This window comes from Chanos chanos, chromosome 9 (genome assembly GCF_902362185.1).
Source record: "Chanos chanos chromosome 9, fChaCha1.1, whole genome shotgun sequence".
Classification (NCBI taxonomy): Eukaryota; Metazoa; Chordata; class Actinopteri; order Gonorynchiformes; family Chanidae; genus Chanos; species Chanos chanos.
The window spans coordinates 18556897-18701075 of NC_044503.1; the positions used below are offsets into that span (position 1 = coordinate 18556897).

At 39.9% G+C, this 144179-nt stretch overlaps 6 protein-coding genes across 7 annotated transcripts; 4 read left to right on the plus strand and 2 right to left on the minus strand.

Moving 5' to 3' along the window:
- The first annotated feature begins 33354 nt into the window (after nucleotides 1-33354).
- Nucleotides 33355-33851, plus strand: nppal (natriuretic peptide A-like). The gene is made up of 2 exons (XM_030784423.1): nucleotides 33355-33438; nucleotides 33549-33851. The coding sequence occupies exons 1-2, from the start codon at nucleotides 33355-33357 to the stop codon at nucleotides 33849-33851; spliced, it is 387 nt and encodes a 128-aa protein (XP_030640283.1).
- Nucleotides 33852-36506: 2655 nt separating this feature from the next.
- On the plus strand, nucleotides 36507-37422 carry nppb (natriuretic peptide B). Its single transcript, XM_030785275.1, has 3 exons — nucleotides 36507-36623; nucleotides 36735-37027; nucleotides 37356-37422. The coding sequence occupies exons 1-3, from the start codon at nucleotides 36507-36509 to the stop codon at nucleotides 37420-37422; spliced, it is 477 nt and encodes a 158-aa protein (XP_030641135.1).
- A 3161-nt stretch (nucleotides 37423-40583) lies between these two features.
- Nucleotides 40584-41219, plus strand: nppa (natriuretic peptide A). The gene is made up of 2 exons (XM_030784422.1): nucleotides 40584-40697; nucleotides 40914-41219. Exons 1-2 carry the CDS (start codon nucleotides 40584-40586, stop codon nucleotides 41217-41219), a joined length of 420 nt encoding a protein of 139 aa, XP_030640282.1.
- Nucleotides 41220-48739: 7520 nt separating this feature from the next.
- On the minus strand, nucleotides 48740-66150 carry clcn6 (chloride channel 6). Its single transcript, XM_030784504.1, has 23 exons — nucleotides 66076-66150; nucleotides 63972-64031; nucleotides 63659-63724; nucleotides 63510-63575; nucleotides 63164-63230; nucleotides 62906-63012; nucleotides 62471-62597; nucleotides 61294-61361; nucleotides 60418-60476; nucleotides 60138-60270; nucleotides 59527-59640; nucleotides 59168-59334; nucleotides 58686-58803; nucleotides 58309-58438; nucleotides 57400-57553; nucleotides 55938-56094; nucleotides 55404-55510; nucleotides 55120-55306; nucleotides 52396-52553; nucleotides 51148-51304; nucleotides 50177-50284; nucleotides 49228-49353; nucleotides 48740-49048 (listed from the first exon to the last, which is right to left on the minus strand). The coding sequence occupies exons 1-23, from the start codon at nucleotides 66148-66150 to the stop codon at nucleotides 48968-48970; spliced, it is 2592 nt and encodes an 863-aa protein (XP_030640364.1). The 3' UTR covers nucleotides 48740-48967.
- Nucleotides 66151-69776: 3626 nt separating this feature from the next.
- Nucleotides 69777-87194, plus strand: mthfr (methylenetetrahydrofolate reductase (NAD(P)H)). Its single transcript, XM_030783511.1, has 12 exons — nucleotides 69777-69859; nucleotides 75692-75935; nucleotides 76073-76311; nucleotides 76534-76644; nucleotides 78815-79008; nucleotides 79892-80142; nucleotides 80469-80603; nucleotides 81285-81465; nucleotides 81840-82022; nucleotides 84776-84877; nucleotides 84969-85088; nucleotides 85554-87194. The coding sequence occupies exons 2-12, from the start codon at nucleotides 75697-75699 to the stop codon at nucleotides 85767-85769; spliced, it is 1971 nt and encodes a 656-aa protein (XP_030639371.1). The 5' UTR covers nucleotides 69777-69859; nucleotides 75692-75696; the 3' UTR covers nucleotides 85770-87194.
- Nucleotides 87195-92272: 5078 nt separating this feature from the next.
- pex10 (peroxisomal biogenesis factor 10) lies at nucleotides 92273-98761 on the minus strand. 2 transcript variants are annotated; one of them, XM_030783514.1, is made up of 6 exons: nucleotides 98293-98761; nucleotides 97838-97918; nucleotides 97193-97590; nucleotides 96859-97022; nucleotides 95170-95308; nucleotides 92273-93066 (listed from the first exon to the last, which is right to left on the minus strand). In XM_030783514.1, the coding sequence occupies exons 1-6, from the start codon at nucleotides 98411-98413 to the stop codon at nucleotides 92998-93000; spliced, it is 972 nt and encodes a 323-aa protein (XP_030639374.1). In that variant the 5' UTR covers nucleotides 98414-98761; the 3' UTR covers nucleotides 92273-92997. The 2 variants fall into 2 exon arrangements, with proteins under 2 accessions (XP_030639374.1, XP_030639373.1); XM_030783513.1 differs by having other exon boundaries at nucleotides 96850-97022.
- Nucleotides 98762-144179: the final 45418 nt, after the last annotated feature.

The window sequence follows — 144179 nt, forward strand, 5'->3', positions numbered from 1 at the left end:
GAATACACAAAGACTTACTGTAGGATCGCTCAGTACACTTATATGATTGAGAGACTTGCAAAGAACTGAATGAACTTGAGTGGTGTATATGTGCAGGGAGGAACGAGGTGACTGAATGAAACAGGTCTGTGTGATAATTAGATAATGAGCAGGAAGTGACAGTGGTTAGTAATCTGGATAATCTGAACGCTGATAGGCCTTGCAGAAAGAGGAGGAGATGAAGGCATGACACCATCATGTTGATTTGTTCTGTCCCCATCTCCCCTGTACTCTTCAGAGTTGTATCTGTATCTGGCCATCACATTTACACTTTCGATTTGAAAGGTAGTTTAAAGGCATTTGTCTGTCCAGCCCAAACATGGTTCTGTGTGGAGGTTAGCTGTAACTAGCTGTAACTTAGTCTTTGAAGAGAACTTGAGTGACAGACCTACTCTGAGCTGTTGTTCTCTTTTCCTTTTTGGGGGGGGATTTCTATGGTAACGCGTCGTCAAGATGGCTGTCGTTCCGTGAGCTCTTTCTTAAATTGAACTTTTTGTTAATTTATTCACACTATTTTATGCAAGAACACTATAATTTTGAACATTATGATCACCCACAATAGAAAGACTTTGATCAACATCAGATCTACAATGGATATGCATTTTATAGCCAAAAATTATTCAACAGACTCAGCGGACTTCCATTTGTTTAGATTTAAATTGTTTAGCCTACCTGCTACACCTTGTAAATGGAGTTGGAGAAGGAAGCGGGGCAAAAGAGCTGGAGCACTGGTCAGGCAGAGACAACAGAAACAACAAGAAAACCGTCGCCCTCTTTGAAGTATCCTTCTAACGAATAATGTTCATCATAATGAACATCATAATGTTAAGACTAATATGACTATGTACATAGCTAGTACTGACATTTTTCCCATTAGTGTACTTTCACGCCCACGTAGCTCATTTCGGTCTAGAGTCAAACAGACCATATTTCGTGGCAATTTAGTTCCAATTCAACTGACTCCCTCCGATATGATTACTGTAAGCCCAGTTACGCTGAAGTTAGGTTTTATCAATATCAGATCGCTTTCACCTAAGGCGTTGCTTGTTAGCAACCTGATCAGCGATCTTAGTCTTGACATTATGGGTTTCTGTCAAACTTGGTTAAAGCCAGACGTTTTTCTCCCTTTAAATGAAACTTCACCCCCTTACTATTCCTTTTCCTGTGCTGCTAGGGCAGCAAAGAAAGGTGGGGGTGTAGCTCTAATCTATAATACTAAATTTACTCCTAACACCCTTAGTTTACCTAATTTTGACTCCTTTGAGTTGCTCTCCGTGAAGCAATATGGTACAGCCTCATCTTTTCTCATAGTAGTGCTCTATCGTCCCCCGGGGCTCTATAGTCAATTTCTAGATGAGTTTTCTGAATTTATCTCTGTTATTCTTACTAGAGTGGATAAAATCCTGATACTGGGGGACTTTAATATCCACATCAATAACAATTCTGACTCAATTTACAGCTATCATAGACACTTTTGGCTTTAACCAATATGTCCATGAACCAACTCATTTCAGTGGCAACCCTTTAGATCTTATTCTAGCTCGCGGACTAGATATCTCTCACATTGTCGTCTCTCCTTACTCCGCTGCCCTCTCAAACCATTTTCTTATTACTTTCCAAGTAACTCTTCTGTTCAGGCCAGTTGTCTCTACCGCGGTCACATTAATGCTTCCACCACTGCTGTGCTCGCTGATCTACTTCCTACTGCTCTCAACTCTTTCAGTGATCAGCAAAGATCTTTGAACGACTTGACGGACAGCATAAATTCTACCCTTCGTAATGTACTAGATATGGTAGTACCATTAACTATAAAAAATAGGCGTAAACACTTAACACCTTGGTTTAATAATGAAACCCGCGCGCTGAAGCAGGTATTGTAGGGGTTTCCAGGCCCGTAGACCATACTACCCATAATTCCCTGCTTGACCCCATGGGTAATCGGAACCCATCTTCTCAGCTTTCAGTGTAACAGTATTGGATACAGCAATGGAGCCAGATACCAGACACAGTGATGACGCAATTTTCGCAATAAAACCGCGGAAAATTCCAAACTCTTTCTCTCTCCAGCTCTCTTCAATTTTCCAGCTGTCTCTAGCAGCGGCTCGCTAGCAGCAGTTTGCTCTAGCAGCAGCAGCTCGCTAGCAGTGGGTGTCTCTAGCGGGTGTTCCTGCCTACATAAAAGACACCGTTACTCCCAGGCATTGGATCTCTCGGGCGAGTGATCCTACCTGGATAAAGAGACACTGTTTCTCTGCCAAAGAAAAGATCAAGCAAACAACGAAGCGAGATATTTGTACAGCCAAAGTTTTAATGTACTTTCTCTCGCGCAGTTGTGACTTTAACTGCAACCGGCTAATTACACTGTAACACACACAGTAATCGATGGAAGAAAAGGCGACTGGATCCCTTTTTGTTTCTTAAAACGTCAACGAACTGAATCAAGAACCCTTCAAGATCATCGGACGAGTAACCGAGAAACCGCGCTTACTAGAGTAACTAATGATTTTTTATTAGCCATGGATGCTGGTGCTACATCTGTTCTTATTTTGCTTGATCTCAGTGTAGCATTTGACACAGTCGATCACACTATATTGTTAAAGCACCTGGAAAACCAAATTGGCATTTGTGGCCTGGCGCTGTCTTGGTTTAAATTTTATCTCTCTGTGACAAAGCAGTGTGTCCACTATAATAATGTGACCTCTGAATACCATAAGCTTAACTATGGTGTTCCTCAGGGATCAGTCCTTGGCCCTCTTCTATTCTCTATTTACATGCTCCCTTTGGGTGACATTATTCGTAGTTACAACATTAACTTCCATTGTTATGCTGACGATACTCAGATTTTCTTACCTATCCTGCACAATGACCACTCTGAATTGGCTAACCTTGAGGCATGTCTTTGTGCTATTAAGGGTTGGATGTCTTCAAATTTCCTGATGCTTAACGCAGGCAAGACTGAAATGCTGGTCATTGGTCCCCTACACATAAGCATCTTTTTAGTGATCTTTCTAAGTATGGCTGATGCAGAAACCATTGTTCACGCATTCGTCACGTCTCGCCTCAATTACTGTAATGTTCTTTACTCTGGCCTGCCTGCCTCTAGTACCAATAGTCTTCAGCTGATCCAGAATGCAGCTGCTAGAATTCTGACCAGGACGAAGAAGTTTGATCACATTAGCCCTGTCCTGGCTTCCCTTCATTGGCTCCCAATTCATGCAAGGGCAGATTTTAAGGTCCTCTTATTAACATATAAAATTTTACATGGACTTGCACCTTCCTACCTGTCTGACTTAATTACACCCTATAACCCACCTCGCACCTTGCACTCTCAAGATTCTGGACTATTAGTCATTCCAAGAGTTAAAAAGAAGTCCGCAGGCAACCGAGCCTTTTCTTACCACTCTCCCTTCCTCTGGAATGGTTTACCTAAAGAGGTTAGAGAGGCAAACTCTCTCAATACCTTTAAAATGAGACTAAAGACTTATCTATTTTCTCGAACTTATGCATAATATAATTTTTATTTGACTTATACTCATGTAAAGCCCTTTGAGGCTATAAATAGTGATATTGGGCTCTAAATATAAACGTATTATTATTATTATTATTATTATTATTATTATTATTATTATTATTATTATTATCTGGTTGAGTTACTGTAGTGGGTGAACCTGGAGGGAACGGAGTTCCTGGGTTAACTGCAAGATCATCCAAAATTGTTATGTTGTTACAAGTGTTGTGATACAAATTGTTTTTGGAGGTTGTAAGTATAGGAGATTGAGGTGGTTGTGTTACCTCTTTGGGCTGTGGTTCTGATGCTGTGACTGGAGGCTTTCCCTGTGTGCATGACTGAGCCCTGTTGCTGTTATGTACTTGGGCCTGGATGGTAAAGAGCTTGGTCTTACTGCTTTTAGAATTAGGAGATGCTTGAGTGGATTGAGGAGTATGTGACAGAATGGTCAATTTGAATTTAATTTTATTTGCATAGCACTTTTTACAATACAAACTGACTCAAAGCAGCTTTACAGCAGTCAGTGCCTAAACCCCCAGTGAGCAAGCCCAAGGCGACAGTGGCAAGGAAAAACTCCCTAATGCAGTAAATAAGAGGAAGAAACCTTTGGAGGAACCAAGACTCAACAAAGGGAGCCCATCCTCCTCTGGCCAGCACATAAACAGACATTCAGAGTGTGAAAAGAAAGTCCCTCTTTTTGTATACACAGTATTTAGCCTGCGGAATTTGTACCACATGGGACACAAACTATTTTGGGGTTCTTTTTCTTTATTTCCAATTTCAGTGTTGCAAAAATAATCAAGTACACTGCAACCTATAACACTTAGCCTTAACTAAAATGTCAAGGATGTGGTCTAAACAATAACTATTACACACATTTGTCCTTTCTTTACAAAAGTAAACACAGTTTTAAAATGTCCGAACAGCCCACTTATCATTTACGGTAAGAAACTTAACTTGATTTTCACTTACATCTTCAGCTTATTCCATCCCATAAACATTACGTATTAACAATTTCAAGCCGAACATGTGGGTAAACCCTAATCTTCGAACATTGGTGGTCTCACAATACCAAGAAAAATATTAAAACCAGTAACCATCAAATTCGCACATGCTTCATCTGTTACAAACATCTTCCTGAAAGACAGATCAACCACCACAGGAAATTGATAATGAATTACTGTACAAAGATAATACATGACCATACTTAGTGGAAAATTTTGGACTTATCGCACCCTAGTGGGTAAATGAATGGACTTTCAACAATCTCCTTGTCTTAATTGTTGTAAATAATACATACACTTAAAGTTTTAAATGAATTTTGTCACCATTGTAAGTACATAAACAATTAAATCTCATGCTACTTCCTAATGGTACTATTTATGCAAAAGACTGTAATGCATTAGTGTCAAGTTTATTCACCCCTTTTACCACCTGTTTACATATGAATTTGATGTTTTGCACTTAAAGATGGCATAATTTAAGTCATGGGTTGTCCATATGGGTTCTCCTCAGCAGCAGCAAGTGGTTTCATAGTGCGGAGAACGCCAAGAAGCAGGGCATCAGTGTGGATCAGGTCCGGAGAGCAGAAGGGGTCAGGATCACTGGTATCTCAGGAGTAGCATTTATAGCTCAACAGAGAGAGGGAGAGAGAGCGAGAGTAATGATTAAAGACAATGTACTTTTGTGTGCTGACAACATAACTAAAAGGGAGAGCCTGAAGGTTAAACAGGCTTGAGGGCACCCTGGGACATAAGGCTGCTAGCAACTCCACCATCAACAAACCTGAGTGAACGCGTGAGAGTGGGAGGGCGACAGCATCCAAACATCCCAGTTCACCAAAATACACTATGCCTGAGAACCCTCCAGATCTCTATTAACAAAAGGCTTGACTCAACAAATAAGTTTTCAGCCTAGACATGAACATTGAGACTGTGTCTGAGTCTCGAGCACTAATTGGGAGGCAGTTCCATAACTGTGGGGCCTTCACAATTCGAGCTACCAGCAAATAGCCTGCACCCTTGGATCTAAGTAGGCATGATGGATCATAAAAGACCAGAAATTTGCTGTGGCGCGAGACCATTTAGTGCTTTATAGGTCAACAGTAGTATTTTATAATCAATGCAAAATTTGATTGGGAGCCAGTGCAGTGTGGACAGGGGAGATGTGATCATATCTTCTGGTTCTCACAAGGACTCTGGCTGCTGCATTCTGGACTAACTGGAGCTTGTTTATGCATCTACTGGAACATCCAGACAGTAAGGCATTATAATAATCTAACCTAGAGGTAACGAAGGCATGAACTAGTTTTTCTGCATTGTGTAATGACATTATATTTCTTATCTTAGCAAAGTTTCTGAGATGAGAGAAGGGTATCCTAGTAATATTATCTACATTAGCTTCAAATGAAAGACTGGAATCAATAACCACACCAAATAAGAGAATGAAAACAAATGGCTGTCCTTTTGTCAATTCAATTGTGTTTGTAGCATATTCCACAAACTTTTTATCCTACAGGTTCTACAAGCAAGTCAGTGCATTCAGTAGGTTGTTTCAGAGTCATTAGGTTCTGTAAATGCACTGTGGCAACAATACAACAATGCGTTAACATTAAAAAGAAAATGTACTTTTGAATACTTAAGTATTTTTAAAAGCAAGTACCCCAGTACTTTAACTCAAGTAAAAATTTGACTGAGCAACTTTCACTTGTATTGGAGTAATATTTGACCTTTGACTCAAGTTATGGAGTTGTTTACTTTGTCCACTTCTGCTCCTAGCTGCGTGTGGTCCTAGCATAAGTACTTCTGTCTTATCAGAATTAAGTAGTAGGAAGTTGTTAGGCATCCAATGTCTAAAGTCCTTCACACATTCCTCAATTTTATTAAGCTGGTGTCTCTCATCTGGCTTTGCTGAAACATACAACTGTGTGATATCAGCATAGCAGTGGAAACTAATACCATGTTCATGAATAATATAACCAAGAGGTTGCATATATAAAGAGAAAAACAGTGGGCCTAAAATAGAACCTTGCAGAACTCCAAACTTTACCTTAATATGTGTAGAGAAGTCACCATTCACATTAACAAACTGATAACGATCAGTCAAGTAAAACCTGAACCAGGAAAGGGCTGTTCCCTTAACTCCAACAACATTTTCTAGTCTGTCAAGGAGAACAGTATGACCAATGGTGTCAAAAGCTGCACTTAAGGTCAAGTAACACATGCAAGGAGCCACAACCCTGATCAGAGGCCAGTAGTAGGTCATTTACTACTTTAACCAACACTGGCTCTGTGCTATGATTAGGCCTCATCCTGACTGATACATTTCATGAATGTTATTCCTATGTAGGTATACGCATAACTGCTGTGCTACAGCCTTTTCTGGGATTTTGGAGATAAACAGAAGGTTTGATATTGGTCTATAGTCAGACAGTGAACAAGGGTCGAGATGTGTGGTGGAAGCCTTAATGTGGGACCATTCTGGGTGTCTTTGCTTTAATTGTTGTTGGGCTGAGTAGTGTGATGTCTGTGTGTTGCTGGTGGGTTTTTGTTTTGATCTGAGGTTGCTAGCATGTTGTTTATGAATGAGGTTGACACGTAAAGATGTAAGAGAGACAGAGACAACAGAAGTAACAGTAGAGTCCTTCCATCTGTTCTTGTACCTGGTCCTGGCCCAATGCAAAGCAGTCTTCCAGGCCATGCTGTTGAAGAGGAAGCCTGTGGAGATCAGGGCTGAAAGATGGAGAGTTATAGTGTGCTAGTAATATCTGCATATTGATGGCTATCCATATGCGTATGTTAGCCAGGGTATTGGCTAGATGTAGTTGGTTTCTGTATTGTGCATGCTTCAGTAAACTGAACAAATTCTTTGATGTGGTGATACACGCATACAAGCAACATCCTCACAATAACCTCCCTAGCCTTCTGAAAGCTTCTGCTGTTAGATCATTTTAAACATCACAGGTGTGATTGCAGCACATTTTAAGATAATTTGCGTTCTTCATTCTGTGTTGTGTGAATCAAGATCACATGTTTTCAGGGCATTTATAAAAATTGTTCTTGGATTGGATTGGATTGGAAAAAATGTGTCAAAATCGATCTTGTAGTGAACGGATCAGCACATCACATCCCTAGTGTTAACTGCCCTCGAGTAATAATGCATGCTTTTGGTTGGTTTTAAAGAACACTATGTACCTAAGCAAGTCTTACCTATTGTGTCCTCCAAGAATACCTCAGTATCTGCAATATTTTCTTCCTTCAATTTGGATTTGACCGTAATAGCAGGATGTTGTTAATTAAGACGGGTAAATATTTTCCTCATAGTTATACCATGAATATGTAAATAGAAATTTGAGTCAAACTGGAAGACTCAACTCTAAGAGAGTAAGTAAAGCTTCATCTGGTCTACTAGGATCAGGATATTTTGAAAAAAAAAAAAAAAAGAAATCACTGCATGGAGACTCAACTGACTGTCGATCATTTGTGTATGAAGAATGAACATCAGTTGAAAAAAAAGCTTGAGAGGACCTCCACCATTCTGATCTTCAACACAATATGTATCTTTTATGTAACTAGAATTCTTGTGATAGAGGATTCAAGAAAAAAATCTACAAATTCTGTTACATCACAATCAATACATATTATCTGTTCCTTACTTGCAAAGCAACCTCTAGGCCTCACATCACAAGTAGTGTCCAGGAAAGAGGAGCTAGATTAAGCCAATACATTAAAGTAACAATTCGTTAAAGGCAATAAAGCAACTTTCAAATACACAAAAGTGTAACTGTTACTTTAGATTGTGAAAGAGCCGATTACTGTAGGATGTTTGCCTGACTATTTTATAGAGGGGATTCCTACTTTCATCAAATTTAGACACTCAGAATAGAATAAATAAATGAGATTTACTCTTACATACATACACCAACATCCCCCTGTGGTGATTTGTGCATTAATGTAAAAAAGGGAAGTAATTAAATCAATGAATAAATGAAATAGTCCACTTTAATTGAACCTAAATGTATCCATATGCTTGTAACTGTCGTATGTTCTGACCTGAGGGTGGATCATCTCACTGACCCTGACAAGGCTCTGTAGTAGTGGTATTTGGCCTAATATTTTGATAATGCTCTGTCTCCCTGTTCTTAGCTGTCTTGCAGGATTTTTCACTGAGAAGTATGCCTTAATGTTTATTTTCCTTTCATACATTTCTTTCTTGCTGCACAATGTCAGGTGATGTTAATGTACTACAGAGCTGGAATTGTCATATCAGAGTCATATCTGCTTATACAACTACTGATAACCAGCTGAAGTCTCAAATGTTTTGTTTTTGTTTGCTTTTTGTTTTTTTGAAGTGAGTGCTTGTGTAGCCATGCTGGAGGGCTTTGCTGCTGTCTGTCTGACTAAGCACTGAATCGAATTCTAAGCCAAAAAATATTCTGTGTTCACATGTGGCCTAAAGTAATGCTGCAATAACACAGCATTTAGCAGGGTCTCTTGACTACCAAAGCTGTAGCAACACTATTCTGAAAGCCACTAAAAACAGGATTTATTGTTAGTTGATTCTTGATGACAGAAAAACCAGACACCTTTGCAAAGTTTGAAAGTTTGAACCATTTGAGTGGTTCAGTCTCAGAGACGTCTTGGTACACATAGCCTTCCACAGTATGCATGAACTCTGAACATGATCAAACAGACAAACACTTCAGACAGCTGACTACCATATGCAAGTGACATACATCTCTTATCCCACTCACCACTCATCATCAGAGTGGTATTTTGTAGAAATGTGTGAATCTGCAAAAATTATGTCTGAATCTGTAGTGTGCTCTGGCCCTCTCCATGAACAAAGAGATGAGGAAATCTACAGCAGGTTATCATCACTAATTTGTTGGTTGTCTTGGTGGTGTCAAGAAAATAATGTTGGATTTATTCATAATTGGAGTTCTTTTTGGGGTAGACCTGGTCTGTTAAAGAGAGATGGTCTTTATCCCTCTTTGGAAGGCTCTGGTCTCCTCTCTGGCAAAAATGATTACAGTCAGCATTTGACTAACCAGGACCCAGACTAGGAAGCAGACAAACTGGTTAAACCTACTAATTGCTAGCTGTCTTGAGACATTACGCAGGTTCCCTCAAACAGTGTCTATCCTGCGCAGTGCCAATCATGAAAAGTAAATATACAAGAAGCCATGTAGGAAAAACTTAACGTTAAGATTAATCTATCTACAAACAACAGTGGCAAACATGATCAGAAACTGGGGTGTTTAAATATGAGGTCTATCTGTCAATGAAATAATTACAGATCATACTTTGTATAACAGTTTATAATCCGAATACCCCCTGTCCCCCAGGGAATATTGTCATAAACACTCCCCAATAGATGAGGAGGAAGTGTTGCTACAGTTTATGATGATATGTTAGTGTTACCACTGTGTTGTGTTGCTACAAGCATAGTCTCACACTGGAACCGGCAACCCTTGGGATGGGAGGCAGGCGTGCTAGCGAGGAGGCTAGAACCCATTGGCATAGGTTGCTAGCACACCTCTTAAGGTGTCAGCCGAGTGAGGTGCACTCACTGTGCAGCCCTCTACTCGCTCGCTACCGTTACATTAGTTATTTCTCAGAGATCAGAACATAAGTTTAATTCATTTTAGGTATTTGTTCTTAGTGTCACTGTACCTGATACTAGCAACAAATCCTTGCAGTCCTTTAGTTTTATTACCATTTACAGACCCCCTGGGCCTTATGTTCAATATCTTAAAAAAAACTGTCCACTACTCTGGATCTCATTGCATCTCTCTGGAAGAAAAGGGCTAGAGAGAAAAGGTTGCACCCTGTTTTAACAGCTACACGCACACACACTTAAAACAGCAATTTAGAATATGGAATGCAGATGGAAGAAAATAAAGTTGGAGGTATTTTACAATTTACAATTTACAATTACAATTTAGTTATTTGGCAGACGCTTTTTACCAAAGCGACTTACAATTGGTGCATCAGTCGGATTTCTAATACCTTCAACAGAGATCATAATAAGACTGAGCGTCAAATTGCCCCTTCGCATTGCGCCCCTGGAATACTTTTACAAACAGAAATACAAGGTTTTTTGTTTTGTTTTGTTTTTTCCTCTAGGGAAGGGAGGTTAGGCATTGGGGGACAGGTGTGTTCTAAAGAGGTGGGTTTTCAGTTTCCTGCGGAAGATGGTAAGAGATTCCGCAGTCTTGACTGCATGGGGGAGGTCGTTCCACCACCTCGGGGCAATGGCGGAGAAGAGGCGTGGTCGGGAGGAGCGGCTGCCGGGCTCCCGGAGTGAGGGGACCGTCAGTTGTCCGGAAGACGTGGAGCGGAGGGTCCTAGTTGGGGTGTATGGCGTTATAAGAGACTGAAGGTATGATGGGGCAGAGCCTCTTGTGGCCAGGTAGGCCAGCACCAGTGTCTTGAACTGGATGCGGGCTGCTACCGGAAGCCAGTGGAGCGCAGTAAGCAGTGGAGTGACATGAGAGTGCTTAGGGAGGTTGAATACCAGGCGTGCAGCGGCGTTCTGCACGAGCTGGAGCGGCCTGATGGCGCAGGCTGGCAAGCCAGCCAGTAGAACGTTGCAGTAGTCCAGGCGGGAGATGACAAGTGCTTGGACCAGGAGCTGGGTTGCCTGTTGTGTGAGGAAAGGGCGGATTCTCCTGATGTTGTATAGGGCGAATCTGCAGGATCGTGTGACTGCTGCGATGTGACCGGAGTATGTCAGCTGGTTGTCGAGGGTTACGCCAAGGTTTTTGGCTGCTGAGGTGGGGAACACCGCGGATCCCTCGATGGTGATTGCAGTGTCGATCGCTGGGGAGTTCTTAGCAGGAAAAAAACAGGAGCTCCGTTTTCTCCGGGTTAAGTTTGAGATGGTTAGCAGACATCCAGGAGGCAATGTCAGCTAGGCAGGCTGCGATGCGAGGTTGAACCTGGGAGTCAGAGGGGGGGAAGGAGAAGAACAGCTGTGTGTCATCAGCGTAGCAGTGGTAAGAGAGGCCATGGGTGGAGATAACCTGGCCAAGTGATCTGGTGTAGAGAGAGAAGAGGAGTGGACCAAGTACTGACCCTTGTGGGACACCTGTGTGTAGAGTGCGGGTGGAGGAGACCGATTCCCTCCAAGAGACCTGGTAGGAACGGTCAGACAGATAGGACTTGAACCATGCGAGTGCGGAACCCGCGAAGCCCAGCCCAGCAAGGCATGAGAGGAGGATCTGGTGGTTGACCGTGTCGAATGCTGCGGAGAGGTCTAGGAGTATGAGGACAGAGCTGAGAGACTTCGCTCTGGCCAAGTGGAGCTCCTCCGTGACAGCAAGGAGGGCCGTCTCGGTGGAGTGGCCGCCTTTGAATCCGGATTGATTTTGATCCAGGAGATTGTGCTGCAGAAGATATGGTGAGAGTTGGTTATATACTGCACGTTCCAAGGTTTTGGAGAGAAACGGTAGGAGAGAGACTGGGCGGTAGCTACTGACATCAGCAGGGTCTAGGCTGGGCTTCTTGAGCAGTGGCTTGACCCGTGCTCTCTTCAGGGCAGAAGGAACCGTACCAGTAGATAGGGAGCTGTTGATCAAGGACGAGATGAAGGGCAGAATGTCGTCCGAGATGGCCTGAAAGAGAGGGGAGGGGATGGGATCAAGAGGACAGGTAGTAGGACGATGGGATTTGATAAGTAAGATAGCTTCAGCGTCAGATAGAGGGGAGAAGGAGAAGAAGATAGCGGGGGGGGGGGGGGGGGTGCAGGATAGCATAGAAGGATAGCATGACAAACTACACACAGGCTCTTGCAGCCACATGGTCCACATACTTTAGGAGACTTATTGAAGAGAACCAGAGTAATACCAGATTTCTATCTAGCACAGTGGCCCAACCGACCAGGAACCAAGTTGCCACTAAACCACAGATCCCATTACAACGCAGTATTAATGAGTTTTTAAATTTATTTAGCAGCAAAGTTGAGGACATTAGGAAGAAAAGTGGAAGCAGTTAATCCCTAAATGTAGCCTTTCAGCCAGGTAATACCAGCATGACTAAATCCCTGGAGCAACTAAATTCCTTGTATACTTGATTCAGTGCCCACAAAGCTATATATAGAGTTACTTCCCACAATTTCAGAATGGTCACTAAACATATTCAATTCATTCTCTAAATCTAGGACACATACCTTGGACATCTAAAGTATCTGTTGTTAGATCACTTATCTTAGACCACCTGATCTTGACCCGTGTAATTTGACTAACTATAGAATAATTTCTAACCTTCCATTGTTTTCCAAAATAGTTTTAAAAAGCCTTGTCTTTTCAGTTCTGATCCTTCCTTTAGAGAAGTAGCGTACACAAAGACTTTGAGTACAGATTTAGGCCCCATCATAGCACAGAGACAGCACTGGTCAGAGTACCTGATGACGTACTTTTGTCCTCTGACCGTGGATGTATGTCGCTACTTGTATTACTAGCCGTTAGTGCAGCATTTGACACTGTAGACCACAGTATACTTCTGAACAGGCTTGAGAAGCGTGTTGGTATTTGTGGACAGGCATTAGCATGGTTTAAATCTTACCAGACAGACCCCCACCACCTTGTAAGTGTAAACTGGGACTGTCAGACATCAATCAGATTAAATATGATGTGCCACTTGGCTCTGTTTTAGGTCTCTTATTGTTCTCCTTGCAGGAGGCTTAGGTTCAAATCCCACTCCTGACATGCTGTTCCATCTAACACAGCAGTCTACCTGTGCTCTGCCACTCTGAAATGGCTGTGCTATGAATAACACTTTGGCTTGGATAGTGCCCTGGGTAATTTTGACTGAGCGGCTGTGGTGATGGACTAGAAACCCATTGGTCTCCCTGTATCAGTTGAAATCCTGCAGACCACTTCTAACTGCCTTTTCTTTTTAAACACCCAAGGTCTGTGCAGCACAAGGCAGAAGAGAATTGCACTACTCTGCTGCCATGCCTGGACCTAATGACTCATGATCATGCTTTATCTGGCCATTTGGGTATTAGGAAAACCTGTAATCCGATTCTGAATCAGCTTTTCTGACAAAGGCTGAAATCACCAGTGTCAAAATTTTGTTACTCTTGTCAAGTAGTGGGCAAACCAAGCCAAGTCACTCTCGAAGCTCTGCTCCACCCTGTTCCAGGCCTAAATGAACCATTTGAGTGTCTGATTTTAATTTGTGTTGGTCCGCTTCTCGGAACAAAACCAGGACACCTACCTTTGCTGACTTTGCTGTCTGTTGCTACACGGTGTACTGATGCAATTCCGTTACATATGCTCAAAGCCAAAGCAATTGAGAAAGCCATGGTGAAGCTCTGTTCCACATTTGGTTTCCCTAACATCATTCAATCAATAATTCTGATCAAGGTACTAACTTAACATCAAAATTGTTTGCTAAAGTATTAAAGTTGTTCTAAGTTAAACATCAAACATCAAGTGCTTACCATCAAGAAAGTCAGCAAGGGCTGGAATGTTTTCACCAAATTTTAAAGTCATAGTTGCATCTATACTGTTTTGAATCGGGTAGTGAGTGGGATGAGGGAATTCCTTTTGTTTTGTTTGCTGTTGATGAGGCAGTTCAGTAATCCTTTGATTTTAGTTCTACTGAACTTGTGGTTGGGCACAGTGTGTTGTTCATTGAAAATGCTGAGAGAGATTTTAGTGTCCTCAGATTCTCCTAAACAAAACAATTTGTATGACTATATGAGTTTTTATATATATATATATATATATATATATATGAGTTTTAATGTGTTGGACTATATGAGTTTTTTTTTTTTTTTTTATGAACATCTCCCCTGAGCTCATGTAGCTGCAGAGAAGTCATAAGGGTTTGCTCAATCCAAAATGAAAACATAGTTTGACAAAAAGTCTGTGCACTGGGTCCTGAGTATTTGTTTTGTTCCCTATCTCTGGTTGTGTGTTGCAGGCTCAGTATTCTGGTCCTTACATGACTGAAAACAAATGCAGTTAAACAGACTATGTTGTAAAATCACCATACAGAAAATGGAACACTGGAGTCTGCCACATGAACATGCTAAAACCATATGTTGACCATAACTCAGAGAATGTGGTCTCCACTCAATGATCAATAATCATAATCCTTTGGTGTTTTTGAATAGAATAAGACCAGTCTGAGACTAGTGAGGTGATCACTAATTATGCAGTCATTTGCCTTGGTAATTAAACACAAAAAAGGTATATGGAATGTGGTGACAGATGCATTGTCCCAGACACCGGGAGGAAATGCCAGTAGAAGGGCTCAGCAGCAGTTGCACCCCTGACTCTGTGTTCTTCTCCCCTGCTGTATGGTTCTGTGTAGTGTAAACTGTGTTTCTGTGATTTAGACTATTCTGTGTTTGTTTTCCCCTGTTACTATTTTCAGTTCATACACTGAATTACTTTTAAGGAATTGGGTGCCTTTTAATTTAATTCTCCTGTTTATGTTTAGTTAGAGAGTGAGGGTAGTTTCCTTTTTTCCCTGTAGGTTACATAGGATGCTTTTTCTTCCCCTTACCAGTTTGCAGGGTTTTGTTTGTTGTTTTGTCCTTTGCCCTTCCCTGACATCATACATGTGTCCCCAAGAGATGTTAATAAAACACTAACATTATTAAATAAACTGGTTATGATGTGCAGTAGGAGGGGGCATCCACTTTTATTTATGTGTGTCCCTAGACAAGGCCATAACACTGTGCTTTTTTGTTTTTAATCTTTGGTACGTTTTTTTATGTAACTTTAGAGAGTCACATATTTAAGTGATGGCAGATTACCTTTGTTTCTGACACATCATGGTGATTAGACTTCAGCCTAGTTTGACTCGCCCATTCACCTACATGTCAATCATCATTTTGGTTTTGGAGAGATCCTGCCCCCTTTCAAGTTATGCTACCCTTATTTTGTTCATCCATAATATTTAACAATACCAGAGATTCTCTCCCTTATGTTTATGTGTGTATTTTAAATCTGGCAACACTATCTGGAAACCTGTTCACTCAGTTGTCAAAGAGTCATTTCATAAGCAGAATACACTACTCCAGGTTGAATAACTGTATGGAAATTTAGCACTTAAGACTGAAAACTCATCATACCAGCTTTATCTTCATACAGCTGTACAGCCCACCATGGTCTATAGGCTTTTTAGTTTAATTTCATGTTTAGTTTCATAAAAACACTTATATAAATACTTACATCCCAAATTTTATCTTCTGAGACACATTTTATTAAGGTAACATTTACAGAAGATCTGAGGCATTTTTGAAAACTGCATTTATTAATTACTTATTTGCAATATTGCATTCATTCTCATATCTTAAAATGTTAGTCTGTTCACAATCTTCACACTAGGTGGCAGTGGTGGATAGTAATAATGCGGTCTTGCATGGAATTTTTGCTTTCAGATGTACCATAGCAAGCTAAAGTTCAGCAAAAGTTAATATGCCTCCCGAACTGAGGCTGAAGGCTGAAAATGTTCCACATGTGATTGAATGTCTATTTGTCACAGCTGTTTGTAGGAACACCTCAAAACTAAGCAACTGAAACTGAAAGTAGTTGAAAGTAAAACTCTAAAGGGGATGATGAGGATTTGTAAGTGGTGTGTGGGGTAGTTGACTCTTATGGATGATGGGGAATCAGCATTTGAGATGTTTGTCATGAGTAGCTCTTGCCCTCCACATACTGGGGACCCATGATGCTACTGGAGCACTCGCTGCAATCTACAACTCACAAAGAACACCATCCTCAGCTAACTGAATGAGAACAAAGAACACCATCCTCAGCTAACTGAATGAGAACAAAGAACACCATCCTCAGCTGACTGAATGAGAACAAAGAACACCATCCTCAGGTAACTGAATGAGAACAAAGAACACCGTTCTCAGGTAACTGAATGAGAACAACTGAAGCAGAATACGTTTCAATACATGGAATCTGTTTTCCAGATCTTTAAAAAATGTATATGTGCTATAATAAAGCTATGCTAAAAATTAATATGCTTTTTTCAGAATACATGATGGTAAAACATGTAAATGTTGTAATCTGTACATGTATTTGTAACTGAGAATTTTTTCCATTGTTCAGCCATGATGTATTTGATAACCAAGGAAACAGTAATACTTAAGTCATGGTTAATTGTCCAAATATTCTCGTCAAATATTCCATATAAAGGCAGACTGTGTTATTCAGCAGTTACACTCTGCACCAGTGAAAAGAGATGAGGTTAACGGGGTCCATGGACTTTAACGGATTGTTTCTAGATTTGGAGTCCTACTGCAGTATCCTTTTTCCTTGCTGAAGTGAATAGGCCCAGTGCACCACGTTCTCTATACATCTTTGATGAGCTCCTACAGACATTCATCCTTGTTTTTGCACTGTCATGCCTTCCAACAGAGTGGGAGATGGTGCCATAACAGCTGCCACTATATTGCGGTGGTGAAACTTATACTTGCTAATTGCTTTCCTGCCTTGAGGAGGCAGCTTCACTAATGAATACAACAGCATGACTCTGACAGACCCTTGAAGTACTCAGAAACAATGTATATAAAATGTACTGTACAAATCAAGTGTATAAAATCACGATGACTGTGAACATTTGTGCTGGCTAGAAACCGGCTATAAACATAGGCTAATTCAGGATATAGGCTAATACAGAACTGCTAAAAGGAAAGAAATGATAATAATAAGGGTAACTGCAGTACCACAGCATCCCTTTCTGTCAACTACTATAGTACCACAGCATCCCTTTCTGTCAACTACTATAGTACCACAGCATCCCTTTCTGTCAACTACTATAGTACCACAGCATCCCTTTCTGTCAACTACTATAGTACCACAGCATCCCTTTCTGTCAACTAGTCAATGGATGGTTCTTGATGGAACAGGCTGCTCATGGCCTAGAAGGATATTTGCAGCTATGTGGCTCCTGTGTTCTGTCTTGAATGCCTAAGCAATTGAGAGACACAACTGTTCAGTAGCTAGTATCAGCCTCGCTGATGATGTGTTTCCTCCAAACTTTTATGACAAAAATATCCTTAGCCACTGTTTCTAATGAAATACCAGCACGCCAAGCTGTCTTTCTCACTGAAACTGCTCCCAAAGATGTCCTTGCAGTTTCCCCTCTTTCCCTGAGGGGTCACAGAGATTTCCTACACACTGCACCTCACAGACTACAATTCCCAATACACAAACACCACTGACTACAATACACAACACGCAATACACACAACACAAACACCACAGACTACAATACACAATACACACAGCACAAACACCACAGACTACAATACACAATACACACAACACAAACACCACAGACTACAATACCCAATACACACAACACAAACACCACAGACTACAGTACCCAATACACACAGCACAAACACCTCGGACTACAGTACCCAATACACACAGCACAAACACCACAGACTACAGTACCCAATACACACAGCACAAACACCACAGACTACAGTACCCATTACACACAACACAAACACCACAGACTACAAAACCCAATAGACACAATACAAATACCAGAGACTACAATACACAAATACCACATTACACGCAATACAAACACCACAGACTGCAATACACAATACACACAACACAAACACCACAGACTACAATACACAACACAGTACACACAACACAAACACCACAGACTACAATACACAACACAGTACACACAACACAAACACCACAGACTGCAACACCACATTACACACATTGCACTAGAAACACCACAGATATATCCCAGCTGTAATCTTGGCTGTACTTGACTTTCTGTTTTCTAGAGCATGCTTATTGAGAAGGCTTTTTACCACTTTGTGCTTTATAATAGTTTTTTATGATCATGCTACCTTTTACAGGCTACAGGTTAAAATTATTCTCAGGGCCATGAAAAGTGCTGCACAATTTGGAACTTGAAAAGGTCAACTTATAATGATAAAGCAACTTTATTAATATTTCTTTTGTGTATTTGGTGTATTTGTACCAGTCAACTCAACATTTGGGCCCAAATTTAGAGTTTAGCTGAGAGTGAGTTGTCATAACTTATTTTATTTTGTCATGTTTCATCTTTAACGCTTGGTCAAATTATATAGTTCAGTATATTTCATTAATAATATGGTTCAATATATTTCATCAATAACACAGTTCAAAAGACATAACTGTAATTACACTCCTTTACATTAAAAAAAAAAGAACAGGCAAAACAGAACATGTTGCTGATTTGCACAGGAAAGTGGTCGAGGAGTTGAAGACTTCTAGTAGACTGGACCTCATGAAATGAAATAGTCTAAATCCCATGAAATAAAACAATAGTATGCCTTTGACTTGACTGCTCACGTTTTAACTTTTATACATAAGCATAATGTTTCACCAAGTTACTGTGGCATGTTTAGCTTTCATTATTCTCTCAAAACTTAAATGAAGTTTTAAAAATGGATCGAATAACTCTTTACCCTACCCTTTCTCTTCACATTTCCCTTCCACTCATTTTCTCTCTTTCTCCATCTCACTCTCTCTTTCACTGCTTGATTGTGTGCCAAGCCACATGTCAGGCACACTCACTTGTCCGGAGGTGTGGAAGCTGCCAGAATCATTAGTGGAAATGACTCTGTGCACATTCCATGAGATAATCGAGCTGTCATGGGGCAGACATCATCACCCTGACTGCTCTAACTCCACACCCCTCGGCCTCACAGCTAATAGAGCTAGCCTCTCGTTTCCACACTGATATTAATGCAACCCCAGAGTAGTGATTCAGAAACTCCCCCTCATAAACCTACATCTCCAACTAGTTATAATGCCCCCGCCCTCAGTCCCCTTCCCATGCCTGCACCCCCCCCCCCCCCCCCCCCCCCCCCAAAGCACTGACTCAGAGGAGTATGTATGGAATTTCACAGATAATGGCATCATTTTCAGTCATAGACATTTAGAATTATCAGACCAAAAATTCCATACACATGAAACAGGCATTCTAAGGTTGTGAGTCCATCTAGAGAAAGTCTACAAATCACTGTTATTTAGTTTTTTTCAAGTCAGGGTAAATTAGTTAAAGTGGATTGATTTAATAGATCATAACAGAAATGAGTAACCTCGAGTTCCATGAGCTAAAATGTAAGAAAGGTATGATACTTTTTTCCATCATACATCTTGTGATGATTGTCATTCACTGATCTTGGATTCCAGACATTATACTATGTGAAAATACATGGCACGTATACCATGCATTATTATTATTAGTAGTAGTAGTAGTAATATTGTCGTTGTTGTTGTTATATATTTATATTATTACATATTGCAATTATACAACAACAACAACATGAATAAAAAGAAATAAATAAATAAATAATAATTACTACCACTATTACTGCTACTACACACACACACAGACATACACAAACATACACACACACACAAACACACATACACAATCACACATATACCTTTAATGATATGTTCTGGGGACCCTCCATTGACTTCCATTATAACAAAAGTGAAGAATAACAACCTAACCCTAAGCCTGACCCTGACCTTAACCCAGAAAACACTTTCATAGTTCTATTTAAAATTCTTTATCTTCAATATCTTTGATATACAATTTTTTTGCTAGTTCTTACACTAGTTCTTTTCCCATGTCCTTGTAAGTGAATGGTCTGTTATGACTGCATTAATTGAATCCACACTATACCTATATATTTTTACACTATTTTTTGTGTGGGTCAGTCTGATGGGTTCATGACATTTGAAATCTGCTCACGATATTAGTGTCCTTTCTCTTGCTCTCGAGGGTCCATCAGTAAAAATGAAACTTTGTCACCATGGCAACCATATGAAATCTCTTTGGGGCTAATGTCTAAATAATGTCTTTGTAAGCCTAATTTCCCCTCTCACTTTCGAGCAACACCTGCCTGCAATCATTTCAGTGGCCTATACAGATGTATGTGCATGTCTTTTTACATTCATAAAAACATATTTCACCATGACAACGTTAGAGGCAATTAGCTGGCAGGCTAATCTTGTCTGAGAGACTGAAGTGAGTGTTCAGTGAGACATAAGATGATAATGACACAGCGTTAACCATTTTAATTGGCTGATACATATAACATAGACGCTAAATAAAAATACATGATCTTCTGACAGTAAAATGTTCTTTCCTGGTACATTCTCTTGGCCTGTTAAACTGATGTGTCTTGCAGGCAGGAGTGTGGGGGTCATCCCCTGTATGTGTGGCAGTGTAGCAGAAGCACTCTGCCACATTCCACCCCAAAAATGGCAGTGCTGTGGGGCAGATAGGGCCAGCCACCCTGGTGTGGGGTGACAGAACAACAACCAAATATGCAGATCATGCATTCACAAGTCATACTTCCTGTTTCTTCTGTGGAGTGAAAACCCAAGCCTGAAAGGCACAGTGAGTGCAGTTGAGTTTTTGGGCTGTCACACAAGGAGGTTGTCATACCTCATACACAATCAGGACAATAGAGAACCTGTTAATTAAGATTTTACTGCTGCGCTTCATAATGCAAGCCTGCAAAAAAGGTCATTAATTATCCGAGTTAAACTTAAATCTGGCCGCCATGTGACTGTTTCAATGAAAGACCCATTCAATGAAAGAATCAATATAGTGGGGCCTGAAACGCAAGTCTCACGAATAAGACAGAATGAGGTGTTAAGATACCTGTATGCCTGTGTGTGAACTGTTACAAAGCACACGTCTGACTAAATTTCTCCCTAATGTCCACAAAATGTGTCACAGGCAAAAGAGGCAACCTCTGAAATGCACACACAGAGGGCAGTCTCCTTTCTCCTGAACACACTGTTTCCTTGAACATTAGTCTCGGCAGGGGAATGCAAGCCCTACAGTAAGTCATTCATATCTGTCAGGAGGAGAGTTAGCATAGACATGCTGAGAGACATTTCAATGATATTAAAATAACACTGGAATTTACACGTATGTCTAGAATAACAAATACCGAGTTTTATCTAGAGATGCTTACAGTAATGTTAGCTCAAATGTACTCCATCAGAATCATAATCAGTCAAGCAGTCAAACATGCACCAAATGAACATCTAATCTGAAAAAGGACCCTAGAAGCAGAACAAAACCATGGAAAGTAAGCTTTAAATTCCCAAGCACCACTTTTAGTATTTTTCCTTCTAGGACCATGGACTCTGGAGTGAGAATGGAAAAAATTCCATGACAAATGTGCTTACTGTAAGATTCAGTATTCTCTGGCTGAGTGACATGGCTGCAGACTGTAAAGTGAGGGGGACTAATTTGATTTTGGCTGTGATCATTCCTGTGACAAGCTTCTGTCATTACTGTTATGACAAAAGGTCGCGTCAGGTGAGTCAGCTCACAGACAGACTGAGCTAACACTTAGAGACCACATCATAGCTTATATAGTCTTTGGCTGTTTGAGGCACAGAGTATAGATATTAGATTTTTCTGCAAGCTTAAGAGAGATTTCCTTCACTCTGTTAGCAAGAGTGCCCAGAAGTAAATGTTGAAAGCTTTTCTATTCTCATATGAGTGGCCAGCGTTAATTATAGCGTTCAGCAAGGCTAAATATATAAAAATTAGGCCTTTGCCGCTCTAAAATAGCCTTATCTCTTTAAAGGTGACATGACAATACTCATGTTCTGTTGAGGGCTCTCAGCAGTTTGGAATGTGGCCAGTCGCATGCTCTCTGGCCCCTGGGCACTGATGTAATTGAGTGAGGGCATAAGCTACATCAAGGTATGAGAGAGATACAGCTGGTATTTGTCTGTGTGTAACATTGCTATTATGAGTACTTTATTGGATATTTATTAGAACTTTATATCCATTACTTGTATATTTTACAGTATTATTTAACTGCTGATATTAAACAAACCCTCAGCTACCTAGGCTGAACTCTCTCAGCAAAAGTTAGCAAAAACTCGACTTAAAATTACACTAGTTCTGGGTTAGAATGGCAGCACTGATTGGCACACTGATAATGTATCTGTGTCAAGATGTGGATGTAAGCCACCACTCTGTCAAGGCACGAAAAGTCTGTTTAATGCCACAGCTCTCACATGATTGTCTTTTTACTTCCAATCCTGAGAAAGAAAACAGTGAAGAAATAGCTGGACTAAAGGGCCTGGCGATGGTAAACCACCCAGTCATTACAGGAAAGCTCTACAAAACAGTAAATTATCACTTTAAAGGGGCAAAAAAACAAGAGTGCTTTGTGTTGGCCCTCCTTTTACTACAAAGAGCAAAATATCATGCTGACCGTTAGTAAGAGGGAGAAAAAAAACTCCTTTTTGTTTATTTATTTTTTTACCAAAAACAGAGATGTTGCTTGTGGTCTGGTTGATGTTTCTTTTCAGACATAAATCAAAATCAGGCACTTCAAAAGTCCCCTTAACCATAACTCATTACATAACTCAATAAAGATGAAATATTGCAGAACTATTCACACTGCAAAGGATGTTTGTCCCTTTTGTTAAAAAAAAAAAAAAAGGCCAGTGAGATAAAGTGAGATAGAACCCTGTGACCCCTATACAAGCTCAGTTTGCTCAAGGAAAAACATTTAATCTGAAATTGGATACAAATAATCAGACCACAGGAAAAACATTTAATCTGAAATTAGATACAAATAACCAGACCAAGGGAATTATGTCCTGTTCAAACAGGGATATGACTGTTGAGAGCACAGATTTCATGAAAAGCATTTTTTGCACAAAAAAGACCCACTCCAGCAACATGATGTCATGCAGTTTCATTAGTTGTTCATTGGCGAAGCAGTCGCTGAATACTGCCATTGAAGACAGACAAATACTTTATAACCTTGGACTTTTTTCCCCACACCTATTCAAAGACTAATCAGCCCAATTTAAACATTTCAACTTGGTCTTTTTGTCAGTCCAGAAAAAGACTAGGCACTGAAACATAATATTCAAATTACAAAATTTGAGCTCTTAGAGTTGTCCAGATATTGTTGTCAAATTAACTGTTTGCGTTTTGGAGGCGATGATTGTAATATACAGAGAAATGTCAAAATAAAAACAAACATTATCTGGGTATACATTTTTGTTGAAATATGACCTCTGACCTTTAAGATGTGGACATCTCCTAAGCAGTTCCTGCACACTGTGGACATATGAACGTTGCAGAACTGGAGCTCATTTTTTATCTGTTGTATCAGCGTGAACTCGACCCAGACTAGACCAGCATGGCATAGTGTGACATTTAGAGTAGCAAGTACCCTACACTAAATACACATCATTTAACAGGTTGTACTCCGAGTTTAGAAGGAATTGACTGTATATTGACAATAAACCAGACTGTCTCCCAATCAGGATGCCTAAATGGTGAATGAGGTGTGGGATCTGAAATTAAAAATGAACCAGGAGAGAACACTAAAGCAAAAACATTCCCCTCCTTTTTCACCTAAGGATGTCATTCTAAAAAGACTCTTGTTTTGCACATGTGAGAAAACAGAATCAACCCTGAACGTTATATACTGTTGTCCTAATTCAATGTTTAGAAAAGCTTCATTGACATTTTCTCTCCAAATGCATTTTTTAGGTCAGTGACCTGGGTATTTTTTTTGATAAGTTAGACATAGTGCCATATGTTACAAATTATGTCATTTTCTTTAGTAAAATAAGCCAAACAAGCATGCCTCAGAGCAGATATCAAAAAACTGAATGGAGGGTCCATGGAGGGTTTTGTTCTAACTGTAATCTCTTCTAAGGGCTGTAATAAGATGACTGAACCAGACTCCAGTACCTTTCCTGAGGAGGATCACTTCACCCGCCAAACCAAATGATCAGGAAATGCCAGGTCATGGTGAATCAACACACACCACTCTCCTGACCTTTCTCAGGCCTGCCCTGCAGGCTGGGGTGTGACGGATGTTTTATAAATCATTATATGGATGTCATCGTATACACATTCGTGTATATCCAAAACAAACACCTTGACTGATGGTTAAAAGTCAACCCAGTTTTCCTGACTTTTTCTTAGGGCTGTTTGCTCATGGTTATTTTTGGCATCTTCTTTAATGATTTGTGAAAAAGGAAGAGGTCTGTAAGTGTAAACTGTGTGGGTATGGGCAATAATGAAGTAAGTGTTTCGCCCCAAAGGTAAAAAGATTAGGCCACAAAAACCTCTGGGAAGGTACAGTTCAAGAATCATGATGAAATGGTGAAACTGATTAATGCCAAAAGTGTCAATCTCTTACATGAATCATAGCAAAGTAATCTTGATCACCATCATATCTAATGTAAGAAATAGTCCTAGTGTTTACAGGAGAGAAGTCAGACAAAAGTAAGTTGTAGCCTTATTATTGTATTGCAATCAGCTATACACCGTAAAAAATGAATCCTGCAGGTGAGTATATTTTATTAAAAATCTTAACAAACTCATAATAACTCTATGCTTTCTTAAATAATAAAATCATGACTTTGTGTTAACAAAAAAATAAATAAAAAAAAATAACAGGGTGATTTACAAAAAAAAATGTTGAGTGAAAATTTACTACATTTTGATTTATTTTGCTCAATATTTTGCTTTTAAATGGGAATAGACTTTTAATTAGACCTCACAATTGATGACATTTCTTTTTTAATCGGGGGGTGGACTTTGTAAGAGACATCGTGGAAGGTTTTATCTGAGGAAAGTTCTGAAAATAATATTATCCACCACTTGTTCTGTGAATGTGACAGATAGGTAATTTGACATGCATATTTTATGTAGAAGCATTTGCAGGCAAAATCGTGCCGGAACAGTGGACATGCAATGTAAAATGTCAGGTGAATATGTCAGCTGGACGTACATGTTAATATAAGTAGCACTAACTAGCACTAACTAATGCTAACAAATCTTACTAACTGTAAGTTATGTATTGGCCATGGACACATTGAGGTTACCCTTTATAACACAGTTTAAAAGTTGGCCAGTGTGAGTAAGAGTCCATGTGAGGGCTCAAGGATGACATCTTCTGGATTACGTAATATGAACTCCAGATTATTAAATCACTATAACTTGAAATTCTGGAGTTCCAACGTCTGATGTCAGCATCGTGGTACATTGTGGGGCTCCTCTGCTTACATTCGACCTAGCAAACTTTCTACAGTGATTGAAAAGAATTTTTAAAAAAGAGAATGGTCACTACGGTCATCGTTACAACTACTTTGCATTTGGTACAGTGCTTGTCTGACAAGCCAATGGTGCGAAGCTACCATCTATGAGATAATGACTGAACGCATCTAAATCAGAATCTCGCTTTTAAACAGGAACACGATACCGAACTATTTTGTAACGGTCTTTGATTGATCACTGCTACATGGCATTCTTTCCATGAGGGATCCTGGGGCAACAGGTTGTCAGTACTTGAGGCCAAGGGCACTCTAAAGTGATGAAAATCTATATCAGGGTCAAGGCCTCATGGGCTGTTATACATGGAATTTTACCAAATGCTTAATATTATTGTGTGAAATGAGTTGCTTTACTTTTTTGAGTAATTCTAGCATATCATTTTTTACAGTGTAGACATACTGGCACCAAGTCAGTATGGAGTACTGTAGCAATCAATGAAAAGTCAGTATGGAGTACTGTAGCAATCAACCAAAGTCAGTAACCTGTCAGCACAGTTAAAGTCTAAGCTCACGTGTCTCATCTAAACGGCCATGAAGGGAAAAAAGAACACAACTACCTTCAGTCTTTATATGAAAAATCTGTGCTTAGGGAGGCACAGAAGATTCTGAATGACCCAACACACACCCTGAAGCCAAAATTCGAGGTGTTGCCTTCAGGCCTACAGTTCTGGGTGCCAAAGTGCAGATTGAGAAGATTGATACAAGAATTCATTCATTCAATCCTCAGTCAAGATATTAATTGACAACAACTATATGATTTTGTTTTTATTTTTGGGTATCATTGAAACCATTGTCTTTTATCACCTTCCATTATTTTACACACCGACTAGCTTCTGTCTGGGTTTATTATTGATAGTTAATGTCTTTTTGTTATCTTTTACAGCTTTAAAGAGCCACTGGCTGATAATATTTTGTTTTATTATTTATTATCTGAAACCACAGTCGTTTTGTTATCTTTTATTATTTTAAAGAAACACTGATTGATTATATCTGGTCTTATAATTTGAAACCAATGTTTTTTATTTATTTTATTTTGTTTTATTTCTTATTCCTTTTCACCATGTAATAAGAATGTACTTGCATGCATGTGTATTGTGTCGTTGTTGACAAGTGTGTTGTGTGTTGCAGTGGCTTGGAGCCCAAGACAAGTTTCCCTGTGGGACAATAAAGTATACCTTAACCTTAACCTTAACTTTAACCATAAGTATGGAGTACTGTAGCAGTCAATCAAAAGTTAGTATGGAGTTCTGTAGCAATCAATGTTTAATGCCACTATGGGTGGACAGCTCTGTCTTGTTGCTTGGGAACCACCAAGCAACAAGATGTGTAGCATATTACAAATTGTGTAATTGCTTTATTGGCCAAAAAGCATGACATTGTTCATTTCTGCATTTTCCACTCAAAAATGAATGGACAAAATTAACAGACAAAAATTTTAATGTTGCAAATTATTTTGTTACTACAGTGAGTTTAGAAGACATGGTTCTTGGGCTGGTCATATGAGCTAGCACTTTTTCTGTAATTCAGCTATGTCCTACTGATAAGATCCCCAGTGTTGCTCTAGCGCATGTTGAGAAGTGCTGAGGGGTTTCATTGACAGACGACATGTCTGAGAGACAGTTCTATCCCATATCAACTGTGAGATTCCTCTGGCTTAGGCGAATATGTGTCAGTAATGAAGAGGGCCAGGGTACCATCAGTGTCCTTATATATATAGTTGTTCTCATTGTCATTAGCATAATTTAAACATTTCAATAACAAACTGTCACCAAGATCAAAATCATCCTCTTTTTTTCTTTCCTTCAATCAAATTTCGGGTCAATGAAACTCAGACTGGGTGGGTTCAGGGAAATGAGCTGCCTGAACCTGCTGAAGTCCTTAGCTCTAAAAGTTAGCATCTATATCTGTGCTCTGAAAAATTTTAGCCTATTTTAAAGCCTGTATTCAAATGAAAAAACACAGGAGGGAAAAAAGGAAGGCAGCATCCATGAATGCATCCCTCCCACTGAATTTGTCCTTCGGCAACTCAGGGTCTGATTTCTGACTCAACACCAGGGAACATTGTCAGAGCACAGGCCTGTCATGTTACACAGCTGCTCCCAGGCATATTGCCACCCAGCGATAGGGAGACAGACAACACAAAATGAACAATGAACTTCTCCAGCTAAGATCTGGAGCACAGCAGGGGAGCGGAGTTGGACTAATTAATGTTTCACCAGCTGGTGGCACATATTAGTGAAGTTAGTGTGAAACCATCTGAATAATATCTCTATGTTTATATTGTTTTACAATATTGAAGCCATTAACGGTCAACAACGACATTTTCTTTTCTTTTCTTCCCTGAAGAGCAATATGCAGGGGACAATATAGCTACGGATTCAGTAACCAAATATTGTTGGATTTACTGACAGCATCAGTTGCCATAATAATAATACCGGTACATTAAGTCCTCATAGGCTAGTTATAGTTGTAACAGTAGTAATAGAATGTATGAAACTATGAAGTGGAAAGACAGATGCCAGACATGGTCAGCAACTCTACATAATGAACAGAGAACAATACAAATGAACCCTAAGGTGGCATTTGTGTACTTATTTTTACTAAATTACATCACTTTATTGTTATTCTATTACGCACTGTTGTTGTATTTATCTTATCTTATCTTATCTTATCTTATCTTATCTTATCTTATCTTATCTTATTAGGGTGGCAAATTTGATTTAAAACCTCAGCCTGTCACCTCAGAAGATCTAGCAAACTGAGGTTCATATACAGGTTCCTCCAGTTAAGGAGCATATTGTCTCATTACACTTTGAAGCTAAAGCCAGCCACTGCATTCAGCCCAGCAGAGGGGGGAGATGTGTTGGAGTTATTTCTTTGTGTGAAGAAATAGGACAATGACAAATGTAAAACAGTACATATCATTAATATACCTTAAAATATCATTATATCAATAATATCATTGATTTTGATTTTGCACATCAAAAACATCACAAGCACTGTGTTTGCACACACACATCTAAATATAAGGCAGAATACTAAAATTTGCTTTTGGGAAATGACAGCAGATTCACACCAAAATGGTTTAGTGCCATTTTTCAGTAAGAGTTCATAACCTCTAGAGTCATGTTCAATCATTCTTTAGCTTATTAACCTAATCATTCTTTGTTCATTACATTCTTTTTTTTTTATTACAATTGCATGTGTGAATATTAAGTATTGTCAGCACTCAGGAGTAAAATGACTTAAGACAACTAAAGCCCTGCAAAGCACTGAAGGATGACATTTGAAATATTGTTTTCCACTCAGGTGTAAGATGTGTGGTGCAACACGCAGTGGTCTCCATCATTAAAACTGTAATTAGCTTGTTTGCTCTTAATTATGGAGAGAGCAGTGCTCAGTGAACTGTGCTTTGTGCAGTTAACTTCTGCCTAGATGATATATAGGAGCTGAGGACACAGGGTAGACAGACTCTGCCAGCTGACAGCACTCGGCTGACAGAGATAGCCATGGAGGACTTAATGAATGTCTGCTGACATATAGTAATGTGGGCACTGACACATAGAAACTACCAGGCTCAGGTTTTGTCTATTATACATGAGATTCTTGGCCAAATCCTAAAACATGAGCCACAGATGTTCCCCAAGTTCATGCTAAAATCATATAGTAAATTATCTCCCTTTATCTAGTATGACAGGTATAAACAGAGGGGTCTCACTTCGGTAGTCAGTGACTCCTGTCACAGTCAGTAGAAATCATGACTAGAATATGAAAAGACCCCCTGTAAATACTTTGCTTGGGGGGGTTAGACATTTCATGCCAATGATCATTAAGTTGTCCTCTGCTGTACAAGTGCAGTGATTTTCAGTCTCCATTAGGAAAATTTCTCTCTAGCCGGGGCAGTTACCACAAACTCTTGAAAATAATAAGGAAGAAAAACCAAACAAACAAAAACCAGCATGCTGCTATTTCGGTTGGACAGCAGCCTCTGGAAATTCCGGGCTGGATTAGTTATGCAAAGCCTATAGAGACAATGAAATTACCCATGAAAGAAAGAAAGAAATCAAGAATTTCACCTGTGGTTTCTGCGTGGCGGGCAATTAAAATGTCCATGACCACACGGCCCATGGCAGTGAATGATGTTGTAGTGATACAGTACATGGCAGTGAGTGATGTTGTGGTGGGATGGCCCATGGCAGTGAGTGATGTTGTAGCGATACAGTACATGGCAGTGAGTGATGTTGTAGTGATACAGTACATGGCAGTGAGTGATGTTGTGGTGATACAGTACATGGCAGTGAGTGATGTAGTGATACAGTACATGGCAGTGAGTGACGTTGTAGTGATACAGTACATGGCAGTGAGTGATGTTGTGGTGGGATGGCCCATGGCAGTGAGTGATGTTGTGGTGATACAGTACATGGCAGTGAGTGATGTTGTAGTGATACAGTACATGGCAGTGAGTGATGTTGTGGTGATACAGTACATGGCAGTGAGTGATGTAGTGATACAGTACATGGCAGTGAGTGACGTTGTAGTGATACAGTACATGGCAGTGAGTGATGTTGTGGTGGGATGGCCCATGGCAGTGAGTGACGTTGTAGTGATACAGTACATGGCAGTGAGTGATGTTGTAGTGATACAGTACATGGCAGTGAGTGATGTTGTGGTGATACAGTACATGGCAGTGAGTGATGTAGTGATACAGTACATGGCAGTGAATGATGTTGTGGTGGTACAGTACATGGCAGTGAGTGATGTTGTGGTGATACAGTACATGGCAGTGAGTGACGTTGTGGTGGGATGGCCCATGGCAGTGAGTGATGTTGTAGTGATACAGTACATGGCAGTGAGTGATGTTGTAGTGATATGGCCCATGGCAGTGAATGATGTTGTAGTGATACAGTACATGGCAGTGAGTGATGTTGTAGTGATACAGTACATGGCAGTGAGTGATGTTGTAGTGATACAGTACATGGCAGTGAGTGATGTTGTAGTGATACAGTACATGGCAGTGAGTGATGTTGTGGTGATACAGTACATGGCAGTGAGTGATGTAGTGATACAGTACATGGCAGTGAGTGATGTTGTGGTGATACAGTACATGGCAGTGAGTGATGTTGTGGTGGGATGGCCCATGGCAGTGAGTGATGTTGTAGTGATATGGCCCATGGCAGTGAGTGATGTTGTGGTGATACAGTACATGGCAGTGAGTGATGTTGTAGTGATATGGCCCATGGCAGTGAGTGATGTTGTGGTGATACAGTACATGGCAGTGAGTGATGTAGTGATACAGTACATGGCAGTGAGTGACGTTGTAGTGATACAGTACATGGCAGTGAGTGATGTTGTGGTGGGATGGCCCATGGCAGTGAGTGATGTTGTAGTGATATGGCCCATGGCAGTGAGTGATGTTGTGGTGATACAGTACATGGCAGTGAGTGATGTTGTAGTGATACAGTACATGGCAGTGAGTGATGTTGTGTGATACAGTACATGGCAGTGAGTGATGTAGTGATACAGTACATGGCAGTGAATGATGTTGTGGTGGTACAGTACATGGCAGTGAGTGATGTTGTGGTGATACAGTACATGGCAGTGAGTGATGTTGTGGTGATATAGCTCATTTCTTCACCATGCTGATGAGAGATGTCTCTGTGTGGGCTCCACTCCAGTCTTGCCTGGATAATGATCTAACTGTTTGAATATGCTCTGAATACTCTGGTCTCCTGGCAGCGTCCCTGTAGCTGACTCCATAGCAAGTGTGGTCTGACAAGTGTTCTATGACATTGTGATTATTCATGGAGCAGTTAAGTTGGCTCTTCCTTTGTCCAGTTTACCTCACTCTTCTTCAGAATATTGTTACTACTCTGACCAACCTCTGGGCTATATTGAGGATGAGTGCTACAAATTTTCCATATTGAAGTTTGAGACTATTAAAAGTGCTATAGACTTTCTGAGGTAGAATGATTAATAATTCTGCTTTTCCAACATCACTAAGCCATTATGCCCCAGCAGGTCCAAATACTCTCTTTCTATGACAGGCCACCCCAATGCCCTCTTTTCTGTGCTTTCTTCCCCTCTGTCTCTCCTTATTTCCATCCCTCTTTCAGTCCAATTTCAATATTACACTTTTTAAACTGTGGCACACCACGCATACAATTTTAAAACCACTCTATACATTCTTTTCAACATACTCATCTTAGTCACAAACTGCACCCTATTCCTTTGTTTCTGTCCATGCATTATTATTATTATCTGTCTGTTGATCAACAATTGTTCACATATTCATTTATTTACAGTTGCAACCATTACTCTAACTTCAGTAAATGCCCCATGGCTATTTTTAGCTTAGTTCTTCATCTATCCATACATTCCCCTATCCTTCCATCCACACTGTGTATAAATTTTACATACTTCACATCCACTACAGATGTTACCTGTACAATTATGAGTGGTTACATTGTTGTTGCCTTGTTTCTTTCAGAGTAACTTATTCAATAAAGTTAATGAACAAATGTTATGTAGACTTGAAAAGCTGATTGTTCAGGGAACATTTGAAGTGGATGTGACTCTTCTGCAGTATGTGAGTGAAATGTATGTGATTATAATGTCTAGTCATATAAAGACATACTTTTTGCTTTTCTTTTAAAATCCATTTCATGTGAATTATATTAATGCAGATACACCCTGGTGAAGGGATTAATCCTTAAACCTGCTTAATGGTTAACTCTCTGGACCCTAGGCAACGTCTCTGCCATCGCATGGCTGTGACTGACACTGGTACTGTTTCATAAACCATCAGTATATAACACTCAACTATGTGTCTATATACCTCACCTGCTGAGTGGAATGTCATAAACCATTGTCTGTCAGTCAGGATAATACACCACAAAAATTAATCAGAAATCACATTCAAATCTGAGTGGTACTGCTTTACAACTGGTGTGAACCAAACATGATAATTTGGCGGAAGCTGTGATTATAGATGTCCACAACGTTTTATACACACACACACACACACACATACACACACACACATATATTTATACATATATATATGCACGCACACATACATACATAAATTGCGTGGACCTCTGCCTTGGTGAATGTGCCAACACCAAGCACCAAGTTAAGCAGGCTACCGGTCCTACGCCATAGTCTTTTGATAAAGTTTAAACCAAATGACGCCAAACTGCAGCGACAATGGTTACAAACTGTTAAATGACAATCCGAATGACGTTAACTGTATGGAATGAGCACCGTACAAAAGTGGTGAAAACGGTTCTGGATCTATTTTCTTCGAAAGTCCTTTGTGTGGAACGTTAGAACAACGACAGAAAACCCGAGGTCTACCTTTGTGTCAGAACACATTTACTGTCAAGTATCCTATTAATTGTCACTTGACACCATGTTTGGAGCAATTGGCTAGAGCCTCCTTCACGTCACAATTTTAATGCCCGGTCAATTGAGGTGGAGTTTTGATGAAGTGAGCAGCAATCTTACTGATTTGCCCTCTCCTCGAGCCATGGTTGATCATTCCCTTAAGTCCTGGTGACGAAATCGCCGCAGATATAAGAACGCACCTGGAGACGAACCTTCAGCACGCGAAGACCAAACGCACAGCGGTAGTGTGATTTTACAGTGTTGTTACCTACCAATATCAACGAATATGACCGCTAACATCTATCTCGTCTGCTTTTCTTCCCTTGTCCTTTTCAGCTTCGTTGGGGCCAAGCCGATCTCCAATTTACAGGTGAGTTCCTCATACCTGGCTGTACTGCAGTCAAGTACAGGCTATTTACAAAGATTATACTTGCAAATACGTTTTTAGCACATGTTCTATTGTTATTTTACTTATTTCAGAGCCTTAAACAGCTTCTAGAGGAAGAGGAAAATACGCCCTATTTCGAGTCGGAGAAGCCGGAGACAGAGGTGAAAGACCTTAATACTGAGAAGACGGCTTTCGGTGCAGATGGAGAACACTCGTGGGAGTCTGCCGTGTGGAATTCTTCGCCTGCTGGAAAGGATGATGTACTTGCGCGACTCCTGAATGACATTCTGTCCACTTCAAAGCGCTCGTGGAGCCGATTCAAGAAAGGGGGACTGAGAAGCTGTTTTGGCGTCAGGCTAGAAAGAATTGGCTCTTTTAGCGGGTTAGGGTGTTAAATGGTACGTATGGTCGTTGTAGATAATATTGAGTGAAACTGGTCACAGCAATGCCATGAAAACTGTTTTGGATGCAAAAAATAATAATAACACCCGTTGAAAGAATAAAGAGTTATCTTGGTATGATGAGTTCTTTTATTTTTGTTCTTTCAGGTTAAATTGGTTCTGGACTAGGGCACTTGAAGTTCGCCTTACTTGAACCCTTCGGGCAGGACGTACCTCTTTATGTTTTCAAATATTGCCTGCAAGTTTACATTTTCCTTTTTCAGATTATTTAAATTTATTTAAATGTTTTGACTGTTTATGTTTTACCGTTTTACCAATGTACCTATTTATTTTCCTGTGAAAACTTGTAGACTCGCTAAAGACTGTATACTGCAGCGAAATAAATATTTTGCATAATAAGTATGTCTGACATTTCATCTGGCGTTGAAGAATCAGAAGATGTGACAGACGAATGGCTATGTCTGGCCAATATGATAAGTCATGGCAGTACGCACCCTTAAATGAACATAAAGTGGTAGAGCAACATTTAAAACGTTGTATTCAGTTCTTTACAAACATTTAATGATCTAATTGCTTGGTCACATATTTAATACAAAGAAGTCACCACGTATAGGCCTACGGGAAAAACGATTTCAGAGCGGTTGTAAAAGTTCACTCAGGGAACGTTCACTCCTAAGGTTTCAGCGATGTTCAGTTAAATCATGCCAATGTTAAACGCCAGTCACAGTCAAAATCAAAGTCTTTCAGTAATCATCATCATCATCATCAGCGCTGGCAAATGATACCTTGATCTAACTATAACTTTTCTTGAAGGGCAGTAGACTAGTATTATCAAACCTAAATCTTTGGGAATGACATTTTAAATTCTGTGATATTAAACACGCACGGATGGAACTTCGGAACTTTTCATTTGCCTGTATAAAAAGGATCACCATCTTTGGTTGAATACTAACCTAAGAAAGAATTTTAAGAGACCTGAAAACATTCGGTGGTGGGCAATCTCACACAGAAAAGATGTTTCACGCTGATTTGTAATGAGGGTCACATCTTCTGATAAAGATAAATATACTCTTTGTAATATAATACACGGAATCTTGTGTTCTGTCACACGGTTTGTTTCGATTTTGTACACGGGTAGGACTGAGCAGTACAACAAAGTGTAGGGCAAAAATGCCCTGTTTATCGATTAGCCGATTGTTGCAGAATCCTCTCACAAGACAAAAGAGAAAATGACAGATTAACGAGTTTATATGGATTTTGCGGACGAGAAAATTGAGTACAGGGAAAGTCAGGAATAATTTTATCAGATCTAACAACTTTTTTTTCAGAAACATGTGGGAAAAGGGAGGGGAAAAGTCGTCTGAATTTTACATATGAATGCAAACGTCAGTCAGCCTATTGCTTGAAACTGTTTCTCATTATTAATTACGTTGTCATGAATATCTGCAAATTTTCACACTTAATTCGGAATGCACAATGAAATGTGTAAGTATGTCAGACTAAACAACTGTGGACTAAAACCGTTGGTTAAGAGGAGAAGAACTGCTTTGCTTGTGTATCTTCTTTCATTTTTCGCAGGAATCAGTTTTTCAAATAAATTTTACTTTTCTAGCAATGCAGAATTGATCTGCACGGGTATGCATGCAACGACTATTTTATGACCACATTTTAATACAGAGTTTGTTGTGATGGTTTACGAATGCACTTATATGAACGTATATATAGCCTACTCATACTACATTGCACTTGCGTGTTTCACACATGCACTACTACGCAAGGTTCAGCAATATGATAATGTTTTGTCCATTGATTTGGGGTTATTGTACATATGGAAATAGACTTCATAGCCCAACTACTAAGGAAATATCAAATGAAGCAGGACCTAGTCACCTGGTTCCACATAAAAGCATCAGTGTATTAGGCATCTTCAAAACAGAAAGAAATGTTGGATGCATTAAGCTTCCATCATTTCTTTCCTGTCTTTACAATATATGTTTCTCTGTAAATAGTATTGGGGTAGTCTTATCAGCGTTTACCTGAAAACTAGTTCGCTTACACATCTGCAATGACTGCATGGATTCACAACCTACCCCTGTCAAATTTGGAAGTCTGGCATAGCCCACGTAACCAATTATGGAAGCCCTGCGTCGTAACTACAGGGCGCATAACTAAACAATGAGGCCAGTCTCCTGGGCACTTTGTTTACAAATTAAAAACAAAAGAAAACAAAACACTATGGCAGCAATATATGATAACAGTTTAAATCCTATTCTCTACCAAAGCACAGCGCCAATAAACATCCCCAATGATATTCTCCAATATGTCACTATGCCGTGGATGATATTGAGGTACTACATGCCGAGTGCTTGAGCATGAGTCTTCAGAAAAACGTTCGGGTGACGATATCATAGGCATGCTCCATATCCACTGAGACGAAGCTTTAAATGGACTCATTTCCGACAGATAGCTTTATCAAGAGAGAGTGTCAGAATGCAAACGCGATTCCTCGCATAACTGCGCTTGTCAGATTTTTAAGTATAAAAGGCCTATGTCCACTCTGTGAAAGACGTACAGAGACAGCGGCATACAGTCGTAAACTAATTCAAGAAAGAAAGAAGACAAGAGAGAATCTTACAAAATACGGACAGGATGCGGCACATCAGCATTCCTTATGCATGCCTCGTTATTTGCTTTAGTTTTCAGCTTTTAAGCGCGTTCCCCTTACAGAGCTCGGCCTTGACTTATGGGGACTTGGACGTCTTAAAGGTTGGTTTGTGAAAACTCGTCATAATATGGGCACTTTGTCAAGCACACTGGAAGCAGTCGTGTGTTTTAATATAGTGGTCTAAAATAATTTATGTTTCAATGGCTTTTCAGGCTTTACTTCACCAGCTAGAGCAGTCTGTGCCTCAGCAGAAGGACAATTTCCCCTTGCTCGACAGACTCACCGAGGCAAACTTCGAGGATACGGCACTAACTGGGGAGGAGAGCGATGCCGAACTTTACACCAGAGCAAAACCGGTGGACGAAAGAGTGTTCTTGTCAGCCAAGGATTTGAGGACTGTCAGAAATGACTCCTCCAAGAGGTCCTCTGCGTGTTTCGGGCGCAGAATGGACCGAATTGGTTCTATGAGCACCCTGGGATGCAACACAGCCGGACGCTTCAGTAAGTTTGAGCAGGAAAGACGCTCGCGTGCTCTCTCTCTCTCTCTCTCTCTCTCTCTCTCTCTCTCTCTCTCTCTCTCTCTCTCTCTCTCTCTCTCTCTCTCTCTCTCTCTCTCTCTCAGACATATACACATATACACACTTCACACACAAGTATTTCTTGTACTGTTGGGCTATGAAATGGCGCTTCGGTATAAGTTGAAATAGATGTAAATAAAAACATCCAGAGTTAACCGTCGCTTTTCATCTGGCAAAACTGATCGCTTGTGTTTCATAGCATGGGGTGCAAGACTGATCTGATCGTCTATGCTTTTTCTTTGTCTCTGTTCTCAGATCCAAAGAGGAAATGAGGTCTTACCTGGATCCCAGAGCTGCTATGTCATTACCTAGGCTACTATGAACTCGAAATGTTATTCTTAACTATGCATATTTATTTTGATATTTATTGAATTTTGTCAATAGTGTGCCTATATATTTCTATATAATTGTGAGACTGATGTCGAAGTAGTTGTAATGACTCAACATTTTAATTTATAATAAATGTTTACAACTTATTAAAACTATTCTTGATTATTTCTTTTTTTTCCTTCTGACCCCTTTAAGGTTTGTTTGGCCCTTTTCAAACATGTATAAAGAATTATTCTTAGTGTATACTTTTTCTCATAGTACAAGTGCTATTTAAAGATCGGAGAACACCACAGAGAAGAACAGTAACATGATCATCAAGAGTAACAGCTCCATTTATTGATTTGAGCTATACAGGCCTGTCACCATCCCGTTAATAGGCGTGGCCACGCGCACATGCTGTGATAGGCTACAAAATTGTTCCACTAAAGACCTCTGAATAGATATTATGAATAATATTTTACAATAAAATGTGAACAAATATGCAAGCAAATCAAAGATGAAGATTTAGTTATAAGGCTGTTTTAAACTAACACCAGCTAAAACTAAGTTCATCGGACCAAGACAATTTCCTCACCCTCCAATGACTATTAATGTCTTGTAATTGAACTGTTCACTCAAGATTCCACTACAACTGACAACAAAGTCCAAGCACTCAAAAGTGACTGACATAGGTCTATCATAATCACTGTTCATCCACTGTCAGCTCTCCTGTGACTATGTTTCTTCAGAGATTTACATATTATACATGTGCTCTTGGGCTTGACTTGCAGTAATGAGACAGTTTTATGAGAATCATCCCTTTTTCAGTGCTAAACTAGATTTAAGTATGCCTGCTGTAGCATAAGACTATTAAAATGTCAACATATACTGAAACATTTGTTAAATGATCTGCTGAGAAGTGGTCAGCTACACTTCACACTTCAGACAAGCTGAGGATACCCGCCATGGTACCCACCTGGTATTTAACCTCCAGTAAACCCTGCAGTCTGACAGCCATTCCTATGAGTGATATTGCTTTATGCTCCAATTCTTATGCCAAGCCTTTCTAAAGCTGAATCACTGGTGTAACAGACAAATCATATGAAATCTATAATATTGAGGCATAAATGAAAAAAATGATAAATCAATACAAGTCACAGGTCACAGATTATGTGGAGACAGAATGTAAATTTTGGTATAAACTGTTAACCATTTTGGTGGATAACTCAGTGTTCCTGGTGTATGTCAGTGATTTAATACTGGCTAGTGTTTGCCTTGGAGAGTCAAATGAAAAGAATTGTACTGGACACAGTGTACTGGACATCTCAAGTTTAATGATTCAGCACCACGGAGAGCGAAGGCTCCCGAGAGAGAGTCAAAACGCCTTTTGCTTGGTCACGTACGTGATTCAGTATGAGGGGTGGAAGTAACAAAAATTAACTGATGACAATTGATGTGATGAAAATGCATGTGAATTAAAAATAGAGCAGTGATAATGGATGTGAAATAGAGTAATACATTACCAAGTGATTTGATTCATTTAAAGCTGATTTGATTAAAAGTCGTGATATGATGAAAACAGAGCCATGTTTCATCATTTTCATTCATCTTTCATAATTCTCAACACAGAATTGCCATTTATCATTTAAGGAAAGTAGAGTCATGGGTGGAAGTAGCTAAAATTAATTGATAAAATGGAGGTGATGAAAATGCATGTGAATTGAAAAATAGAGGGGTAAAAATGTATGCGAGCTGAAAAATAGAGTGAGAAATTGTCAGTTGATTTGATAAACTTGATAGACATTTTATTTGAAACAGCGTTGCTCTGATACTCAACTTGACTGACATTTATCATTTACAGTAAGAAATTTTTGTTACTTCCATTTATCGTTTACAGCAAGCAATTGTGTTACTTTTTCCCAAAATGTCAATCAAAAACCACGCCCACTGATGAACTGATTGAGTTTTTGGCTCTCAACTTGCAGGGAGCTGATGACGTTGTACCTCTTCCAAGAATTAGAATTATGGATGAGGCTGTGTTTGAGCCCACCGGAAGACACGGATATGTGACAGAAGGAGTGAGATCTGCAAGGAGGGGAGAACTTGTCGCCCTCTGAGCATATTTGCACAGTAATAGGTGGACAGTGTTACGGTGCACGTTGCCTTCATTGCTTCCCATCATAGCCTCCTGCGGAGTGTCATTTAGGAAAAAGTTAAAGCAAAAGTTGAAAGTGTTAATAGAGCTGTATTTTGCAGGAAAACCTGTTAAGAATTGGACTTTCCAAAAAATTCAGACTGACAAAAAAGTACAATGTAGGAGTAATTTGGATCAGAAACAGAAAAGGTAGGAAATTGTTTTTTGAGTTGATGTCTGAGGCTGTTTCATGAAGCAATAAAGTGAACTGGCATACTAAAAAGGTCATGATTTGTCGTCACCATCTACCAAAGTAAACTAATGTATTAAAAAGGTCATTGTTTAACCTAATCATCTCAGGTCATTGTTTAACCTAATTATCTCATAGCCCTCATTCGGTCTCAGGTGGCAAGGCTGGTGTGATTTGATTCTAAAAACTGATTTTTATTTATTCATTTATTTTTGTTGTTGTCGTTGTTAAAAATACTAAACGATCAGTCAAATTTAGTCAGACTGTTTTTCTAAAAAAGGTACAGGTTGTGCCAGGAATATTGTGAAACAAGGGTAGCCAATGTGACTTACAAGTCATTTAGAAAACCTGACTGCAGTGAACGCCATGTTGAACTGAAACAATCCAGTAGTTCTTGGTTTCACATCCTATATTGAGACTAACTGATTGTGTTAACCCTTTATGGTATTTTTGGTTAAGAGAAAGATATCTGTTTGGCAATGATGTAGTGATAGAACAATGCTAAGCATTCATGTCATGTCTGGGCATGGCCCATTAGTCCAGCCCAGAGGTCAGCAGCTTGTGTCCACGTTGCCACACACATCATGCTTTCCTGCATCACGTAGCACCCAACAGCCACTTAAAAAGGAGATCTGCCACAAGGCCTTATCAGACAGAAGGTGTCAGAATGCACTTGAGACAATTAATAAAATGATGAGCCAACGGAGAGCCGGTTGTCTCCGGCCCGGCTTTAAAAGAGGGACCCAGTGAGAAAAGTAGAAGGCAAACCGAGTGCCAAAGGAAACCAGCCATGATCCGAGGAATTTTCCTTACAGGACTGTTGATCCTTCTTTGTCAAGAGATGCACGTAATGACTCATGTGCTGAGCCGACCAAACTCTGCAAACACCATCGCTAAGCTAAAGGTATGCCTTCCGTATTTATGAGAGCAAGCATGCTTGGAACAACATTTGAATAGCCAGCATATCTTTTCATTTGACTTTTAATAGATGCAGTGGTCAAAAAGTGTTAATAACAATAAAAAGCAGTTTTTTTATTTGAAAGATGTATTTGAAACTTGGCTTGCTTCAAAAGTACATTACAATTCAGTGCTTTAATACCTGATCTCATCTCACCCTCAGGGCTTTTTGCAGCAGTTTGAGGAAGCCTTGGCCAGTGAGGAGCCAGCTGACAAAGCCGTGGATTATGAGGATGCTACCCTCTCTACAGAGCAGGGCCAGCCTGAAATGGCATGGCAAAGTGACAGCGAGGCCCAGAACACAGCCAGGGAAGATGGCACTCCTCGCGGGGGGTACGAGGCACAGAGGAACCGCCTGATGGATCTGTTGACAGCCACCCGGAGCAAAACTTTCTCTGGCTGCTTTGGAGGGCGACTAGACCGCATCGGGTCATCAAGCGGCCTTGGCTGTAACTCAAAGAGAGGTTAGCGCCACTGGCAGAAGGCTTCTTAAGAAAGACTGGCATTAACCTGTTTTAATATGACTCTACTTTCTTGGTACAGAAGTCACAAAAATGAAGTCAAAATAATGTACTGAAACCAACAGATAATGTACTGAAAACAACAGAATTTTTAAGAGGGGCTGTGCATTCCATACCTGTAAAGAGCAAAAACCATATTCAAAATAGCTCTTGGTAGTTTCACAGCAAATATTTTGTTTATTAAGTGCCATATTACATTGTGCTGTTTAGATCATTCACTTTATCACCATTAGACAGCTAAGCCCAAACAGCTTTCTTCACTTTCTGTAAAGTGAAATGCATTGTCCTTAAAACATCACACTTGTTTTTCTTTTTGCCAAAATATGAAAGAAACTTCTATGCCATATTCATGTTTTATTTGTTTAATACTCTTCAGGACATTACCTGGAGACATTGTGTTTTAGTATATTTCTATCTATTCAGTTCGTTTTCTTACATGTGTGTACATTTCCTTTACATTTGAAGTAGGAAGACACAGTGACTTTGTGAATTACTTATTTGTGAACACTAGCTCACATATGAATAAAGAATTGATAACAACATCAATGACAATAAACTGTGTGCCTAATGCTATTGCTTTATTCATACCACAACAAATCACAATAAAACTGTAAAAAGCGTGCAAGACTTACTTTAGAGTTACAAAAGCATTAAAAAAGATTTAACATTTTCTGTCTCAAACTCTCAATAAAGAACCACATAGAAGATGTATAACACTCTGTATATGTATCTGTATAACACTCTTTATAGTCTCTGGATATTATTCAACTTTCATTTGACTGTAGTATGGCTGAGAAGCAGAGTGATATTTGAGGGAAAGCATGAGAACATGGTAATGGTCATTACAGATGAAGATTTTGGCTTGACAACAAGCATAGTAACCTGCTGGTTTCAAACTCCACCCCAACAAATGTCTTTCATTATACAACTGCATACATTTGTTTCTGTGAAGTAGAGGTGTACAGAGACGTCATTATCTGTACCTGTATCTGTTCAGCCAACAAAATGATCTGTCTCCGTATCTCTATTCGGTTAGTAGACTGGAAGTGTGTGGCTTACACTGGAAGTCACGTAAATGGGGCAAACGTTGTATTTTCTAACCAAGATTGACTGGCAATGCAATTTTAATGCCATAAAAGCATCAAATTAGTTTAATATTTGTATATAACTAATTATGAGATATATGTCAACATCCTCATACGGTACTTCTCATCTCTCATGCTCTCTTTTTGTATTTTTATTTTTAAGTTATGTGGACTGTATGACCCCCCCCCCCCTTTAACTGGAGGACGCTGAACAGTCAGAAACTGAAAAAAGTTTTATAAATCGAAAAATTCTGTTCTGCATTGGAAATAGAAACTACTTACAGTAAAGGCATACAGAAAAGTATCCTTTAGCTGAAGGAAATCATCTTTTCAGTAATGTGTAGTAAATGATATGACTTTCGACTGTTTTTTAATGCAGGAAATGAACACATACAACTAAAAAGTACAAGTTCTAAGCTTCATTTTGATGTATAGGTTGCGGGGGTCGGTCACTGCTTATCTCGCTAGCTCCCGTACCTGACTCGGTACCGAATCACTTTTCAACCATGTGTAGTAAATGAAACGACTAGTTAGTGAAATCAAAGTCCTATGTTGCAAACAATATGAGCATTTTATCGTGTGGCCATCCACAATGATAGGAATCGATTTGAAGAAACATAATGGCTGACGCACAAACATGTCTTCCCCCCGAATAACAACGAGCAACCTCGGGTAGAGGAAATATCCGTTTCCATCACATTATTCCTGCTTTCCTGAATAACGTATTCGGATTCGAGTACATCCTGTGAAGGTAAGAGAGTTAGATCATCCAGTTCAGACAGCCTGTCACCCAAACATCTGACTTATGCACCTGTCTAGCTTTGCAAGGCAGGAGTCTCTAAAAAGACAACTTCTGTGAAGCACATAGATACAGAGAAAACAATTAGGTTCTTCATCTCTACCAATTACCGCCAGTTGGACTAGGGAGCTGTCTGTCAGATTCATGAGTGATCACACCCCCACACCTGCAGCGTGTAAAGGCCAGAGTTAGTCACCTTTCATCAGTGTTCCCTGAGGTAACATAGGCAGATGGGAGAACACACAGCTTAGCTGTGCAGATGACAGAATGACACACAAATAGGTCAGATAGTTTGGTGGCTAATGGCATAAGGGCTCTTAACATGCCACACTGGTCATGCATCTCTCAGCCATTATGGGAGGATGTCTGCATTGTGCGCTTTACAGGTTTACACTTCAGTCTCTACACCCATCGCCTCAATACTCTGAATTTCAGTGCTTTAAAGTCTATAAACATGCACTATTTTGATGTTTTTATGGGCTGCCTGGATATCCAAAAGCCTCCATGAAACAAATTCTCCTCTCTTCAGCAGAACCTCTCAAAGAAGTCCCATTAGCCGAACAGTTAGCCTGTGTGTAAACACAGCATAAAACAGGTCCACATGCATTCAACTGCAGTACTTCTGAGAAGCAGATTAATATTTCAGGAAAAACCTGAGAACACGTTAATGGTCATTCAAACTGATGATTATGGTAACACAAAAAGTGGCCCACGGTTTCCCGTGGGTAAAGCATGGATGTTAAGAAAGATCTATGTCTTGGGTGCAGTGGTCCATAAAACTGAACTTGAATAAGACTTTGAAGAGCCACGTCAAACCTCTAGTACAGATGGTATATAATTTATGGTATAATTAGCACAATTTCGATTTTATTTTCTTGTCTTTAATTAATATCATTTTTAAGTCCTCAAGATATGTAAGTTTAGTCGTATATATTTGCAGGACTGTGTGTAATGTCCTTCTTATTAGACCTTATATCTTAACAAAAATACCTGGAAAAATTGGAAGCTTAATGATTTTTAAAGGGTTGAGTGAATTTATTGCCACTCCTTGAGGTGGAACAGAATCTCTCTCATTCATTCAAAGAATCTTTGTCGAGGTTTTGTGTCTCCATGTGGTTTACGTCCACCATGTTGGAATTTCCTATCTTTTTCTGTTAAACAAGATAACCAAACTGTGGGTCCTGAATTTATGAAGACAAATCACACTGTGAAATAAAATTAGTTTGGATTAGTAATTAGTAATTGGATTACTTAAAAGTGGGCGCTTGGTGCTGGCTTAATTTTTTAAGTTATTATTTTAGATTATATGTATAAAAATATCTGCTGAGGACCCTGTGTTTGAGGGTAAGTTTGCCATGTTGGTCTGTATTTTCATTTGAACACTGATGAACCCTGATGAAACACAACATGTCTGATCTGTATTTGCAGGTCTACTCTTACTCTCACACTGAGGTGCAGATCTATAAACATGAGGATTAAAATACATATTTCTCAGACTTTCCTCTCGTACAGCAACATTCACTTCATTCAAGGCTCAGATTTTCAGATGACATCAACAAAGATTAATGTGTAGTTACAGGCAGAAAGAATTGGATGTCACTTCGGGCCAAACTCTGCTGCGGTTCTCTCATTCCTGTCCTGTGAGGTTTAATCAATTCTTCACCTAATGTTACACATCCATCAAGCCTCCCTGGATACAGCAAGGACTGTTGAGATTACAACAAACTTCAGCAACATTAGCCAATCTGAGCAAGTATTTAGCAAACAGAAAAATGGTTCAAATGATAAGTTGACCTCTTAAAATCATGCAAGTAGGTTAGTGATCTTGTTTGACACACAACTGAATGAGTTTCTGAGGCAGTTAGTATGCCAGGCATTTGTCACTGGTCCCTCGATAACACAAGTGCAGAGGCTTGCAATGGAAAAAAAGGAAAATAGGATCATTTTCCCATTGAGATAGTCTTGATTATTAAGTGCCACACCATTAACTGCCCACCAATGGCCACTTCAGTGTGGAAAAGCGAGACCTGTGCCTGCTGAAACGATCTGTATCAGCCACATCAGGAGACATTAAGAGAGCACACTTTCCATGTCAATGCCACACTGCCAGCTTTCATTTCCCAAGAGCACTGAGCCGTGACAAAGCTAAATAAGGAAAATTAGCTCTGTTTCCGCCGCACAGGGCAACAGACACAATGCCAATTTGTGTGGCGAAAACCTGATGTATGAAGTTCATTTAAAAAGCACGGATTATTCTGGATGGACTGACAGACTCAAACCAATCCATCCAATAAAAAGCCACTTAATCAAGGGCTTCTTTCATCACCAGAGACCTTTATTTGATGAATTGTGGCAAGGAACAGGATAGTGGACTCAAACTCAAAGCAGTGGGAGATTGATATCAGAGCGTTAATGCTCCCTGCATCACATTAATCAAACTGAAAACTAAAACACTCATTGCATCCATTAAATGAGAGACCTGCCAATGTCCAACGTCTGCAGCAGTGGCGTGTCATTGGGTAAAATTATCCATCCCAGATACTGAAGACAAAGAGCCAGTTACTGAGAGACTACTGGCTTCTGCGTTTACATGAATAACTGAAAATCACTCATGTCTTCACAGAGGTTTTGTGACAATGATTTTGAGTGACTGATTTCTTACAATTTTATCAAACATCATTTGATCATTTGTACTTCATACAAAGAGAGCAAATCATACATAGAGCTGCAAGCCTCATACAGTTAACAGGGTCCAGGAAGAATGTCAGTTAGGAACTAGTGTGCCAGTTACTGAATGAATGGTACAATTTGCAAAGCCTGTTAGTGTCACCAATGCAGGACGAAATGCAGTGTCAAAGGCATTGGACTTCGGACAGCAAGCAGTATATACCAAATTTTGCTTCTATGTTCTTTGTATCCACCTACAGAATTTGTAAAGCAAGTTTGGTTACAATCACACAAAAAGGAGGGGGGGGGGGGGCACTGCTGAAATACAATGTGTTTAATATTTTTTGAGAACTTTTCTCCAAAAATAATTATTCAGAATAATTACAAAATACAGAACATTCGCTGTTTATTTTCTGTTGATGAAAGATGGAAGTAGCATGACTGTGTATTAAACAGAGGCAGAGAGGTCTGACTTGAAAACCTGGTATAAGGTTATTGCACCCCCTGATGGTCAATTGACACCAGGTACACAGTAGTATCAGGTTTACAAATCAACTTGTTTTATGACTGAAATCTTTAGGTTACCAGGGGACCGGACCTTAAAAATTTAGATTTTTGTATTTAATTCTTTGTAGCAGAATTAATGTCACATGACCTAAGAACTAATGCCAAATGACACCAGGTTTTACACAGAAGTATCAAATTTACAAATCGACTTACTCATCATGTTTTATGTGGACTGGCCACTGGGAGGTTGGCCAGACACCAGCAGAAGCTGAATGGCTAATACCAGACTTGTTTTTCAGCTATTGTTGGGTTTTCTATAGACACTGAAGGGAAAGTTTAAACTGACTGGCTGATGAGCCGGGAATTCATAATTATTTGCTTAATGTCATGGCACCTGCTAAAAAGTCAAAAGCCAAAGTCTGCCATGTCACCTCAGGGCCAGTGCACATGAATATCACCTTTGGCACAGATCTGTCATCCCATTCCTGAGATATGAGTGTATGAAAACAAAGATGTATGACTTTGTTCAAAAATGCCATGCCCATAACATTTGATTGGATAATTTAGGTTTGGACTCCAGGGATTCTTTTGAGCTTAATTTAGTAACAATCTACCAAACTGCCAGGGGCTACTTTGCAAAAGGGAGTTAAACAAAGAATATAAAATGGTAGGATATCTGATACGGCAAAAAAGGACAGATCAAGGAGGACTGTCTCTGAATGAAAACAAAGAATTGGGAGAAAAAAAATGGCCTAGTTTCTAGGTCACACAGTTCATTAGATATGGGCCAAAATGAGAACACGATTGATCTACCTCCACCATCTGCCCAGTCAGAACAAAAGGGGCGATTGGGTTCTAGCAGCTAAACTACTTGGACCCTTAACATTGAAATAGGCAGGCAAATTTAAAAGTAAATATTTAAAATATACAGACAGTCTATACATTTCATACATTCCTCATAAATGAATATTTAAGCTGTTGACAGTAGTAGACCAAAACCTGCAATGTGTACATTTCTGTTGCACTTAAAGCACATCAAAGTAAAAAAAATGTTAGTAGCAACAAATTATACATAGTTTACAAAAACAATCAAATGAACTCTTAAATTAAAAAACAAACGTGGAAATGACCTAAACAGAAAGGCCAGCATAGTGCAAAACTCTTGTTCTGTAAGCACTCCTTGTTCACTGACTCTTAACAATAAAAAGTCCCTGAAGTAACTGGCAGACCAGTTCCCCACTGTTTTCTTTGCTATACAAAATCGCTCTCAGATACGACTACAATTTAACACATGATATCTATGGCCAGGATCCCAACTGGCAACTTTCATGAGAAAAGGGAAATGTACGTTTTATTAAGCACTAAGGAGAGAAACTGAGAAAGGTATAATTGGAATGATTGCCAAGTGACATCTCATGTCTCCCTAGGCGCTAATATTAACTTTCAGTAGGAATTAAAATAATAACTGTTGGGTTGGTGCATTTGAACTGAAACATTGGGCGCATGTTTACCCACAGATCTGAATGCAGGCCTGTATCTGGTCTGAGGGGCTCCCAAACCCAACATGTTTCTGTGATTCTGTGAATCCCTTTTCTTCCACATTGGCTGTCATATGTTTACAAAAACAAAATCATACCATAAAAAAATATGAAATCACAGCCACTAGGCATGTAAGATGTAAAAATCATTTTTTGTGAATGTACAGAAATCTGGAATAAAAACACCATAAAGTACAGAAATAATCCCTATTTGTACAGCACTGCGTCAAAGATGTCAAATAGTACTAGAATCCAACCTCTTTGACATTCAAATTCTTTTCATACTCAATCTCTTTTATTTTCCATCTCTTTTACACTTCCATAAAATAAAGTAAGTGAGCTTTTCCAAATGATGGCCTTAGTTTTTCTAAATCTGGCCACATCCTGATCTACACTTATAAAAGTGGAATGCCATTATTAAAGTAATGCCATTGTTATTTCTATTAAAATTCCATTTGGAATTCCGTTAACAAAATCAGACTATTTTCAATATTACTCATTATTTAGTCTTTGTATCCTTGGTACAGAATGAGAAGTGTCAGTTTTGTTCTGTTGTCTATAGCTGTCCACTGTAGGCCTCCACTGCCAGTCATGCGTAATCCTGAATACTGACTGTCTGGTTTTAGTGCAAATCACACACATAAATACACAGCATTAAAAAAGAACAAAACAAAAAACAAACAGAAATGAGAAAGTGCTACAGTGAAGCTGATAAAGCATTGTCAAATAAATCAAAGTACTGGCACCAAAAGCAGAGAACAGCTGCAATGGCTGTGAACACAAACAAGCAGAAAGACAGAAAGGTCGTGTTTGCAGTCACGTCTCTGTGTGCACACAGTACGTCTTTATGATGCCTTTACGCATGCGTGTGTGTGTGTGTGTGTGTGTGTGTGTGTGGTTGTGTGTGTGTGTGTGTGTGTGTGAGAGAGAGAGTGTGTGTGGTCCAAGGGTACTATGGATTAGTGTTCCAGGTAATGGTCAGGAACTGAATGAGGGGTAACAGCTCTGTGGCTGATCTCAATGCATCTCCAGGGTGATGTAGTCCAGGATGTTGTAGTCCAGTTGGGCTGGCCCTAAGGGGCAGATGGCTACTGCCTGTCTCATATGGTGATGTAATGTTGCCTGAGTTTGGCCTTAAGGAATTCATGAGTCAGGTTGTGTCTGGTGATTATTCCCACGATCTAACATTCACCGACAAAGACACACAAACAGAAACACACACAAACACAGTTATCTCATAGTTACACAACCCATCATCGAAAAAAAAGGGCCCAAACTTCACTCAGGAACTAAACAGCTACTCCACCAAACAATGTTTAAGTGAGCCTTGTAACAAGTGGTGACATTGAAAAATACACACTTCTCCCACGGCGTTGACGACAGGCAGGTGTCTTAGGCCCATGGTTCTGAAGAGGTTAAACACCTGTGAGACCCGTGTGTTTGGGGAGACTGTGTATGGACATGGGTTCATGTAAGGAGTGACATCCTGAAGAGAGTAAGAAAGAGAGGGAAAGGCAAATCAAACAAAAGTACATGAGATGAACATATGGTGAATGGGTTTATGTTGTCAACTCGGCAGAGAGAGAGAGAGACAGACAGACAATCGCTGATCGGAGTGAATGTGAGAGAGAATTCAGAGAGAGAGAGACAGACAAGCGCTGATCGGAGTGAATGTGAGAGAGAATCCAGAGAGAAAGAGACAGACAAGCACTGATTGAAGTGAATGTGAGAGAGTATTCAGAGAGAGGCTTGAGTACTCAGCCCTGCCTGAGAAAGTCAATTAGTTACCAATTAACCATTGTTATGGCCTCTATTGTCCAGACACATACACATACAAACACACACACACACACACACTCTGTCACTCACACAAACACATTGTCTCTCACACACACGCACATACACTCACACACACAATTGCAAATCATGAGAGCTGAGTGGGAGTTAATTAGCAATATAATGGTTGGCATTTTACCAGTTCGCCCTACAGATAATGAACATGGAGAGAGAATCTGCAAAGATAATGAACACATAGCCAGTAAAGGCAATGAACACAGAGAAAGAGAGTCAGTAAAGTTAATGAACACAGAGGGAGTTAGTGAAGCTAATGGACACAGAGAGAGTTAGTAAAGATGAAGGACACAAACAGAAAGTCAGTAAAGGTAATGAACACAGAGAAAAGGAGTCAGTAAAGGTAATGAACACAGAGAAAGAGAGTCAGTAAAGGTAATGAACACAGAGAGAGTTAGTAAAGCTGATGGACACAGAGAGAGTTAGTAAAGCTGATGGACACAGAGAGAGTCCGTTACCACAATCATGCGTGGGTTGAGCAGGGCCAGGTCCAGATCGTGGATGTCAGGGAAACGGGGATAGTCCTCAGTCATCTCTGCGTAGGAGAGTCGAGGCTGAGATGCACTCTGGGAGAGACAGGGAAAGAAAAGAAAACATGGGACAAGCAAACTAGTAAACCCTCTTTTAGCACTTAAGAAATTCCTAAAAATGATGACCACATTTTAAAGACTGCTCCTTTCATCTTATCACTCAGAGGTCTTGTTCAATAATACCACAGAGAGTGCATGAAGATCCAGTCACCCAGTAAGGCAGTCAGGTCAATGCTAAAACCCCCACTTAAAGAACGGACCGAGAAAACAAACATTTCTGTGGAAAGGTCAGCACCTCTCAAGCATGTAAAGTTCTCATTATTTATAAAATACCTGGTTAGAAAAAAAGTAGGACTACAGTTATTGCCATTCCTATAATTATAGTTTTAACTATAATTATTTTATTGTATATTATAGTATATAATTATTATGGTCAACACATTTTGGCCCAGAGACTCAGAAAAGGACATTAAGTAAAATCAGCCACAGATTTCTGTCAACTGATGTAAATCCATGAAATCTGGTATTAGACATTAACTTACATTGGGATTTGTATACATCTCTGGTCACATGGAGTTTTTTCCCCATATATTTTGACAAGAAAATCCAGGTTTTATTTACTGGAACTTAACCACTTTAAGTTCAAAATGCATTGATATAAAGAAACCGACGTAAACATTTTAATTTAGTTACATTACTGTGCAGTGTTCACTTCTGAATCACACCGAATACTCACAGACTGGCAGTGTGTGTATGTGTGTGTGAAATGTTTACCTGGTTTCATTATAATACCTGTCTATTTCTGTTAGTTGAATGAGGCTATCATATTATCATACATTACAAGAGTGCATGATTATAATTAACATTGACAGCATGCTGCCAAAAACACATAAACTGACCGATTGGTTCTCGGCGTAACACACGCCACGTATGAGCAGAGTGACCAGCTGTGAGCGCAGGATGAGGCCGTGAAAGGTTAAAGGTCGGAATCGTTCCTCCATGGTCCACTCTTCACTGGGTGACTGGTCTGGGTACAGGTTTGGGTAAGGGGTGTGTCTATGGATTTCAGAGAAGGGCTGGTTAGACTGCAGTGGGTCAGAGTCGTTTGATTATTGAGTCTTATCAAGAATGCGCTACCGACCTTTAAAAGATCTTGACTCTATTGTCAGTACAGAGTATTAAAGTCACTGTTAATGTCCCATAGCCATATGTTCAATTTAAACTGTATATACTTATGTCAAATTCTTGACCTGTGAGTTGGTAAGGTCACTGTTTTAACTTTTGATCTGTGAGTTGGTATGGGCAGTGTTTTATCTTTTGATCTGTAAGTTGGTAAGGGCACTGCTTTACCTTTTGACCTGTGAGTTGGTAAGGTCACTGTTTTAACTTTTGATCTGTGAGTTGGTAAGATCACTATTCTATCCTTTGATCTGTGAGTTGGTAAGGGCACTGTTTTATCTTTTGACCTGTGTGTTGGTACAGTCACTGTTTTATCTTTTAATCTGCGAGTTGGTAAGGTCACTGTTTCATCTTTTGACCTGCCTGTTGGTACAATCACTGTTTTATCTTTTGCCCTGCCTGTTGGTACAGTCACTGTTTTATCTTTTGCCCTGTGTGTTGGTACAGTCACTGTTTCATCTTTTGCCCTGTGTGTTGGTACAGTCACTGTTTCATCTTTTGCCCTGTGTGTTGGTAAGGTCACTGTTTTATCTTTTAATCTGTGAGTTGGTAGGGTCACTGTTTTATCTTTCAATCTGTGATTTGGTAAAGTCACTGTTTTATCCATATCAAATTAAGTTTAAGGCTCTGTAATTAGACTTTCATTACTCTCTATATGAACCATCATAACCAGTGGCACACATAGAGACAAGCTACTCATCGTGAACAGGCAAAATGTATAAGACAGCACTGAGCATTGTCCCTTAGCACTGAGCCAGAGTGGCCAGGCTATGTGGTGCGTGGAATGGGAGGTATTAATTGGTGGAATGGGAGGTATTAATTGGTGGAATGGGAGGTATTAATTGGTGGAGTGGGAGGGGTTAATTGTGGCAAAGTTTAATTCAGAGGCTTTGACCCATGGAAAACAGAGTCATGTGCTAATGAGGAGAATGGAAAGCTAACAGGAGGTGAAAGATGACACTCTGCACCTCCTTTCCAGCATCTGCTGCAGGATATCCTGCCCATCCTCCGCAGGCTCCACTTCCACCTCCTCATCACACATGTTCCTGAGTTCACTAGACGGATAGGACTTCATCGACTGGCACCGACGTCTCTGCTCGCCTGCACGGGATAGGATGCTGCTTTTCTGAACGCAGAAAAAAACAAACAAACTCTGAGATGGAAAAAAACACTCTCACATGCTGCACCTTACACCTTTTAGCAGAACAGGCCGTAAACAGATTGCATGGATTTCTTAATATGGTAATAAAAATAATAATAAAAATAATAATAATAATAATAATAATAATAATAATAATAATAATAATATCCTAAATCAACCACTGAGCTGGCACTGTGTATTACTGATTGTTCAAGTAAAAATCTGTCTTTAATCTGCGTGCAATCTGTGATTGCTTATCTTTGCATTTTTAATATCTGCTCAGATATAGCAGAGATGTTTTACTCACTCTTGTGGTTAAAATAGGCAAAACACCATGCTAAACTACAGTTTACATTATCATCCTCAGATGAAAACCATGGGAACTATAAGAAGCCACACTACCCAAGCAAGATTTCATCACAAAAACATCAAGGAAATAACACTGGCAGAAAAAGGGTGAGAATATATGAGAAAACTAGATGTGTTTGTCAGGGTTATTATAGTTAAATATAGTTAAAACTAGCAGTAAAAAAAAAAATTTCACTAACTGAAATAAAAATAAAAGGACAGTTTTCAAAAACACGAAAACTAAATGAAAACTACAATGAACAATGCCACACAAGCTGAGACGAAATAGAATTGCAGGTAAAATCAGCTTCGTTTTCGTTTCCCCCCTAGATGACTTGCATTGTGGTCGTTGCGCGTACCTTATGATGTATTCCTGCAGGCGCCCCTGCAAACAATCACAGCAGAACATCCCTCCCCCTGATCCAATCAAGTACCAACCATGTTCGAACAAGATTTTCTGAAAATGGCTTAAGTTGCAGGCAGAAAGCGGCACAGTCCTATATGGGAAAACTTTGACTACAACCCTGTAGTAGACCAAAGTAAATGTGTCGAGATGAAAAGCGATGATACCATTTGTGGGATACTGTAACATTTGTGGAATACTGTATCGGGAATCGGAGCGAATCCAGGGGTGTTCTGTCGAGTTGTGCTACCTATCGATATGTGCTACCTACAGCACAATTTTGGGTTTTGATTAGGGTTAGGGTTGGGGGCGGGGTTAGACTCTGCTATCAATTCGCGCTATGGTAACATTTCTCAACAAAGTAGCACAATTCGTCACAACATCAGCGATGCAAGCGAAATTGAGATGGCGAATCTCCAACTTTATGCAAATGAGAACTACACGAGAACCAATCGGTTCAGCATGTGATGAAAGCATGGACTTTGAACTCACTGCCCAGCTACTTATATTCATTTGAGGGATCAACAACAATTAAGAGGATGGGGGGTAATGTAATGTTGGTACTGCATTTAAGTGGATTGTTTTATGAAAGTAAGTCTTTTTTTTTGCAACCTCAGCATACACCACATTGACATAAAGCTATAAGAAATGTCAGACCTTTGAGTGAGCTGGCAAACAGGCTACTATAAAGTAATCTGTCTTGTATATCAAATTCATATCATTTAACGTAACAGCACTATGCGTTCCATCTTTCATTTCAGTTGTCCAGTGTGTGGCCCTAGGCTTACTCTATGAAAGTAAATATGGCCCTCTGGAAATATTGCCCACCCTGGTTCATGGTGTCCAAGAATAAAAACTCTATGATTGTATATCAAAGATCTCATACTATGTAAAGCCATTTAATGGCTTTGCACAATATGGGACTTTTAATAAACAATGGTTTTGTAAATCGTGTTTGATGTCATACATTCTTTCATCCTGCCTTTTTCAACTTCTATAAATCAAGGCCTTCCTCATAATATCTGATAAACTAAAACTAAACACGAAAACTAATTAAAAACTAAACTAAAACTAAAACTAGTCAATTCCTCAAAATAACAATAAAACTAAAAGTACATATGCACTCGTAAAACTAACTAAAACTAAACTGAAATCAAAAACCAAACTGAAAGACTAAATAAAATAAAAAGTAATGAAAATTTCAAAACTATAATAACCCTGGTGTGTGTTTAAAACTCATAAAAAACTCTGCTAATCTAAACCTTTGGCATTTCTCAAACTGTGTTGCCTACACAAACACATCACAACTGTAGTGAACTTGTTAACTGAATGATGTTACACGGAATACACTGTGAATTGAGTACACATGTTTTATAGGAGAAATGGTACTGTGAGGCACTGTATTTCTCCCATGTGCTACAGTATTGTTTACAAAGGACATCTGACAGTAATGAAGGGTCATTCTGTCTGTATGGCACTGAACAGCCACAAGGCCTTAGTGCTTTGTCTCTTACCAAGCAGCAGTGATTTCTGAAGACTGGGTAGAGAGAGGTTTACCCTGTCGTGGTTAACATGGCTTCATTTACACACACTGGTTCTAGCTGGAGTTTGATAATGTTTGCATGCTGAAACTCAGCTAAACCAAACTGAAGAGATCAATTCTCTGTCTATGGGCTTGTTCTGTTTATATCTTTCAAATGCAATTGCTAAACTGTGCGACAGGCAGATGGCTTTATCTGCTGGTGGGTCTCAAAGATAAGATCAGTTTGATGAAATAAGGGTAAGTGCATATGGCTGTACCTTGAATCGGATGTTGTTACTGATGAGAATGTTGCCTTTCATGAACTCTTTCTCATTGTCTCTGTTCTCTGTTACGACAGGGAAAGCGTGGTACACTGTCGTTCTCAGGATGCTAACCAGTGACTGGATCCGTGTGTGAGGGTAGAGATACGTCAGGTTTGGCTCCATAATATCACTGGCTGTCAGTCTGAAAGACAAGGGGGAGAGAGAAGAAGAGTGTGATTGACTGAAGAAGGAAAGAAGGCAAGTAAATACAGGAGTGAGTGAGGTAAGTGTTCTCTCACTTGTCCATCTCCATGTCAGTCTCCCACTCCAAAAGAGGAACTCCTCTGAGATGAATGTGGATGTCATATATGCCCTTATTAAAGAAGTCTCCCGTCCACTTGGCTACCTGGCGAAACACACATACACACACACACACCCACCCCAATCTGAAATCATTCACAAAACACACTCACATATCACCAATTTAAATGATCTACAAAAAGGTTTTTCAGTTTGTCCCTGTGTGGACCACTGTCTCAAGCTTTTTTTTTTTTTCATCTAATCTGATTAAATTGATCATTGTTCAATTTACTAATCAAAACAGACCTGTCCTGCAACAAAATGTTCAGCCAAGCTGTCCACACAGTAATGCTTTTGAAAATAGCATCCAGCAGTCATTTCTACAAACTGCATTCAAGACACAGTGTGGTTTCGCAGGCAGACATGCAATGGGTTAAAATACACATTCTTATTAACACTTATATAACATTCTAATAAGGATCATAGTGTTTACTATGGAAACAGTGAACACAGCACTCAGAGGAGCTTCCTACCATGAGAGTTATCATAATGGGAAGTCCATAAGTGATCTCATTGGTTGATTCAATGAGGATGACAGTCAAGCTGATGGTCATGCGAACCACACCCCCTAAAAATGCAGCAGCTCCAATCAGAGCAAACGTTCCTGAATATATATGCATCCCCAGGTTTCTGAAATAACAGAGACAAAAAAATCACACCCATATAACTAAGAGGTCAACATAGTCAAGTGATTCACACTGTTAAAGGAAAACGAGACTGTCTTCATCTAGGGCAGGGGCTTAAGGCAGCTGCAACATGCTTTTTAAGGCTCCATATGGTTCACCAGTATTTCAAATTCACTAAAAATACACAGCAAAAAAATTAGAGTAAAAAATTTAAAAAATTAAGTAATCTAAAGGAGTATGACTTGCATTATCCTGATATTCTGTATCACAAATCTACATAATATTTCATGTTACTAAATTCACATGTATGGCTAACCGCCCTGGATGAGAGCTGGGAGTGAAGTCTCCACTACCCAGTGTCCAGGCTAAGGATGCCACAAGCCCAAGTTTCACCGAAAACTATATCCATGAATACAACAAAGTGACAAACAAGAAACATCTAAGAGTCCAGGTCTGCCCAAATGGACACATTAATAGAGGTGACAAACCTAAAACCTCACTAAATGGGGAGGTTCTGTTCAACCAAAAACAATATGAGTTTCTCTTCCTGCTTTAGCAATGCTCCAGATAACCCAGCAGAAACACGTGCTTATCAGTTATTATATTTATTCCAGTAACTGGCTCTTCTTGATCTCTCAAAAATCTGTTTTGTTTGCCTTTTCCTGGTGAAAAAAAAGATGATACTTAATGTAAAAAAGGTTTGTTTCCATAGAGGAGCAAGAAAATCATTCAGACAACATAGACACAAGCTGAAACAACCTGTTACAGTGTCTGTCATCCAATCAGTGGTAAAGAATAAAAGAGAAAGTTCATTGTGGTTAATTTAACAGGCTGAACTGGAGTGTGTTAAAGCGGAGTGGGATGCTGAGTGCTGAGTCTATGATGTTCCAACACTGCCCCTAAGACATCACTGCCTTAGTCATTTTATTGACCAAGATTGCCCACTGTGACCAAATGGGCTCTTTCTCACTGGCCTAAAGGCATTTATTTATACCAACTACAGACACGTATTGCTGTTAATGTAGGAACCTAACGTAACAATAAACCTGCATTTAATAATTTGGATTAGAATATGACCAGACTCCTGCAGGTTTTGTTACTCATGTAAATGGTGTCAGTTGCACGGTAATAGATGAATGTGCTTTCACACTGAGTTAGCATTAGTACTCCCACAGCTCCTGCCATGCTCTGTCTCCATGTAAATGCACCACACCAGGAGAGCAAAAGAGCCAGGTTTACTCTACAGAACAGCTTCACTCTTTCCAGGGAAAAAAAACACAGGTCTCATCAGGGTAAAAAAGTGACTTACATTTTAAGGATGTTGGCCACCAGACGGCCGAGTGAAGCTCCACAGAGGAGGGAGGGAACAAAAAGTCCACTGGGCACAGACACACCGTACGTCCAACAGGCCAGCAGGAAGTACAACACGAAGAACACGCACAGGGTGACTGGACTGAAGGTGGCTTCAGACAAAAACAACAGGAGAGAGTTAGAGTTAGAGTTAGAGTTAGAGAGAGAGAGAGAGAGAGCGAGAGAAAGAGTGAAGGAAATGTTATATATTACTCTGACTTGCTGTGCATTAACAGTGTCTGAGAGTAGAGCTGGGCAAATGGAAAAACAATCAATCCCATAATTTTTTATCCGAATACTTCAAAATAACAACATGGCAACAATTTGAGGGGGAAAGGAAACACAACTTACAACTTATTAACTGTTGAGGCTTTGAAATGATCAATGAAATATTCTTATTAAGTAAGTAAACCAGCAAAAACAACTCTCTATAGACAGTCCTGTCAGGACCAGGTCAGTGAAGGTTGGTACACTAGACAGTTCTGCTCATGTCCTTCTCATGCTCCTCAACATTTCATTAAAAACGCAACAAACTAGTTGCCTTTTTCTGCCTGTTTACCAGCGTTTTCCCCCCAATATGGTAGTGGCCAATTCCCTTGTACTTATGTTCCCAGTCGCTTGTAGAACCCCCACGATACATTCAGAGTCACACATATTCCAGGCCAGCTCTGTCCAGGATGGGTCTGTGATGCTGGGCAATTAACACTACTTATCTACCAAGAACCAGTTTTTACGCAGCAAAAAAAAACTGGCAATAAAACCTGAAAACTGATGAACTTTTGTCAAGGCCTTGAATCAACATATTTACAGCATAGAGTGTATGAGTGGTTAGTAAACGGTTGTCTGAGAGGACTGTGGTTAGACTCACCGTCCTGGTGAAACAGCTGATTGATAGCGACCTCCTGAGGGTTGAAGAGCAGTGTTGCCATGTCATTGTATGTCTTGTTGGAGCAGAAGAACTGCCTTATGGTGGAGTTTACCCCCTCATTCACAGAAACCTACGAACACATTTCAACAATTAATACCATTACACATCTGGCCTCCCAAGACTAAAGACCAGCAGAATTGTTCTTCAGACAGTTTTCAGCAGGAAGTGATATCAGGGAACAATGTCACTATAGTGTAGTCTATGTCCAGATGAATGTTTGAATGCAGGTCAGTGGGTTCCAGAGACAGAAGAGCTCATTTGTAGGAGGGTGGGCTATGGCAGAGTAGAGAGAGAGAGAGAATATATCCTTCATTCACCAGTGCTGTGCTGTTGTTGGTTGTGGGAGAAGTTAAATCCCTACACTCTCCCATGGTTATGGAGGCGACGAATATCACCACTGTTGTCACCATGGAAACCAAAAGACTTTCCAGAACCCTAAATATCAGAAAAGAGAGAGTCAACATACCACCATACCAAATATCAGGACTCTAAACAAGTAAAAAAGTTCATATGAGAGAGAGAGAGATCCTCATACATGTCATAGTATCTGTTTAAATAATATGAACAATAAATACATAAATCCATCAGAATCTTTGATCACACCACTGGACTATGCTGTCTATGTCTGTAAATGAACTGTATTAAAGTCTAGTGAGAGATGGCACTATGTCATCATAGCTGTAATCATGTGTACCTATAGTATAAAAGACTAAAATGTTTTTAAAAAACTCCATCTGACAAATGTTGGTGTTAAACAGGAAATGAGAGCAGATCCAATGGGAGACTGCCAGCTCAGGACCTGATAAACTTAGCCTTTGGATGGACATTTCTCATGCGATACTTGGCAAGATGTTTGTTGATACAGTTGAACAAGGCTCCAAGCAGCCCCCCGGCTAGTCCCATCAGGACAAAGAAGGCCAAGTCCACGGCTGTCCACAGGTGACAGTTCTTGTCTCCATCTGCACACTTCACAGAGAGACAACCCAATCACCATACAATCATTACTACACATGGACACAACACAAATTCACTAAGACGGCTTTATGTTTTTTAATTGCTTTTTGAACTGCTTTAATAATGATTACTTCAATTAAAATTGTGGGTGGTAAAGATATGGACATCACGCTTAAGTTATAAAGCTGGAAGCTGATGTTTTACCTTGAATTCTCCAAAGTTGAGCAGGCCAGGCAGCTGGAAAGAGCCCCACTTGTTGTATATCATTCCAGAGCGAAAGAAGTTGAGTGTGAATGTGGCTGACATGGAGCAGAACAACTGGAAGGGAGGTAGAGTCTTCAGAGACAGTACACTGACACATTGCTAAAAACGCATCACATTTGGAGGCCGAGGTTTATTTTTGTTTGGTGTCTATCACAGCCTCAAAATTCTCCCCCCGCAGTCAATAACATTTTTGGTGTGTGATGTGTTGAACGTTCACACCTTTTCAAAGGACCTGTGCAGTTTACTATAACGTGTCTACGAGAGTACAGATAGCACTCGAAAGGATGAGTACCATTTTAATGTAATAATGCTTTTCATTGCTATCATTGCTACTGCTGATCAAAATAATCATGTTTAGCTCACACAGCGACTGGGTCTTGTTCCTCTTGTGTTGGCCCTATAATGTGACAAACTGTTCTCACCATCTCTCTCTCTCTCACACACACACACGAGCACAAGCATACACACACAGACAAACACAAACACACAGACAAACATGCACATAACCTACACACACACCCATACACACGCGGACACACAAACACACTTACCACTTTCCATGTGAGGGCCTGGTTCCAGAAGGACGAGCCCTCCTCCAGACTGAAGAGAGTGCCTCCAATGGGCGCACCAAAAGCAGCAGCCACACCCGCCGCCGCTCCAGCAGAAACAAAATCACGTTTATCTCTGAGACAGTTAAGGACCACAGTTGGGAATGTTAGGAAACGAGTATGTCACACCAAAGAAAAAAAATATGTCACACGAAAGGAAAAGAGCATGTCACACCAAAGAGCTGAGCTTCAGGTAAACCAAGATTAAACTTTTACACATCACCTGTCACTACGAAAATAAGGGTAGTGAAACCGAATTTTCTTGAAAGTGATGCTCTGAAACTGGGGGGAGAGAGGGAGAGAGAAAGAGAGAGAGAGAAAGTGAGATGTTATTTTGTTACATCTAGATAGATGACCTGCCTCTGTCTTTGGACCTGTATTCCTCTGCTCGTCACGTTAAAGTTGACACTGTGAAATGTGATACTCTTAGACAGGTGTGAAAATCTTGAGCTACGTTCACACTAGAATGAAATGTGGTCGTCAGTCCCAATTCAGGTGTTTATTACAGTCCCATTCACATGGAGTAGGGTTAAGAATGAGAGTAAAATCTGTTTTTACAAGTCTTGCTGGATGCAGGTAGAGACAATGAGTGCTGACTAATTTATATGCAAGTGTATGCAACTCCCGGAGAATGTGTAGCCACTGAGACCCAGATACTGGGTCAGTGGCCTCTGTAGCTCTGACTGGTGCCGTGGATACAGAAGCCAATCTGACTTATGTGTCCTTGCTCATCTACACTGTGTGTATGTGTGAACTGTGATCAGGAGTAACTACTCTTATAACTGTGGAAATTCATCCTCAAACTGACAATGTGAAAATGAGGGTCTGTGATTCGGAGCTAGCCTTGATGCTCTTCAATATGCACCCGTGCTCTTGCTTTACTTAAAATCAAACAGCCCTACCTGTGACTTTTGTCAGGCTGCAACTCACTGATGGACTAACTAACTGTTACTGTTAAAAGTAAGCTAACGGGCTGTAAGTTAAGGCTTAATGGTTTCTCAGTTAGAACCAGTTATAGAGGAGAGGATACACTGTTGTGTGTGATATCTCTTTTCACCCACAGACAGAGCATTGTCACAAAGAGTGCTGTTGTACAGACCTGAGGTAATCCAGCTCCTACAATGGCTCCACTGTGAATCATTGGGCCCTCTTTCCCCACAAACAGACCTACATAATAAGAATATAAATATAGTAATTCCACCATTTTCATCTCTCAGCTGAGAAAAGTACAACGAGATTAGCATTTACGAATCTAAAGTTCAACAAAACCATGCATTTCAGTCCAAATAATGTGACCAAAACGTATTTTCTCTTTTTCTCTTACCTGCAAATTTTGTTCAGACCAGAACAATGGTTTGCAAAATAATGGAAACACTTGACAAAAAGGACGGATACTTTTAAACAACTAAACCAGTATTAAAAGAACTTCATATGTGATTTAAAGTATTACTATGTAAACTACTTTAGAGATAATCTAACTGGACTTGAAAATCCAGTCTTATAACAATTACAATAACATTATTCATTCTCTTCATTCCTTCAAAAACAACATCTCGGCACCCTAGATATATAGGACCATTGGGAATAATAATATAGATATAGATATAGATATAGATATATCACCTAGATATAAACCAAGACACTGACACATACACTAACACTATGGTATTCTTCATTGGGCAGTAAATAACCTGGAGATGGTATGGTCTAAGATGTAGGTGAAAAACGTTCTTCTCATAACATCAAACTAAACCAAAAATGGATAAATGGGGGAAATATTTTTATTGTTACAAATAGTATTCATTAAGGCTGCTTTGACCATTATTTCTTTCTTTTTGTTACTTTATTTTTGGGATTTTTTGTGGCCTGTTCTTCAGTCCAGTTTGAAGTGTCCAAATCCCTGTCAGTGCTTCCAACCATAACATGACTCCTACACATGTTTGGGACGATGAGGGCTTTTGTTTGTATCCTAACTTTTTTCTCCCTTCACCTCCTCTCTTAACAAGTAACAAATCTTCACATTATATCTTCCAATTCCATTTCCAGTCAATATGTTGCTGGTCTGTGTTTGCACATGTTCAGCATAGCTCCCATGTGTACTTCTGGACTCAACCTTACTGGTACTGCACAGTCACCTCACTCGTACATAAAAATAACTATGATAATCAGTAATACTCACTAACATGGCAGACGATCACTCCTACTGTAATTTATCACTGGTTCTGGTCAAATGAAAATTGTAAATCAATATTTGAAGTGTTATCACACGGAAATACCTCCAGCCACAGCAAACACCACCCCCACAGCTTTGCATACAAAAGTGCACAAGCGCACTATACCAGGGATCTTCACTCCATTCAGGTAACTCTTGATCTCAGGAATACCTGACCCAGTTGCTATAGGCTGGAAAATCAGGAAATAGTTATTTTAAACATGGGGAAAACCTCTGTGCATTCATTTATGATGACATGAACACATCTAAAAATGTCTAACCTCATTTGTACCTTCACACAAACTGGAATATTAGAATTGGAACTAGAACACAAATTGGAATTGGAATTCCCTGTTGCAATACACCAATCAGCAGGCCTCTCTCATTAATAATGAAACACTTTTGTTTCTCTACCCCTTACATTTAGGGGTAAGACAAATGTGGAAATATATACAGTCACAGTGTGTGACAAATCACAGAGAAAATGTAACGTTCTTACCTCTATGAGAACCAGTACACTGGCGATTAGTATAAAAGTGAGATTGAAAGCCAGAAGCTCCAGTAGAGACAAGGCAAGGCAGCCCTTTACACTGCATTCCTCCACAGCTACGACACGTGTGTTAAGGAAATTGTGTTGAAGAAACATAAGTATTGTAAACATTCACAAACATTTAGGTCAGACTCAGCAGTGTTGTAAAGAGAGGAAACAACACACACTGTCTCTTTTCACATCTGGTCAGTTCAGCAAAAGGGATACATTTTCCTACCAAGCTGAATTTGAGATGCATAAAGAGTCGCACAAAGAAATCTACAAAAAGGCCCACCTGAAAGGAAACACAGCTGTCATTCCGTTCCAGGCATTCATACACCATGTACTTCATTCTCCAGTGTGTAGACAATAGTACAAAAACACTCACAACCATCTAAAACTACACAAAGACAAAGAAATGTGCAGTAAGAGTATTTGCGTACTTTACTGGCTGTCTTAGTGCACATAGGCTTTTGCTCCAATCAAATATAACAGATCATTCAGCCTATCAAGACCCTGCTGACAAATGTGTACAGACATGAGCCAGTCTGTCGGCATAGGACAAACATCTTACCAATCCTGTGGACACTCCAATGGCAAACACCAATATCCATTTCACCACTTCAAACTTTTTGGCTTTCTAATATAGGAAAGAAACTCTCATTTAGGAAACAGAAGAGCAATGAAAATGAATAAAGAATGACATTGTGGAGACCTTTTCACCTTATTGTCCAACCCCTCCAGCACCTCCACGTACGGCTCATTGATACATCGGTCATAATCCAAACTCTGAGGAAAGACAGAAAATGTGACAAAATGGCATTAACACAGTCACAGGTACAAAAAGAATTTTCAAGTAAAAAGGAGTTTCAGAGAGGAAGAACAAATAACGGTCAAATTTAGTCCTCCACTAAAGGCTAAATCTACGTCCTGAAAACTGCACATCAAGCCTCTGTATTTGGAACCAAAAATGTTTAGTTAAAAAGTTGTTTAAGTCAAGTTTGAAGAGTTTGGCCTCATTTGTTGAAAACCTCACCTCATAGTCTTTTCTCGGCAAAATCTCATCGTCATCTTCTTGGGTCTCACCAAGAATAGTCTGACGGAACAAAAGAATCTGTAGTAAAATGTCAGCTGACTGTAGATGTTCTCCTCACAATAGTACACCAAAATCGGGTCACTCTGTGTGATCATTGACCAGGAATATTCACAAAGTCTCAGATTTCTTTTACAGTCACCAAATAGAAACCTCCATTTGGGAAAAGACACATTTACCGCAAATACAAACTAAATAAGAATAACAGATTTTAAGGAAAATTCTGAAAAGGGAAAAAGCTTGAAAAGGCATTGTAGGGGTTTTTTTGGCCTTTCTTTGTACAGACATTGTACAACACAACAATAAGTAACATGGTAACTGGAGTCTGGAACCTCTGGTCTCAGCTAACTCCACCCTCGGTCAGTGAGTGGAATCAGAGGCGACATTAGAGATCATTTTACACACAGCTATCAGATCTGAAAAGTCTGAGCTCATTTACATGTCTTCTTCTCATAAATGTTATATTATTCCCAATGGTCCTACATTTCATTCCCACACCTCATCAGTCATGTGGCAACAGAATCATATTCAGCCAGGCCAGGAATAGGGGCCTAATACAACCATTTCTCCTGGCATTTTCAGTCACTCACACAAACTGCTGCCATTCTAAACAATGGGCAAGAGAGACACATGATTAATATTTTCGGCACACGTCACTAACAGACACATCAGCATCCTGAACAGTTTCGCTTCACAAAGCCACTGTCTGTCCTACAGACATACCAAAAATATGAAAGAGCACAAAAGAAAAAAAGACATTTTTTGTCAGGTTGGTTCAAATATGATAAAAATTAATACTGGTTGCAGCGTGGTTTTAATTCAAAGGAATTTGCAGTGTTCAGCTGTATGCACAGTGATGTCTCTATGCAGTTTGCACAGTACCTCAATTAAACAGATGCCTCAACAACAGGATAAAGTATATGCATACATTGTAGGCTGAATCTGGGAAAAAAAAAACTGTAAAGTAGTGTAGGCACTGGTGTGTGGTTGTGGAAACTTGAAATTACAAAGTAAACCAACATGTATGGTGAGTTCTTATGAAATGATATGGCATTTGGTATGGACATGGCTGTGGACATGGATAATGGTATTTCTCTCAAGATAGGTCCACTGAGGGCAAAGGGACCAGCCCAATACATTTAGCTATGTGTTGACTGCCACTTAAAGGCAGTTATTTACAGTTATTTCGCTATTAACTTCAAGCTGCCTTTTGTATTTACTTGAAACAATAATTTTGAGCTATTTTACACCCTTTGTGTTGTGAGGTCTTTTGACTGGAAATTTGGGCAGAAGCGCATTCTTGAATGTGGTTACTGGCCCGAGTATTGAGGTCGCGAGACCCCAAGCAGTATCAATTCACCAACAGTAAATCCATTGAAAATCCCTTTGATGGTACTGTTAGGACAAATGAACAGTTTAAACCTATCAAGCTTCAGTATAGGGAATTAACTACTATTTCAGAAATTAGTTGTAGTAATTTCACGACTCGTGGTTTCTGCTCATTCTCGATTCTGCTAATGAGACATTTAAATGATTACATTTGGTTTCGCTATTTCTGCCATTTTTACTTCAAACTCAGCACATCCCGTCTGTCCCTGTTATGCTCACTGCTCTCGTAGCAAATCGTCTGAGCTGATGCTACATGCTACAACTGTCCATTTAAATCTGATTAGAGTTTTGGGTTAAAAAAAAACACAAAAAAACTTAGAATGCTCATCCTGGAACACATCAACCAAGTTTCTTATAAACAAGAAAAATAACATTGTCACACGTCAGACTGTGATTCAGACTGACATTCAGAGTATTTAGCGTAGTTCAAGAGAGCTTCCTGCTACCCCTGACTACAAAAGGGTAGTCACTACAATCATGTACGTTAGCGAATTTAGCAGGCGTAGTAACTGTGAGTGGTGTCAACAGAAGCTAACGCTAACAAGCTAGAATTTATAATGAACTGTGTCCTTAGCTGCGTTACCAAAGAAATAACAGTAACTAGAGAACTACCACTGAGATTCTTGTTGTTGGTAATGGAATGCAATGTAATAACTACCAGCTCCTCGGGTGTTCTGCTCTCGGCATCCCTGCAGCAGCAGTGACAGCAGAAACATCTCTCACAACTCGCCATTTTCAAAGTACTGTTGCTATGCTCACGCTTGGTCACATTACCCCCGCAGAAATATACCATAATAAAAGTAAACGGAGAACGTTGCAGACTTTTCGTACAAAACGTATAAATTGTTAAAACTGTTGGAACGGCTCATAGTGATGAAGATATTTGTGTTATTGTGCTGTTCTACTGTCAGTATGTTGCTCTAGTAGAATTTGGAGACGTAATACTGTGGGGATGGGAGAACAAAGCGGACAATTTTGTTATGCATGTGGTCAGATCTCAGCACTGGGGTTTGTGTTTAGAAAAGACCAGGCGGCATTTTGACCACATTTTCTTGACACTTATGTGGAAAAGTAGAGAACAATGTTTATGAACAATCAAGAATCACACTTTCAAAAACAAACGAACAGTGTAGGGGCAACAGACTAGTGTAAAGCACTAGTAATACCAATTCTCAACATTTGGTTTTTATTTTGATAGTGAAAATATGATATTTACGCATTGCCAATGACTGTGACGTCAACACTGCGTCTGAGACGCGCTCTTCTTCTTCTTCTTCTTCTTCTTCTTCTTCTTCTTCTTCTTCTTCTTCTTCTAAAAAAGATGCTGTCTGCAACGCCACCTACAGTGCTGAAGTGTGAAATGGTCTGTGACTTCAGTCGAATTGCTTTTCCCAGTCTTTCCCCAGCCCTTGTTGCAGTATTATCCACACTTTGAATAATCTCTTATGCTCCGTATTGTAATTACCACCTACCATAAACACATGTTCTACTCTTTGGCACTGTACACACACCACACAAAGCACTTTCAGACATACCAACCATCCTCCTCAATCAATTCAACCTTGTGTACCCCAACCCTTAGCCTTGGCATTTTATCCCCTCCCTTCTATTCATCCCTGTAAATATGTGGGAGAAACGGATTTAACCATGCCTGTGTATCTCTCATCACACCTGTTCTGCCATTACTGAACTATACCATAATCCCCAAACCAGAATTCTGCTTGCCAAAACCATACTAAAATCCCATGTGTCTAAACCATACCATAATCTCATCTACCTAAACCATACCGTAATGAAGCTTGATGAAACTACACCATTATCCCACTGGGCTAAAGTGGGCTATATCTTAATCCCATCTGCCAGTGTATCTTTTACCAGTTCTGTCCTGCCATTCCTGAATTATAATGTAATTCTACCTGCCTGAATTCCCATGTTTGTTCTCACAGACTTTGCTTCTGCGTTACGTGACAAACCCACTATGTCCACATCTTACTTTTTCAGCTTCTCATCACTCAAAATCCCCACATGTGTTAAAACTTGTTGAAACCTTACCACCACACCCATGAATCATAATTTATACAAAATTAAATTATTAAATCATTCTGACAGGACTGTCAAGAATGTATGCTTTTCAAAGCAGAGGAAGAGTGGGAGCAATGCCACCACTTTGTCCAGTTTTAACGTATTCCACCAACCTTAGTCCTATGGCCATAGCCACAATCTCTGCAATATTCCCTAACAATTCACCTGTTGGTTTTTGGCAAATTACAATTGGCCAAATTATACCTCTGCAAGCCATGGTTTAACAGTACAACCTGTGTACTGCTTTCACCCTTCACCTGTCCACTGTATCAAAGCATCAGTATATAACATAATACCCAGTCCTGTTTCAGCGTTGGCATCAAAGGCTGAATATTGGCTATCGCAATAAGTGTGCAACCCAGAATTCACCCACACGTGGTAAAAGGTTTGAACCATAATCACAATTCAGCCTAGGACTCTCAGACACACCACCAACCTATTCTACTAAATGAAAATTCACATTAATGGAGTAAACTTGCTTTCAGAGATTCTCATGACTGAATACAAATATTCACCTATGAAAAATTACATTTGTACATAAAATTATATTTTGTACATATGTGAACACAACGAAACGTTAGAGGAGGTTAATGGATCCAACTAAAGATAACTGTTCAGCTACATTGATATTAATAATATTAACCAAATGAGAGAAGAGGATCAAAAATGTGTCACTGGGTTACAAATAGAACATCCAGAAATTAAGGGAATTTGATTCCGTTTTTACAATATCCAAAGTACAGGTTATTTTTTTAAACGAACATATTTGTGTTGGATCCAAACTGTTTAGGTCAAATTGGCTCAAAACATATTTGAAACACTAGAAAAACAGCACAGTGTAATTAACTGCCATTTGCTCCAGTCTGAAAGGAGCAATTAACTGTGCATTTAACTGTCATCTGCTTCAATCTGAAAGGCAAACACTGTGTTTCTCATATCCTCTCTAGGCAAGAATGACATGAAGTCATCCTGTTTGTTAAGCCTGTGCATTCACAGTAATCCTGATTGCTAAGCCTGTGCATTCACAATAAAATGTGAATGTTTAATTTGTGTCCCTTAAATTTTATCACAAGAAGACACAGCTCAAAGAGCAAACATATAGAGCTTGCACATGTTTTTGTCATGGTTGAAAAAACTAAAATCTGGTTTATAAATGTTTCCAAGTTGCCAATGCTCATGTAGGGGTGTAAGACAATGCAGCTGCAAACAGTTCAGCTTAAGAGTCCCCTAAACTACTGAGAATTAATACAGAGGTTTCACTGAGCAAGACAGATGATCAGGTACTGGTCAAGTCATTTATCTCTACCACATGGCAGAAAATGCAGGATTCTGACTCCAGATGAGACCACATCACCTGTGTACACTCACAGGGTAGAGAGGTAGTAGGTTGTAAGAGGTCACATTTTCGCAACACTTTACAGGCCACACTGGATTAAACCACTCATTACATGTAGACTAATTGGGAGACATGATACAGGGATTCTTTGGAATTGTCAGTTTCTGTCTGCCCCTGAAGTGTAAGGTGTACCATAGGCAGATAGCCCAGTATGTCTGTAGGCTTCAGTCAAAAGGTCAAGCAAATTTTACTTTGGAAGACTTTCCTGGGTACAACCTTGTGCCTCAAATGGTATTTGTTCTTAAAGGGCTTATTGACCCTTTATGACATATGGGCTCAGTTGATTGCTCAAGTCATTGTAATTACATTATATAAGGAAATAAATAAACAAATGAATAAATAAATAAAAACAGAAAGAAAGAAAGAAAACTTTTCATTTTGTAAAGTGAAATATTTCCTTTTTTGCAGTAACGCAATAACTGCCAATGCTATTTTTACGTTTAGGTTTCTAGTAGAGATTTATTTACATAGTGCATTGCAGTTTCTTGATTTGCTGCTGTAAAATGTTCAAAGAAAACGTTGCTCATTATGGTTCATAATGGTAAAATGAAGGCTGAGGACGCAAAAAAAATCTACGCTACAAATAAGAATGGCTCATAAATAGCCCCTCGGTTAAAGGCGGTGAATTTTCTTTTACAGTCTACTGAGCTTTTCTGTTAAACTTTAAAATGTGACATATCGCAAAACCTACAGTACATGTGAAAGCATAGATAGTCTACGCATGTAGACTTCTACTGGCTCCGCGCCACACTCCAGTACATTTGGTGGCAGCAAAACATTTGAAATCATATACCGAGTCAAAGAAGAAGACCGCGGAGAGGCGGAGAAGAAGAAAAAGCTCTGGAACGAAAAAAAGCCCTGCATTGCATCGTTTGCTCACGTGCCGAATGAATAGGGGAGGCTGATAAACCCATCACCTGCCGGTAGCTTCGTTGCAAAAGTCTGTACGTCTCCAAAGACTAAGGTAAACATAAATGCAAAAATCACTGTACTTGTATCTCCATGCACGTTTACAGCTGCTGTCATTTAATTTCGCTATGAAACTCATTGAACTCCTTGTCCGTTTGTTCGCATGCTTCTCTTCGGTACCAAGTAGCAATGGGAGCAGAGAGTCTTTTAAACCATTTCACATTTTGGACATTCTGACCACTCTATATATCTTTATATCTTAGCAGTAAAAGTTAAAAGTTGTCCGGGACAGATCGAACATCAGCGATTAATGGTGTCGTGCAGTGCAAAGACAGGTGACTGCAGCCTCGTACTGAATCGAGCCCATTCAGTGATTCGACTAGTTGAAACTGAAGCTGGGGCTAAACTGAATTGTTTCAGATTATCTTCAAACATACAGTTGTACAGCTGTGAAGCCAGTGCAAAGGAAAGTGGATACGGTCCTGATCTACATTTAGGCAACATAACGAAGCGTCCTACTGTTGGGCACTATGCATGATCGGAGTTCAGTATGCACGAGCGAGGAGAGACTTTATCAAACAACCTTCAAGCTTAATTGATTGCGCTACCTTGTGTCATTAGCGCACATCAAGTATGGATTCAAACTCATACAGCAGGGATCAAATGGAGAGGGCATAACTTTTCTGTCTCTTGCTGTACGCGACCAAATGCAGACTTATTGTGCTGCTGACGGTGACTTGAACTGACATACTATGAGAGGGCATGTACATAGGACTAAAACTCAAGCATTTTAGGTCATTCTGGGTGTACTGCACTGCGCAAAACGTGTGTCTTCATATCATTAGGATATTACCATTCATAATTGCCAAGCTGTTTTCGTTAGACACGAGGTGCGGGATTAACAAAATAGATCATATCAAAGTCACGTTTGTCTGTAGTATGGGTTACAGTTGATGTAAAGCTAATTTTATCACGAGTATGTGTTAGTTTCCCGTTCGTATGGCAATACTGTTCTTATGGCTTTCATGGCATATCCATTCATTTCCAATAGCGTCAGAAATGCTACAACTCAGTTACAACAGAAATGATAACGGCTGATTGTCAAAATAAAGGAAACACTTGAGAACATGAAGGACACAGTAAAGTATATTGGCAGGAGGTACTTCTATGCAGTTGTGGTTCCTGGTTGCTTCTGAGTTTGCTGATGTTTCGTGAGGAAGAGTGGCTAAGAGGTGATATTGGCATATTAGTCTGAATGACAGATATCAGCTTGGTAAAATTGTGGGCTAAAGATAAGATAAGATAACACGTTATTAATCAGCAGGCAGGGAAATTTGGGTGTTAACAGCAGCAGAAAGACAGGTGAGGAAGTACAGAAAAAAATACAATACAATAAATATAGCCGCAAGCGGCGATCACCGGGGTCCAAGCAGAATCACAGAAGTTGCAACTAGTGGAGGAATTAGAAGTGATTCAGTGGCTTCAATAGGAGAGATAAAAGATGGAATTGTAGGAAATATCAAAAAAATAGTAGTTACATTGACCACACAGTTTTAAATTTCATGAAGATCAGGCATTCACACTAGCAAATATGAACTGCTGAAATTTGATTAGCCGCTGGCAGCCATTTCTGTTGAGCAAGCCAATTGGCACTCTAGGAAATGTGAACAAATGCGGCCAAGTATAAGTACACCAACTTTCAGTTTTGTAGGTTGAGCGGTTCTTGAAATGTTGCAGTTATAGCACCCCCTATGGACAAAATTTGCCAAAATTTGATGTGCTTCCAAGGAATGTGACGTTGATAGTGTATCAAGTTTCATGAAATTTAAACTCTTACATCAAAAGATATTGGCCATAGAGTCAATAGGGGCCATGCCCTAAAATTTGGGCTCAAAATTCTTTTTATAATTTTTTAACAGCATGGTCTTTAGATGATGTATAGGCCTACCAAATTTCATGCAAATCAGAAAAAAACGTCTTGGAGGGGATAGATTTTAAAGGTTTTACAAAAAACCCCCCAAAATGGCAGAAAATCCAATATGTCCGTTGTAGTGCCCCCTATGGACGGAATTTGGCGAAATTTGGCATGTGCCCAAAGAATGTTGTAGTGACGGGGCGTACCAAGTTTGGTTATGTTCAGACCTTTACATCACAAGATATTGGCTGTAGAGTCATTAGGCCACGCCCTAAATTTTGGTTGACATGCAACTTTAAAACAGTTCAATGAATCAAAATTCTTTTTACAACTTTTGACCAGCATGGTCTGTAGATGATGTATATCAAGTTTCGCACAAATCGAAAGAATCATCTAGGCGGAGATAGATTTTAAAAATTTTATAAAAAAATTCAATATGGTGGAAAAAACAAAAATCAGTGGTGGATCATTGTGGTCCAATTGGCTTTTTGTTCATCTGGAGCCAGAGAATTTGCAAAAAAACAATTTTGAGTCTTACCTGAGTAGTGGGTGACCATAGAACCCTGCCTGCCAAGTTTGGTTGCTGTAACATGTACAGTTTTTTAAAAACATTTTTAGTTTTTTAAAAATCAGAGCAAAAACAATAGGGTTTCAGCAGCTTCACTATAATTTACTGTAATTCGTAATATAGTAATGAGCAATAAAAAAAAACTGTACATGCAGTGCAAAAAAATAGAATAGGGAGCAGTAAACAAATGAACAGAGCAGGTTCAAGAATTTACAGTGTCCAAATGTAGTGTAAAATGGCATGATAAAGAGAATTAAACAAATGACAGGTTCAGGTATTTAAAGTGTTCAGGTATCTAAAGTGTTAGATATTTAAGTGTCCACAGTAGGTATATAAATTATAAGTCGTAAAGTGTCCGGGTGAGGTATAAAAGTGTGTTTAGCCAAGGGTATGCGCAGGTAAATCCAGTGTGGACGGAAGGTCAGTGGGGGGGAGCGGGTGACCACGAGGGAAGAGGCATTTGTTGGGGGTCTCAGGCGCTGTTGTGCCTGAATCGCTCTGTCCTGCACTTGGGGGAGATGAGCCTGTGGCTGAAGGTGCTCCCCATCTGCCACAGCTCATAGTAGAGGGGATGAGAGGGGTTGCCCAGGATTGTCCTGAATTTAACCCTCATTCTCCTCTCCACCACTGCCTCGAGAAGCCTGGAGGTTGTGAAGTCCGTGCATTGGTTTGAGATGCAAAGCAAAAAGGTTTCTGCAGATGTTAGTTTAGGGGGGACACAGGTCATGTACTGAGCAACAGATCATTGAGAGCGTCACACGGAGAGGGACACTGCCGTGAATTCATCCGTTAAACACCTTAACCTGCATTTTAACAGTGCTGCAGAACTTCAGGTAGTGATCTGCTGAGCATTGGGAAAGACTTGTGTAGCGAGTTGGACTGTTTTTTGCTCTGCTTTTAACAAGCGGAGGAATGCATGTGGGACAAATGCCAAACCTACAGGCTCATGTGTTTGTCTTCCAAGCTGAAGAATTGGGTGGTTCCGTCATGGTGTGCTGTTTAGGGAATGTTTCAGGACAGTAGATTTAGGTTTTTTTTTTTAAGTGGTGGACTCCTTCGTCAGGTGTATGTATTTATTTGTTTGTATGCTTGTTTCCATTTATTTTTAAGCGTAATTTATTATAAATGTCTCTGTAGTAGTAAATTTGAAGTTTAAATGATTTTATAGTAAAATTACAGTGATGTAGGGCTGTGCAATATGACGATATATATCGTGTGACGATAGAAAAACGTCTGATGTTTCATATTATGCTCTATCGTTGATTTCGAGTCACAAATCACACTCCTTACAGCAGTATTTTTTGTCATTAGGATGACACTTTGCGTTCTTCCTCACTGGACGGATGCAGGCAGGAAATTTGCATGAAGGCAACACAAACAAACATGGGGTAGAGTGAACGTGAGAACGGGCTAATTCCAAGCAGGAAAAAGACTCCGACCAGCCAAGACAAATCGAGGAGCTCATACCTAAAAGAAGGGCTACTTCTGTCGCATGGACATGCTTTGATATGAAAGTTCACAAATAACGGAATACTTAATCTTTTGGCACATCAGCACCACATTGCGGCAGGCTGCTCTTCTGATATTTCTCCTCTAAAATAACAAGTAGCTGAAAATTACGGCTTTATTCTTGTACTATTATGATTTTTCCTTGTAAAATTACAACTTTATTCTCGTAATAGTATAACTTTTTCCTGTAAAATTACAACGTTATTCTCATAATATTACGACCATGTTCTCGATATCTCAGAATTTTCTTTCCTTAATGTGTCCCTAATACTCCATCATAGGAGTATATAATTCAAAATGTAATAAGAAATAGGCCTTTCCATGTGGTCATTTTATATGCTAGTTATTCATTGAATTTACAGAAAATGTGCTATATCGTGATATGTATCGTTATCGGGATATGAAATGACCTATATCAGTGATATGAGATTTTGGTCATATCGCACACAGCCCTACATTTATGTATGTATCACAGCATTATGTCTGCAGTCACCCCTTCCCTTCCAGTGTCCATCCCATCAAGATGACTGGTACTGTCGCTGTCTGAGTGAAGAGGTGTGTACGTGTTACGGCAGAGGGAGGTTCAGGGTGTGAGGAAGCTGTTCAAGTCCTGTCAAAGTACAGTTCATGTGATATCAGAGTGCGGTTCATGTGATGTCATTTAGGCCTGATGAAAGCCTGGCACTTTTTTATGATATCAGTTACTAATGGAGTTCTCATCCATTCAAGGCCTCCATGTGGCTCTTGAAAAGATTTCCTTAATGCTGCTCACAGACCTTATGGATGGTCTTTGATGGCTGAGTGAGTGTCCATTTGACTCTTTTTGGCAATGAGTGGGTGCATTAATCCAGTTTTGTGTGCTGCCTTTACTCTGTCCTGGACACCAGGGGACATTCTGAGCACTAAAACTAACAGACAGACCAGTTTTGTGAGCCATTGGGCATTGTGTATGTTCTCCTAGAGTTCATCACTTCAATGAAGGTGAATTGTAACTTCATCTTGAATTTCAAAGAGGCAAGTGAGAACTTTCTCTTGTGACAGCCAAGTGAACTTCAGTAAGATGGAACATTTACCCCCTTTGTGTACAGTGCAGCACAAAAGACTGTTAAGTTTTCCGCCATTGATGAAACTCATTCAGCAGTGTTTTAAGGCAGAGGAAAAGGAAAAAATGGCATTTGCAGGGGGATTCTTTCAACACTGCTTCCCCCCTTTTGGCCTCTGGGGGCACCAGAAACCTTCCAGCAGTGAGGGACCAAAAGCTGTGCTCCCTGTGTGCTGCGAGACCAGGGGAACCCGTCTGCTATGTATGGATACAGGCAAAGTACTGCAAAGTACTCTTAGGCCTTAGTAACTTCTGCCCAACAACTATAAGCTAGATGTCAAGACTGTCCAAAAGGAAGGTTTCTTGGATGTTATAATATCTGAATTCTGGCTAACTGAGCAGACCTGGTTTTCAGAGCACCCCCACACTCACTAAATGAATTCATAAGAATGATACCAGTGTGAAGCATATGACAAATGTATCATAATGTAAATATGACAATACTGTCCCGGTCATTCTGTGTTCGCATGGTTCAACAATCATTGACTGTGCTGGACCACATCCTGACATGATGACATCCACCATCAGTGATGGCGCGAGAAAGACCATTAGAATGCTGGAATTTCTCACTGGAGAAAATTCTCATTCTTCCAGCCTTTGACAGAATGGCTATGTGTTACCTTATTGGCAAGATGAGCGTTGATCCCCGCAACTAGACGTGTCCTTGGCACAATCTGCCATGTAACTAGGTGCTTATCCCTTTTCAGTTACGGTCCTTTCCTGACAGCCTGACTGCTTCACTGTTAGATAACCTGAGAGAGATAGGTAACCTTGTTCTGTTCTTTGGCTTTAGGGAACATGGTGAATCAGGGGGAAGATGTCTGCTGGCAGTCAAGTAAAAGCGATTCAAGTGGTGCCAGTAATAGCGGAGAGAGTTCCAAGGAAAGCTCCCGATGTTCCACGCCCGTTCTGGATGCAGACCGCAAAGACAGGCTCCGGGACAAGATGAGGCGCAGGATAGAGGCGGGAGACCACTGGTTCTCCCTAGAGTTTTTCCCCCCTCGCACATCCAGTGGCGCAGTCAATCTGATCTCCAGGTCAGTGTTTGTATGTAGGTTTGTGTGATTGATGTTTAAGTTCTACCATCTCTCTGTTTGCCTTCATGTTTCATTTATCTGTTTTGTCAAACAGGCTGCTGCTGTGAAACTTTTCATGTTTGCTTTTGCTTCTTTAGGTTTGACCGTATGGGTTCTGGAGGCCCCCTCTTCATTGATATTACCTGGCATCCAGCAGGAGACCCTGGCTCTGATAAAGAGACATCCTCCATGATGATCGCCAGCACAGCAGTCAATTACTGTGGTCTGGAGAGTGTTCTACACCTAACCTGCTGCCAACAAACCAAAGAGAAGATCACTGCTCACCTCAGCAAGGCCAAGCGCCTTGGTCTGAAGAACATCATGGCCCTAAGGGGAGGCAAGTTCCCAGTCTTCGGCTTTCCTAATGAAACTCATACACATTATTCTGGTTTAACTCAAAGTGCTCTATCTGATCTGAAGTCATAGAGTTAAATAAAATATAGCCTACCTTGCAGGTCTGACATCTGAACTAAAATATTGGTCAAGTCAAGTTTCATGGTTCATTTTGTTTGTTGTTTTCCGTTTTGTTTTGTTTTTTGTTCGGTTTTGTTTGTTTTAGATCCAGTGGGAGAAGACTGGGAAGATGAGGATGGCGGCTTCAACTATGCCACAGACCTTGTCAAGCACATACGCTGCGAGTTTGATGATTATTTTGACATCTGTGTAGCTGGTAAGATTTTTCAAGGTCAAAGCTATAACTGTGCTACATGGAAGGCAACTACCTTGGCCAAGGGTTAGTGATGCGCGGATCGACCCATAACCTGCGGGTCGGGCAGGTTCGGGTCAGCTTACTTGAAAATATCACGGGTTCGGGTGGATCGGGTCAAAAAGTCAAAGCAGTGTTCCGACTAAGTTATAAATAACTTACAGAAACATTGTGTGCAATAGGCTTTGCCTCGTAGGCTCTCCAAACTGCGTGCAATAGGCTAGGCTCTGATTACTAGTCCACCTTCTCTTCCCCTCTCTCTGTCACTCTCTCTCTCTCTCAAACACACATGCACACACTAGGGGGTGCAGGGCCTCTTATGCCCTGGCTGTCAATAGTCTGCATTACCGGACTATAAAGTATGGAAGCCCAAAGATTCCATGAATTTACATTTAATTAAGAATCCATTTTCTCGTGATAACGTGTTATTATTTTTTTGTTTTCTTGAGGTCTCGACTTATTCAGGCCTATGTCATTATCACGAAATAACAAAACTTTGTTTTCTCGAGATAACAACATAATTAATTCAAGATCTCGAGAAAACTTGTTACCTTGTCCTGCACCATTCTAGAGAGGTTCTCCTCAGGTATCCCTCCCTCCCTCAGTGCAGCATAGAATGGTTCAACCATTTCTACAAGTTTTAGTGAGAGTGCACTGACATGCACTTGCTCCTTCTACTGTATTTGGTTACCCTGAACGATGTAAAGCAAAGCACAGGCCACTTGACTATTAAAGGTTTTCTTAAATCATGATAATGATATAAATAAGTCAAGATCTGGAGAAAACAAAGAAAAATAACATGTTATCACGGGAAAAAATGAAATCTAAATGAAATGTAAATTCATGGTATGGTATGTACATGACCAAAGCACTAAATGGCTGTGTTTTAGAGTGTTAATAACAGGCTTCACCTACGTGCTTTATTTGACGATATGGCCGACTTAATCAGAGAAAAGTTAAAAACGGGCGATGCTAAGGTTGCACGCAAAGTGAGCCAAAAAAGTAAGGTATGTGAGAGATTCGGGCAGGTTATTCTGTCCGATGACACCATTACAGACTAGGTCATCTGCTTGAGTTGTGAGGCATTGTAGAAATATGATGGCCATAAGACAGGCACATCAAACCTGAATCAGCATTCATGTCGTGGCGCGTTGAAGTAGGTTAAATCCTGGAACTGTAGACTCCACTCTTTTTCTACACAGTGCAGCCAAACACTAGGTTAAAAAGGCAGTGTAGACCTACACATGTAGGCTACTATTTTTGTTAAAGTTCACCATTAAGATGTGAAGGATGCATTATTTTTGTGTGTGTGTGCGTGTGTGTGTGTGTGTGTGAGAGAGAGAGAGAGAGAGAGAGAGGGTTCATGTCTTCAATGAAGAGTTACTTGTTTTGCTGCTATTCAACAATTAAGACCACCGTATGGAACAATTCGTCTGTTCATTTAGTAACCTTGACCCACACGCTGTTAGGCTAAGATGCAATAGGCTCTGCCTTGCAATCAATGTATTATACTAACATTTGGGGAAACAGCCCAGAAACGAAATAGTGCAACACTGCTCACTTTGTTGTACCCTCCGATGGCTTGTGCAAAACCTTGTTGTCTACACGACTATCTGTCCTTTTTGAAACGCGCACTAAATAAGAAAGCGTTGTCTCTTACTCTGTGATATGGATGCCATCACTATACAAGTTAAAGCTGGTGGTTTGTTGGTTGGGCTGGGTTTGGGTGGTTCATTAATGCATAGTTTTGCAGGTTGGGCGTTGTTGGTTGGCTCTCAGAACGGGTCAGATGGGTGCGGGTACTAAAAAAACCCTGACTAAAAAAAACCTGCCTCACTACCAAGGACAGTAAACACCCATCCATAAAATTGTTTAAATCACCATCAAGTACTGCAGGACAGACACTAAAAACATCTTCAGTGTCAAAGCTGATGTCAGACCCTCTGCCAGACCAATTCTTAATGTGTCTCACATTATAACACACTGTAACTTTTTTCTTATGTGATTTTGAAGAGGTATCTAAGACACTAATATTAGAAAGATGTCACAGAAGGATGAGAATGGGCCATTTGGATTTACAGTTCTAGTGTTTTAAATGGTATTAAGATTAAAAAAAGGTCTCTTGCTTTGGTAGGATATCCTACAGGTCACCCTGAAGCTGAAAGCTATGAGGATGATTTGAGGCATCTGAAGGAGAAGGTGGAAGCAGGAGCAGACTTCATCATCACTCAGCTCTTCTTCAGAGCAGAAACTTTCCTTAAATTCGTCAGAGACTGTCGTGCCATTGGCATCACCTGCCCCATCCTGCCGGGAATCTTCCCTATCCAGGTACCAGGAGCATTCAAGTGCCAGTTTTTGTTTGTCTTATGCATTGAGGTCATCCTTGACAACTTGTTTGTTTTGGAGACTTTGTAGTCCATTTACTGATAGAGTTTGCTTTTCATTTGGCATAGTACAAAGATTTTTTTAAACCAGCAAACATTGACTAGAGCCACAGATCTCAGTGACCTTGAAATAAGGGTGATTTTGGTGCACATTATTTGGTAGGACCTTTAGTGAGGAATGTTTATCATGTAACAGTGGGTAAGGTAATGTTGACCTGGACACTGAGAAAATCAGCTGCGGTCAGAAGCACAGTCCATTGAGCACATCACTGTGCTACAGTTTGGTTATACTGCAAAGACCTCTTATTATACCAAAAATGCATTTTTGTGAGGAAAGCGGTAAATTCTTCTAGAGTGGAAGCAGTCATCTGGCCAGATGAATGACCTTCTTTTCAACGAATGAACGAGGGCATGTGTGGGTTCAGTGTTCAACCAGCTGTCGTTTTTGTTACCCTGTGAAGGGTTCTGGCAGTGCGAGATGCATTTCGCTGGCATGGGTCACAGGGCAAAGTAAATACGAAAGTGCTGAGCCACTCTGAGAGACCACCTTCATCCCATGGTGGCTGGTTGTTATTTCAGCCTAAATCATAACTTGTCATAGTGTGGTTGTGAAAACAGTGAGTGACAGTCATATGACAGGCGTCAGGTACTCACCTTAACTGCCATGGTTACTAGTGATGTCATCTTTTCACTAGAGAGGTCAAGTAAAGTTCTGCCAAACTTCTAAATTCATATTTTTGGATAATTATTGAAATGCTAAATTACAGTAAGGATGTTTTTTCCTCTTTAAGCAGTTATATGATGTGATTTTCCCACCGGTTTTTCAGGGGTACCAGTCTCTGCGTCAGCTTGTGAAGCTTTCCAAACTGGAGGTACCAGAGGAGATCAAACAGGTGATTGAGCCCATTAAGGAAAATGATGCAGCTATCCGTAACTACGGTATCCAGCAGGCAGTGGAGATGTGCAAGGAGCTGTTGACCAGTGGAGATGTGCCGGGTCTGCATTTCTACACCCTGAACAGAGAGGTGGCCACCATGGAGGTGCTGCGACAGCTTGGACTGTGGGTAGAGGATCCGCGGTGAGTCAGCTAAAAAGTGATACTGCAATCTACATTTTCACCTAAAATTTACTCAAATTGTACAAAGTTGAATTTTCATGTACAAAGATAAATTTCTGTGTTTTAGCTTTGTTCTCTGTCAGATCAAGTGAGCATGCTGCTAGAAGCATTGTGTGACAATATTCCATTTGAGCTGTTCTGGTCTGTGACTGCTGCATATTGACGTTATTTACGTATGTGCATTTAAGTGCCCTCACCCTCTTATTTAAAAAGCCTGATAAATGTGAAGTGTGGACTGAAATTCAACCGTAAAGATGGAGTATCATTACTGACCTGTGTCTCTGTAGACGACCTCTACCCTGGGCAATCAGTGCTCATCCGAAACGCAAAGTGGAGGATGTCAGGCCCATCTTCTGGGCCTCCCGACCCAAGAGCTACATCTACAGAACTCAGGACTGGGACGATTTCCCTAATGGCCGATGGTACATGGCATACTTTTACTTAATGTGTGCCACCACTCTTCACAAAAAAAAAATGTGTAAATATATATATATTCAGCCCATACTGAAAGCTTCTTGACAGGATTACTCTCACAAGTTTTCTTTCACATCACAGTCATACGGCTTTTAAAAGGTACACAAAATAACACCCTGATATACCCAGTCAAGCACAATCAGATGACCAAACCATGGGCAAAATTCTAACTTGGATAAATGGCACTCAGAAAATGATTTCCAAGTGGGTGTCTGTGTACCAGTCAAGAAATGCCAGTGTAACCGTTACAAATGAATTGAATGCAAAGCAAAAAATAGGATCTTAATATTTTCACTGAATGGCTTATAGAATGAACTTTGTTCCTTAGGCACATCTGTTTTAGCTCTTTTAAAAGTTCCCTATTTGACTTTGCCCTCAAGTGACTGTACTGCACATACACAGCCAAAGAAAGATGACCCCCTCCCCACACTCACCCCTGCAGCATTCAGGGTAGAGTTTCTTCATTGCTAATGTGCTTAAGGGGTTTTTCCTCGTCTCTGATGCCTGAGATGGGGCTGGCGTTCTGTAGAATTGGTTTGTGGCAATTGTAAAAAGAGAAATAGAAAACACTGCCAGCATTGTTGACATATCATCAAATCTGTGCTCACTCAGTTTTGACCTCTTTTCAGGGGTAACTCGGCCTCCCCGGCATTTGGTGAGTTGAATGATTACTATCTCTTCTATCTGACGAGTAAATGCTCCAAAGAAGCACTTCTGCAGATGTGGGGAGAGGAGCTCACCAGTGAGCAGAGTGTATTTGAGGTCTTCACCAACTACATCACAGCGCAGCCTAATAGCAATGGACACAAGGTACATAAAGACCAGGGCCTGGCAATTACTATGTCCCAGCACAACTTCATGACACAATATGAGAAAGCAGCGTACTGGCCATGGTTTATTTGGCTTTTCAGGGTTATTCTTTATTATTTCTTTTTTGGTTTGTTTGTTGTTCTTTTTTACCACAAGGGGCTGATGAGCCGGTTTCTTAATTCTGTGGTTTGACCAGGGTGTGGAATGGAATTAAAGGGGCCTGAAGTGCTGGCAGAGTTTGTGCATGTTAGCACTGTTTTAGCATGCAAATGTAATACTGTGGCCCAATGTGGCTCAGCAAATCATTTTAGAGAATCAGGCCATGAGCTCCATGGCAATGATGATGAGGATGATTAAAAAACTCTTCTCTTTAGGTTATGTGTCTACCATGGAATGACGACCCATTGGCTCCAGAGACAAACTTACTGAAAGATCAGCTGGAGAAAGTGAACCGTAGAGGTGTCCTCACTATCAACTCTCAGCCCAACATTAATGGCAAGCCTTCCTCTGACCCAGTGGTGGGCTGGGGCCCTCCCGGTGGCTACGTCTTTCAGAAGGTTGGTGTGATCTCTCTGGTTTGGTGCCACGGTAAGGAAGCCAGATGTTTTAAACATAGTCCTACTGGTATACTATGAAGCCAGATTGACAGTTTTTTTTAGTTGTTTCTGACTTCAGCCCGTTGTTATGTTGTGAAGGTGGCTCACTGTTTGAGTATACTGGTATGACAGTTTGAGTTCACTGATAAGACAGTTTATGCTTCAGGCATAAGGTAATCCAGAGCAATAACTTTTGTAAACACCTGTGGTTAAGTGAACACTCCAAGAAACATTGCATCACCTTTTCTTGGAAACCTTTAGAAATTGATTTTCTAATATGAAGGTGTATAATTAATTATCGTTTATATACACAAATGAAAGGGGTCAAAAGAGGACCCAAAATGTACTCTCTTTGAAAATTATTATCCTGTTGAATTAGTTAAAAAAAAAAAAGAATTGAAAATATATATGAGTTTTTGTGTTAAATAATGTGTATGGCTTGAATTGCTTTATGTTATCATATATCTTTTCTGAGATTAAAAAAAATGTGAGAAGATCTCCATGGCAGGAGCTTTTCTAATAGGCATCTGTCTGAAACATAGTTTATTAGCAGACAGAGTAATAATGTTTTAGTTTAATGCTGAGCTGCCAAAGTCAGAGAAAAAATTACTCCAAGCACGTGTGCTATGGGTTTGCTGATGTCCTGACTATAATTTAGACATTTATATGGTCTGCTGTTTTCACACACATTTTTGTTTTGGCAGCAGTGACCAAAACACTTTTGCTAACAGTTTTAAATTTCTCAAAACCTTGTGTAATTATTGACTGCCCCTTTTCATGTGAACGTGTTCTTTGCTGGTTTGAGGGCAGAATGGCCTTATCATGTTGTTACACTCTGCTGTGACACTGATTGGTCTTGAAGAGGAATGTTTGGTTTAGTGGAGCCAGACAACCTGTAGAGACTCTAAGTTAAGCTTGTTTCTTGATGTAGCCCTTTGGACTACATTGCATTTTTGCCCTCTTAATCCAAATTTGGAATGGCCTTGACACAACCTATACCCCACTCCAGGAGGCTAAGGACCTGCACATGGAAAGTCAGCCGTTGCATTCTTTTCACCTGCTAGTTTACAAGAATCTCCATGGGAATAGGCCATGTGTGGCCCACACAGTTTCCTGGGATTGGTTTGTCACTGTGCAGGCACCTCACTGCATACAGGTTTACCCAGAGGAATAAAACCTTAAAAACTAGCTCTGTCTCTTTTCTGGAAATCTACAGTTTGGCCTAAATATTGCTTACTTTTTCTGTATTACCTCCTTCTTCCAAATGAAACTTTACTGTGATGTTTAAAATATTTAATTGATATGTGTACTCAGAAATCATGGTTATTATAGGTGAGTCACCATTATACTCTTGGTTGTTCTTAGAGACTCCCCAGCTTCCCAGAAAGCTTTGGCCAAATGTTCACATTACTAGACTTTATACATCAGGAGTTCTTAGACCGTGTCCCATGTTAATGAGTTCACTCAGGTGTCTCCCTTATCGCAGTAATGTAAGCAGCTAAACTGAGCCTCAGTAACATTTTACAAGCTTGATGAGCTGTCATGAAATAAGATAACTTTAGGTAATGGGGTTATCCACAGGTCATTCTGATGTAGTAATGTCATACTAAGGCTGGGTACCGAACTTCGATACTTTTATGGCAGCGACCGAATTTCTTCGATACTATCGAGTTTCAAAAAATGCCTTGTCATTTGATTCCAAATTTCGATACCCAAGGAGTGAATCTTATCACTGTCTGTGCACCAGTAAGCATGCAACATGCTTGTACCAAGAACTAATAATGCTGGTGATTGGCTGCCGTAACATTACACGAACACATCACATGCAGGAAAAACACTATGTTATACTCAGGGACGGGGCTCAAGTGTGTGTGTTGTATTTTGAGAGGCTTGACTGCAGTGTGCATCGCATAGTAGTGTAATAATTTATAATGGTGTATTCACACATAGCATCTTTTTTGATGGAAAACGCTGGCCAGAGCATTTTTTCAGCTCAAAAGAAAAGCTGGCAGGGTTTTTGTGTTTACTGCTTAAAAAAAAAAAAAAAAAAAAAACACTTACCAGAAACTCCTAGGATCTGTCCAATTTGACTCCAGACAGGCTCTTTATGGTAAATATGATGATACTGTTTAACTGTCATGTCATACAATTCACTGTGCTCAGAAACTAGCACAATTAATTTCTCCACTGCTACCTTCTCCATTTATGGTAGTTGTTATGGGAAACAACAGGTCTCACTACTCTGCTTGTGATTGGTCAGCTGTCAAAAAAGAGCTTGACTTAGGGTGCTTTCTACTCTAATATTTTTTGTTGGGGCAGCAGTGGTTCAGGAGTTACAGCTGTCGTCTGGTAATCTGAAGGTTCCCAGTTCAACTATGGCTTGTATACATTTTATTTATTGATATTATATTAACAGACAACTTCGAGTTGTAGTAAATAGGTTTATTTTTTATGTTATGAAACTGCTTTTAGTGTGTAAAAATGCCAGGGATCTTAAAAATAAAACTAAGGATTTGTACCATAATGTGTAGTGTAATTTTCTTTTTGTTAAAATGGATTTTATAAAATTGGTATCGGAAAAAGTATCGTTCAGGAACCGGTTTTGAAGTCAAAGTATCGGTACCGGTATCGAGAAATTTTGAATGATACCCACCCCTATGTAATACAGTGTGCTTTCTTTGTATAAAGCACATTATGTTTTCACAAATTTGCAGGCGTATCTGGAATTTTTCACCTCGAGTGAGAATGTAACTGCACTTCTCACAGTCCTGAAGAAATATGAGCCACGAGTCAACTATCACATCGTCAATGTGCAGGTATTTTTCTCTCTCTTTTGCCACTGTTTACCAATTTAAAAATAAATACATCTGTTTGAGTTTTAGTAATGTGAAACACACATCTCTTTAGGGCAAGAATAGAACCAACGCTCATGAAATGCAGCCCAATGCTGTGACATGGGGGATCTTCCCAGGCAGAGAGATTGTCCAACCAACAGTGGTGGATCCAGTGAGCTTTATGTACTGGAAGGTAAGAGATGGTACTGGTGTTGTGTTAGTGAATTACTGTGATCATAACCATATTTTACTTTACCTCACTGTAATTCCTAGTTTCATGGTAAGGTTTAATTTAGATGTAATTTCCCTTTTCATGGTAATTCTATATTCAGTTGTGTCTCCTCATCTTTCATGGCTTCATTTTACTTTTTGACTTGATTCTACCCACACTCTTAAAGGCTTCAGCCTTGTCATAAAACATTTCCTGGAAATCTCACATTTCTCTCAGAAAAGTCCTCTCCGCCATATTTGATTAATGTTGTAGCAAGTGTCTGCTGCTGTCACAACTTATGTGACAGTCCATTTGCTAAGGTTGCCTTACTCATCTATCAGCCTTAATAACTTGTCCTGATAAAGATAATATCTGTGGTGAAAGGTTCAAACCCAGGAATTTCTCTCAGCTGGTTGGGGCTCTGACTTGCCTGTTGTGCTCTTGCAGGATGAAGCGTTTGCTCTGTGGATTGAGCAGTGGGCGAAACTCTATGAGGAGGAATCTCCCTCAAGAATGATAATTCAGTACATCCATGACAACTATTTCCTTGTCAACCTGGTGGACAATGACTTTCCCTTGGATAACTGCCTATGGCAAGTGATAGAAGACATGTTTGAGGTGCTAGATGCTCCACCAGAGACCCTGGACCAAGGAAATGAGTGAACATTGTAAACACTCACACACACGCACACACACACACTCACACTCACACACAACCCAATCTTTTGCTGCTAGTAAAGACTGGATTACCAAGTATGCAAACTCACACAGTGCCTCACTACATGGTATTACAAGGTATATTTTGGCAATAATTTCTTCCTTTTAGATTTCAGGTGAAGATTGCATAGGGATTTGAATGAGATAACAGTGAAGGGCAGAGGGATGGGTGAGAGAGGACAGTGGACAGAGGGATGGATGAAAGGAATGCATTGTACTGTGTGTTCTTACCATGGATACGTGATATACCTTAAATGAATTTTTGTACATTTTTAACAGTGCATATTTTCACTATTTATGTTCAGTATTTCATGTATGATTACTGTCAAAAACACAGCATATGACTTTTAAGGGTTTTTTTCCTAATATTGTTTTATGTTTTGGCCAAACTTTTTAAGCATCTTCAGATGACTACATTAGACATAATGGTCAGGTAATGAACTGATTTGTTAGTATTGGTCTGATCTGCTGAGCAAGACAATGTAAAGACATCATCATTGTGTTGTTGGTTTTTTTTTAATTTTGTCTGAGACGGGCAGTGGCATGGCTTTGGAAAGGGGTGTCCCCACACGTTTTTTATGATAGCCAAAACACAATAAAAGCATATTCAGCTTTTAGATAACTTGTTTTGTCTTTATCTTATCTCAGAACTATTAGATATTTTAGGACAGGTTGTTGGATGTTGTTTATGTGCCCTGTTGGCATCCTGAATTTACCATTTCAAAGTCCAGATCATGTTACCACAAGTGTTGGTTGTGTTTTAGAATGAGGCCATATGCTGACGCTTTGAAATTTCACTGGGTGACCCGATTGGACCTTGCTTGCATCAGCAGATATCACGCGGTGCTGGAAGGAGTCATGTAATTACACGTGTGGGAATCCCCAGGCAGAGCCTTATCTCAGTGTCTGATGAAATTCTCCCTCTAAAACTTGAAACTCTCTGGCATGGAGTCAAGATTCTCTGTGTGGACTTACTTGACTGTATCAGTATGTGTAACAGCTGCACTGGAAACCCCCACAACTTAGAACAAGGACCACCACCACTGATTTCACCCTGAACTGTTTAATGAAATGATATTATTTGACAAGCACATATAGAATATTGGATGACTCATAATTATAAAGTAGATTAGGAATTGTTTTATTAGGGCTTTGAGTTGAAGTTTTGAATTTCTCAGCATTGAAGTGCAATATATGGAACAGTTCACTGTGCCTAAAAGGAAGATGAAACATATAAATAAATAAAAAATAGATGTAACTTACTGTCCTGTCAAATTGCAGAGAAGACAGCAAATTGTTTCTGTTTTCCTGCTCCACTCATCATAGTGTTCCTCAACCAGTGAAAATGAAATAAAAAATTATTTTGCTGTGCTCTTTGATTTTTTCCACTTCATCCTCCCTCCCAAACATTGAAGCCACCCTCCAGTCATCTCTATGATCTTCCTTCCAAATATTACAGGAGGAAGTGTCTGCTGTGCTATGACTGGCTATGCTAAACCTACATTTTCTGTTTGCCTATAGCTAGCAATGTTTGCACTCAGAGCTGCATTGTACTCAAAAATATTATTGCTCAGTTCCACCAAAAAGTGGTGGGATTTTTCTACAACAGTCTAAGCTCATTTTCAGATGCCAGCCTCCTGCAGTCTTTAGGTAACATATTGGTAGATATGCCTGTGCTATAGTGTGTACTAATCTCTCTCTGTGTTGTGGCCAAGCTCACATACCTGATTCACCTGATTAACTACCATGATCAACGTCAGAGCTGAGGTCTAGTACATGAGACTGAGAATAGAGTAGAAATCTTCATAAACTGTGACTACCCTGCTCTGGGGGAAAATTCCTTTCTTCTGGCTTTGACCTGGTGCCCAGGATAACTGACATCACAGTTGACATGTGTGAGGCCTGTTTTGAATCCAAGGGCATGAGTGTAGACCTACCTATGGAAAATTAAACAGCAGGCAACACTCCAATAACTTTAGTTCTTATGTTTTAATTTAAAAATGTTTCTTGTTTGATTTTCATCTTTAAATGTTTTGAAAATGAATTTTCAATTGATTTAACTTTTTCTTTATTTATTTTGTTTTTATCAATAATATTTTAAGTTACTTATCACTAGATGGATGGAAACATTCACTTCATTGTTACAAAGGGATATTTTGAAGGGCATTTGTAGACTCAGTTCACAAGCTGAGGTTCATATCAGATTTTTCTTGAATGAAAGGATGAAGAGAACATTGTATATGGCCAGGTTTTAGTGTAGTGATGCCAAAGGGACCATTTGAACTTTAAATGAAAGCCCTTTTCTCCCTTTCTCAGTGTGTAAGGACTCTAACAAGTGGCATGATACAAGCTGACTGGCTCTGAAAATGGCTAAATCTTGACAGCCTTTCATACATGGAGCCATGGCAGCATGGCTGAAATAATCCAGAAAAGATGAAGGGTAGCATATGCGACCAAGACTCTTTTTTTCATTTTTTCACAGCCACATGAGTTCACATGTGGAAAGCGTCACGTCTTGTAACCTCATACTAAAGTTAAATGCTCCAAGCCTTTTTTTTGGCTTCAGCAGGATTTCTAGTTGTAAATCATTGTCAGAGATTTTTTTCCCTTATGAATAAGGTAGTGATATTTTAAGCTCTGGGTCTGCCCATAACAAACACGTCAGGCCAAATACCCTTTGTCGATAAAATTATTCATCTCTCCTATATGAATTAAACTCTTGAGGAAAGATGAGCAAGGAGGTAGTGTGGTCTATTGCTGCAGAAAACTGTTATAGGCACAATTGCTGCAGATCTACAGACACATGCTTCGTGATGTTATAGTTCAGGTTGGAGTACTGTTTCTTTATATTAGGTGTTGTCCCCCTGAATCTGATATCGGTATTTAGCTGTGTCCATATTAATTTGTTTTGGAATTATAGAACATATTTTTCCCAAATATAATATTACAATGTCCATTTGTGCCCACTAGGTGGTGCTGATCCAAATATTTGGTGAAAAAACAAGAGGAAGGAAGACATACACCAGCCACTTCACTTGGTACACCTGCCGGTGAATGCAAATAGCCTGCTTTTCCAACAGTCTACTATGTGGATGCAGATCAGTATATTAAGCAGGCAGATAGGGTTCAGTTATTGTTAGACCAAACACTGGAACGAGCAAAATTAGAGATTTAAGTGACTTTGATCTAAATGACTTGTGGTATGATTGGTGGTGCCAGACCAGGTGATTCCAGCAGCTCAGAAACAAGCAAGCAAGCAAGTTCAGGCGGGCGGGGACGCTTCTAGAGTCTTGAATAAAATGTTCTTATTTTCACCTGGCGAGTCACAGAAGCACCGAGCATAATTTGACTGGCACAGCGGCAGTGCTCTGCGGACCGGCAGTTACAACTGTTACTATTTTCAAAGCAAGAAGTGCAGTCAATGGGGCTGGGTCCTAGCAGTTTCCTCACCCTGCCTCTCCGGCGGTACACGGACCGGAGTTTGAGAGACGCTGTTCTAGCGCATGAAAAATGTATCAATCTCCATATATAGAAGAACATATTAAATACGTACTAAATTGTTTATGACGCGCAAGAAATACATCATCGTCTGGTTCTTTCGTGAAGCTTTCCAGAGACAATGTTGCAAAACTGTGAATTGGAGAGAAGGTTGTGATGCAGGACTGAGAAAAAACATTGACTAGGCATGTTCAGCAGGAACTTCAAAACCACTCTTTTCTTGGAAAAAACAGTCAACACTCTCAACCTGTATATACATCTGTAATAAAGTAATCTCTCCTTACAGTCAGTCTCAGTCATGGCTGAGGGGAAAGACACAGTTGCTGGCAGTGGATGGCATGCATGGTAGTGAGGGTGGATATGACCTTTTTTTGGCTGGAGGGGAAAGCAAAGCTGCTTGGGATATACCTAGTCTGGAATATCTTTCTTCTGTGGTGACTTGGGGACTCTTCATGGTTTCAAATGCTTTCAAGCACTTTTGTGGATGGCCTGAAGAATGCAACTGAACAAGAAAATCTGTAACATCATTGTGAATTTTCAGCATGATTTAATGAACTGCATGATTCACATAGGCAGCGACTCCCATAGCTGAAGGGACAGCAAAACCCTGCCATTTTTGTTGACAATTTTTAGAAAAAAAACCTTGACTAGCCAAGTCACTCATTTAACATTCAAAATAGAGAAATAAAGTCAAATGACAGCTCACATTCTAATACACTTAGTATTTTAATTATCAGTTGTCCTTTCATCACTGTAATAGATGCAGCAGATTTTTAAAAAAGGCTTTCTATAAGTCTCCAGAGGTCTCTCAGAGCACTATCATCATCCTTTTCCTCTTTTGCCTTATGCGACACTTTTGCAACTTGGTGGCCAAAATTACATAATTTTGCCATTGCTCAAAATGGTGCTACTATCAGCTGAACATCTTTTATAAACAGAACTACAGCATACAGACTTTGAAAAATTATGAAATAACTGTCATAAATACAAACCCTGAACTACTGCTCATAGCAGTAGTTCCCTCTTTTCTTTTGTCCTCACTTCCCTGCTCCAACACTGGGGTATCCGTTGTGAGGTCTACAAGGTTCCAGTCCCAAGCGTCGGCTCCCAGAATGAGGCCTATATACTTCTGTTCCTCCTGCAGGCTCCTGTTCTGAGCCAGCGGCCCACCTGTGATGCTACTCAACCTGCCTGTTATAGCCATGCCAAAAACTCAGTTTTAACTATAGCAAAACTAATTGCTCTCAGCCACTATATGGTTGGTCTTAAAGACAAACTTACTGATATGAACACTGCTTGGTTATCAAATTAATCTATATCTGATACCATCTAGAGCTCCTAGAACCTTGTATATGCACACTGTAAATAATTGTATAGACTATTGAATCTGTTTATCATGGACTCATTCTACACTGTGAATATCTATTTTATGTGCTGGCCAGAGGAGGATGGGCCCCTGTTGAGCCTTGGTTCCTCCTAAAGTTTCTTCCTTCTATTCGCTCCATCAGGGAATTTTTCCTTGCCACTGTCGCCTTAGGCTTGTTCAATGGGGGTTTAGGCACTGATCTCTGTAAACCTGCTTTGAGACAATTCTTGATTGTAAAAAGCGCTATACAAATAAACTTGAACGCTGTGCCTCTCAGACTATTTGGAAAGATACTGGAATTTGAATGGTTTTCACCATCTCAGTGCTGCCTGAGGACTCAGATGCTGAAAGAAATTATATTTGTCACAGAGCTTGGTTTTCACATTACTCCCTGCATGGCAGAGCAGGGAAGACTCACAGTCAGACCTTGCTGCTGAGTAGGTGCTGTAATGCTGCTAGAATGTGAGCAGGGCCTGAGAACTGTGACTCTGCCCCTGCTAAGTTGTTTTTAATGAAGCCGCTGTACTGAGGAATTAGATCAATATACTGTGAGATTTCTGTGTTCATTAAAAGATGTTAATATGTTTTTGGACACTACCAGTGAGTGGTGAATGTACCATTAGCCTTATCAAATAAAACTTATTTTTACACAAAATTAGACAGCAACTTGCCCAAATACTCAGTCCTTATGAAATAGCAGTACTGATTTACTGTGCTCACGTATTCATTTTTTGGACCATTAAAACAAGCAACGTAGTGTATTTTAAAAATCCCACCGTTTCAGCAGAACAGAAAAAGGATGCAGTGAGCACCATCCCCTGTAGCCTGCTCAGTTCACATAGTATATGGACAACAGACCTCTTGGCAATGAAAACATGTATGGAGAGGATTATGGTACAGTCACATAGCTGGTTAGTATATACCTATGTATGGAGAGGACTAAGGTGTGCTCGCATAAATAGTTAGTATTTTTGAGGGACACAGTGAATGAAAGGATAGTAACCTCTCTGAACAGAGCGAGACTAAAGAGACCAAGGCTGTGTCCAAAATGGCATACTAGCGTACTGCATACTAGCCTAGTATACACTGCGTACTGCACACTACTCTACACGCTAGTATACAGTATGGTACGCAATTATGAGAACTTTCGTGTAGTGTACTACACGTTTGCTATCGGTTGGGCTATCTGTTCTGTTAAAATCGAACCACACACAACTACCACAAATATGTATCAAAAGTAGCCCTATAAGAAAGCGTATGAAGACTTATTACACCAAAATATGCAACTGATACATTTATATTCGGAACTGCAGCTGCAGTTGAAGTTGAAGCTGGTTCTGTTGCTGTACGCCATGTTTTTAAAATTTTTTGACAGTTGGAAATCACTGCGTTGCTTCATGGGATGCAGTACCCGACGAAGTGAGCTCCGGTTGTATATACTGCAAATTTTCGGCAGAGTAGAACATCATCCGGGTAACTGTCATGTACTGCAAAATTTTTATTTTTCACGTACTGCATACTACTTACTACTTTTACGTCAAAATTAGTATGCGAGTAGTATGTAGTATGCCATTTTGGACACAGCCCAAGGCTATCATCCTCTCTCTTTAACTTCTTGCTATCAATTAAACACCTAGCAGAAGAATTATTCCGTGCTATCTTTAGTAACAAAGTAAGAATGAAGCCATTCCAGTCTCCGGCAATTCTTGAATGTTTCAATCTGCTCTCTAAAACAGACATTGCTCTCTTAAAGAGTAACAATCTCACAAAACTAAAGTGTTCCTGACCACATACTTTGTTTTTTTCTTTAACCAAATAGAGTAGTACATTCAAGTTTTCTTTTCTCTGTGGATTTATTTCAGTGGAAGCGTAAACTAAAGTTTATATGAGTCATGGTTTATGTGCACCAAGTAGCAATGTAAGCAATCCATTTGAGGAATACTGAATTTTAGAGAATTAAATTAAAGTTTTCCAACTAAATAAAAACATCTAACAAATCAAGCTCTCTAAAATGCCAAATTAAGATGATCCAGTTGCACTTAAAGTACCGTACAATGTTGATCATCAGTACAAAAATAATAATTAGAATTAATTAATTTAAAAAATTATAAATCATTAATGAAAGCACTCCCTATCATTCACATGAAGTTTTCTGCAGACTGAACAGGCAGCCCTGTTCCCAGTCTATGCTCACGGTTCTATTTATCCACACCTGAACAGATTTCATGGGCTTGAGAGAGAATTGTGGATATGAGCTGTAACACAAACAAACACCTCACACCACACTCAGGCAGTCTACACTGATGCAGTCTACTTGTAACTTCTCAGGTAAACCAGTCTGTGAGGCTGGACTTTCTCTCGACACAGCGGGCAGTCTGCCTGTAAAGAGACAGAAGCATAAAAAGCATATGAATTTTAGCCTATTCTTAAAACAGCCATTTTATTATTTGTTACATCCTGGGACATACTTTTTGTTTCTGTTTTGGTGTTCCTCTCTCTCTCTTTCCCCCATTTCCTGAGTGCCAGTCGAGGGTGTGAGTGAACGAACCATATGCAGTATTGGGTTATGGCGTTCGGAAAGTGAAGCGCTCCAGCCACCTTTCAGCGTTTAATGCAAATGGTACTGTCTGGGGTGGCAAATTGTGAGGCTTATCTAGATGATCTGGTGATTTATTCCACTACCTGGGAGGAACATCTTGAGTCGCTGCATACTGTGTTTAGTCATCTGTGTGACGCAAACTTAACCCTGAATCTTGCAAAGTGTGAATTCGCAAAAACTGTCGTAACTTATTTAGGCAAACAAGACGGACAGGGGATGGTGCACCCTGCTACTGCCAAAGTTGATGGCATTGTTGATTTTCCCACCCCAACATCTAAACGAGACCTACGCCGCCTCTTGGGCATGGCAGGTTATTATAGGGGTTTCTGTCCAAACTTTGCCTCTGTTGTCTTGCCCTTGACAGACGTTCTATCAAAAAAGAAGCTTTGTCGCTGTTGCTTGCTTTGCAGCACTTTGAAGTGTATGTTGGTGGCAGTGCCTTTCCAGTTGTAGTATATATAGATCATAGCCCCCTTGTTTTCTTGTCCCGAATGTGTAACAGCAATCAAAGACTAATGCGTTGGTCAGTGATCATCCAGGAGTTCCACCTGGACATTCAGCACAAGAGGGGGGTGGACCACGTTATCACGGATGCACTGTCCTGTACTTATGGTGCTGGAGACTGATGCGGGTGTGTTTTACAAACGGTGGTTTGTAATTTAAGGGTGGAGGTGTTACATCCTGGGAGGTATTTGTTGTTTCTGTTTTGGTGTTTCTCTCTCCCTCTCTTTCTCTCCTCCTCTCACTCCCGCCCCATTTCCTTTCCAGATTGCTGGCAGTTCGCAATTGGCTGGAAGACGGGTGAGGGAATTTTGAAAAGATGACTGCTGCGCAAGGCACGGCTGGGCTCATCCTCCTGCCAAACCTCTGCCGCCACGTGAACTACTGGTTTAAATCTTTGTGTAGAAGATGTGGACTTGTGTGTCCACATCGAGAGTGGCTTGTATATAGTTGTAAATAGTTGTGTTGTGTTGTTAAATACTTTTCTGTTTGTTGTTAGTCAGAACTGGTAGGGGGTGGGTGCCGTTTTGTTTTGCTCATGTTTTCTCCTGTTTATCCTGTTGGTTAGGGAGGCTGGGAAGTTTATTTGTATTTATTTTTCATTTTATTTTCGGTTCCCTCTTCTTTTGGTTAGCAGTGTTCTGTTTATTATTTTGGCTTTGCCCACCCTCGAAGTCTTTTGCGTTTCTTCAGTAATAATAATAATAATAATAATAATAATAATAATAAAGCTGACCAGAAATCCTCGGTGTTGGTGTTGCGTTTACGCTGGTGGCAGGTTAAGGAGGGAGTTCTACACATTTATGTTCACCCCACCCTAGACGGAGTTGTAACATTTATTTTACAGATCACTTTGGAATGTATCTAAGCCAGTGGCATCCATCTCAAGTTAGAAAAGCTTATCTATGGGAGAGGCTGATGGAAAGTGCAAAGCTAGGAGGGATGCAATGGGATTTTAGAACACTGCTGCTGTAGATTACCCTTCATCACATGGACACCTTCTACAGAATAACAGATGATGTCATATTGCACCATATTATATGGGACCACTGACCACATCATGTCACAGAATGGTGTCAGGGAAATGACTGTAATGTCGGTTTACTCTAGAAATCCTTAGTCTCCAGACCAGAGCACGCAACATACTCTCTGGGATGGTATGGAGCAGACTGACTGCAGCATAAGCAAACCCCCATCCAGTCAAATGTTTCCAATAGCTTAAACAATCCAAGCCATGTAGAATTCACAGGGTTCGGGGAGGCTAACGGAGGTCCAAACCAGCAATAGATGAGAGTGCCAGATAAACCAGACAGTGAATGTATGTGTCTGTCACTTCTAGCCTACTTGTTCTGTTTATCTTGAGGTACTCTCAGATGGCTCACCTTCGTGTTACACCAGTCAGTGATGCACTCCCAGCAAAAGAGATGTCCACAGGGTGTGATGGTGGAATGTCTTCTCTCCTCCAGGCACAAGATACAGCGAGAGGCAGGTGATGATGGAGACTCAGCAACCAGCTGGAGACTAAGGAAAGAGAGAGAGAGAGAGAGAGAGAGCGAGAGAGCGAGAGAGAGCGAACAAAATACAGTCTGGTTACAAATGTAAATGTGCGTTATTCTGCTGAGTGGTAGAAGTAAAGAAACATGTTTGACACATCCGCTGTTTTAAATTAACATTAGCAAAGTAGCTACTTACTCAGTCAGTCACAGCTGTGCCACAAACACTCATAGCGGGCTGCCAATTTCTGAAATGTAGTATGGCAGGGGAAGACTCATTAATATTCATAAAAGAGGAGCTACCGAATTGGCCAATACAAAGTTCCCTCTCTGATACATGTTGATTGTCCACTATAAGACTCAAAGAGTCAAACACTCACTCTTGCTCGTAACTGACTTCTTAAGACATGATTTTTCATAAAGTGGCAACCCCAAACGCTTATTAGATATCACAAATTGATTTGTGTATTTGAAAGGGGACACTAGACCTTATCTTGGAGAGACTTACCTACACCTTATAGTCAAGAGATACAATCAAAGCAATTGCCATGCTTTTAAAAACTGTAACAACAGAATTAGAATTCCATTTTAATTTTGTTGTGTGCAAATGACGGCTGACTTTATTACGTATTGGTTAGGAAAGAATATGCATCAGGGCATCAGTACTTACTTGAGAGTGGAACATTCCAAAGACCTGACCAACTAATTACAATACATTCCCTTACAAAACGAAACAACCCACAAATTTACTGTCAAGTTCGGGCAAATATGACACCTCTTAATTGTCATGTTCTCGCTAAAGAAAACAAAACAGAAAATGATCTCTTGAAACTTTAAAACATTAATGCTAACTTTACCAGTTCACAAAAATAATGCATAGTTCACATGTACATGCTTCTTGAAGCCCTTTAGGATGTCTGATGTCAAATTCTGTGATGACAGCAGTTTAGGGTTGCCATGGTTTTGAAAGGCTTTATGCACGCACGCGACGCATCAGAGCAGGAAAGTTGTATCGGCCAGTCAAGCAGCGCTTCTTTCATGAATATTAATGAGTCTTCCCCTGCCACACCACATTTTGGAAATTCACTACCAGGCTAATGTATGAGGGATTGGGAATAGCAGGCAGTGGACCAAACCACTGTGGGGCAGAGGGGGGATGATATCATTCCAAACTTAAAAGCACATTGTTTTGCATTTATAATTTGCACAAGTGCTTTCAGCACATATAATTATATTATTTAAATTTACATAGTTATGTTTACAATGATATATTGAGGAGGGCAACCCTCAGGAAGGGGCGGGGGGGGGGGGGGGGGCATGTCCCCCCGTCCCCCGGGATTTTAGCCTACGAGTATGCCGTAACCATGAGAATTACTTTGCCATTTGAAACATACTGTGAGAAATCTTGAGTATTCCTGTCCACACTCTAGCTCTGTTCTACAAAAAGTCACTATACAATACAACACTATTGTACAGAAGAAATTATGACTGAATAATTGCACATCTAGTAAGAACATTATGTTATCTAGCTAACCGGAGAGGTTCATCAAAGGCATTTAAGATGTAGACCTGGAGGGCAGGCTCCTGTGTTGTTTCCACTCCTGCCTTGCTCTCTGTCTCTGCCGCAGGTTATTGAGCTGCAGTATCAGACTTAGAGTCAGCTGCAGCAGGGACACCGCTCCCAGGAGGCGGTAGTTGGTTCTCAGGGCCTGGTCATTGTCTGCAATATTCTGCACTTTCAACTAAACGAAAAAACAAAACAAGACAGTGAAATCACTGTATTATTAAATGATGTGAAAGATGAAGACTCATCAAACAAAATATGTAAATGATTATGACTCCAAATGTGCATTTTTCCTAATTTAAAGAAATCTGACAAACACTTGCAAAAAAAACATGCAAACAAACTCACATAGCTAATGCCTGCAGTTCTCTTGCTCAGGTGGTAAAAGGTACCACTGATGTAGAAAAGAGTCACATGCACCCTGTGTAAAATGGTGATTCCTTGTTGTACAGCAAAGATCAGAGGTATTAAGGACTTCCTTTGTGATTCAGTCAATAATCTTACAGCTTTCTGGATCCAGTTTTTCACATAAGACATTGGACTCCAAGGTACAGGGGCATACAGAGATCTGTCAGGGTCATCTGCCTCCAGTTCATTCTCCAGACAAACCAGGGTTTTGTTCAGAGCATAAGGCACAAAGGTGTGGAAAAATATGAAAGCTCCTCGTCGGAGACGGGAGGGTAACTTCCGTTGCGTTGGATCAACTTGAACAATGTTGACATACTCCTCACCTAATGTCTGATAACCTGGAAAAAAGTGACAGATTTTAATAACCTGACCAAATAACCACAACATTTTAATGGAAAAAGTTATAGCTGGAAACACTGCCAATATATTCCACTAATACAGAAACAATGACTTCAAATTGTCCCAATTTAATTTTTACATTAAATGTGGAGTAACAAATTCTGTGTCACTTCTGTTGTCTTTGGCTTGATCTCTGGACTACGTTGAAATTGTGAAGAAACAGACAAAGTCTACTCGTTCACTAACCTGACATTGTGGTTAGAGCATAGTATGCAAGGTCTGACACCAGTTCAATTTCTTTTCTCCACTGCAGCCATCGTTTAGATCCTTTAATGGAAAATACGTAAATGGAATAACGAGGTAGATTATTTGGAAGGCACGGTCACAACCTCAAAAACATAGAATAGAATCCCGTGATCGCACACACACACTGCAAACAGTGAATTTATCCTCTGCATTTAACCCATCCTTACACACAGGTTGTGAATTCACACACCAAACACAGGAGCCGTGGGCAGCAAACCCGCGCCCGGGGAGCAAATGGGGGTTAGGTGCCTCGCTCAAGAGCACCTCAGCCGTGGATGTTACCTGCCGGTCCTGGGAATCGAAACGGCGACCAAAAGACCGATTCTTTAACCTCTAGACCACGGGCTGCTCTCGTCCAACACGTGTAATTCAACATAACGCCGCCAAGTACCCACCTGCAAACGTTTGAAAGACTTCGTTCGCGTGATTCCTAAGACCGTGTTGGTAGTATTCATCCTTTTGACAGGAACGGATTAATTGTGGTTGATTTGCAGGAGTCAGCAACATTATGACCATCACTGAACGGCAAAGTCAGTTAGGCAAGGAGTATTCACATTTGATATCGGTAGAACAGTAACGGCTATCAAATAACAGCGTGCAGTTTGTAGTTTTTTGTCTCTAAAAATATACCTCAAATGTCACAAAATGAAATGTAATTTGTAGACGTAGTTGCACGATCTGCTTTTCTTTTAAAGAGTACAACGTGAAATTTAGCTCGTGAACTAGCAAAAAGTCACGCGCTTAAGTAAAAGGGCAAGATGCACAAATCTTGACTATCAGTTCTGCCCATCCGAAATCCATTTTTTTTTTTACCTTATTATAATATAATTTCGCTAGTAAAAAACTACGTAGTAAAGCAGTATAGTGTATCGAATAGTTCAATCCATCTCATTTTTAACACTCTTCCGCGTTCGATCATGTGATATTGGTAAGAGCCTCTAATTCGTCAAGTCTCATTATAATAGGACGTATAACGTGTGCATCTGAACATGATGGTCGCGTTCGCTTTACGCAGCTGGCCGCTTAAAGCAAGCGTTCGACTGTGAATACAAGTGAATCGGTCACTAAAGAGTGCCGTCACAAGTCCATTGAGTACATATCCGTGACTACACAGTGTGATGCTCTTTCATGGGTAATACTGGCTAAGGTGAGGTGATGTCGGCATCGGAGCCTGAGGGAAACGCATTCAGAGTCATCTCTGATTAAAATCTCTTTCTCTTTGACTGCTGAATACTCCATGGTCCATACAGATGTAAAAGTTCTTTATCCTTGACTGTCACATACTCCGTGGTCCATACAGATGTAAATAAGTCAAGCCGTGTGAAATGAGTGACCCCTCCCCACATTCTGAACAAACTGATAAGTATGAGTGTGGCATCCTCTGAACCTCTGGCTAGGCCTAAGCAGCTGTGTCCCACTCTTAGCTCTTTTCCACTCTGAAGGGTTCTGGCTGGTCAGGTATAGTGTTGAGTGCTTTTCCACTCATCCTCCACTAAATGATCACCTTCAGCCTGTGGAGAACCATTTCGATTACCCTTTTATTTCATTTTTATATTGTTCCTGTTTTCCTCATGTCTGTCAATTCTGAAAGAAAACACAATAATAGCTTTAGTGATCGCTCCAGAATTAGGAGGTGGTCATTTAACCTTCTTAAGTGTTAAAAAAAAACAGTCGAAAGTCGTTTCATTTACTACATATTATTAAAAGTGATCGCTATATTCTGTTGTCGCACCCACCAAGTCAGTACAGTTTACACATCAAGAATCGCGAACGCAGCATTATTAGGGCCCGAGTTGTCATAGGGATTATTGTTAGGGACCAAGCACCGAATGTGCAAGGTCCTATTGTTTTTCATAAGGATTCTTCTTCTTCTTTTCTTTTGGCAATTTTGAGGTGGTTCCCATGGGCAAAAACTCATGAAACACACATCAGTGCTTGTGACAGTTACTCAGGGACGGAGGCTTGGCCCTGGGTGTGGCCCAGGGACTCCATAGTGCCCCCATATGGCATTGAGTCTTGTGCCCGGCATGTAGTTTCACCTACACGCACCAAATTTTGTAGGCACGTGGGTCTCCTCAAGACGAACAAATTTGCACTTATATTGTATTAGCCATGCCCAACAGTAAGTGAGTTATTTTGGATTTTGTGCGTTTTGACACCTGTACATATTGACTTTCTCCTCCTAGACGGTTCATCGGATTAATGTTATTGTCATATATATAATTGTTGCAGATTTTAAACTGCAACAGGATTTTTGATGTCTTGCAAGGCGTTGAAATGGTGAAACGACAAATATATGTCTCGCCACACAAACAGGAATGCATCATAAATTCTCCATGCATTGCTTGATGCGGCTGAAACTTCACAGGTTATTGGTTATGATGGTTATGATAATATCCACATGCCAAAAGTGACACCCCGGTGTAGCCCCACCGTCTGGCAACAGAAAGGAATGGCTTTTTCACCCATCTTGGCTATAGTGCTACTAGACAGTTCATCAGATTCATTTCAGATTTAGTGTACATGAAGTCATGGGTGTCTTGAATTTATGCTATGAATGAATTTTTGATATGTTGAACAGTGTAGCCATGGGGATAGGATGAATTTGGTCACCTCTGAACAGTTTTTTGACCAGGTTCACCAGTCTGATGAGTGACAGGATGTTTAACCAATCAAATTATGAGTTGTAGCGTGGGGGTTGTATTAAGATGCTACGTCATGATGTACAAATTGAGACATTCTGACAAGAGGAGCGGCTATGTTTGTTCAAGTGTTTTGAGCACTTGCGTTAGCAGTGTTACTAATTCACCGATGTCGGGACGCATTTTGCATGCTTAGTAAAGCACGAACTCTTTTAGATGTGGTGTTGTGTTAATTTGGTGATTAGGTCAGGGATAACGGCGAACGAGCCTCGAGTGGTATTTTAAGAGAAGCAGACATCGTATTTTGTTACCTCGGTTGATTCAAGTGTTGTGTTAATTTCGTGACTGGGATGAAGGTTGACGAACTGTCGAAATATTGGACGGGGCGCAGGGCAATTCCGCTTAAAGTCGTGGAATTAGCTCCGCCAATGCATTTCACTATACATTTAAGGTTATGTATTTACGCCTGCGTGCATACAAAGGAAATGTTACCATTAACCTAAAATAGCCCATCTGTTCGTGGCACCACTTTTAGCAGATTGCTTGGTTCACGTAAAAATGATTCTGTTGATAAGCCCGAATGCTTGGCTGTCTCTTATGAGCATGTAGCCTGATGTCATGATCCACAACATTCGTCGATTTAATCTCAGCATATTTCAGTACGAAACACCGCTGTCTCAAATGAACACAATGTGTATGGAGATTTAATTACTATCAAATTCAGATTGGATGATCGTTAGAGCTAAAATAGTTCAAAGAACGATTAGCATGTTATGTTAGCCCATGGTGTGCTTTAAACGAACGTAGTGGAAATTCCAGTAGCTAGTCTATTGGGATGAACTGGTCTCAAATAGTCTGTACTGGTTTCAGTTGGTTCCAATTGGGTTTTCAGATTCTAATGGTTTGCCCAGTTAAGAATACCAGTTGAAACCATTTAAAACCCATTTAGACCAACAGAGCCATGGGCAGTGGCTGCCTCACCAGTTCCACCCAGTTGAAACCAATAGGATGTAACTGGTGTTGTCTGCTATTTATTTCAACTGGAAACAATTGGTCTCAACTGGTCTAACAAACCCAATACCCGTACTCAGTGAGAAAGTGCTGTAAATTGAGAATGCACTCAAAAGTAATGAAATTAATTGTTTGATTAATCAATTAACAACGTACAAAGTGCACTAAAGAGAATACATTGTTTTTTGAAAACGTCAAGTCATTTGTAAAACGTTTTAACCGTTGGTGTCTCTTTTAAAAATAAGTGTTTTTAAATTGAACATGAATTCATATTCAATTTAAAAACTCTAATTTTTAAAGTTGTATATTGCTTACAGAAAGTTTTCTGCCTTCCTACTTGTCAATTTTTATTAATTATATTTTGCCGGCTAGAAACTGACCAAAGAAGTGCACACACTCTTTATTTGGACATGATCACTACGTACTGAAACAATTATATCAAAGCAAGCATTTTGATTACACGATCAACTTGTCCTCAGTCTTGACTGAAGAGATAGCTGGGAGGGGGGCGTGACTTCTAGCCCTTCTTGAGTAATCTGATTGGTGTATTCAAAAATCCGTTGCTGTAACGTCGCACGAAGAAGGCAAGCAATCAAACCCGCGAATTTCGCTTCGGTTAAAACGCAGCTTTACAGTTACAGCATACAGTTAGCCTTAGTTCACAGTAAAAAAAAAAAAATTTGCTCTGGTAAGGTACTTGGAAGATAATTATCGGGCTGTTGTTCCAATTTCTCGTATGAAAAATTTCGATTTCGACAAAATTACCAAGTACTAGGCTACGACGGAGCCTATTACCAGGCCAGGTTTTGCTACTGGTAAGCTACTCATTGCATTAAGTGTTTAGCTTTTACATATGACAAAGACAAGTACTCACTTCGTGGGCTTGTATGCTAGTAGAGTTATATTGATAGTTATAACTATAGTTAAAGACAGATGATAACGTTACCGAATCAGTTCCTGTGTGTCCTCGCTGAAACTGTATATTCAATGTAGCACACGCTTGTTACTGTTCGCTTTTAGTTAACCATAAGGTTAGGCTGGCCAGATAACAGCTGTTTGTAGATACGGCTTTATACTGAGTATGCCTGCTGCTGTTAATGCGTTTAGTGAGTACATAGTTACGGATTGTGTATAATGCAGCTGAAGATCGAGAACTCTCTACGGCAGTGGAGAACAAGAGGGCCCCCTTCCCGAAATAAGGACAGAAACAGCGTCACCCACCAGGGAGGTCACCGCCATTAAGAACGACAAAGTATGATTTTAAAAATAACTTCTGTATTGTACTTATAACCAATACCAGCGAATGTTGTATGCTTAGTTAACCATGTTTAGGCCTATTAAGTAGCCTAGAACTTGGCACTGCCGTTCAAATGCTTAGAAATTTCCATCCTCCAGCGTACTGTATAGCCTATTAAATCAATCAAACAAAACATTTCCTGAGGCACTCCATTGCCACTTAAAAATAATTTTATGTTTACATTTTGTAGTTATATTTTAATTCCTTCTACGTAGCTGGGTACTGCACTCTGAATCTTGTTGTACATTTACGATGACAATAAAGGTATTCCTTATACATTTACTTGTTGCCTGTATTTCAGTATTCTCTGTTAAATTGTTATTATCAAGGTGTATATATAGATTACAGTTTACAAAGGTGTGTGTGTGTTCTGGGCCTGTGTGGACGTGGTGGAAGTAAACTGTTAAAACATAAATTAAATGCAGTGATGTATTCACTATAATCCCAGGTTCCACTAATTGAAATTAGTTAAATCCATTTAAGTACCAACTGTAACATTTCACACACCATTGTGAACTCAATAACCCAGCTGACTCCAGCTAAAACCAACACAGACCATCTGAGACCAGTTCAGCCAATACAGACCATTTGAGACCAGCAGTTTCTATCAGTTGTTTCGAAGGCTACAGCTGAGACTGTAGCATTAGGTTGCTATGGTATCTAACAGCAAACTGCCTATGCTGTTAGCTGGTTTAAGGCGACGTCTTCAGGTTAGTGTGATATGGATTGCTAACTTAGCTTCTGTTCCAGTACATGACAATTCTAAGCAATCGGAGTATGACGAGTCTGTTCACTTCATGTAGCCTGTGCTTTAGGGACGTCACTTTTACTATTCGCAAGGCAAGTCGCTGCTGTCCCAGGCATGTCATGAATGACCTCGCGCTACGATGTGTAAATTTTTCTATTTGTATTTTCTCTTGATCAATGAATTGATAATGACATTGAACATACAGTGTAGCAAATGAAAACCTATTATTCACAATGGTTCTGTCCACATTGCAAATGTGCTCCTAACTCCAATCTTTAACGTTGCATGTAGTGTGACGCAGCACACAGGTGGGATGTGGTAGCTCATTACGCCCTCGCTCACGAAGGTTAAACTGCACAAAATATTTAGAATTTGAACATGATGACTTACATGCCAAAACTGTGTACCTGTAGGGTACTTGATACATAAAAACTGATACTCAATCTTTAAAACTGTTTAAAACTTTTTAGCAGGCACATGTTAAGTAAGGGTAATGTTTGAAAATGAGATTTTACATGCAATTCAGCATCCTGCATGGAAATAAAGAAAATTTGTGATACGCATATTTACACAGCACACATAAACATTAATATAACAGTAATATTTGTGTTTCTTTGCCAATACCTCAGCAAGTGGGTTGGGTATATTATGTGGTTGTGTGGTTTTAAGCCCGAATCCTTTTAGCCGCTGGTATGATCATGTAATTTGGCAGACACATCTGAGGGCTGTACTACAAAGTGAGGTAAATTGTTTATCCAGGTAACTTCTGGTTAATTTAACTCAGAGTACGTAGTAAACCTCCTAACAGAAGAGCCATGGCTTTGTTTGGCGAATGAAGCCATAGGAGGTTAGGTGGTTTACTACTTACTCTGAGTTAAATTAACTACCTGGATAAGCCAGTTACCTCGCTTTGTAGTACAGCCCTCAGATCTGAATGCATTGCTGGATGATAAAATGTCACGGGTCGCGAACTGCCGGAGGTGTGAGGGCCCGCCATTGCCACTTGTGGCTATATTTGAAATTTAAGAGTACTCCCTTCAACTGAAGGACATTTTTCTCACTATCTTTACTTTAAATAGTTTCTGTTTCCAAAGCAAAACAGAATTTTTTGATTTATAAACAATTTTTTCAGTCTCTGACTGTTCAATGTCCCCCAGTTAAACGGGTGTTGGTGGTTGGGTTCAGACAGTTCATAAAACGTACTTTAGTTAAAATAAAGAGAGAGAGAGAGAGAGAGAGAAAGATGAAATGTTGGCCTACCGTATGAGGATGTGGAAATGTATTTGATAATTATATGCCTATATTAAATCAATTTGATGCTTTGAAGGTATAAGAATTGCATTGCCAATGAATAATAGGCTAGAAAATGCAACACTTGCCCAATTAAACGTTGCTTCCGGTAAAACCACACCCACTTCCGGTCTACTATCCGAAAACACAGAGACATCATTTTGTTGGTTGAACAGATACAGACACATGTGCATGTTGCTGTGATAAACTGCTTTTGAATGCGTGTATCATAAGTTCAAAACCTGTGCTCTGAGTGTAGATTCTGTGTTTGACCAGACAAAGTACTTCTTGACTCATACTGCAGATAAAAACTGGTATTGAAAGACATGAATCATTTTGGCACTGTTTGTCCGTGGGCACACCCGACTTACTGACTCTTTGACAGACTGGCTGTGACAGACTGGTGGACTGGACCAGATATGTGGTATAGTAGTACCTTATTTGGTAATATATAGCTTGTATTTGAAAGAATATCAAAAACAACACAAAAACATGGAAAATGTGTGGGAAAACACATCTGTAGGGCACTGTAGATTCTATAGTGCTAACATTAGCCATTGTCTGTAGAGTTGGAAGGCTAAGATTCTTCCCTGCTGATTTGCCTGTTGACTTTATACTGGCTTGCTTACATCTAGTTTTCTATCAAGTCTGAAAACACACTGAAACTGGTTGTTTTTCACAGTAAATCACATCCTGATTGGTCACACAAATAAATTAGATGCTGCATCCTAATTGTGCTAGTTAGCTTTGTTTAGGTATCCATTGCATACAAAGTATCCTTCATTACTGGGTTCACAGAGGTCATTTATGGAATGTTTCTGTATATTAGCTTTTTATTTGACTACTCTAATTCAAGTCTTTTTTCATATTCATCTGTTATCAAGGAGAATAATTGAAGACTGTTTTAAGCTGTTTTTTTTTTAATTATGATGCAGGGCAAGGTTAAGTCTGAAGTCAGTAGCTTAAAACCCAGGTGCTCCACATTTACGTTCTAAAGTTAGGCATCATAGGAGTCATAGACAGCATGACTGGCTATGCCCACTTAGGTTCGTGAGTATTAGGTAGTTATGGACATCATTCTCTGTGTTGCAGAACCACTCTCTTTGTTTTGCGTGTGCACCTTGATGAAGCACCAATATATGAAAAATCCACTCTTTTCTAAGGATGGCTAAGAAAGCATTCAAAGCAATCACCTGAATTGTTTCTTACAGAGAGAGCACCCTCATCTATTGGATTAATGACTTTCGAGAGCCTTTTTACTGACTGGTGTATTCAGGGAAGTGAGGTTTCTATTTGCTTTTGAGGAGGAGGTTGCAGTTTTTCAGCTTAAATCAAAGATCCATGTGATGTCTTACAGATGGTGCTAAGGTCAGAGCATATCAGGGCATCTAACCAAAGTCGCATAACCGATGCTGGGGTTTAACTGAGGTAAAATGAAACACAATTAGTTCACTGGCTCATGTAGTTATGAATAACTCAGTATTTGTAGACCATATTTTGAGAGGCGAACGGATGAATGATGAAGATGATGACAATTATAGTTTAGGAAAGTAAATATGAGGTACCTTATGGAATTTTTGATCTCTCTACAGAACAGAAGTAAATTAACTTGTTTTCAACCAGCAAACAATGAACAGTGCAAAAATTGCACATGTCAACATTTGTTATCTGTGACACAATGTTATGTATTTCACATTGCCTCTCAGAAGTGTATAATTATTCACTGACCAAGACAAATGGTTGCAGATCTAGATTGTTGTAAAATACATAAATTTTATATGTAAATACTATAACCCTGAAGCAGGAACATTAGTCTGTTCTGGGCCAGATTTACTAAGAACTCAGATAATAGCAGCAGAAAAATATGCACAAGCAAGCAGCTTCTTGTTTGTGGGTAGTCTATTAGGGATGATGTAAAAATCAACAATAGCCATAAACATTTAAAAATTTCACTGACATACCCTTCAAATAATGTGTTTGAGAACTAAATTTGGAGTAGAGATAGGAGCAGATATTTATGTTTTCATCAAAGGGGTTACCCAACATTTTGGTTTGGTTTTTTTTTTTTTGCTCTTGAAAATCTGCACTACCTTTTTTGTCTTCTTTTGTTGGGTGTGTGTGTGTGTGTGTGTGTGTGTGTGTGGGGGGGGGGGGGGGGGGGGGGGGGGGGGTTTGCATTTGTATAATGATACTAACATGCAAAGCTGCCAAACACAGCTTGGCAGTAGCCACCCCTTCAACCGCTAAATTATCAAAGACAGTGATCTAACTATGTACGTAGGCGTTAGAGAACATTCTATTGGTCACAGACAAGACCAGACAGGTAGAAGTTAAGTTATGTGAATCTAGTCATGGATAGACAAAAATTTTAATTGCAGCCAGACAACTTGTCAACTGACTAAAGAACTCATTACCAACATAGTTAGCCATCATGTACCTGGACACCAGGATGGTTTCAAACTTTGAATACAAGTTGACTGCTAAAATTCAAAACATACCAAGTAAGCTAAGTTAAATTTGATAGAATACTGTTCATTGATAGTGGTCTGGCAGCTAATGCTGGCTGTGACATCTGAAGCTCTGTGAATTTAGGTGAAGTTCACTTGATAGCTGAAATGACTATTTTGTTTAGTTTCTTAATGGAGTAAAATACACATTAGAGGGTGTCTCACCCTCTTATAAAAACAAGATCATGAAACAGATGATAACTGATAGATATGTGAAGTCAGCAGGAAAAGACAACAGAGGAAAGTGAAATGAGAATCATTATCAGGAGTCCATACAGCAGCAGCCCTTCTTGGATACCTTTGCTTCACTAACAGCATTTTCATACAATTAACTAGAGTTCTTTGCCTGAGGTAGAATGACACTGTTGCGCAAAACATTCCCCGGGGGTAAGATAATGTTGGTATTCACACTTTTCCCATTCATCTGACAGTTTTTATGCATCCTGTGAACACAGGAGCATAAGTATTCTTAATGACTATTCCTCCCGGCGCTGCACAAGAGATAGAGAGATTGTCTGGACAGGAGAGATGACTCTTTGTGCTTCAGTTCAGTTTGCTCTTCGTCTACATCACTACAGGCTCAAATTTTAACACACATTCCAAGGCTAAAAAAGAAATGTTGAATTTTCAGTGGAATTCATTCAGTTCATTTTAATATCAGTAAAGGCATTTTATTAAGGGCACAGTTCAGAGAAACAAATAAGAGATACGTTTGAAAATTCTTCTCTCATGTAGATATATCCATTCCTGATGTCTGACCAACAGCACGGACCATTTACCGTGTGCTATGACTGTAAGAGACCCAGCCTATCTCCCGCCTACTCCTGTGCAAACTCCTTTGCCCTCACTTGCCTGCTGTTGACACTGATAGTTGTTGCTTCAAACAGGAACACCCACTGAGGACAAAGAACTATCAGGTGACGTAGTGACTTCCTGAATCAGGAGCATGGGATTTTTGTATTTTGGTCTTAGCTGTTTGATGGGCACAGAGCCTGGGATATTCCATGCATTTGGACGATAGCAGGACGATATACCTGTTTTATGAAAAAAAAAAAAAAGAACTACAAGTGCTGCTTTACTGACCATCACAAAATAACCTTTTACCTGTGTTCCAACATGATTGGTCGCCTTCTCTCAGACAGGTAATGTGATAGTTCTTTCATAGTGCTGTGAGATAGAGACTGTCCCACAGTGTGCGCAGAGATGTTGCTTAACTTGTGCTCTCAAAATGCCAATGGTAATTTAAATTAGAGTGAGCCGATGAGTAATATTCACAGGTTCACCTGAAACTATTCCTATGGCTCTAGTGAGCAAAAAGTGTTCAGCTCTTTAAAGTTTTGATACGAACTACTTGTTGAAGCTTTATTTGTGCTTTAGCATTGAGTGAGTATGAGATTTGAGATAAGCACAATGAAATTCAACACCAGATGAGAGAGAGCAAGAAAGAGAGAAAGAAAGGGGGGGATTCATTTAAGATTTCAACTTAGTGATTACACTAGAATGTTCTTATTCAACATGAAATAAACTCCTTCTTGTTTCATTTTTTCCAGTAAGTGTATAATAGACTGGTGCAGTGTTTAATTTGACCTGCACATTGCTAATTTTTGCGCAGACTGTAAAACTTTTACTCTGCTTCAGGCTGAGGTTGAACCAGACAGCCATAAATTAGCTGTAAACCTGTGTTCACAGGAAACACCCATCAATCTGTGTCGTTTCAAGAGCTTGTGTTTAACAGCGAGAAATGATCATTCATATACTGCCTCACCTTTCTGCCAGGAATCATGTGACTTGGTGTTCATTCAGCTGAACACCTGAAAAACTATTCTTTACTAGCTGAAGTGCATAGTTCACGGTGCTGCTGGCTTAGGTTTACTGAGGATTAATTGTGCTGTTAAGATCACTTTTAGAATTTTGTAACTCAGATGCTTTGTCACCATTAGATGATAGCCAAAAATTGTTCTGAATAGCAAAACGACAAGGAAAGTTAGACTAGACTTATTGGTGAATATATAATCCCAAAAACCTTAATTCTGAAAATGATGAATATCCCCTTTTTGTCCTTTGAGCTATGTTTTCCATTTTACACAATTCTTGACTTTCCTAACCTTTTCACCAGTCTGCCAAGCTGAGAAACTGCGGTGTAGTGGATGACCTATTGTGTAATACAATTTGAAGTTGTGGGAGTTTGCTGGAAATGAAAGAATAGGCCATGGCATTACGTACTTCAGGAACCAGTTTGAACAGTGGATTGGGGAGAGGCATCAGGTAGCTCAGCAGATTCATGTGAACTCTCACACAATGTAAATCTTTCCTTAATGATGTTTGTAATGGAGCCCATGAGTCTAATGGGAAAAAGATCAAATATCAGCATGCGGTGGAACTCTGGGATTTGAACAAGGTATATACAGCTTTTCAGTGGTGCTGAATTCAGAAGTAAGAACTTTCAGAATTCATAGTAACTGTGAAGTCAATGATGAAAAAAGCCATTTAGAAAAAGGATGTGGAGGTGAAATAGTTTATGGATTGACTGTTTTTATGCATTTATTGGTAGTATTGGTAATTATGATAGCATCACCAATACTATCATAATTAATTTTGAAAATTATTTTTTTGTTCTACAGATTATTTTACATTTTATTTGCAAGTATCATCAAAGGTTAGCCATCAGGAAGTCACACCACATCACAAAGCAAATTCATCTGAGGATTTCCTGGAATTTACAGCAATGGTAGCCTGTTGCTTTGTGTTATTCAGGATCTCAGTCTGCAATTCATTGTCTGGTATTACCTTCAGCTAGATCATGGTTATTGATATAAGTGGCATTTCACTGATAAAACTAAACTTGTGAGTGTCATGAGGTATATTTGACATGATTGCTTTATGAGGCTGGAGTGATTCACATGATTGACTGAATCTAATTACGTAAGTGTACTGAAATCACACAACACCAGTGCTTCTTCACGGATACTGAGGTGATATTAATGCTGAAGAAATTATTATTATTATAATTATTATTGTTATTGTTCTGTCAGTAAATGTTATACGTTGTTAATTATTTGTTTAAAAGATTGAAATGAGCATTTTCTGGGCTTGCTTGTTTTATTTTCACACAGCAAAACAAATTTTGATGTAGAGATATCTACAACATTCATGTTTTGTGCCCTTGGGTTTCCATGTTCATCGCAGATTCTTCATTGCAGAAATCAGTACTATCATAAATCAGTACTACCATAAATCAGTTCTATCATAAATCAGTACTGTCAATCAGTAGTATCATAAATTAGTCCTATCATAAATCAGTACAGTCAATCAGTAGTATCATAAATCAGTACTATCATAAATCAGTTCTATCATAAATTAGTACTGTCAATCAGTAGTATCATGAATCAGTACGATCAATATACCTGATTATCCCATGTGAGGCACTATGAGTGGAAAATATTTTGTATTATCACGAATAGTGATGTATCGCCAGGCCCACACTGGACCAATACAATGGTTTCCTTGCCCCAGAGGTATTCAGCTTGCAATCAGGCGTGGTTTCACATTATGGGTGCCACCGTAAATCTGCAGATTCTATATTAACTGTGCAAAACGATATGTAACTTTTCTTATGATGTATTTTTCTCTTGGAATATAATAATTAACCTGTCAAACTGTACACATACATACAGAGGAGATAATGACCACTTAATGACCAAGTCTCGGACTCACTGTTGTAAATGCAATCCAAGGTATTCCAAATGTAACCACTGTTTCCAAGTTTATTTGTCTGTTTGACAAAGTTAAGCATGATTTTGGTCAGTTTACAAACAACCAATCATACAGAGACCTGCAGCGCAGTCATGTGTGTCATAAGTAAGCGGTGAACTTTTAGCATGTTTTCTGCTGTGTTTTGAAGGACAGGTATGGTAGGTTTGCTTCCTTGTTTGCGCATGCTACTCTGACAATGTATCCCTTCATTAATGCTTCACAAATCCTTTGACCACTCACTGACAGTTACCAGCTTTGCTCTTGCTAAAAATTACAGGATTAAATTGTTTCATAAGTCAGGTCTGTTGTGTAAACATGAATGAACATGAAATGCTCCATTAAATTTGGGACACACAAACATTTTGTCTGTATCAGCTGCACATTAGACTGGAGGCATGTTTCATTCGGGACGAAACACAGAATTAAGAGTCAATGGATAAATTCTGAGAAAATCATGGTTGAATATAAATATTGATTTAGTTCTGAATCAGACAGTGGTGGACTTTATACTTCTTTTAACTTCAGATCAGAACTATGGAGTGCAGATTCCTTTTGTTGTTCTGACCATTCTCAGGCAGGGTATGTGATTATTCTGTTCTTATCTGAAATTTCTGAAGAAGTAAATGCCATGGTTAAGCTGTCATTGTGGCCAAATTGTTATGAAATTTAACTGCACCCACATTAATACAGAACAAACATTATATGTAATAATTATAATTATGATAATAATATAAGTTTATTTAGAGCCCAATGCCACTATTTATAGTCTCAAAGACCTTTACATGTAATGCCTAGAGAAACTCACCTCAATTTTCCATGCCTGTCAGACTCTTCGAAAATGTCTCTTCTGTGCTGGTTTCCCCCATCATTTCACCCCTTTATATCACCTGAACCTGCTTGTTTTACATTGCCAGCATGTCTGAACCTGTGCTTTCCAGCCCAGTATCTCACACAAATGCCCTTCAATTGTCCCATTGTTGTGAGTGTTAAATTCTGACAGGCAGGTAAGGACAGTTCCTCACTGTTATTCACCTCCATTTCAGGTTCTGAGTGTGTTCATTAAGGCAGCAGTAGACATTACAACTGACATAATTTATATCACACATACACACATGCCAGCCCCTTGACTCTTAGACAGCAGCTGAGAGGACAGGAACATGCCACTGTCTATACTTAGATATATTAGAGTTAGGAGATAAACTGTTCAAGGTTTCTGAAAAGTGCAGAAATCCCTGTTCTGATACACATGTAGAAAATGACTCATAAAATGAATAAATATGATTTTAAATGTGATAAAATTGCATAAGGAAAAAAAATTTAAAGACTTCAAAACAGTGAGTGTCTCCACACAATTTCTTTTAACCATTTAGGCTTTGGTAGTGATTTGTTTTATTTCATAAATGCTTTTTTCCCATCTTTTCCCATTTTTTTAGTGCTCCATTTTGTGAACAACTCTAACTGCTGTTATCCTCAAGATGGTTAAAAATATTTCATTCTATGCCAGCACACTGACTTTGCATTGCAGAGCTCTGATGGTAATATATTTTGAAAGGTTCAAAGGTTTCTCTGAACATGAATTCCATATTTGTCATGTGTACAGGTGCTGAAGCTGTCTCTATGGGCTTTGTTGCCTCTCTGTTGTTGCTCCATCAGCCCAGAAACTCCACAGGAAAGACTGAAGGCTCTCACTGGTTCCATGACAGGTTCTTGCACTGAAGAATTGGTAACATTCCTCGCACTGTCCCACCGACTGTGTTTTACTGAAAAAGACCTGGAACGCCGGCAAAGTCCATCCCAGTCCCTGAAGTTGCAACAACCAAACCAAACAAACTGTACATTCTCATCAAAGAGTTTACCATGATGAAAAAAATGTTTTAGCACTAAGACACAGTACAGGTTACGTGAACCATCTTTACCAAACCCATATTTTGGTAATTTTGTGGAGAAATTAAAACAAACAAACAAACAAACTCAGAGGCTTGATACTCGGCGCAGTGTTTTGGAGTTCCATCCAGAACCATGACTATGGTCTTTCCTAATCTGTCCATGAAATCAGACAACCCCACAAATGGCTCATGGTCTTCCCTGAGCTCCAGCAGATTACATCAGAACTTCTTCCTGTCTGCAAACATCATTTACGTGGGTAAGTGTTACATAGCCTGTTAATGTCCATTTACTGTCCACTTATTGGCACTTTTGATGCTGCTGACAACTCTGGACATAACTACATTAGTGACTCTGCTGAAGACATAAAGGCACTAAATACACAAACAGCAAAAGCTGTCCAGATTAGGGCTGATCATGGTTAATCATAACAAATCATGTGATTAATTTGATTTTTTAACCAGTTATACATGGTTGATGCAACAAATTAGACAAAGGTGACATTTTTTGTTCTCAGTTGGCATGTGGGGCGTCATGGAATGCAAGCCAGTTTACTCTTATTTTGGATGTGAGCCACTTTCACACAGGAATGTGAACAGTGAGACAAAATAAATCTGTTTTCAGTAACTATTTGGAATTTAAGACTGAAGCCTACAAAGTGAACACTCTGTAAAAGCTAACAGAAATACACAGAGGAGAAAAAAACAGCACTGGAAAATTTCAGCAAGATAAAATTCACAGGTAGTATTTTGGTTGTTCACTTTAATAATTGGCTGCCTTTTCTCAGCTGTACTTTGAGCTGCACTAAATCAGTGAGATGAAGCGGACCATAAATAATTAAATATTATTATATTAAACTCTTACTAGTACTGGTGACACACTGATGGTAATGTATAGGTATGTTCAGAGGGAAAGCACTTAGTGAACTGCTGAATCTAAACATAAATGATTCATATGTCGTCGCTGACAGAGTCGCTGTAGTACTTGGCATATTTTATGTTTGGTCTGTCTCAATATGGGTACACATTTCCATTCACACTCTGTGTGTCTGAGCTGTCTGTAATGAATACACATGAATTCAGACTGATTCTCGAGGGTGTCCTGGGTGTTTTGATGTTTGCTGCTCACACTCTCCTCGATGTTTTCCCTTTCTCTCAGTGCTTTTTGTTTTATGGTTTGCCTGGCTCCAGCTGTGATCCATTCCAAAAGTAGGGCATTGATTCTTGTGGGATTCTGTTGTTATAAATATTGTCACATCTCAGGGTTATCGTTTTTTCTTATTTTTTTCCTCAATGAAAAAAAGCCGCTTCAGTGGGAAATTATTTACATATGTCAGTTGAAAACATATGCAATATCTCATATCTGTTTATTCTTAGAAAAGAACATTCCATACTATGGATGATACACTTGCCTAGACAGAGAACAGTTTGGTTTGTTTGGCTTGGTCTGAGCTATAAGTACACAGCTGTTACTATAGTTACTCATGCACTGGAATATTGATGGAATTTGAACAATCATATCCTGATATCAGTCTGCTTACATCCTAATATCTATTCACGTCTAACAGAACAATAGCCTTGTGTCTGAGTTTAGGGTGTGGTCCAGAGCTGTTTCAGAAGAGCCTGCAGTAATATATGCCTTTTGATCCCTTTATAATTTCTGTATGATCACTTAGGGTATTTCTACATATAAATTCCCTAAATTGTAGGCCCTGTTTACACCTGGTTTTAAAATGCATCTTGGGCGATCGGATCACAAGCGGACAGTGCTAAATACAAGTGTGAACAACCACCAAGAGGCATTTTGATCTGATCACTCAAACCACTTGCCGAGGTGGTCTGGGACGCATTTGACCACACCTTTTGTAGTGTAAACGTTAATGCATCCAGATGTGTCCTCGACAGAGACTAATGTAATAACCTTCTAGTGAAAGTGACGTAGCAGTACAGTCTGGATACAGGTGGTCAGCTGGACACCTTTGAGACGCGTGATAGACACAGGTATAAACGGCAATGTATCTCAGCTGTCCACTTGTGATCCAATCCCTAGATGCATTTTAAAACCAAGTGTAAACAGGGCCGTAGTCTACACAGTTTATCCTATCCAAATTACCAAATGACTTCACTGTGGTCAAACACATCACAAATATGTTGTTACAGGTAACAAATATGTTGTTTTCAGTTACATGTGTTGCATTTCAGTTCTAAATTACCATTTATTACCCAGAATAGTGGGAAACTACAGAGAGGCTGTACAATTGTGACAAATGAAAAAGCTGTTTATTTCTTTGATCAGCCCAAACTGATGAAGCCTGCCTTTTGTCTTCAGCTGAGGCTGAAAACCGATTTTATGGACTAGCTGATTCCACAGGCCCTAATGCATCATTAAGAATTCTCACAAAGAGGAGTTGTCTTCTGCACCAATTAGGATAAAGAGTGGGGCGCCACTGTCAGTCCTCCACTGTTTATGATGTATTCTCTTTTAACTCTACATTTATTACTCTGCCTGTTTTTTTATTGATTCATAAACAAGATTTCAGCATCATAACAATATCATAAATTTGTTTTATTCTGTCCACTTTTTAGGAACTTTTCAGGCAGCATACTGTGTAAACACTGACCAAATAAACACACAAACACTCAAGCCATTTCCTTTCAGTAACAAATCTAGACAAACATATAGATGAGACTTCGTCAAGACTTGTTTATCAGTGAAATTTATGGAGACAACTTTATTAATGATTTTTTTTTATAGGATGCAAAAAGATGAATGTCTGAAGTTAATTCACCCTTGTCACTTTTTTACTCTCTTTGCAATGTAATTGCAAGGCTGGACTGAAGTGCTTTTTTGTCTGTGTACCTTTAATCTTTTAAAAAATATCTGGGCTTGTGTTCATGGTGTGGCAGTCTACTAAGGAAACCCAAATGCAGAACACAACTCAGGTTTAGAATGAAGAAGGAGAGTTTGACACGTTGTAGTATGGAGATGGAAATAGGCAGAGGAGATGAAGGCAGCAGGTAAGGAAGCAGATGATGGGAGAGGTTGCGGAGTGGAGCTGTGAGTGAGGCGGAGTAGTCGGACTGAAGGGTGACAGGCAGGCGAAGGGCACACTGGAGATACCGAGTGGCACAGAGGTAATCCTTACGAGAAAAAACAGGCAGATAAACACAGATATGCAAACGACAAAAAAGCAATAGAATATAATGAGTGACCGTGAAGCGAGCTCTACCACATAGGCTGAAACAACGATCTGGCGAAGAGCGGATGAAACACCGGGGTTTAAATACTGTGACGTGATGAGGTGACTGATCACAGGTGTGTAGGCAATCTGGAAGTGTAGAGAGAGAGAGAGAGAGACGCCACACCCACAACACACACATGCACAACTGAGAAGACAAACCAACAGGGGGAGCACAGGGAAAGGGAAACACTAGAAACATAAGGAATAGACTGACAAAATAGCCTTACTATGATACATGGGTTGAATGACAGTTAGATTTACATTATTAAAATTCACTATTTGCAGGAAGTTCCGGATGTATGTGCAGGTTCTCAGTTTTATTTGAACAAAACATGAAACAAGAGACTTCTTGGAACTTATAGGACCAGGACTAAGACAGGACCAAGACTAAGACAGGACCAGGGTTAAGACAGGACCAGGGCTGACAATTATATTATATTGTCCAGCTGAGCACACCTGATGTATGATGGACATGAAAAAAAAACAGAACAGAGAATTTTCCATCCTTTCCATCCTTACCTTGGATGGATTCTGGATGGATGGAAATTGGAGGGGTAGGAATTCCAGATCAGTCTTCAGTATTGCAGAATGCATATTGTGAATTGAGATAATTCTGGGTGGCTCCCAGGAAGCTGGGTGAATTTTGGGAATGTTTCTGTTTCATGTCTGTTCCTGCTGATACTACAGATCCACAGATTTTATCTTAAAGCATCCAGAGAGGAGAGTGACATCTTAACATAACAATCAGAGGCATAGAACTCATTCTCTCAACAGGGAGGTGAAAGGGAGACTTTGCCAAATTAGAATCCCAGCTAGTTAGGTGTGTTGCTTCCCACAGTTCTCAAGCATTTTCACAAAGTGAACTGTCAATTGTACTCTGTATTTCCTGTGATACCATTTTACACAATTGGTTCCTGGCCTGTCTTATGGCTGATGATGTCAGGGTTGGTAATTTGTTGCTGTCCTGTCTTTAATGTCATGCTTATTCTACATGCAAACATTTACTCCATGTTGTCACAATCTCACTTTCAGTTGTGTGCTCACACACATACTCTCACGCTTAGTTTTTGTGCTGTCACACACACTCGTACACTCTGTGTGCTTTCGCGCACACACTCACACTCTGTTTGTGTGCTGTCACACACACACACACACTCAACTCTCTTTGTGTGCTCGCACACACCATCTCACACCTTGTTTGTGTGCTGTCTATTCATTCACACAGCTGAAGTCCAGACACTGCCCCCTCATAAATCTATACACAAAGGAAAGAAGGAAATATTGGCATTATGCATTTTTTATTGAAAATACTGACACTAAAATCTATTACAATGCAAGTTTTGATCTTAGAATTTTGAGATACTAAAACTAAACTTTACACATATTTTTGTTTGGCTTTGACATATATGACTTTTTTAGTGAAAGCAGAAGTAGAGGAAGAGTCAGTGAGACATCTTATAAATGTGAAACATTGTTCTTTGTGATATGTACTCAGACCTGTGGTAATGCTGAGTAATACAGGCTTGCTCTCTGTCAATGCGTTTTCAAGAGGTGGACAAAGTAAACAACTCCATTACTTGAGTCAAAGTATAGATACTCCTGGTCAAATATTACTCCACTACAAGTAAAAGTTGCTCAGATCAATCTTTACTTGAGTTAAAGAACTGGAGTACTTGCTTTTAAAAATACTTAAGTATTCAAAAGTACATTTTCTTTTTAATGTCATTGCATTGTTGTAATGTTGCAACAATGCATTTACAGAGTCTAATGACTCTGAAACAACCTACTGAATGCACTGACTTGCTTGTAGAACCTGTAGAATAAAAAACTTGTGGAATATGCTACAAAGCCTATAGAAACTCAGTTGAACCAAATGCTTCCTCTATAAAAGACAGTGTATAGCTTCAGTTAAACAGGCACTAGGTTAACTCAGATTGGCCTTAAAAGGATAAACACGTCATAATGTTGTAGGCTAGGCTAATTTTACTTCTACTACATAGCATTGTCTGAAATGTGAAACAGCTGGATGACCATTGTCACCGCTTGATTCCTGCCCCCCTCATCTTATTGGGACCAGGTCCTACGTAAATCCGCTGACCTTACAAATATTACTGTGTTTACCTGACAAGATTAAAACATATATTTCTGAAAGGATTTTTGTCAGTAACGTTAACTCGGCATTTTCGCTAGCTAACTATTAGTATGCGTCAGCAGTGGATTCTCACAGGACCTGGTGTTATGCCCCAAATGGTTTTCAAGCCAACTGGTTTCTGTACGCATATGGGAAGCGATTAGCTGGAAACCAGTTGATTTCAAAAATCTCAGACATGGTCTTAAGATATGGCCATGGCTGCTTTGTTTCCCCGCCTTTCGCCCCATGTGCGCTGGGATAGGCTCCAGCACCCCCCGCGACCCTAATCAGGATAAGCGGCTTAGATAATGAATGAATAATAATGAATGCTTTGGTGAGGAACCTTTATCTTTATCATCTTTATCTTTCATTGTAGTAGCCATCAGTAAAACCGCTGTTAAGTTCAGTTGTTAAAAAAAATGCAGCACACACTTGACTGACAGCATTGGAGTAGTTTACTGTGATTGGTTTTTGCCCTGTGATGAACACAATATGGCCTATCACATTTTAGAAAAGAAAATTCATCCGCTGACTTCATAGCTATGCGTTAAAGTAACGAGTAAAGAGAACCTTCATAGAAATGTCTCCTGAGTAAAAAAGACTTGGTTATTAAAGATGTCCACTTTTAAACCTCTGTGCTTCTTAAAAGACCAGCCAGCCAAGTCTTAAAATCTTAAAATTTCAAATCTCTTAAAGTTCCACTGACTTTTAATTCAAATAAGAGAGCAGGAATCTGAATCCCCATACTCTAATTTGAATTAAAATTCAGAGGAAAATCAGCATTGTTAAAGACTCACCCCACATCATTGAATTCAATTGCCAACCTACATCTAAGGATTGATTAATGGATTTTTTATAGATGTCTTGATATAGTAAATAAATTACTTTGCTGATTGACTGATCCAATTTTCACCAAGTCAGCATGAATCTGTTATGGCAGTTCTCACTCATTCTGGATGTGAATCTGTCATGGCAGTTCTCACACAAGGTGGTTTACAGATGTTCTAATCTAGGTGTATTTTTTCCTGTTCTTATTTTCAAATAAGTTCAGTTAACCACAGTATCCCCATGTGGACATGAATACGTTAAGCAAATGTGGTAGGCCAGGAGTACTGTCTCTGCTAATTGCCTAGGGCAGCTAACCAGTGCGTGAGAGCTTAATCTATGCATTCATTCAGCTAAATCAGCTCTGCTGTATCCAGACTCACTGCCTTGCTCTCATAAGGCATGCTTACAGTACGCATAACAGCTACAACAGGCCTCATATGGTACAACTGAACCTCACAGAATGTTGTGACATTGAGTGAACTTGTAAAGAACATTCTGTACATGTTTGGCACTATTGATATTCTCATAATGTCACAGGAATGTTGGCTGATACCTGAAGATGTGAGCTTTTGCAGGGTTCCTGATATACATGGTATTGCAAACATGGATCCCTGATCCCTGTATGTTTCTTTTCTCATGTATATTTCCTTTCTGTAAGTCATATGTGAACCATTCAAACAGCCATATGTCAGACTCACAATGACATGCTTTTGTGTGCAGAAGAAGGTTGAGCAGTGGTGAATCGGTGAGCAGATCGGTGAATAGGATTAAAGGGTATTCTCTGGAAATGCACTGTCTGCTCTTGCTTATGTAAGCCTACATAGACAAATTAGGTTGAAGGAGGGGGAAAAAAGGCATACACGGTAGGCATATGAAATGCCCTTGATGCCATGGAAGAGATAGCATTTTTTCCCCAATATATTGCTATTTTACCTGTATCCATCTTATTTTGTAATTTTTTTTTTTTTTTTTCAGTTCAGCTGGAGGTGCCTGGGGGTTTTACCAATGCACAAACAGATGAGAACTTATGACTCTTCCCGTAGCAGGCCTTAAAATTCTTCCCTTATTACTTCACCTTGTAATTTAACAAAATTCCACAAGGAAAATGACTACAAAATTTGGAAATATCATACCATATTTTTAAAGCAAAGTTCAGTTTGAATATTTCTTGTCTTACTGAAATTCAGAGATGAATAGCACGTGGATATAATGTGGTGTAGGTTTTCACACATTGTCTGCTCATTCCAAAATAGGTCACACCAAATCAGATTTCTTTGCTTACTAAGTATAATGTAAATAATTACATGAAAACTTCATCAAATTATGAATGTCGTTGTAAAATATCAGGATAACTGAGATGATGTTTGAATTAAAAAATGGCTAATTCTTTGATGTTGAATATGAAGATAAAATTTGCACATCCCATAAAGGAGGTTTTGTTCTTTTGAATTAACAGAAAGAATATTCTGGTTTGCACACTGAGGTACAGTTAAAAATGGTGTCTGAAAAAATTCCAGTCTTTTACATTCATGTTTTGTGTTCAACTGCACATCCTGTGTTCTTTGGTTGCTCTACACCACACTAGCGTGAACTGAAAACACATCTTAAAGACCTGTATTCATTATTGTGCTCACAGTAGAAGTCATGTCTACCGCTCAGTTACCATTTCTTTCTCTCAGAACAATTTCTTTTAATCCTGCTGCCTGACAGTGTGGAGCACACTTCAGATGAGTGACTGATTTCTGAACTAGATTCTCCAGAATGTGCAGCTGATGCAGCCCTGAGACGGTACTGCTGGAGACAGCTGTGAAGTGCTTGGTTTGATGGCCACTCATGATATGCAGTGAGATCAGCAAACTTCCCTTTAGAATCAGAGAATGTGGTCTTACATAAGACTCTTTCACCCCATTTGGCAGCAAAGGCATGTTAATCAGAGTAGAGATTATTAGTGAACATCTATTCGACTAATCGGCAGGTGACCACAGAAACACCTATGCTTAATGAGCAGAGAGAGGAAGAGAGAAATAAAGAAAGAGAGAAGAAAATGTCATATCTTTGATTTGTGGTTGCCTGGGGTGGAGGTGACTAATAAAGGAGTTTTACGTCAACACATCTCCTTTTTCCTCTCCTACTTTTTGCTTTCTCTCATTTCTGTTGCATTTTTTGTCTCTCCTTCTTTCACTTATTGTCTCACATTTGATATCAGAATAACACAAACACACACTCACCACACACACACACACACACACGCATTCACATTTTCTCTCTTTTTTTCTCTCCCTCTCCACTTTCGCTCCCTGCCCCTCCCCTCTGTAATAATCCTTTGATCGGTGCTTGCACACAGAAGAGCATCTCATCGCGCCCTCTCTTCCTGGCAGTCTCTTTCTCTCATGCACGCTAACACACTCTCACACTAAGCTCACTGGAGACAGGAGAGAATGGAAGTCGGAGCGCAGCATCAGAAACACAGTATGCTCCAGTCACTCCCTCTTACTCCCTGAACTGCTAATTGCTTATTCTTGTTATATGGTGTGTCATTTAATGTATGTGCTGCCATTTTTTCCTTTTGATTAGCGTGCTTTTGGTTAAGGTATGTCAGGGTGATTCTCAGATTAACTTGTGCTTTCATGCAGACCATGTTAATAAGGTTTTGAGGAAATGTGAGGAATTAAATATATGCATGACAGAAAAGGTCTGTGGTGAAAACTGGGAGAATGCATGTGAAATGAATGAATGACTCAATGAGTGAATGGCAAAATGAATGGTTACATGGGCTCATTAAGTAGGTGCTCCAACTTCTCTGAGTTCTGCTCAGCAGTCTGTCAGCTTTGAAAACCTGATATTTGCAAATAAGTATTTAATATGTTTTCATTTTGTAAGATATTTTGATGTGTTGCAATCACTAACATTGCATTTAACAGTAAAAACGAGTGCATTTAACAGTAAATTATAAAAAGAGACCTCTGGTAATACAGAAAGCATTTGGAATCCTGGTTTGTACGCGTAGCCCGTTCCTTTGCTGCTAATGGTGCTCTTACAGTCAGTGCCAAGGGATGATAACATGGAAGAGCCAGTTTATGCCAAAGAAATCTAAAAGCTAATGATACAAATATGTAACTGTAACAGTTTCTGGTATGGTCACTATTTAAGATTTTGAAACTGTGCTCAGTTGTGTTTAAGTTTAACACTTACATCTTTGCCTTGATTTGTGTTTATGTTTAAAACTTACATCTTTGCCTTGATTTGTGCTATTATAATGTAAAAAGTTGTAATCAATAATTATTATCAAATAATATGCATTAGCCAAGAAAAAACGTGTTGTTCGGTTGAAGTGTTAGTGTTAGTGGAGAAATGGGAGGTGTGCCTTTCTTTTTTCTTTTTCTTTTTCACTGAATTAATTGATATTATCATAATGTGCTGTATATTGGTTTTCTTTCAAAGAAAAGTTGAGAGATTTCACTGTATATTAATGAAGTTTGAAGGATTTCTTTGGCTTTCTTGCTTTTGCTGGTTACTTTATTGAAACTCTGCCTGTTATTCTTGCTCAGGATGTTATTGTACATATATTTTATTTTTTGAATCCTTATTGTCATACGTCGAGAAATTGTGAGATGGAGAAGTATTTAATAGTCAAAGCATCAGACAGAGAGAACAAGCCGCTGAAAACACACACACACACATGCACACGCACACATGCATGCATGCACACGCACACACACACACAAATACAAATAAACACACACTCACTCACTGAAGCCACCTGAGGCAGTGATTTTCTATTTAACAGAAATCTGTGCTTCTTTTACAGTACAATCATCATATGCATAACTCAGTTCACTTTTATGAGAACTTGTTTAATATGGTCAGCTTTAAGAACTTGAGTGGTCTACAGGCTGAAAAGAGTCGTCTATGTTACTTTACCCTTAAATAAATACAAGAGCATCCTACCAAACAATCTAAGTATGTTTAGTGTGTCAAACACCAAGTATTACTAATAGCCTACACACTTAGTATAAACCGTTTGTCTGATCACATAACACCAGGTACTGGAACTTGTGTGAGGACTGGCCTGGCATGGATTAATACATTAGGCATTTTCCAAGTGCAATAGCTGTGTGTTGGAATGTCATTTTAACATAAGGAGACTGCTTGTCTCTTGTCGTCAAGCTTGCTTGCTGAGGTATTTCACTCATGCTCCCAATATTATAGTTCTTATCAAGTATATCTGGACATCTTTCACTTTGACCCTTCACATGAAACATTTTTACCATGATCTTTGCAACGTTGCTTTAACAACACTTTTATCTTGTAAGCACATTGTACAATTGTCCCCAAACAAAATATTTGGAGCTTGCAAATGTGGAAAAGGTTGGTTGCTAGGTGGCACTCTTGCAATAGAATTAAGGGCAAAATTCTCTCTGCAGGTATCAGCACATTAAAGCTTAAACACACTATGAAGATGTACTATACATAGATCCGCAGAATACTCACATAAGCACACTTGCGCCATTGCATAAAAATTCCACTCAAGTGCACCATAACTGTTCAACAATACCCAAGCTGTCAAATGACCTCTCCAGTATAATGAGCGTATTAGTTTCAAGTTTCAAGTTTATTTAGAGCCCAATATCACTGTTTGCAGTCTCAAAGGGATTTTCACGCCCACAACAAACAAAACAAACAAAACAGAATGGCACCCCTGACCTATATTAGTGTAAACACAAACATACAAGCACACTACACCAACCGCATACATCTCAGAAGCTATAAATGCACCTCTGACAACAACATATCCTGTATTTTACAAATCACACACATGAGAGACACTCCATTAACACTACACACACACGCACACGCACACGCACACGCGCACACACACACACACACACACAGATTTTAATGCCAGATTGCTCAGAGTTCCAGTCTGGAATGTTGCCATAGTAACCAACTACACCACTAGACTGGCTCAGGCAATACATGTACTGTAATACATGCTACCTCTCTTTTTATTATATCTGCACAAAGGGCTTACCATAAGCTTACTACCATTCAACATTTGTAAGATAACCTTAACATCAAGTAAGCTTACTACAGCAAAAGCTACAGTGGTTTTGGGCCACACTGCACACTAAAGTGGTTTTCAGTGTGAAGCATGTTCTACCACACTGAAAGATAAAAGGAACAGTTTTCAAGGAACAGGAGTGTTTTGTTATGAGGAAGGTTGATATTTCTTGAGGAGGATGTGGGAATTTACCAATCAGCTATACACTCACTGTTGTAAGGCAGAATGTCACTACTTAATGAAGCTGGTCATAGTGAAGCAATAACTCCTGTTGAAGTGCTCTTCATCTTTGAAACTGTGGACAAGATTCTGAATTCTGAATTTCATTATAAGCTGTTGTTGTGATACTCAATGCACTCTTTTACTTTAATGTGAATTTGTGTAGTCACTTTGTCTGCATACTGTTTGAGTTCCTTGTAGCTGAGCAGGGAAAATGGAAAAGTTATCACATTTAAGTGATAACTTCCTAATGGTGGTTTATTCTTGACCTTTCCTGCCTTTTTGGCCTGCTTGCCCATCACCTGCTCACATTGTAGTAGTGTTAAGTGCTCTGCATGTGAAGTGAAAGGTCAAGGCACTGTGCTGCAAAAGAAATGATCTTTGATGGTTGTAGCTTTGAATTAGAATAAACTAAACTGGCTAAACAACATGCATGGCATTAACCTTGGATCACTCTTTCTGCAGGTGGCAAATAATTACCTTCAGGAAGAACCAAAGTCAGTGCTGTACCTGAATAAGAAACCTTATGAACTCAAAAAGATACTTCAATAATGAGGTGCAGTGATATACAAGGAGTTGCCTGATGAATGGGAGGGCTATGATGGCTATACCGTGGTTTAAAACCTAAGAATTTCTCAGTGCTAAATGCATCCTGTCCCATTTCGATGGTCGTACATCCAAATGTCACTTTGAGTGTGGTGCCACCTGGGTCAAATCAATCCAATCAAACAACAAGCTAAGAAAGTGTGAAGTGGCCCTTTCAGCTTCAAAATATTTTCAGTTGCAGATTACAGTAATGGTCCCCAACAACCAATAATTTTCACGGGACTCCATGTAAATTCTCCTCATCGCTCTCTTTACTTCAGGTCATCAGAGATACCTGGCAGGGTAGCACTGTAGAGCTCCATTAGACACAATATTCTTCCACCACAATATGCATTATATTGAATTGGGGCAGTGTAATTCCACATATATTCAAATTTGACACTTTCACATTCAAAGTGACAAAAATAGCTTTGTTGCTTGAAAAAATCACCAGCAGGCCTCTGATTTATTGTCTGACATGTCATGAGATTTGAAGAAGGATGTAGAGATTAAACTTCTTTGAGGAGGGACTGTAATTGGTCATCTGAGCCGTCATAATGTTGACACAGTTTTACGTTTTAAAGTACAGCCTTACAGTATGAACATAACTTTCAGTTTAGTCATTGTGTGAGGTTGGACTTGGAGTTCTAAAGTTCTAAAGAAAATAGTTCATCAGTAGTTTAGCCTGTGTCAGATTGCACTCATACTCAGTAACCTATAGATCCACTGTGTGAGAAGTGTGAATGCAGCTTGTGTGCTGTCACAGGGGTGCCCCCCTACCTTTTCAGAAGACTTTCGCTTGCAAAGTCATCATGCTTCTTTACCATCATCATCTTCTTTACCATCATCATCGTCCCTTTCCCTAGCAGATGTACTCTTTCTCTCTCTCTTTCTCTCTCCCACAAGCAGAATGCCATTGAATAATGCATAAGGAACAGACCTTGTTCCACTGCAAATCACAGCCTCCTTGCACCTCCCTCTATTTATTTCTTGTTCGGTGGTCCTCTTCTCTCTCTCTCTCTCTCTCTCTCTCTCTCTCTCTCTCTCTCTCTCTCTGTGTCTTAGTCTGTTTCTCTGCCTTCTCTGTTCCTCCCTCTCGCTCTAAAAGCTCTCTCTCCCAGGTGATCTGGGAGAGGCGAATGAGCAGATCGCACATGACTGGCTGCTTGTGCATGTGTGCTCCCCAGGCTCCGGACAACAGCCTGGAGAGAGACAGAGACAGAGACAGAAATGGCACAGGCTGTGATAACAAACAGACAGCAATATAAGAAATGAAAGAAGAGACAGAGAGCCAGGTTTCTTCATTTGGTTTTTAACATCTTTGAGATGTTACTCAATAGTCCAAGCATTTTTCTGGCATGCTCCCTAAAAGCCTCCGCTGTGTGAGAGCCCTGCTGGAGAGCAGAGCATGTATAACTAGGTCTCATTAACACATGGAGGTTTATCTGCTGGGAGTATGGAGGATTTTAGCAACATTAGGAGCTTAAACCCAGAGAAAGGTAAGCTGGCTCAGAGCTACCCTTTCTTTTTACGGAGAACAAAGGAATGATTAAATGAATGAGAGAGGGTGTGGAGGGAATGATTAAATGAATGAGAGAGGGTGTGGAGGACTCCTGTGCACATGCTTTTAGGATGACAGAAGGATGAGCAGTTAGCAAGACTCCTCTCAGTGAATGTTTCCTTTTTCAACATTTCACACTATCCTCTTGAATAAAATAAGATCTGATGTTTCAACTGTAATATGCATATGCACCTATTTAAACTGCTGTTTGTCTTTGTTTGATTTCTGCTCTAAACTAGATCTTCCGATCCAGCATTTTTCTACAGATAGTGTATGGTGTGTGGTTAGATGGACAGCTTGTTTAAATTATAGGTAGACTGAAATAGATGTGGACAGTGCTTTCAGTATTTGTGTGTTGTTTTAGATGAACTGCTGTTGCCAAACAATTTCATTAAGAACATTTGTCTCGGCAAATAATTTGGGTAGTGCAACGGCTATTATTATAAGTTGCACTACCCAAGCATTTTAACAGAATTTTGTGCTGTCAGAAGAAATGGTTTGAAAGTCTCAGAAATAGTGGGCACCTTTTGAACTTGTGTGTGTAATTATCTGCTGCTGTGAATGGACACCACAGGGACTTAACAGCAACCTCTCATGGAGAGACAGGCTACACACACACGCACACAGACACTCTACAGCTAAATGTGAGTTAGTCTGTATATTTATTCACATCGTGTGCCACAGTGACTGGATGGTATTAGAACAACATCAACAGTAAAAAAAAACATCTGGAGTGACATGTTTCCTGGGTGTGAACTATTTGGTGACATTGAGCATTTCTCATGGCCCAAGTAATTTTTACATCACTCTCTGTGTGACAGCTAACTCTCGTTGTAATTTTGTATTACTGTAGAGTTGAAAAGAGAACAGTTACAATGTGGCACTAAAATCTAATCTCAGCAACAGTGCAAGATTGAGAGCTGAAGTCTGCACTGCAAGCAAAACCATAGTCTGAGCCATTCTGGTGTCAGCATATAACACCAAATACTCTAGAACACTAAATGATTTTCAGACACCAAATACTCCAGAACACTAAATGATTTTCAGACACCAAATACTCCAGAAAATTAGATGGTTTTCAAACACAAGATACTTCAGAACACTATATGATTTTCAAACACCAAATACTCTAGAACACTAAATGATTTTCAGACACCAAATACTCTAGAACACTAAATGATTTTCAGACACCAAATACTCCAGAACACTAAATGATTTTCAGACACCAAATACTCCAGAACACTAAATGATTTTCAGACACCAAATACTTCAGAACACTAAATGATTTTCAGACACCAAATACTCCAGAACACTAAATGATTTTCAGACACCAAATACTCCAGAAAACTAAATGGTTTTCAAACACAAGATACTTCAGAACACTATATGATTTTCAAACACCAAATACTCTAGAACACTAAATGATTTTCAGACACCAAATACTCCAGAAAACTAAATGATTTTCAGACACCAAATACTCCAGAAAACTAAATGATTTTCAGACACCAAATACTCCAGAACACCAAATGATTTTCAGACACCAAATACTCCAGAACACCAAATGATTTTCAAACACCAAATACGCCAGAACACTAAATAATTTTCAAACACCAAATACTTCAAAACACTAAATGATTTTCAAACGCCAGGAGTTTTGAGACACTTTTTTGTGACAATAATTGTGTTGTGTCGATTATATAGATTTTTTAAAGAGAAATATCTGTCACTGACACTATGCTAAACAGCTGGTAAACAAAACCCCTCCATAATTCAGGTCAAAAACCCTTTCGGATAAACTGTCTTAGGATAAACTGTCTGTAAGTAATATGTATAGAAAATGGTTATTTTACGTTTCACAGTCAGGAATCTCACGAGACAACAACTAACTTAATCCAGTATTTATATATGCAAATGTCAAATTTACTATCTTCCAGATGTGACTGAAAACAAAGTGCTTGTCCAGGTGCTTACTCATACTGACCTCTGTGAACATTAGTAGGCTGTAATAAGCTGCATAGTTTTCCTCTGTCAGCATAAGCTTCATAGATCAGTGCACTCATAGAGCCAGTCCTGTCGCATGTTTTCACTATAATGTCAGTCAGGTATGAAACAAAGTCGCTTTCCTGACAGTCAGCAGAGAGAACTGTTGTCCTGTGCTCTTCAAACATGTCAATTTGTAATTTTAACATAATGAGGCATTTTCCTCTTACATTTTCATCGACATAGTTAGTCTGTATTCAATACTATGGCTATTTGAACAAAATAAGTTAATACTAAAAAAAGGTTAATGACAGGACATAAAATGAGCTTTTGCAGTAATTTCAGACATTTATCTACCTGCTCCAAAATTTTGATTTAAATTTGTTTTTTTTAAAATGCATATTGACCTTTAAATAAAGTAAAACTCTAGAACAGAAGGGTCATTGCTTGCTCTGCTCTGGGCTGATTCTAAATTCAGAGATGTAGTTAGGGTGGTACTGGCTATTGGGCTAATGTAATTGAGTGGGGCCAGACAATCCATGAGCAATACTCATGGCACATTCTGGCAACCTTATTCTGCTGGGTGAAATGAACATGACCCAATGACTGAGTCTGTGGACTCCTGTGCTTAGTTCTAACCTTTCCTGCCTTAATATCACCCTGTTCACACCTGTGTTGGGCTCTTCTCTGCTCAGCTACAGTATCCGATCAAACACTCTCCTGATTCTCTAACTGAGCAAAATGACTCAGACTGCCTCTCTGTAATGTAAAAGAGATACAACAGCGTCTCTACCTTAAATGTCTTTGTAGTGCACCCTGATTTCTCTGGGCAAACATAAGACTTCTACACACATCATATAAAGTGTTATTCAGTGTATGGTAAATTTAAGGTTTAAATTCAAATTATATCATATATATTACGTTATGTAACATAACTCACAAATTATTCTCAAACCTCTACCACACTTAGAAATGTTTTCAGTTTTGGTTGATGTCTAACATATTTATTTACAATCACAGAGGCCCACGTTCATTACAACCAAAAAAAAAAAAAAGGACTTGAGGGAATGGGGTGTTTGGACACACAATTTTAGGGGCTAGTTTGAACACAGTGCTATACTCGACTCTTGACCAGACTCAGTGATGCAGGCTGACAAAACTTTCTCTCTAGTTCCAATTTAATTGTAAAATGATTGAAACAGATTATTCTGGTGGCTGTCTACGTAGCTTACTTGATGTACTTTCATTTGTATGTAATCTCAGCTCCAGAGGCACACTCTGTTGTGCTCAATACAATAAACAGTGCTTAGTTTAGATTTGGAATTAGTTTCAAAACATTATAGTGTCAGTGTTGTTCAAATTTATGGCATATTCTTTTCTGTCTTTTAGCACCATTACATTTCCCAGCCTCTTCTCTCACATCCATACAAACACATTGCCTCCACAGATTGTATATTTTACAAATATTGTACATAGTAGTTAATGAAACAGGGCTTTGTGCTCCTTAAACACATCTTTTTTGTTCTTTTTCCCTGCATTCCATGTCTTTTGAGATGGTCAGTTGTGCAGGGACACAACATTTTACTGCAGGTGTTATTGTGCTCCACACATGGAAAGGTTGGTTTGCTGAGTAAGGTACAGTTAAATTTGATTTGATTGGATATAATAAGATATACATTATTTATTCCAAAACTGTCAGTAAAAGCATCATATTATCAGTAATTGTTATGACATGTATTAAAAAAACTGTAAACATCAAAAAAGCTTAAACCAACTTTTTTTTCAAGAAAAAGTTGATGCTAGATGTTGCACTCTCTCTGACTCTGGTCTTATAGATAACAAATCTCTCTCTACATATTTTTATTTGATTTGCTTGTTATACCCAAAACACATAAGTGCTGTTACCAAAACACTGTGGAACACCTGGCTGACAGACCACTGGGAGAGGAGCACTGCGGAACACCTGGCTGACAGACCACTGAGGGAGGGGTGGGCACTCTGTCTCCTCTGGAGGCAAAATCATGGAATGTGCACAGGATTCATAATGGATGTGAAGACAATGAAGTTGGAAAATGGGTTCACTCATATGAGTGCAATTAAAACAATTTCTGTTGTGTTTGATAGGACTAGCTTGTGTTGACTGGCTGATGTATTTGGTAGGACTGGCTTGTGTTGACTGGCTGTTGTGTTTGGTAGGACTGGCTTGTGTTGATTTGCTGATGTGTTTGGTAGGACTGGCTTGTGTTGATTGGCTGATGTGTTTTTAGTAGGACTGGCTTGTGTTGATCAGCTGATGTTTTTGGTAGGAACTGGCTTGTGTTGATTGGCTGATGTGTTTAGTAGGACTGGCTTGTGTTGACTGGCTGTTGTGTTTTGGAGGACTGGCTTGTGTTGATTAGCTGATGTGTTTGGTAGGACTGGCTTGTTTTGAAGGACAGTTGCCAAAAGAGCTTCTGAAGTGTTCACTCAGTTCTCTCATTAACAGAAGTGTGAGAGAAATTCCTCTGGAGAGACAAAGATATCAGGGTGTTTATATAACACTGTGGTCATTATACACAAGTGGTAAAACAGCTGGGAGAAGGAAAAGCAAATTCTCAACTTAGTCTTTGCTCTTTTTGAGGTTCACAGAAATGACTGAAGATTATCCGGCTGATTAGATAAGTGCTTTGGCCTGAATCACCAGAGATTCCAGGGGTCACATTATCAGAAAGTTAACTTGGATTTACTTATGTGTGACGGTACTTCTGTCTCAGGTAGGAGGTAAGGGGTAGGGTGGGGCGGGGGTATTAAAGTAACACTGCTGTTCTTATTTTAGCTTTTCTGCACTCAACAACATAATCTCCAAGAAATTCTTGCAATTTTAAATTCTTTATTTCGTACATTAAAAACAAGTCATGTTTACTTCGTCTACTCAAGGTGATTCAGTGACATAAGATAAAAATATTTGTAATGAGCAGCTCCTCACTTTGTTTCAAAAGCCCAGTGTGTTGTTCTGTGTAATTTTGGCATGAGGGCAGTTCTGTCTGTGAGTATATTGATGTATATTGACTTGGACTTGAAGGAAAAAACTTTTTTTTTTAAGTTTGTTTCCTGCATGAACCAGTTACCACAATTAGTACACCCTGGTGTAAAGTGTTCAGTGTAAATGCCTGGTATTCACTTGTGATTACCTTCATATGTATGACTAAAAAACTGAGTCAAATTTCACTTCATGCAGTAAAGAAGTAGATGTACAAATGAGGAGAACCACCGGCTGTGATAAGTTTTGTGCTCGGTGACAGCCACAGCATTGGAATTTTGAAGGTTCGCTTGTTTAGGATCCAAGGATTGTGATTAATCTGAGTGTGTTTTTTTGCCAGTAGGGATGTAAATGAGTACCATTTAACAATTACAGATGATGACTGAAAAAAATAATATAAAAACATTTTTAATTAACCATTTTTCAATGACTGAGAGAAGCCCACTAGAACACTTTCCTGCGGTAAAGCAGTGATAAAAGACTTCTGCAGTGAAGTAAGGCATCCTCATCACTCTGGACAACTTAACTGCAGACAATCACATTCCATCTGCTTACATTTAAAAAAAAAAAGGAGGGGGGGGGTTAACTTGAGACAAAGCTTGAAAAGCTAGGAATGCTTTTCAATCCAAAACTTTTTATGAATCCATATATTCATCTGCCTTGTATTTCAGTGAGATTAATGTTAGTGCCTTTGGCTATGATTACAAATCTTAACTCTAATTTACAAATTAAGTTTGGGCATGTTTAGCCTCAGTCATTCAACTCATTAAATTATAACTGTTTTCCTTAATCTGAACAAAGCATGTGAACATTGCTCATTGCTCACCATTCTATGTGACCCACTCTTTACTCATGAAGTACCTCAGGTGCAGTCTGTGAATGCAAACACAGCACCTACTCCTCATGTCATTAAAGTGTACTCTTACCTTTTCCAACAAAAACTGAAAAATGGTTGTTTTTTTTTGTCTGTTTGTTTTGTTTGTTTTGTTTCTCAATAGAAAAAAATATTTATTGTTGTGTTGGGTAGCATATTACAGGATTATATTTCACCGATATTCCTAGGTCTCTGTGACTGAATGCCAGTCTCAGGTTTATGTGTGTGTTTGGGGAAAGTGTAGTGTGGACATTAAGTGGTGTATATTTGGGGACAGTGTACTGGGGACATTGAGTGGTGTATATATCTTTAGGGACAGTGTGCTGTGGACATTGAGTGGTGTATATTTGGGGACAGTGTACTGTAAGTGGTTTAATTTCAGTTGCATTGTCATTTATGCTCACACACATAACAGATACAACTGCATGTTCTGTTATACTTATACATGTAACAGTGCATATGTGGTGTGTTTTATACTTACACATCAGGGTTTCCACTAGGGTTTTTTTCTTGCTGGATTGATGTCTGGAAATAATTTATTTTACTGAACAAATCTGAAACGTACCAGTCATGTTTCAATAACAGTCAATGTTACAAGTGCAAATATAATGTAGGCCTACACCTAGGTTAACAAAAGAATGAGAACAACCTCAAATCAGTTTGACTGTTTAATGAACTGAAGGCAAAACGAACAGTAACGACTGAGCAAAACCTCAACATTAGCCACTAAAATGTAGGCTATTACAAAACATCTGTAATCTGTAAAATCTGTAGCTGGTTTAAAAAAAGGCTAGGCCTACATGGTATCAAATGTAGCTTATAGGTTACCAGGTAACAGGTAATTTCCTCCCTTTTTTCATTGTGGCAAAGTCCTCTGCTGCTGACTTGAAATCAAACACATCCAATGTGTCTTTGCAGCTTGCAATGCACATAAAGGCTGATTTATGGTTGTACGTGGGTTCTTCGCTGAGCCTATGCTGTAGCTTAAGCAAGTGGCCCATGCCATTGTGAGCATTTATACTGCACTTGTGCACTGGTGTGTCTTCGTTGCGCTGCAATTACACTGCCAAAAACGCCACATCACTGTGTTGAGTTTGTTCATGTACTTCAAACAATGGTGACTGAAACTGAGCAGATCATGTTGGAGTTGGAGCTAGTAAATGTTGAACAACAGTTACTTTTAGTGAAAGTACTGCAACACAGTAACTCTTTTTCGGAAGCAAACATGCTTGTCCTTCAAGTTCTTTCATCTCTTTGTACATTCCTTGATGTCCAAACCAATGTTTGTAGAAATCTCATTCCATGAGTTTGCTGCCGTCTGGCAGTCTTTGTAATGTGGCAAAGAAGAGTCGTACAAATGTACATATTTACAGACTTCCTCAGTTAACCTCTCCTTGATTTGGGCCAATCACAGTTGTTGCAGTCTGTGTCCCTGCGATGTGTAGTTACTGGGGGGGTGCGCGTCAGGCTACAGCATAGATTTTATGCAGAAATATAAACTGGCCTTAAGCTGACATCTCTCTCCTCCAGAAATTTTTGTATGAACATTATTACCAGACATTTTGACCAGAAAGTTTTCAATTTAGCGTTTTTTTTTTTTTTATTTTACCAGGCAAAACCCGGTAATTACTGGCTAACAGAAACCCTGTCACATGTGTGCACATGTGGTGTGTTTTACACTCACACATGTAACAGTGCACATGTGGTGTGATCCCAACCCAGGGCACTTCACAGGACACTCAGCACACCTCCTTAAACTTAGATTTAAATCTTAACATAACTTGGGAGTCTAAGGAACTTTTGAGGAGGCTGATAATCAGGATGATAATATGGAGGACAACAGTGTTAGGCTAAAGTATATGGAGGACAACAGCATTAGGCTAAGGTATATGGAGGACAACAGCGTTAGGCTAAGGTATATGGAGGACAACAGCTTTAGGCTAAGGTAGATAGATAGATAGATAGATAGATAGATAGATAGATAGATAGATAGATAGATAGATAGATAGATATACTTTATTCATTCCCTTGGGGAAATTCAGGTGTCCAGTAGGTCACACACTGTAGATTAGAGACAGTACACAACAGCAAATGGTACACATCAATACCCAACAACAACAGACAACAAAATAGGTAAGAACAGAGGCAGTACAGAACACAAAAGGTAGTGCGATTGTCCACTAGTCCAGTATTCATTGCACAGAGTCCTTTGGTGAAGTTATTACACAGAGATTACAGACAGTACACAACAGAATTAAAAGATAATTAATAAATAAATAAATAAATAAATAAATAAACCTAATAAAAACACTGTGTAAAATAAAGAATGCTTGGAGCATTATTGCACAGTGGGTGAGGGTGCTGGGCATGGAGGGGGGGGCGGCGAGAGAGAGAGAGAAAGAGAGCCATTGGCTATTGGCTCTTGGCTATTGTCCATTGGCTAAGGTGTTATACAGCCTGATGGCAGTGGGGACAAAGGATCTCCTGAACCATTCAGTCCTGCAGTGCAGTGAATTGAGCCATCCACTGCAGCTGCTTCTCTGGCCTACCAGGATGTTTTGGAGGGGATCATTTCTGTTGTCCAGAATGGCCTGCACCTCACTCTGTGTGCATCTCCCCATCACAGTCCCCAGTGAGTCCAACGTCCTGCCAAGCGCTGAGCCAGCCTTTTTTCCCAGCTTGTCCAGTTGCCTAGTGTCCTTCTTCTTCATGCTGCCTTCTCAGCAGACCGCAGCATAAAAGAGGACACTTGCTGTCTCTGACTGGTAAAACATTTGCAGCATCTCACTGCAGACATCAAATGACCTAAGCCTCCTTAGGAAAAAGAGCCTGTACTGTCCCTTCTGGTAGAGGGCATCTGCGGTCAAGGACCAGTCCAACTTGTTGACCAGATGCACACCTTGGTATTTGTAGGTCTGCACCACCCCACGAATTTTGACTGGCTGAAGAGGGGGCTTAGACCTGAAAAAATCCACCACCATCTCTTTGGTCTTGGAGGTGTTCAGTTGGAGGCCTCTCTTTTCGCTCCAGATGCTGAAAGCCTTCGTCAGGCCCCTGTACTCCCCTTCCTGCCCAATCTTGATACAATAACAGTGTCATCAGAATACTTCTGGATGTGGCAGGACTCAGAGTTGTATTTAAAGTCTGTGTGCACAATGTACAATGTGAACAGGAAGGGCGCCAAAACAGTCCCCTGTGGAGCCCCTGTGCTGCTCAGTACTGTCCCAGAGACACAGTTCCCCAGCCTGACAAACCATAGTCTTCCTGTCATGTAGTCTGTGATCCAGGAAACAAAGGAGGGATCCACCCCCATGCCTTCAAGCCTGTCTGTAAGTATGGGCGGTTCGATGGTGTTAAAGGCGCTCAAAAAAATCAAAGGACATAATCCTTACATAACCATCTGGCTCATCCAAGTGAGAGTAGGCCCAGTGGAGCATATAGAGGACAGCATCATCCACTCCAATGTGTTCCTTTTACGCAACCTGCAGGGGGACCAGTGTATGTTTGACCTGGGGTCTCAGTTGTAGGGTTGGGTATCATTTAGGTTTTTTTCTGATACTGGCGTTAAAATGATACTTCTAAAACAGTGCCGGTGCCTAAACCTTGCCTGAACTGATACTTTAAAAAAAAAAAAAAAGCCCAAAACGAAGGTCGATGGTATTAAAGGCTTTTTTTTATTGCTAAGGCAAATTTGAACTTCAAATTGAACAATATACTAACTTAATACCTTAAATATATAAATATAAATTAATACAACTTAGCAAATTTACATACCAAATTAACATAATAAATAAAACCTAACCCAACTACAAAAATTTTAAACTAAATAACAGTTACAGTAATAATAACAGCAAAATATACTTTGTTTTGGAATTCCTCGTATTCTACAAACTCTAGCTTCAAGCTTCAGCAATTCTTTTGCGGATATATTATCATATTTGATCATTTGACATATCCCTCTGCTTTCAAGTGTATGTGTCGCCTGATGCTTCATTAAGTTTGATCTGCACCCCCCTTTGCAAGCAATTGTTTTTAAACATTTGCTGCACGTCCTGGTGTTGGAATCCTTTCAAGTGCAGTACATCCATACTTTAGACCGTTTAGCTTCAGGCATTTTAACCGTGTTTAACCTTGTGACGCCTACGTTCTTTGAAACGGTCCCCTCAGCCCGAGTTTTTTTGCACAGAGTTGCCAGCATTCTAAAATTAAGTTCCCTTCCATTTAAATTAAATCCCATTAAATTCCTTAAATTCATGAATTTAACTTCATTAATTTCCGTTTTATGGTTATTACTTTTGTAGGGACAAATCTGATTTCCATGAAGCTAAACACCGTTGCAAGTGCTCATGTTAAACCTCAGTATTAACCACTGGGCGCAGCCATGTAAATTTACATTTTGCGCCGATTCAGTGCATCCTGGGAGACATATTTCTGGCAAGGCACATAAACAGATGGCTGCATGTCAAGGTACTGGCATCACTACAGGTGTTTCTTTAGTTTTAGTAAAGCCTCATTGAATTTTGTGAGTTATGTTACCAACTTTTAAGCACTCATTTAGTGAGTCAAGTTAAACAATGTGCCGCTTACCTCTTAATTAATGTGTATGTTTCACTTTGTAAACAAAGTTAGGTTGATAACATTAGCTATACAGCTAGTGACTGTATTGTCTAGAGAACATTCGCGTGATGAATTTTAATACCCATTGTTATGTCAGCATAGTATGTCTAAATACCAAAATCACACATTTGTGACCGTACGCTGTGGGGATCACTCAGACGATGATCACATGTTTGTGACCGTAGGCGCCAAGGTAGCTACTAGCCAACAGTAGGCGTCTGCTGCCATCAGAGCAAGTGTAATGTTAACTAGCCATGGCACGTGACGTGCAGCGATGCTTCTTTTGCCCGTAGCGTCCGTTTTGGAGCACCACAGGGCAAATATTTCAGTCGACAGCTTGGGCATTTAAGTGGCAGCGTAATGAAGCACTTAAATCTGCGTTATGATTTGGTCCGATAGACACAGATTGTATGGGAACTGGTGCCATATTAGACGCGTTCGGGCCGAAAAGTTCTAGGATCTAATTTGATAGGAACTACCCCCTGGGGAGCGTCCCCTAGAACTACATACGTTCTAGTGCTTTTTCTGTTTGCATTCGCACCGCCATTAGGAACGCTGAAGTGGCGTAAGGCGGCTGACGGTACAGCAGCTAAGAGATGTTGTTTACGACTAACCAGGATAGATGCACATTTTTAAGTACAAATGTAATGACTTTTAAGACCTTTTAAATACCCCCAAAGGGAAAAAAAAATACCATTACTGCGGCAAAAGAAATCGACAAACTAGACTACAGTATACACAGTTAATGAGTTTTATTGAATTTGAATGACAGAAATATTGAGTGCACATTAGATAACATATAATTGCGTTCTCATTGACGAAAATAAAACTGTGTGGCGATAGACCCAGTGTCACGGCCCTCTGGGCTTTGCCCCTTTTCCCCCAGGCTGTGGTTTTGGTTATCTTTTTGTGTTCCCTGGTAGGCATGCTGCTGGTGTAGCAGCAGGCAATCAGCCCAATTGGGTACACCGGCGTGCAGTTGTACCCGGGTTTAAAAGCTCTGCCCCTCCACCTCTCCCTGCCCCTCCTCTCCTTTCTTTTTGTCTGTTTTAGGTTGCCAGGGTGGACGTTAATTTCGGAGGTGGCCGGTCGGACCGATGTGTTTTCGTTTATTGAACTTCTTTTGGAACCCCTGATGGCTTTTCCTTTGTACTGATTAAATACATTTTGTTTGTTAAGCCTGATCCGCATTCTCTCCCACCTTATTTATTGTTGCACTCACCTTGTGGGCGTAACAATTGGGGGCTCGTCCGGGAGCTAGACTTCTTATTTTGTAATTAGATGTGGCGTCTGTTTTTGCAGTTCTTGCGTTTTGAATTTTCCGCTTACTCAATTTTACGTCGTTGAGGCCACTACATCGAAGAAATACCTCTGTGTAGTTGGGCTTCTGATTTTGATAAGTGCGTTGCACTTTTTTTGTAAGGGGGGCGGAGTGAGTGCGGATTTCGGAAGCGGGCAATTTAGAATTGAATAGTTGAGTTGAACTGACTGGCGTTCGGTCTAATTGAGTTTGGTTCCGGGAATAGTTTTGAGTTTTGCGCTACTTACCTGGTTTAGAATAGCTGCGTTTTCTAATTTATTTGAACTTTTATAGTGGATCTGCCAGCGCCTGCCATTTTTGCAAGTAAAATTCTCCCCATGGTAGGTGAAGAACGTGTCCTTGGATGCGTTGTTTTTGTTTTAGTTTTAGTTTATTGTTTTCTGGGCGGTAAAGGGCTTAATAGCGGTTGTCTCGAGGGCGCGTCCGAAGTTTGGGGGGACTGCTTGTTAATTGGCAGTTTTCTCAAGCTTACGGGATTTAGTGCATAATTACCCGGCCCCAAGCCGTCTGAAGATCAGGGTCAACGTTAGTTAGGTAGCTTTTTGGTGTTAGTGAGGGTCGGGGAAGTTTTATTTCTTGAGTTACAGATTGGAATTTACTTCTTTGTGTGAATTTGTTTGTTTGAATTGACCGTCGTTGTTATAAATTGAAGCATTTGTTTTCATTTTTGGACTAAATTTCCGTGGCCTAAGATATGGCGTCCCAGCCTGTTGAGGTTTTCATCCAGGCTCCATCCAAGGAGTTGCTGGATGTGTTGACGCGCGAACAACTTTTAGAAGTTGCGGCGCATTATGAAATTGGTGTGTCTGCATTACAGAAGAGATCAAAAGAGGGGATTAAGGGTATCATTAGGTCTGTGTTGGAGGATAAGGAAGTGTTGCCACCTAAATCTATTCTCGAGCCGCCACTTATTACGAGTAGTCTTACTTTTGAGCAGCAAAGAGAATTACTTTAAATACAGCGTCAAACAGAAATCGAAAAAAGGCGTCTGGAACAAGAAACTGAGGCTGGTCAGCAGAGTTTAGGGAGACAACGAATTCAAATTGAGCAACAACGTTTAGATTTAATTAAGGAGGGCAAACTTTTGAGTCATATGCCGTTTGGATCCGATCTGTCTTCATCCGAATTAAACATCGTCACTAGTTTGCGTTTAGTTCCACCGTTTAGCGAGTCAGATGTGGATACGTTTTTCAATTTGTTTGAGAGGATTGCTGATGCCCATGCTTGGACAGACCTTGAACGGACATTGCTTCTTCAATGTGTGTTGATTGGCAAAGCACAACAGGCCTATTCCTCACTGTCGGTTGCGGATAGCCAAGTGTACGAGCGCGTTAAGTTGGCGGTGCTGAAGGCTTACAAGTTGGTACTTGAAGTTTACCACCAACGCTTTCACGGTCTGCGGAAGAAGCACAAACAAACACACGTTGAGTTTGTGAGAGACCTGACTCTACAATTTAATCGCTGGTGTATGTCCACAAAAGTTCAGACATTAGACGATTTGATTAACTTGGTTTTATTAGAGCAATATAAAAATACGCTTCCTGAAAATGTTGCCACATTCATTGTAGAGCGTTATGTTCAGACCGCTTCTCAGGCAGCGGTGCTGGCCGATGAGTGGGAGCTTACGCACAGGTTCCATTCAGGTGAGGCTAGAGTCAGGGGCGATAGGGGTAGTTTGCGTCTTCGCCCTAATAATTCGACCCTCCATCAGAGTCAAGACAGGAGCATAGGTAAAGGTCCGTCGCCCGTGTATGACTTAACCTGCAATTACTGTTTGGGAAAGGGCCATTGGAAATCGGATTGTCCAGTTCTCAAAGCAAAGAATGCAGGCGCTAAATTTCGTAGTTCTCCCGTGAAGCCTGTGGCTTTGGCTACTCCTGTGTCTGTTAATTTGGTCAATCCCATTGAAACGTCCTCAGTAACCTCTGCATGTGTGGCAGACTGCGAGGTGATGTTTGAACCCTTCATTTCTCAAGGCCTTGTGTCGTTTATTGGCAGTAATAATGCTGTGCCGGTGAAAATTCTGAGAGGCGCCGGAGCCTCTGAGTCGTTTATTTTGGAGTCTGTGTTGCCGTTTTCTTCAGAGTCTTACACAGGAGATTCTCTGTTAATTCGTGGAATAGGATTAAACACATTGTCCGTACCACTGCATAAAGTAACCCTATGTGTGATCTTGTGCAGGGCGACGTGGAGCTTGGAGTGCGGCCTGCTCTGCTGATTGATGGTGTATCACTTATTCTAGGTAACAACTTGGCTGGTGGACGTGTCTGGCTGGACAAGTCTCCCCCTCTGGTGGTTGCTGACGCGCCCTCCCTAGTTAGCGGCACCGATGAGTGCGCGCGGCAGTACCCCGAGGTGTTTACTGCATGTGCTGTGACTCATTCTGCCAGTAAAAAGGTGGAACCCAAACAGGTAGAACCGATGAAGTCTGAAAAGCTTTTCCTCCTTGATTACCTGTTGTCCGTTTCTCGCAGTGAGCTGTCAAAAGAACAACGGGGTGATGAGACGCTTAAGTCTTTGTTTGAACAGGTTATTGTTACTGACGATATTCGGAAAACAGGGCTAGGGGTTATTACATTAAAGATGGGGTGTTGCTGAGAAAATGGGTACCTCATGCCAGTTGTTTTGTTGGTGATCCTATTGTCCAGGTGGTGGTGTCGGTGAAATTTCGACCGTTGGTACTACAAACTGCTCACAACAATCTCGCTGGTCATGCTGGAGTAAAGAGAACGTACGATCGGATTCTCAGGTACTTTTACTGGCCTCAAGTTAAGAAGGATGTTGCCAGTTTCGTTAAGACATGCAATATGTGCCAGCTTATCGGCAAACCAAATCTGGCACTAAAACCTGCCCCACTGCGCCCTATTCTGTCCGAGTGCCAACCATTCGAACACTTAATCATTGATTGCGTTGGTCCTCTCCCTCGTTCGAAGGCTGGTAGCGAGTACCTGCTCACTGTGATGTGTCAGGTTACTCGCTACCCCGCAGCCTACCCTTTACGCTCGATCAACACAAAATCGATAGTGAAAGTACTGTCTCAGTTCATTTCTATTTTTGGCTTGCCTAAAATAATTCAGTGAGATCAGGGGAGTAACTTTACTTCCACTATGTTTGCCGAAGTGCTCCGCCGGTTAGGAATCAGACACAATTTAGCAACTGCATACCATGCTCAGAGCCAAGGCGCTCTTGAACGTTTTCATTCTTTGTTGAAGTCGTTGCTCCGTGCCTACTGTGTGGAATTGGGTCGCGATTGGGAAGAGGGCCTTCCCTGGCTGATGCTGGCAGCCAGGGAGGTTACACAGGAGAGTACCGGTTTCAGCCCAAATGATCTTGTTTTCGCACACAGAGTGCGTGGGTTGTTAGCCGTTTTCCATGATCAGTGGGCTGACTCGGAACCGCCAAGGAATTTATCGGAGTATATTCTGGGTTTTCAGCGTCGTCTCTCTTATGCCTGGAAATTGGCCAGAGAGGGACTGCAGGAGTCTCAGAAAAAAATGAAAAACTGTTCGATCGTCGTGCAGAGTTGCGAACATTCAGTGTAGGCGACCAAGTTGTTGCTCTGCTTCCTGTAGTTGGCTCGCCATTTCAAGCCAAATACGCTGGGCCCTACAAAATTTTGTATTGTGGCTCCAATGACAATTATACAATTTCGACCCCCGAACGAAGAAAGAAAACACAAGTGTGTCATGTCAATCTTCTAAAGCCATACTATAGTCGTGACCGAGAGACACAGTCTTTGCTGTCGGTTAAACCAGTGGCGTTAGTGCACAGCTCCCCACTGACTAATTCTTCCCGTTCGGTAATGGCAGCATCGGACGGTGATGAGTTAAAAGCACCGGATGACTGTGTGTTACAGGGTCATTTAAAGAATTCAGAAACTTTTAGAAACTTGCCTTTAGTCCTTGAACATCTGAACGCAGCTCAACGCCAAGAGCTGGTTGGTTTGTTGTCCAAGTTTCCATCTTTGTTCTCTGACGTGCCGACCCAAACTAATGTCCTGGAGCATGACATAGATGTTGGCGATGCTAAACCTATCCGCCAGCATTTCTATCGAGTTCCGTTAGAAAAAAGGGAACTTCTGGAAAAGGAGGTCCAGTATCTATTAGATAATAAATTGGCCGAACCTTCTTTCTCCAGCTGGGCGTCACCGTGTCTTCTCGTAAAGAAGTCCGATGGTACTTTTCGTTTTTGTACCGATTATAGGAAAGTTAACACGGTAACAAAACCCGACTCCTTCCCTCTACCTAGGATAGAGGATTGTGTCGACCAGGTAGGGGCGGCAAAATTTGTAACCAAATTAGACTTACTCAAGGGTTATTGGCAGGTCCCCTTAACGGAACGAGGGCGCGAAGTTTCCGCATTTGTTACTCTCGATGGCTTGTTTTCATATCGCGTAATGAGTTTTGGTTTAAGGAACACGCCCGCAACTTTCCAACGATTAATGATCTGTGTGGTTGCGAGGTTGGATGGAGTTACTGTTTATCTGGATGACGTAGTGGTTGTTGGTCAAACTTGGGAACAGCATCTCGAGCGCCTACGTCTTCTTCTTGCTCGCCTTGTAGAAGCACGACGTATGGTCAATCTGGCGAAGTGCGAGTTTGCCGGAGCGACCGTGACGTACCTTGGCAAGGTAGTGAGGTAAGGACAAGTGCGCCCCATTCGTGCTAAAGTAAGAGCAATTGATGAGTACCCCATCCCTACTACTAAAAAAGAATTGATGCGTTTCCTTGGTATGATCGGGTATTATCGTTGCTTTTGCAGGAACTTTTCTTCGGTTGTCGCCCCTCTGACTGATCTGTTAAAGTCAAAAAGCTTGTTCGTGTGGTCTGATGCTTGTCAAAGTGCGTTTGATGGAGTTAAAACCCTTTTAACCTCTGCACCCGTCTTGATGGCTCCATGGCTGGAAAGGCCTTTTAGCATTCAGGTGGATGCCAGCAAAGTGGGGGCAGGGGCAGTGTTATTGCAAGCGGATGACTCTGGTATAGAGCATCCAGTTTGTTTCTTTTCGCAGAAGTTCACAAGCTACCAACTGAATTATTCTGCTATTGAAAAAGAGGCACTTGCACTGATATGGGCACTTCAGCACTTTGAAGTGTATGTTGGTGGGAGTGGTTCACCTGTAGTAATATACAGTGACCATAACCCTCTTGCCTTTCTCCATTCATCTAGAGCGCCTACGTATTAGGAGAAATTAATCCATAGTTTTGTATGTATGTTTTGTTTTTGTCTTCAGGTTTGTAAACTTCTCCCTTTCCTGTCCCTACATCATGCTTCCCGGGTGCTGGTGTGGTGGTGGTATGGAAGAAGTTTTCTTCTATTTAGTCTCTTACAAATCTTAAACGTTTAAATTTTGATGTTTGTGTGAACTGAAATCAGGAAACTTGCTGGTTTCCTGCTCTTAAGGGGGAGGGTGTCACGGCCCTCTGGGCTTTGCCCCTTTTCCCCCGGGCCGTCGTTTATTGAACTTCTTTTGGAACCCCTGATGGCTCGCATTCGTTTTCTTTTGTACTGATTAAATAAATTTTGTTTGTTAAGCCTGATCCGCATTCTCTCCCCCCTTATTTATTGTTGCACTCACCATGTGGGCGTAACACCCAGTCCAATGGGAAAAAAATGTCCCCCTGCATTTATGCATTTACCACCACAGTAGCAGTGAATGACTCGATGGGCATAGTACTTTTCGGGTGCTAGCATAGCGCTTGTGCCTGACGC

Excerpts from the sequence above, each read along its gene's own strand:
- clcn6 (XM_030784504.1), bottom strand. The coding sequence starts at position 66,150 with ATGGCGAGTTGTGAGAGATGTTTCTGCTGTCACTGCTGCTGCAGGGAT. Across the intron at positions 58,804-59,167 it reads CCAAAGGCTAAGTTTATCAG|GGTTCTGGAAAGTCTTTTGG; the intron begins GTCCTGAGCTGG and ends TCTGATATTTAG. Across the intron at positions 51,305-52,395 it reads CAGCAGATGCTGGAAAGGAG|ACACACCCCTTACCCAAACC; the intron begins GTGCAGAGTGTC and ends TGAAATCCATAG.
- nppa (XM_030784422.1), top strand. The coding sequence starts at position 40,584 with ATGATCCGAGGAATTTTCCTTACAGGACTGTTGATCCTTCTTTGTCAA. Across the intron at positions 40,698-40,913 it reads ACACCATCGCTAAGCTAAAG|GGCTTTTTGCAGCAGTTTGA; the intron begins GTATGCCTTCCG and ends TCTCACCCTCAG.
- nppb (XM_030785275.1), top strand. The coding sequence starts at position 36,507 with ATGCGGCACATCAGCATTCCTTATGCATGCCTCGTTATTTGCTTTAGT. Across the intron at positions 36,624-36,734 it reads GGGACTTGGACGTCTTAAAG|GCTTTACTTCACCAGCTAGA; the intron begins GTTGGTTTGTGA and ends ATGGCTTTTCAG. Across the intron at positions 37,028-37,355 it reads ACAGCCGGACGCTTCAGTAA|ATCCAAAGAGGAAATGAGGT; the intron begins GTTTGAGCAGGA and ends CTCTGTTCTCAG.
- mthfr (XM_030783511.1), top strand. The coding sequence starts at position 75,697 with ATGGTGAATCAGGGGGAAGATGTCTGCTGGCAGTCAAGTAAAAGCGAT. Across the intron at positions 80,604-81,284 it reads GATTTCCCTAATGGCCGATG|GGGTAACTCGGCCTCCCCGG; the intron begins GTACATGGCATA and ends ACCTCTTTTCAG. Across the intron at positions 81,466-81,839 it reads CTAATAGCAATGGACACAAG|GTTATGTGTCTACCATGGAA; the intron begins GTACATAAAGAC and ends TCTTCTCTTTAG.
- nppal (XM_030784423.1), top strand. The coding sequence starts at position 33,355 with ATGACCGCTAACATCTATCTCGTCTGCTTTTCTTCCCTTGTCCTTTTC. Across the intron at positions 33,439-33,548 it reads AGCCGATCTCCAATTTACAG|AGCCTTAAACAGCTTCTAGA; the intron begins GTGAGTTCCTCA and ends TACTTATTTCAG.
- pex10 (XM_030783513.1), bottom strand. The coding sequence starts at position 98,413 with ATGGTCATAATGTTGCTGACTCCTGCAAATCAACCACAATTAATCCGT. Across the intron at positions 97,919-98,292 it reads AGTCTTTCAAACGTTTGCAG|GATCTAAACGATGGCTGCAG; the intron begins GTGGGTACTTGG and ends TTTCCATTAAAG. Across the intron at positions 95,309-96,849 it reads CACAGGAGCCTGCCCTCCAG|TCTCCAGCTGGTTGCTGAGT; the intron begins GTCTACATCTTA and ends CTCTTTCCTTAG.